The sequence below is a fragment of the Corvus moneduloides genome, chromosome 25 (genome assembly GCF_009650955.1).
Source record: "Corvus moneduloides isolate bCorMon1 chromosome 25, bCorMon1.pri, whole genome shotgun sequence".
Classification (NCBI taxonomy): domain Eukaryota; kingdom Metazoa; phylum Chordata; class Aves; order Passeriformes; family Corvidae; genus Corvus; species Corvus moneduloides.
In genome coordinates, this window is record NC_045500.1 from 4,746,694 (window position 1) to 4,887,293 (window position 140,600).

Sequence of the window (140,600 nt, forward strand, 5' to 3'; positions counted from 1 at the left end):
AAAGTTTCCTCTTTGCCACAAACCTGTAGAAAACATTGAATTTTACCACCACCAAACTCTGTGTAGATGCTGGCTTAGCTGACCCCCATGAAAAAGGGGTTTGGGACCCAGAAACGTCACCAAATCCCCCCAAAACCTCATGGAAAGCATAGCCCTGCAGTTTCCACTGTGAGCTCAGTTTGTATCAGAGAGCCGGAGACATGCATTTGAAAAATTTGCAAGCAGAAATTTAATGTGACATTTTTTGTCCCCACTCGCCAAGAGATGACTCATTAAAGTCACTTTACAGCTCTTCGTGGGTGCCTGGGGTGGCAGGGGCTTGTGGCACATGGAAACAGAGTCACACTTAGGAGGGAGGGCTCTAAAGTACCATTGATCCACTGTTTTTTTTCCAGTATTTTTTCCCATCACAAACCAACCCAAACAGCAAAAAAGGAATTAGGAGCAGAGCCTGTTTCTTTGGCTGGCTGAAAGTATGGGGAGTCTTGCCATGAGGACGAGTGCTCATCCTCACTGCCACGCCAGCAGCTCTCCCAGGGAGATGGGCAAAGCCTTTGGAAAGGTCTCCTGAGTTCCTAGGTGACCTCCTCCCTCCAGCATCTGCACAAGAAGGCAGAAACTCATGGATGGAGGAGAACAATTGTCCCACAATGAGCCAGGAGGAGGGAACCAGCCCATGAGGAGAGAGTTTGTCCTCTGGGACAGAGCAGTCACCTCCTCCCGCTGCCCCTCTGCAGCCACTCCAGGCTGACAGAAACATTCCCCTTGGAGCCCCTCCAAATTCCCATTGCTAGCTCCTCAGACTGCAGCAAAATCCCTCTGAATAGACATCAGGCAGGCCCAGTTGGCATTTACAAAACAGGCTGGGAGGGGGATTACTCTGGGTTCACCCTGCATTGTTCGGAGTAAAACCCCTTCCCGTCCTGGGCTGGTGGAGGAGCGTGCACAGCAAACCTCCACAGGAAATGCAGGGATGCAGACAAGGTAAACTCAGCCTTTAGCATTCACGTCTCTGTTTATCAAGCATTAAAGCTGACAGCCTCGGGGATGATCAATCAGCATCTCTGGGAGGTGCTGATTCCTGTGTCCCGCTCGGATGCTGCCCACCTGGCCTGGCAGATGGGGGCAGAGGGTCCTGGTTTTTATGGGACAGCCAGAAATTATTGACATGGCTGGAAGCAGGAGAGATAAGAGATAGTCTTTGCTGAGGCAGGAACAATGGCAAATTCCTGTGCCTGGGGCTGCTCCGTGTTCACAGCAGTGATTGTGCTCAAGCCATTCCAGGACTACACCAAAAATTCCTGGCTCTGGCATTGGAGTTGCTGCAGAATTACACTTTGACATGGATCTGGTCCAGCTTCAAGGACTCCAGAGGGTGACAGTGGCTTCACCCTGCTGATGGCAACGTGCCCCTCACATTTGGGATGGCTGCAGGAGCACAGCCCCCAGTTCACAGCAGCTCTGCTGCCACAGCAACAAATTCACCCTCTCGTGCCACCACCGTGACAGCCTGCAAATGAGACAGGCCCTCAAACCTCCCCTGTGACCCAGAGATCAGGCCCCAAAGAGCTTACGCAGGAAGAGAAGCCTGTTTGTCCAACCACTAAAAGCAAAGGGCTTATTTCCACTTGTAAACTTGCAGCAAGCCCTGATCCCAATTCAAATCCGAAGCAGAGCGTGTCAGTGAATTTCCAGGGCAGGAGAAATCCTCTCTGCGACTTCTCCCTCATGGATGGCTGCACAGCAGCTCCTAACGCCCTCCGTCGGGAGGCTGCTCCGAGAGCTGGTTTGGGACTCTGTGTCCTGCCTTCCTTGCCACGCATGGGCACTGCCAAGGCCCTGGGGATGGCAGGGCACAGTGCTGTTCAATAATAAATGCCATTTTCTAATACAGGAACTGCTGGCCCTGAACGAGCTGTGCCCATGCCTCGGTTCAGATCTCGGAGCTGAGAGAGAATTCCCCTTGCCGGACCTCATCAGCAATGCCCTTTGAAGTGTTTCTGCTGATTTCATTCTTTATTTCTCCTCTGTTTTCCCTTTCCCTGTGCCACAGGGTCCCTGTGGATGTTGTGCCTCATCTCCTGCCTGGCTCTGGCCCTCTGTGGACACGCACACACCGTCCCCAGTGTTCTGTGTGCATGTAAGAGAGGCCATTTAATCCCTTCTTCCATATCAGCTCCTTCAGGGAAGACAACAGCTCCTTCTCTGAGGCATTTCATGGCTTTGATGAAGGAATTATCCTCTGCTGATGGGAACAGGCTGACACAGAGCCCACACAAAGCAGTGGAGTGCCCAGCACTGCTGGCCAAACCTCGGGGCAGTGTTCTGAGCAGGACATAGTTGCTGTTTGCATCACTCTTATCCGTACAAGACCCCAAATTCCAGCCCAAATTCCTCCCCCAGCATGTGGCTGGCTGGATTGAAAGCCGCTCACTCCAGCCCTTGTAGGGCATTTCCAAACCCTGGGTCCTCCCAAGCCCACCAGCCTTGCCATTCCAGCCGCTTTCCACTGGAAATCCGTAGCAAACTCATCCTGCTTCCAGCGAGGCTGGGATTCCTAACCTCCCCGGGCTTCTTTTCTCCATGTATAACGAGGATTACGGTTTAATTCCTGCCTCACAAGGGGGTGCTGTGGGGATTGCCAGGGTTAAGGCACTCAGACAGCACCGCAGCGAGGCTCTTACAAACCCTTCCGCAGCGGGGCTCAGAAAACCCCCACTGCTGCTCGCAGCTCGCATCAGCTCCCATTAACTGGGAGGCAATTTTCTCCTCTAGCTTAAAACTTAAATTCCTCCTCCAGCTGCTGGCGCTATCCAGAGAGCAGCAGGGCAGGAGCGGCTCTCAGTGCTGAATTGCCTTTTAAAATAGGGTGGTGCACGGAGGTCTGAGGGAGCGTGAGCTGTCTGCGCAGTGCATATGTGGTGTGTATGTGTGGCTTCATGTGGGAGGCTGGACCAGGAGGGCTCAGAAGTGAAGCCAAGCACGGAATCAGCTCAGGAAGCCCTTTGCACCCCTGATCCCCCATTGTTGGCCGCGCCGCAGACGCATCGTGTGTGTTTACAGATGAAAAAGCAAAAATAAAACTGATGCCGGCTTTAAAATTCCGTTGAGCACAGCCTTCTGCACTGATTCCAAATGTTTATAAACACAGGAGTTAATGTAATCAGCACTGCAGCAAATACACACCAGGTACACAGCGGAGACGGGAGTGTCAAACGCGCTCCATGCTCGGAGTGACAGCTCTCTGCTGTGGGCTCTGCAGCAAACAAAAGCAGCTGAAAAACCCCACCGAGGAATGCTTTCAAGAGCAATCCCTTCCCCCCTCCTCCTCCCCTCCTTCCAAGACTTTCTGGTAGTCATAACTGTAAAAAACTCCTAAAGGTGTCCATTCCCACTGAGCCTTTCAAGTGGCAGGGAGCCACTGGGAAGAGGCCACTGCTTGGGAGGACACTGGGGGAATTCCTGGCTCCCCTGAGGGCCATCCATCAGCCCAGCCCTGTTCTTGTGCTGATTCCACAGCAGACAGGAGCTGCTTTAGAAAGATTTGGACAAGCCTGACTCCAGGAACTGTTCCACCCTGGGGAAGGATGTGCATCAGCTCGCCGGGAAAGATCCCATCCAGAGGAGTTGTGCCAGTGCAGAACCCTCAGCAACCCCATCCCAACTCCTGCCCGCTGCCAAAAGACCACGTTTTCCAGTGGGAAGGGTTTGGGGAGGTCCCACTCCAGCAGGTTGCTGAGGAGACGTTACCTCACACGGCAGCATCAGCAGAAAACCCCGGAGCCGGCGGAACAGCCAAAATGCTGGGCGGACAAAACACTGCAAGCCTGTTGGTTTTGCTTTTTTCTTTTTTTTTTTTCCCCAGCCAAATGTTGTTTCATGCTCTAATGGCAATTTTCAGGAACGATATTGGCGTGACAACTTATGTAAGTGTCAGCCAAGTTCCTGCACCGCTTCCAGTGTCTGTGCCTAAACCAGATTTCACAGGGGTGCACAGGAAGGGCTTTGGATCTCTGTTTTGGTGGCTATTTGCCACCTAAAATGAGACTTTTACCAGCCCTAAAACCCAAGAGAGGGTAAATATTGCAGTATTACAAATTATTTTCGTGGGAGAGTGGAACCTTGAAATCCCCTGCCCCAATACTGCAGGCACCACAGTCAGGGCTCCTCCTCCACATCCCTGGCTGGGATGAGCTTCAGGAACACATTGCTGCGAGGGGTGGAACAGGGAAGTAAAAAATGGGCTAAACCAGCCGATCTAGCAAAGCAGAAGGCAGCTCCTGCCGCCCCTCAGAGGACATGCACACAGCGACCTCCCCAAATTTACCAAAAAAAAAAAAAAAAAAAAGTATGATGCAATTAAATATGTTACATATTATGTTCGTCCTCCCCTAGAAATAACAAAAAACTGCCAAACCAAAGCATTCTGCTCCTGCCTCTCCTGCTCATGCACAAGCTCCCTTGGGCTTCACGGAAATTTTGGACTCACAAAACGCTGCAGAACAGGGGCCCCATGGCACCGTGTAATAAATCTTAGAAGTTAACAGCCAGAACTGTGCCAAATGTGATGGGTTTTGCTTTGTGCAGGATCATGAAAATAATACATTCTGGCTCACTAAGTCAGGCCTGATGCACCAGGGCTAATGGTCCACTGCTGCTGCTGCTGCTGCTGCTGCTGCTAAATGGATTTACATTTTTGTCTCACATGGTTGAGGTCTGTGATTTGGGAGGCCAAGGCCCCGAGGCTCTATCAAATCTCCCCACGTTCTTGAAGGGAAACGCGAATTTCCCCCCAGGCTGAAATGTCACCTGAAATGCAGGAAGCTTGAAGGAGGAGTGTTGAGGTGTGGCTGCCCCACAGATCTCAGGGACATCAAGAAACAGGAGAAGGGGGAATGTAACACTGGCAATAACGTAAGCTGAAACTTGTTCATGTGGGGAACTCCATGGTAACTCCGAGACACCTGCCCAGGGGAGCAGTGTCTCATCGGACGTATCTCTTTAATGGAGTTGGGAAAGGAAATAATGAGATTTTATGGATTAAAACTGAAATTAGACAGATAAACATTCCACGGGCAGGAAAACCAACCAGCAACAAGGATGCTGGGAACTCCCCATAGCCTGCCTGTCCACAAAGACAGGGGTTGCACTCCTAAGATCAGGTCTGCAGCTTCACAGAGGAGGCAGGAGGCAGAAATCATCAGTTCAGCAGCCTCAGCTCCACAGGCAGGATGTCCAAAGGAATCCCAGCGGCTTCACAGTCTGCGAATCTATTAACAAAACCTCATTACTACGCAATAACTTTTGTTATTTCAGAACAAACCTTGTATCTGGCTAATCCGCTTTGTTACAGAGCTGCCCATCCTTCCCTTGAACAGGAATTAACTTCTAAAGGAATTAAAAGGAGGAGGAGACTGCTATAGGGGTCCTTAGGGGTATCTTTTTATAGCTGCCTGCTGCCCCCCCCTTTCCCTTTCCCACTATGTGTGGTATCCTTCCCCACGGATTCCGTCCTTTTCTGCCTGCCAGGCATTGATTTGTTCCTGTGTTGTTCTAATGGAGCTTGAATTCAACATGACTTTGTTGTTGGTTGTTGTCACTGTTGTTCACATCTTTGTTCGGGGTTCAGCATCCTTGCCGAGGCCAGGGCAGCTCAGGAGCCGGCATTAGCAGGCTGAACACCTCCTTGGCGAGAGATCCACAAAGACTGTGTCTGTGTCCACATAATAAAGGCTGCCACAAAGCGCAGCGAAGCCGCTGCCCCTTCCTCCAGCACATCAGCTCTTGTGCCGGTTCTGAATCCCCTCGCTTATCAGCGCGCACAGAGGGTGGCCAGGACAAGCTCCTTCTTTCAGCAGGCCCCAGGAAAACGCTGCGCTATCCACGTCCCAGGCGTTTAGGATTGTCAGTTTAGGTTCCACGTATTTCACATCGTACAGGGTAAAAAATATGTTCTGTTTGGGAGGTGAGTGTCGGGCAGCGCCAGAGCCGCGGCCCGGGCGCTCCGGCGTCCGAAAGGAATTCGGGAACAACCTCAAGTCCACAAGCCCCGGGTGCCGAGGCAGGAGCACCTCCGCCAACCCACAGCGAGGCGCCCTGGGCCGCGCGGCGAGCCGGACACCGCGAACAAAGCCCAGCTGCCGCCAGCTGCCAACATCCGGAGGGGCGGGCGGCGAGCCCGGCCACCCGTCCCGCCCTCGGCGCGCATCCCCGCCGAGCCGCCGGGCGAAGGGTTAACGCTGCGCCCTCCTTCCGCCGAGCGCTGACATCACGGGGCAGGCCCCGCCCGCGAGTGTGTGCGTGAGTGCGAGCGCGGCCGCCGAGCCCCGCACCGGGCACCGCACCCGGGCACCGCACCCGGGCACCCCCGCCCCGCGGCCGGCCCGGCCCCGCGCCCCCCGCCCGGCCATGGAGCGCCGCGCCCGGCCCCGCACCGGCACCGCCTGAGCGCCGCCGGGGCCCCAGCGCAGGGCGGGCAGCGGGCGGGGGCTGCCGAGCCCCGCCGCCGGAGCCACGGCACCGCCGCAGCCCGCGGAGGGCTCTGCCTCGCTGCTCTTTATTTGTTTTGCCTACCCTCTGTCTTTTTTGTCTGGGGTTTCTTTTGGTTGATTTTTTCAATTTTTTTTTTTTTTTTTTTTTTTAATCGCATTTCCCCCCCCCCTTCCCTCGCCACTCGCCCGGGCTCTGCGGAAGGAAGCGCCCGCGCTGCCCCGCGGCCGGAGCGCCCCGCGCCCGCCCAGAGGGGCCCCGCGCCCCGCGGATGTGCGGAGCTCCCCCCGGATCCCTCCCGTCCTCCCGCCGGCTCTTTGTCCTCACGCACCTACGACCTTTTTTTTTTTTTTTTTTTTTTTTGAATATTTTTTTTTTCAAGCAGACTTGATCATCACCGGGGGCTGGGAGGGTGGGGGGCCCCGCGGCGCTGCCAGACCGACCCCTGCCCATCGCTCCTAAGGAACTCTCATGGCTTCACGGCTGCAGACAAGTTGCCGTGCATCGTGCTGGACTATCGGAGTTTGCATCCTGGCAGCCGCGCTCCTACCAGGTGAGCCGGTCCCCGGAGGGCGCTGGGCTCCGCCGGGGCGCTGCGGGGCTGGAGCCGACCCCCGAGGGGGTTTGCGGGGTGCCCGTGGGGGAAAAGGGGTGCGGGGAGTGCTGCGGAGCGGCGGAGGAGGGTGGGATCGGCGTTTTGGGGTGCGCGCCCGGGTCTGGAGCAGGTGTGGGAGCATCTGTGCGAGGGTGGGAGAGATTCGGGGCCGGTTTCAGCTTCGGCTCGGCTCGGAACAACACGCTCGTTTGTTTTGGAAGCAGCTGCAGGCAGCGGGCTCCGGAGCCCTGCGAGCTGAGGCCGTTTGTTTGCTTTTTGGATCGAGCAGCGTCTAGCGAGGCGCAGCAGCCAGGCTTCCCCGGAAAGGCAGCAGCCACGAGGCTGGGCACGGAGCGCAGATGTTTCGGGAGGAGAGATCGAGGGTTTAGGCTCTCCAGCATCCCCAAAATCCCCGCTCCCCTCCACACACACTTCCCACGGGCTCTTTTGCGGAGGGGCTGGACCGCTCCCAGGTTTCAGAGCTTCCTTCACTGCCTGTGAGCTTGGCTGCCTGATGGCATCTTATTCATCCCTTTGGTTCCGATCCATCCCTTGGGTTCTGATCCATCCCTGGAAAGGAGGACATGGGCAAAGATGCGGATCGACTGCTCCCCAGCTCGGTGGAGCCAGCCGGGCGGTGGCAGAGCAGTCCGTGTGTCCCTTCCCGGGGCTCCGTCCTGCCCCGGGCTCCAGCACAGCGCTGGGAAGCGGGAGAGTGACCCACTTTGGCGAGTGCCCTGCGGGGACTCATTTGTTCTGCTCCAGTGCAGAACGGGTTAATGCCATCCTGGAGGGCTTTCCGGGAGTCGGAGCCATGGAAAGGGGATCGGCAGTCTGCGTTTACAGCTTGTGAATGAACTGAGAGATGCAACCAGAGCCGATGTTTTTTGCCTTTTTGGGGCTCGGCTGCTGGTGGCTGGGGCTGGAGGGCTGGCAGCGGGCACATGTGTGGATCCAGCCTTGGGCAGGGCTGGGAGGCAGCCTGTGCCCGCAGCAGCACCGGGATCTGCAGCTGGAGACAAGTTGCGGTGAAGGCAGCGTGGAATTGCTCCACTCCTCCGATATTGGGGCTGGGGCAGCGTCCCAGAGGAGCAGCCAGGCTGGCTGGGCTGTGACTCTGAGATGTGACCGCAGTGAGCGAGCTCTGGGCCATCGGAGCAATGCCAGGGCCCAGAGTTCCCTGGCGCTGGGAGGTGATAACATCAGGACATGGGAGATCAACAGATCACAGCGACAGGATGGTCTGGTTAAAATGGATGAGGGCAGAGATGAAATGGGAGGGGGTGGTGATCCAGAAACCGGGGAGGCTGTGAGAGGGGAAAGGTTAACAGGGCGATGAGAAAGCAGGGCTGGGTGTACCTCGGTATTCCCAGGACAAAGGGATCTGCTGTGCATTGCAAAAAGAGGTGACGGAAGGGACAGCCTCGGGCTCCCTGCGCTCCTCTGTGCTTGCAGGCAGGTGCCTGGCTGAGCTCCGGCTCCTCGCAAGGACTCTCAGAACTTTCCATGCCGTTCTTCAGCCGGCCTTCCCTCTTTCTCGTCCTTCCACCCAGCAGCCCCGTGCTTCCTCCCCACAGCCCCGGGAAAGGCACTGGAGGTGCAGTAATGCTGTGGTGACTGTGCTGGGGAAACCAAAAGGACTTTATGCTCCCCTGGGAATTGCTTTCACCAAGGAGACACTCAGTGATCCTGACACAGCCTGGCATCTCACCTTGTCCTGCCAAGACTTTTCGTCCCGCACATCTCCTATTTTTGGCTGGTCTCAGGGCTGTGCTGCCAGCAGTCAGGCAGGCTCGTCTGTGCCACTGCAGTAGCGTGGCAGTTTGTCTTGCACTGTCCCACTGACAGCTCTGCCAGGGTAAGCCAGTGGTGCATCTCGTGGTGCCTTGCCAAGGCCGGGGTACAGCCAGCTCCGCAGTGTTCCAGGAGGATAATCCTTCCCAAACCCTGGCCCTGAGCACCGGTGCCCTGCAGCCTGCGTGGGCGAGACTCTCGACCCGACCAGTTTAGTGGTGGATGCACCACAGCTGCAGGAGTGTCTGATCCTGTATATTATTTATTCATTCCTTTATTTCATTTGTTTGGGTGCTTGTGTGGGCTGTGGATGGACCCAGAGCTGCAGGGAAGGACCAGCACGGTGCTGCACAAAGCAGAGAGTCTTTACCAGACCCCAGCTCTGGATGCCTTCCTGAGGCACGCAGTTCCTCAAGTTCACACTGCGTCGTGCCAAAATCGTGTCTATACACATATATAAAGCTGTGTTTAAGCTTTGAATACAGACAAGCTTAACAGGGAGAGGAAACTCAGGATCCTCTAAGTGAATTAGTAGCTGTGGACTTGTTGGAAAATGTGCTTTCATACCCAACACTCCAGAAAGATCAGAGCACTGCCTGCTCTTTGGAAAACCTTTCATGTCCAGCTGATCAATGCCATTTCATTCTGTTCCCCTTCAGATAATGTTAGCTTTTTTTTTTTTCTGATAAGGAAATAAAAGTTCCACCGCTGTAAAAGCTGTAAGGAGTCTCGTATAAAAATCTGCTTTACAAATTATCTTTAATGCGAGCAGTTCAATCGTCCAGAACGGATTTAATTCATGGTTCCTGCAGCCTTCCATGCCCATCCATTTGGAACCAGGTATCAACTCACGCTCCATTCACGATACTGATATCAACAGGGGTTACTGGAAAGCCGTGGGGGAAGGGGAGGAGAGATCCCAGGCAGCTGATCTGCAGAGGTTAAGAACACTTGCAGTTAAATTTATGCCTTACAAGTCTTAACAATCTGTCTGTTTATCCCCGCCGTGGCGTTCCTGCAGCTTGAGACGCAGCCACAGAGAGCAGAGGCATCATCTGTGCCTGGTCCTGCCTCTGCGCATCTGGGCCTCTGTTCCCAAATGCTGTCTGCAGACAAATTCCTCGCTGCTATTGCTGGGCTACCTCCTGATCTCCCAGAGGGGCCTGGGAACACTTTGCAAAGTGCTTTGAGATGCTCCACAGGGGAGAGCTGCAGAGGTGGCTGGAGCCGCTTTGACATGGGGCTTTTCCATCACGGCGCTTGAAAGGAGCATTGACTGAGCCGTGGTGACCTGCAGGGCTGAGGTCAAACTTGGCTGCAGCTGGAGGGAGGGTTCATTTTGGGGAGGTACAACAGCTCTCTGGAGTGCTGGGAATAGCCAAAGCGTGTCACTGCAGGATCTGCTCCATCTTGTACTTTCTAGAGCTGCTTTAATATCCCAAAGTAGCTTCCAAAATGCAAAAAAAGTTGCCAGACTCTTGTTCAGCCTTTGGGTTGAGCTCTTGGTTGTTACTTTTTCTTCCCCCGCCACCTGCTTCCTCCAAAATCTCTGAAACAGCAGCATCAGGCTATTTCAGGAAGCAAAAGCGTGTCTTTGGCTGGTTTTTTTCTCATTAAACCTCACTTAAACCGACCGGTCGGGTTTTACCCTGGCGTGAATTGAGGAGCTCCATAGTGTGTCAGCGTGGGTGAGGCGCCAGGCTGGGGGAGAGGCAGCTCAGCCCACGAGCAGGAGGGTGTCTGCCCCATGGCACAGCCAGGGAGGGCCCTGGTTGATGTTTGCTCCCTGAACCCGCAGCGTTAATCAAGCAGGAGCTCCCAGCCCAGCGCACACGGAGCCATCAGCAGGGAGATTCCAGGGGCAGGGGCACTTCCAGCAGCACGTCCAGTGCTTGGGATGAGCTGGTGGCTGAGGAGATGCTGGCAGAGCCTGGCATATCTCTCCTTGCATCACCCCTCCTCTGGGCCGCAGCTGGACCAGCCACAAAGCCAAGTTTAAAGGGAGGCACCACAGGGCTCCTTTGAGCAGCGCTCACACCTCGGCTGAATCACGGAGGGAACCAGCAGAGCCGGTTGGTGTGACCTGCTTCCCAGGCCTGGCTGCCACTGGCATCTCGTGCCCTCTGCTAGTGCCACTCAGGCTGGGGACAGCCTGGGGCGACGGCAGCAAGTGGCCACCCCGAGGCTCTGTCCCACCTCCAGCGCCCTGGGGAGTTACACAGCACTGCCAGCAGACAGGGATGGAGGCAAGCACTGCAGGAAAAAGGGGTTTTAATCCCAGAATCCAGAATGGTTCAGGTTGGAAGACACCTTAAAGATCATCTCGTTCCAACCCCCTGCCTTGGGCAGGGCCACCTTCCACCAGACCGGTTTGCTCCAAGCCAGACATTTTTGGAAGCAGCAGGAGTCAGGCTGCATGTGAGAGCTGCAGGGGTGAGTTGGCCAGTGCTCCCGGAGGATGGCCACAGTCCTCAGGGCTGCTGAGAAAGGGTTTGAGTCTTGCAACATCCTTGCCCGAGGTGCCGATGGCTCTTGCTCAGTCCCTTTCACAGGCCAGCCAGGCTTATCAGTGCAAAAAAGCAGAAACAAATGAGGGAGGGACAAAGAAAGGTACTCAATCTCACAGCCCCTGGAGATCTTGCTTTTTCAAATAACGTCAGATTAAATCAGGGCAGCTGTGCTGAAGGGTGAGCTGGTGCTGCCAGCCACTGGAGCAGGGACCCAGTTTGCACTGGAGACACCTCTTTGTGTTAATTACCCGAGCTCAGCCATCCCAGCATGGAGAATTCTGAGCTCTGCAGCGAGGGCTCCCGAACCCACAGCAGCATTCCAGGTGAAGATTTATTTAACTAAGGAACGAGATGTCTCATGACACGTTTCCTCCTGGCTGCTGTTAAGCCATGGATGTTCTCCCAGGTGCAGTTTCCTTGGCTTCTCCCAGGGAAGGATTAGTCTGGGCTGGATTGAGGCGCATCCCGGCACACGCACAGGGTTTTCAAGGGGAACCTTTCGGCTCTGTAGCAGAAGAAAAACCCTCACCAAGCTGCTCAAATGCTGAAGCACCACTCATGGGAGGAAGGAGAGTTTCTCCTCTGCCACCACACTGGGTTTAAAGTCCCTTCTCTGTCACATGGAGAAACGGGAAGGGAAATTTGCTGCCCTTTGCAGCACTGTGTTCCTTTCCGTGCTGCGTCCCGGCCTCCACGGGCACCTGGGGACACGTGGGGAGCTCAGCTCCTGCTGCCCATTGAGTGTTTGTCCCGTCTGGGGCTGATTGCTGCAGTCCCAGGGCAGGCAAACTGCAGCTCCTGGCCATGAGAAGGGGAGGCAGCTTCAGTCCCCAGCCCGGGGGGACAGGAAGGCCCAGGATAGGGAGGCACAGAGGGCCTGGCCAGCGGTCTCGACACGTCAGCAGCTCTGTGGGGTGCTGGGGATGGGTGGGAGGAACTGACCCAACCTGATGAACCATCTCTTCTCCATTCCCCCACCTCAAAGCAGTCCCTGCAGGAGGTTTATAATCCTCCCTTGACATTATTGGGTGTGATGCAAGAGGGAAGCATTTCTCAGCATTATCCACCCAACTCTGCCTTGCTCTGCTGCAGGCCTGCCCTCCCTGGCTCTGAGCCAGACCAGCTGGGACTGGTGGACATCACTTCAGCCTCCAGGTGTGCAGGGAGAGGAGCTTAGGATCAGTGTGATTCTCCTTCCTGGGAGTTAAGACAAAATGAAGGGGTTTTCTGTCCTCCATCCCAGCCTATTTGCCTTTCTAGCTGCAGGAAACAGCAAAGTGCTTCCATCTGCTCCCGACCACGCAGGGATGCTCCAGATGCGGTCCAGGACCTGCAAATCACATCCCTGCCTTGGAGCAGCGGCAGGCACCAGATGGACCACCTGGCTGAGAGACAGCAGGTACTCCCAAGCCTGGTTAGGCAAGAGGGCTCAGCCTCCATCTCTCTTCGCAGCAGTTCTCTTCCTACCTGGGAAACCCTGTAATCAGGCTGATTTTGAGGCTATTTTGCTTCTCTCCTGGAAGATCCATGCCTCCCTCTCCCTGTGCTGGAGAGAGGCATCCAGAGGCACGGCCAGGAGTGTCAGAGGGTCCATGCAGCTCGCAGCCAGGGCTGACATCCAGCCTTTCCAGAGCCATTCCCAGCACCAAGGCCTGTCTGTGAGGGACAGGAGGGGGCTGGAATGAGGTGCTGTGTGGCCACCTGAGAGCAGAACCAGCCTTGTGCTCTGTGAGGCTCCAGGCAGCGAGGCTGCTGCAGTGCAGGCTCTGTAGCTGTGTCTGTGGCTGGATTTCACCTCGTGTCTGCTCCTTGCACTGAGGTTCTCACATGTGGCAAAACCAGGTTTCATTTCTTATCCCCTGGCAGGACACCCTCTGGATCGAGGGAGATGCTGCTTGAGCAGCTTTCCACTGGCCATTTTCACAGCCCAAGGGCAGAGTCTGGGGGCAGAGTTCTGGCTGGGGACTCAGGGTCTGGTGCTGATGTGTACAAGAGGCTGGTGTGATTCAAGAGCAGAGGGCTATAATTAGAGGTTGTTATGTGCTGAGTGTCCTGGCAAAACCAAGGGTTACAAATGGTCCCTGATGGGCAGAAGTCACAGACCCAGGGGAGAGTTTAATAGGAGAAGTAGGGGAGGAAAAAGGTGAGGGTTTCTGCCACTGTTCCTGATTCCTGTGCAGAGCAGCTTGACACGGGATGGTTTCGCTGTCCTGTGTGAGGAACTGTGGCACTCAGGGCAGGGAGAGCAGCCAGGGAGGGATAAATCCTGCCCTGTCCTTGAGCAGCCCAACGTGAGCCAGCTCAGCTCGAGCCTGGTGCCAGATGAGTTATCAGTGATGAGTTATCAGTTCTGTGGAGTCATAACTCACCCTTCACCCAAAGCCATGGCCCTGATGGAGGTTCCCCTTGCCTTGAAACGTCTCCTAGAATTAACACCACACAAAGCCTGCAGCCAGGAGGACACTTTTCACTGGAGAATTAGCTGCATCAAGCTCTGGCTACCTTTTTCTTAGGAAGAGGCATCCAATGGGCTTTACTCTGACTTTTCTTGGGCTACAGAGTTAGCAGAGACCCCTTGGAGGCAAACCCAGAGTCATGTTCCCACCAGCGCTGATGGCTATCCTAACCTGGGGGTGCCAAAACTAGAGGAAATGTTAAGGATGGATAACCCAGGTCAGAACACACAAGGAGATGATCTCCCCCACTCTGGAGGGGTTGTATTTCCTTGCTCTTGCCTGTCCCCTCACTTAGCCAAGGCAGTGTGAGCAGCAGTGTTGTTTTAAGGGCTGGAACAGGAGGCAGCAGCAGATTTGGTGGTGCACAGCTGCACAAGCTGCTCATTCCTCGGCCTCTTTGGGCTCTTCCCCTGGTCAGCTGCACCAACAGAGTGTCTGGGGACCATGCTGGAGGGAGGGGCATTTCTGGATACGGGCGAGAACCAAGGCTGTGCCCATTTATGGCCGCTGAGGATCAGGGATGTGTTGCATAGCAGCATCCCCACCATGCTGTAATTCATATCAGCTGCCAGTTTCCATTGGATACAGGACCCTCTTGGCTCTGCTAGGCTCGATGGAGTGCTGGATATTTTACTTGGGAATGGTGAGTTTATTTTCGTGTGCAAGGTTCTGAGGGAAAGGGCAGCCTTGGATCTCTTTACTCCAGTTCAGCCCCCCAATATCTGGGTGCTGCCGTGGGAGCAGGAGAGGCCAGGAGCTGTGTGTGTGTGAGTTTTAGGGAGAAACTTTTCCCAGCGATGGGGCTGAGCTTTGCCAAATTTACCTCGTGCTCGGGTTCAGCAAGTGGGGGGGGAGGGCTCGTTGGGATCTCCTCGCACAGGGAGTGATTACAGCGTGCTCTGATCTTCGCAGGAGGCTTGTTTGGGGATTTTCTGGATGCTGTGATGCCTGATGGGTGTGCTCATGTATCCCTTTGATAGGAGGGATCCTTTGGGAGGATGGCAGCAGCCCTGGGGAGGAGTGGGAGGGAGGGAGAAAGGCTTGAACAGAGCGGAGCTTGTAAAAGAGGGAATGTTCTCCGTGCCTGAGGAGGGAACGAGGAGCAGGGCTGAGGAACAGGGAGGCTGCAGTGGGTGCAGGGAAAGGCAGTGCCCTGGCAGTTCTTAGTTGGGGTTCTCCAGGAGAGCCAGGCTGGGAGCTCTCACATCCTGTCACCTGCAGCCTCATTCAGCCCGAGATCAGTCAGCTCCTGACGATGGATGTTCACCCAAAACCCAGCCCGTGTGCAGGGCAGGCAGCACTGACCAGCCGGAGCACAGCAAAGGATCGGGAAGGAAAACTGCCCTGGTGATCCCGCCCATGCCGATCCATGGATTCCCTGCTCCAGAGCTCAGGTGGCCTCATCTTGGCTGGGACAGTCCCCTGGGACATCATCCCAGACACGGAGCCAGCAGGGACAGGGCAGGAGTCACCCCTCAGGATTCCAAGGATTTGCATTTGCTGCTGATTCAGTTGGGAGCTGGAGTAGCAATTTGCCAGTGAAAGAACCTTTATCCCCTGACTCCCCCAGTCCTTCTGGGAGTTTGATTTCTCAGCTCACAACAGAATGATGGTGGTAGCAGCAAATTCTCTAGGGCTAATATTGCCAGCTAGCACACTATAGAAAGAAAATTCTTTATTTGTTGGCGTGGCAGGAACAGACTTTGGAAAATGTACCCTGATTTTTAAATACCCATTTTGCCTGTGGTGTAAATACTAAAATGTGTTTTTTCTCTCCCCCCTCTCTCTCTCTCTCTCTCGGAGTTTAAAAATATCGCCAGCCTGGGGAGGTGCATCTTTCACTGAGATTTATAATGGCTGCTCTCAAGTGATCTGGAAAATGAGCCTCCCTCTGCCCCATCCAGCCTGGCACCTTCCAAGAATTTATTTCCTTTATTTGTGCGAGCCTAAGAATACTTAGCGGCTGCATCTCCGCTCAAGCACTCTAATTATTTAAGTTTTGTTTATGGCCACTCTTGGGGGAGCTGGGTACGTCCAGGCTGCTGCTCCTTCCCTCTGGGTAATCCAGCCCTGCACTAGTGCTGTTTAATAATGACCAACGAATCACAGATGCTGCTCCATTTGCCCAGGTTGGATCACCCTGGGTCCGTAAATTGGCCAAGCCCTCGGAGCAGGGGGGAGCGAGACATGCCCGGGCTCCTGTGCGAGCACAGAGCTTTGCTCTGAGTGCTGCCCAGTGCCCCGTGCCCGTGCCAGGCTGCCTCGTGCCTTTTCCAGTGATCCCCAGCTCACTTCTAGCTCTGGTAGAAGTGGGAGCAGGTGGGAACCTGTGCCTGAGGGGAGGCAGGAGCCTGGGATGGCAGGAGGCAGCGAGGAAGAGGAGGGAGGCTCCTTGCTGGGCTCTGCGCACCTCCACAACCAACCTGTGGCTGCCTCTGCTCTCACCCCGGTGCTGCACCCCCTGCCCACAGCACCCCACGTCCCCATCTCTCTCCCGTTATCCTGCTCATCCCAAAGCTGGAGTTTTGGCAGTGAGGGGTTCTTTTCCCAGCCCTGTGGCAAAGCTCCCCAGCCCCAGTGAGCTCTGAAGGAATCTGTAGTCTCGTGGCCGCCTCTGCTCCCGTCACGCTCGGTGATAAAGAGAGAGAGATTTTGATTACATTATGACAAGCAACAGGGAGATGGAGTGAAAGCTGCAGTCTGCCTGTTGTAATTCCAATTAGCAGGGGTAATGTGGCCAGAGCCTGACAGCTGTATTGATCCCAGCTTTGGATGGGGACAGCCTTTCCAGGGGTCCCTGGGGCATGGGGCCGAGCACAGGGACGGCTGTGGGGCAGGGGAGGGGAAGAAAAGCCTGTTTATCATGGAGCACTTGAGCAGGCAACTGCATCTCACCTTCCAAAATGCCACAGCCAGCCTGGTACTTAAGCTCCCTTCCGGATTTACCTCAAAATCTGTGCTGCAAAACACCAGTGGGATTTCTCTCCACATGCAGGATGAAGCAGGCTTCTCCTTGGTGTGCACGTGGAGTGAGTTTATCAAGACTTGGGTTCTTCCCTAGACGGAATGTACCCAAGTTAAACAAATCAACAGCCGGGGAACAAAAGCCCAGGGCTGCAAGGGAAGGGGGAGTTTCCCTCTCCCACTTGAAGGCAACTCCTCAAGGTCAGAGCTGAGGCAGGCTGGCAGGGGCTGTGGGCAGGCTGTTGGTGCAGATGCTGTCTCAGCTGTACCCTCTCTGTGGCAAAGGGGAGGACTCCAATTTGCAGTTCTGCTGGTATTGATCTGAGACCTTTCACTGCCTCTAAACTCACTTTGGAAATAAAAGGCTCAAATCATTCTCTTTAAGTACATATTTTTTTTGTATTCTTGACATTTCAAATGCTGCCGTGCCCGTGGAGTACCTTACAGTACCTCACTGGAAATGGGAATATCTGCTGCCTCACACCGACTCCTACCAGGCGTGAATCAGCTTTTACTTACAGGGAAAGAATGGCCTGGAGGTGATGGCAAAGGCAGGCTGAGCTCAGAAGGGCTGGCAGCATTTCCTGGCTTTGCCACAAGCTCCCTGGAATATCCTTGGCCAGCTCACTTCACCTCTGTGTGCCTTTCCTTGTCAGGAGCTGCCGGAGCTGTCCCTCTCTGCTCTGTGTCTGCAGGGTGCCTTGCACACCTGATCCTCCCTGATCCAAGTAGGAGCACAGGGAAAGGTGACTCCCCTTTATTTGACCTCTTTTCAGAGGCAGGCAGATCCTTGCCCAGGGAGTTTAGAAGGCAGGGAATGCTTTTGCATGGATCTGTGTACAAATATTCTGTCAGTGCAAACACTGGGCCCAGTTTCTGCCTGCTCTGGGTGTGGGATGTTCATGGAATCGGGGGAACATGGCCCATTGGCTTCCCTGCTCGCTTGAATTCAAAGGTCTCTTGATTTCTCAGTCTGCTGGTTTTGCATTTGGGTCACCTCTGGTTTCCAGAAGAGGGGTTGCACATGGGTGAGAGGTGTGGGCTGGACATCTCTGCGCAGCCCTGCTGCCTTCCCACCCACACCCAGCCTCTTTGCTGGACAATGCACCAGGGATGACTGTGACAGGGGTTCACGTCGTGTCCTGTCCTTGGGTCTGCCGTGGGTGCTGAGGCAGGAAGGATGTCCTGCCATGACAGCAGTGGGAGTCTCCTGACACCTGCAACGTGTTTTGATTTCCCAGAAGCTCCCTACATGGCTGTGAACAGGATTCCTGACACTTGAGTTGCCCCGTGGCAGGATGCAGATAACAGAAGCACCCTTTATTGCATGAGCGAGCACTTCCAAACCTCTGTGGTCCTTCCACCAGGTCGTGATGGAACCCAGGCCCTCTGAGCCACCCAACTTGTCCCAGTGTGAGCCTCACATGGCACCGATTGTGGCTGCTCAGACAGCAGATGGGTTTAAACAAGTGTCTGTGTGCTAGAAAAGCTCTCCAGTCTCTCTCCTGGGTAGATGATGATTTCAGCCATATGCAAGAGTCTATGGCATTCCAAGGCTGGGAGAAACTTCCCTGGGAAGAACCACAAAGAGCCACTTCATTCTGTGGCCAAAGGAGCTGCAGGATTCATTGGAGGAAGGAAGGGAGGTTCACATCCAAGCTCAGTGGAGAAGCAGGGAAGCGGCAGAGTCAGCAGCTGCGTCCTGCCTGCCCACGGAGTCTGTCTGCATCCTCCTCCTCCTCCTCACCCTGCAGCCCCAGTGCACCCCAGCACCCCAGGCTGGGAGTGTTCCAGACTGGGGGAGTTATTACAAAATCCTGGTCAGGACACAGAGAGAGAGATGGAGGGTTTAAAGTTCGATAATTGTTAATTATTACCCAAGCTTCCCAGGAGACTTTCTGGGAAAAAGACATGGCTCTCTTTTGCAAAGGTGTTTCATGGAACATTAGTCTCTGTCCTGGCCACACTAAGCCCTTTCACTCTGCTTCTTTCTGCCTCCTGTGGGATTCATAAAGTGCTGCTGGAGAGCTTCTTATCTCAGAGCTGAATAATGTTTGCAATACAGGGAGGGGAGGCAGCTTTGATCCGGGAAAGGGAGCAGAGGGAAGGAAGGAGGTGGGCTCTCGGGGCAGGAGGAGGGTGTGGGGCAGGCTGGGCTGTACTGGCGCGTGGGATGCGGGCACGGCTGCTCCTGCACCCAGCCTGTTCTGCAGAGAAAAGCCCTGGGATTCCAGACACCAGCAGGAAAAAAGATCCCCCTGTGAAGGAGAGGAAGCCCCCCAAAGGGGTGCTGGTGCTGCCATCCACCCCGGGAGGCTTTGCCCTCCCTGGCAGAGCTGCCCTTCCCTCTCCAGCAGCGGCGGCCGCATCCAAGCTGGCAGAGGAGCCCTCTCCGGGCGGGAGCCCGCGGGCCAAGGGCCACACCTGAGAGGCAGGACGGGCTCCCGAGCTTCCCACGGGTGTGGGCTGGGAGCCGGTTGGGCCAGGCTGGGCCCCCAAGCCAGCACCCAGCACCCCTGAGAGCGTGCCAGGGCCACGGGCAGGGAGCAGCCTGGCAGGGAAGGGAGGGGAAGGGAAGGGAAAGCGAGGCAGGAGGGGTTCGGCTCCCCACTCCCTGCAGCCTCCCAGCGCCATCATCTCCCACCCTGCTGCCTGTCCTCAGCCCCCTCTGGCTCCTGAGCCCTGAGAAACGCTGCTTCCCAGTCCCAGAATCTCCTGGGGACTCCCTGGGCAAGGAAAGCAGCTGTCTGGCCCCTGTGGGAATGGGGACAGGGCTGCAGAACTCAGCCACGATCCACAGGGATTTGTGTGGAGAGAAGGATGTTGGGATAATGGTGGTAACAGCTCCAAAACTGGCTCTGGAGAGCAAGTGTTGCTTTGGGTTTTTTAGGAGAAAATGGGCACAAGCAGCTGAGACAGCCTGTGCAGAAGTTCCTAAAGGAACAGCCATGTCTTTTTATTTTTCCTTTTCTTGCAGCAGAGTTTCTCGATGCCTTCAGCCTGTGTTTCCCCACAGAGAGCCCTTCACCTGTGCAGGCCCAGACAGCTTTGGAGGCTTTGAAGTGTAGCTTCACACTTGCTGCTTTCCCCCAAAAAGGGAACCAGTTCTGGGGCTGAGCACAACAAGCTGCATCAGGTTTGCAGCTCCCTCTGCAAACACGGTGAGGAAAGAGGAGGTGAAAGATGAGGTGAAAGAAAGATGAGGTGAAAGAAAGATGAGGTGAAAGAACACCCTGTTCTCTCTGGGTGCCCAGAACAGGCCTGGCTGCTCCTCTCAGATATTCCAGAGGAGCTGTGAGGATCTCCAGGAGGGCTCAGCTGTTGTTTGCCTGCTCCAAAGCCCCACACCACGGCCCCACGTGGATGGTTAATCCACAGGGAGATTAGTGGCTGAGTTTTATCTTCACCCACCCCGCTCCTCATCCCAGTCTGGTCGGATGAATCCATCTGGGAAAGACAGTGAGGCTGGGGCAGCTGAGCCCCGTGCCCACTCACTGCAGGGATGGGAATTCTGTCCCCTGTGCCCGTCCTGTTGTGCAATGCCGTGGTTTAGGGGTGAGGTTTGCTGGAGGCGGGCAGGGAGATGCTCCAGATGTCTGAGAAAATGTGGATTTTCCCACAGCCAGGCGAGCCCAGGTGGATCTCAGACGGTTCAGGCCCCTTGGGAGGGGAGCCATGTCCCTTCTTCCTGCAAGGACACCCCGAGGAGCCACCGAGGCCTCGCCACGGCGGGAGGACGAGGGAAGGGGTGCCAGGGGGGTGACCTCGCTGTCCCCAAGGCGTGTGGCCCTGAGCATTTGCCTCGAAGGGGGATTTGGCTGCCAGGCCCATCTGTTCCTTCGGCCCGTTGCCATGGCGATGGGGGTGGCTTGAGATGGGCCGGGGACGCCGGGAAAAAACATCCAGGCAGGAAAAGTGTTCCTTTTTTTTTTATCCGCGGTGGAAATGAAGGGGAGAGGGAGGGGACCCTTCTGGCTCCTCCCTGTGTCCCCCTCAGGGCTCTGCTGTCCCCAGGCTCCTCCTGCTCTCCGCCTTTCCCAGGCTGGGTCTCTCATCCACGTGTGTGGCAGCAGCCAGGTGAGGGTTTGGGGCTGTGCAGGTGAGGTCTGAAACTGTTCAGGTGAGGTCTGGAGCTGTTCAGGTGAGGGTTTGGGCTGTGCAGGTGAGGTCTGGAGCTGTTCAGGTGAGGGTTTGGGCTGTGCAGGTGAGGGTTTGGGCTGTGCAGGTGAGGTCTGGAGCTGTTCAGGGCTCTCCTGCCCCTCTGGCATGGCCACAGGCAGTGAGGATGCTCTGACAGGGGGCTCTGCCTCTCCCCCAGCCCTGGAGCCATTCCCATGGAATCCCAGACTGGTTTGGGCTGCAAGGACCTTATAAAGATCATCTCTGCCCAGCCCAGATGCCCTCACCTTGCCCAGGTGTGCAGCCAAGAGGAGCCTGGCAGCTTGGTTTTAATGCAAAGAGTCACTTGTCAGAGTGAGTTACTCCCAGTCTTTCCAGTAAAAAAAAGCCTGGAATAGAGCGAAAATGGTGCCCTGCTATTTGTGTGCATATGGCTCTGCCTGCCTGGGTGTATCTCCAGTGGAAATGGCCTGGAAAAAAAATCAAACAAAAGAGGAAACAACAAATAAATATCTGCTTGTTGACAGTGAGATCTGTGGTAACGTTTGACAGACGAGAATGAAGCGAACGCGAAGTGACAGATTGACAGAGAGACAGACATGTTTTTGTGCTGGTTTAGCATCCTGGTAGGAACAGAAGATAATTCAGGTTGCAGGGGACCTTGAGGGGTCACCTACCTGCCTGTTGAGGTGGGTGGGTGTGCTAAACACCTGCTGGCGAGAGCTCAACACCCCTGGTCCCCCTTCCCCTGGCACCACAAGGCTGCTCTCAGTGGCAGGGCTGGCAGGAGCTGGTTCCAAGCTGGTGGTACTGGAGCTGGGAGCAGCATGAGCCTGGGAGAGGCAGGGGGGCAACAGGAGCAGGCTGGGGGAAGCTCTGTGGTTTAGTGATAAGGGGGTCTTGGTGCAAAGATTGGACTCAATGATCGTGAAGGTCTCTTCCAACCCTAGTGATCCTGTGACCCTAAACCCAGGGGCCATTCTGGGTAGGACACAGGCTGCAAAGGCAGGCTGGGGATTTTTGATGATGAGGCTTTTTGTTTGTTCCTCCTAAATCTGGGGAAGCGGGATCGATGGGGTGGGTTCTCTCTGTGCATTTTTGTGGTGGAGTCTGGCTGTGCTGGCTGCAGTCCCAGCCGGAGATTTTCCCATCTCCGGTTTTCCCCCTGCCCTGGACACATCTCTGGACACGTCTGCTCCCAGGACATGAGGCATTTCAGATTGGATAGGGCTTGGAACAACCTGGAAGTTGTCCCTGTCCATGGCAGGGGAGTGGGAAGTTGATCTCTAAGTTCCCTTCCAACCCATTCCGTGATTTTAGGCTTTGGGGCCAGGAGCAGGCCTTGTTTTCCCAGCATCAGACCTGAGGCTTGTGCTGGGAGCTGAGAGGAGGAACCAGGTGCTGCCATGGCCCTTGTGAGTGCAGAGCTGGCTTAAAGTCACCTTGGTGTTCCCCTTTATCCCAGCTCTGAGTGCAGCAGGGCTGAATGTCACCTGTTCCCTTGTGACCAGCGATTTACAAGCGCTCACCCTGCTTCTTGCTTGCAGAGCGAATGCCCTTTTCCTGTTGGCTCTGCCCTCCCTGCAGTGGGGAATCAGCAGATTCTGGGCTTGAAGCTTCTCCCAGATTTATGAGCTTGCTCTTCACCTTGAGAGTAAGGCTCCCTTGCCCTGAGAAAGCTTTGAAACCCAAAACACCAATTGCTGACTTCAGCAAACACCATTGATCCTCCTGCAAATAAAATTTCTTTCTGGTTCCTTTTTAGGACATGGCTTGTGGGGATTTTGTTGTTGTCCTCTCTGTGTTTCACTTTTTCCTCTGGAGACACAAGTCCCAAATGGTTCTGAGCAAAATCAATGCGATCTGAAAAGAACTCATCGATAGCGCTTATGGGGGGTATTTCCTACCTGCCAGACACCAACAAAAACCCCACATAAACCTCTCCTCTCAGCTTCCTCTCCCCTTGAAAAGCAAGGTTCTTTAATTGGCTTTTAATCCTGGGAAGAGCAGAGCTGTTTGCATGGAATTGGTAATAGGGGATAATATCTTGCCCTGAGTGATGGGTTATTTGATCCTGTGCATCAGAAACCTGAGGCCGTGCCTGGAAATCAGGTGGGAAGGGGGATCCCAGCCTGGCTCAGCGCCCAAACACAGGCACAGCTGCTTCCTTCTTTCCAGTCATGATTAGGAGTAAGGTGGGGAACAATCCCCTTTTGTCCTGTCGCTCCAGGGGGTTGAGTGATACTGGGGAAAAGCCTTCCTGGATGCGTGGGGGGTACAAAGGGGGGTCACACTGGGGAATTTGGGCACGGGGACGTTGTTTTGACCTTGGTTCCAGCGGTGTCCCACACTTGGACCTGCACAGGGACCAACACTGACCATTGGCTGCTGGTGGGCTCAGTGCCTCCTGCACACCCTCATCTCATCTCTGTGTCCCTAAATGCCACTGCCAGGCCTCTGCCAGCCCCAAACTGGGCTTGGAAATGGGGATGAAAGGGTGATAAATCCAGCCAGGCACCAGTTCACCCTCCCCCAGCTCTTCAGGCATCACAGGGGTTTTGCAGTGAGATTCAAAGTGAGGACCACTGACGTCACCAGCCCATGGAGCACTCCACAAAGGGGTGCTGGGAGGCATTGGGGCTGGGAGAGCTCTGACAGCACCAGGTCCCCGAGCTCTGAGCCCAGTGAATCGTGCTTGAAATGCCCCCTGGCTCCGAGCTGACTCAAGCATACAAGGGAAACTTGTTGATGTGGATGACACCGTTTGTTCCTGGCTGGTTTTTGTTTGTTTTGTTCTGTGTTTCTTGCTGCAGCTGCCTTTGGAGCAATAAATAGCTGTGGAGCTTGCTTGTGGTCTGTGCAAAGTTGTTAATATTTAATCAGAGGTCTGAAGCTGGATTTGTTTGGTTGGCAAAAGATAAAAATGGCTTTTTCGGGGTTTAGAGCTAGGGACAGACCTTCAAAAAAAAAAAGCTCAGGGTCAGCTTTTAATTAATGAGTTGTTTCAAGATTGGAGCACACTGGTCAGTGACAGGTTTTCTGAGCACCTCAGCTCCCAGCAAACCTAATAAATGCCAGAGCACCTGAACTGACTGGCACTCAGCATGGCCCTGGTGTGAAATATTATTTACAGAGGAAGCCCTGCTGACATGTGCCAGCAAAGTGTTACCTGCATCCACTGCCCCTCCTCCTGCTCCTTCTTGGGGTTTGGATTCTGCCCTCCAAGGAAGACAAGGAGAGAGGGATATCCTTCCTACACCAGGATCTAGCTTCCCTCTGGCTCTGTTGGGATTATGGATCCAGGCCCTGGATAACTGCTCCTGTAGAAACCCTGTTGCAAGCTCCTCAGGGAGGGAGGCTGAGCTTTTATTCCCCCATTAGCAATTCTTGCCACGTACAGAAACCTCTCCAGCAGGCACCTGCAGCTGGACTCCATGGCCAGGCTACCTGCAAAAACACTGGCACACACCCCTAGGAACTGGCTGTTCCCCCTCTTTGCAGGGAGTGAATTCTGAGTGTCCTCAGAGCCAGCCAGTCCCCGGAGCTCAATCCCCGCTGGAGGGACCCTGTCCCAGCTCCCCGGCTGCATCCCAGGTGCTCCCATTTGCAGCATTTCCATGTTGACTCTGGCTTGGTGCAGGGATTTGGCAATCCCCAAGGTTGTCCGGTGGATTCTGTGGTGCCAGGTCTCTGGATTATTATCCCTTGGGACTAAGCAGCGGGATGGCCACGGCGTGGCCAGCTGGTGTTTGCCTTGTGGAGGAGGGCACGGCTTATTTGTGAGCAGGACCAAGCCCCAGCTTGTCAGCTCTGGTGCCTGATCCCAACATCCTGCCTGCTAAATCCCAGCCTTGGGATGAGCTCCTGGAGTCCAGCTGTCCACTCCAGGGGCAGAGCCTTGCCAGGGCTTGTTTCTGAGGTGCTGGGGTTTGTGTGCTGGTCAGTTGGTCAGACCTTGGTGCTGACCCTGTTGATTAAAGCACTCCCTGCCTGGGGGACAGCTTTTCCAGCTCACCTTGCACTGCACATTGTCACCATGCTGGTGACACTCGGGGCAGGATCCAGGGAGAGATAATAACCCAGAGACCTTGGCACTGCAGGATGGGGATGTGAACGATACAGGCTGGGGGTGCAGGTTTTGAAGGATGAGGATGGAAGGGATGCAAGATGGAGGTGCAGGAGTTGCAGGATGGGGATGCAGGGATTGAAGGGTGGGGATGTGAAGGGTGCAGGATGAGGATGTGAGGAGCGAAGGATGGGGATGTGAGGAATGCAAGATGGGAGCGCAGGGATGCAGGATGGGGTGCAGATTTTGCAAAATGGGGATATGAGAGACGCAGGATGGGGTGTGAGGGGTGCAGGATGGGGAGGTGAGGGATGGAGGATTGGGATGCAGGGGCTGCAGTTTGGGGATGTAGGGGTTGCAGGATGGGGATATAAAGGGGTACAGGGTGGGGATGTGAGGGTTACAGGATGAGGATATCAGGAGTGCAGGATGGGGATATGCAGGATGAGAATGCAGGGGTTTCAGGGCAGAATGTGAGGGTTTCGGAATGGAATGTGAGGGTTTCAGGGTGGAATGTGAGGGTTTCAGTGTGGAATGTGAGAGTTGCAAGGATGGGGATTCGGAGGTTTCAGGATGGGGTTAATGCTCTGCGCCGAGGCATCCTTTGTTCTGGGCAGGCTGCTGAGGTTTGGAAATGGAGCGCTGAGGAGCGAACACCGCAAAATAGAAACGTCCGCACTTTCTGCTGCAGATTTTCAGTTTCAACAGCTGCTCCATTTGGAACGGATGAAAATGCACTCCGGCTTAGTAGGAGTCAATTAAAAATAAACCGAGGGAGAGGATTGGTGTTGGAGCCCAGCGACGCTCATCGGACATAAAAGTTGCATCCTCTCAAGCCCGGATTTTCGCTCCAATTTGCCACGGGCGGCAGGATGGAACCGGGAGCGCTCATTAGCATGGAAATGCTGTTGGTTGCGCTGAATTCCCGGCCCTGGCGCTTTGTTCCTGCTCCCGTCGGAGCGGGGATGAGCCACCCCCGGCCCCGCTGACCCCCGCTTTGTGCGGGGCGCTGGGGAGGGGACAGGGCTGTCCCCCCGCGGGGTGACCCTGCTGCCTGGCTGCCCGGGCGGATTAGGCAGCAGCCCGCGGACATCTGCAGGGAGGGGGCAGGGAGCTGCTGCTGCCTTTTGTTCTGGCTTTTTTTTTTTTTTTTACCTTCTGTGCCCGGAATATGGTCGTGGGTTGCGGCCATCCTTGGGGGATTTTCCTTCTGCTTCCCCGAAATAACAAGGAAAAGTGCTGCCTTAGCCCTGCACCCGCACAGGTGAGCGTCCTGCTGTCTGGGATGCACAGGAGAGGAATGCTTTGAGCAGGAGAGGTTGGTTCTGTTGGCTTCTCTGATGTCCCTGCTCTTATTCCTGCTCTCACCACCTATTTTTTTGGCAAGAAGCCTCTCATCCTCCTACCTGCGTGCTTGCCAGCAAGAAATTGCAAGCGAGGCAGGGAATCCAGGGTCATCCAGGGATGTGTGACTGGGAAAGGAATGGAGAAGACCTGATGGCCCACAGTAGGATCCTTATTTTCCTCCCCTTCCTATCATTTCTACATGGATGCTCCGCTTGAGCTCCGCTGAGCTGGGAAACAGGGGCAGGTCCTTGCAGCGCCTCCTCCCCTGCAACAAACCCAGCTGGGCTTCCACTGCCTCTGCCTCAGACTGGTCCAGGAGGGCTGGAGGGGGTGGGACCAAGCGTCATTTTACAAAGGCTGGACTGAGCACTGGGCCAAAATGCATCATCTTTAAGTGATGAGTCCGAAATCTGATCGGCAGCCGGTGTCACTTGTCACAGAGGGGGAGTTTGCAAAGGGAGAAGGGGAAAGACAGATGCTCTGCTCCGAAATTTGGGCAAGAACCAGTGGTGGCAAGGAGGAGGAGGCGGGTTCTGCTGATGTTCCCCTTGTGGCTGGCCTGGTTAAGACCCTCTAAGGAGAGCAGCATTTCAGAAGTCATTTCTGAGGAGAAAAGGCTCTCCTGAAATGGGTTCTCCAGCTCAGCAGCTCCTTGAGAAGACAGAGGCTGAGGTCTCCTGAACATGAGATTTTAGCAGTGGTTGGGGAAGCCTCTGGATGAGCAGAGCTCTCCCTCTTGTCCAGGTCAGTGAGAAAGGCTCAGTTTCTCTGAGACAGTTCTCTGCAAGGCCCTGCTTTGACACCGAAGGGGAATACAGAACCAATCATCCAGACTCCCTCATGTCCAAGGAAATAAATGGGCACTTCCAGGCTCGGATTTATCCAGCCCGAAGTGGATTTCTTATGCACAGTGCCTGAATTAGGAATTTCTCTCCATTGACTCTGCAGTGAGTGCAGACAGCGAGCCAAGATGAAGATGTCTGCACCGAGCTGGGTTTTTCCATCAAGGGGGGTGCTCGTTGTGCAGAGTTTCTCCTGCTCCTCTCACCTTTCTGCAACTTTAGGAGCCGTTTCAGTGGCTTGAAGATGCTAAACAGCTTCACAGTGGGGAAGGTGGGCCTTTCTTGGAGCCGCCTTCTCCCCTTTCCTGCTCCTCTTGTGCATTCCCACATTTTTTCGTGGTGTGTTTGTGTGAGAGGAAGAGAAAATGCAAGGATTGGAAATTAAATCTGGAGAATAAATGGGAGATTTATTAATTTATTAATCTGACAGAAGTAATTACTGTCTCTCCAAGATTCATCTCCGTGCCTGGGTTCCCGCACGGTCCCACGAGCCACAGAACTGTGACGGCAAGGCTGGGAAGAGCTTCCTGAGGGGAATGAGGAGCGGAACACACAGGCAGGATGGACAGGGCTGGGGATGAGACAGGGCAGGGATGACTGGGCTGAAGCTGAACCATCATCTCCTGTGCTCACTGCGGGCGATTCCCAGCCTGGAGCTTCTTCTGGGACAGCAGCTGTGGTGTTGCAGAGGACAATCCAAGCCAAACAACCTGGCTGGGAGCTGCTGCCTGCACTGCAGGAGTTGCTCTCCACAGGTGGACTCTGAGAGCTGAATTCTGGCAGCAGCCTCTGTGGTTCTTTGAGCTGCTGTGAGTCCTTGCACTCCTCTTGCACTCCTGTTCCTGTTAAAGTGTCACTTAACACAAGCATGGGCAGAATCCTGCAGTCCTGAGAGGTGCCAAAACATGCTGATGAATCCCCTGGCTGCAGCTCCTGGCATTATCAATGAAAAAGCCATTTATCCTCAATGTGTGCATTGAAAAGCTCTCGGTTCATTATATTCTTCATCACCCTCAGCATAGGAAGGCCTGAGACTCCATTTAAAATCTATTTGAGCAGTGGTTCAGAGGTTTCTCAGTGACTTGGCAAGGTTTCATAGGCTGTGGATTCAGCCAGTGACTTCTCTGCCTCCCTCAAGGTCTTCTGCTCTGTTTCTACCTCTGTAAAAAAACAAAGGCAGTGGATCAAGAGGAGTTTTCAAACAAGCTTTGTGCATGCTTCAGCCTGATCCTTCTTCATCTGGAAGTGCCAGGCAAGGACAGTGGGGGCTTTTTGCTGTTTTGTGGCTAAAAACTCCTGTCGTGGTGCTTCCAGTTGCCGGATGTCTTTACATTTGTGTTTGTGAAGTGCAGAGCTTTCGAGGCAGGGGTGACAGGGAAGTGTTTCTGCAGTGTGACAGGGCCAAGTGAGCCCCCCCAGCCCTCCCCTTCCCACACCCCCGGCTCCCTGTACGCTGAGTTTCGCTGCTGTGGATTTGTCAGGCTGCTCCTCCTGGCACAGCAGAGCGATGCTGTTGTGTGCAGAGGTGCCAGAAAGGCAGAGCCAGAGGTGGTGTGGAGGGTGGGAGACAAGGAGAAGACATAGGAACTGTGAGTCAGGTGTCTCTGTGCTGTCTCTGAGCCTGCCACTCTGCCTGTTCCCCTTCCTCCTGGGAAGGCAGAGCTGAGACACACAAGGGGAGCCAGTGCTTTGCTGGCTGCCCTTGACACGTGAGAGGGGAATCACCCTCGGCAAGCAGCTCCAGCACAGCCTGCCTCCCTCTCACGCCAGCCCCCGGGAGCTGGCACCACAGCCAGGCTGAGCAGCTCCAGGGACAACCCCGAGCCCCCCTTGGGGCAGCCCTGGCCGGGGGGGAGCTCCCCAAAACAGCTGGAGGGGAGCTGGGGCTCTGAGCACCGAGCTGTGGCACAGGGCGAGGTTAGCAAAGAGGGGAGCCCAGCCCCTGCTCCTCCCCTGCTCCTCCACCTCAGGACACGGTGGCCTGGTGACAGTGGGACAGTTTTCAGTGCCTCTGTGAGATCCCAGCTGTGGCTGCTCACCAAGTCACGCTGCACAGCAGTCATGGAGTCACAGAATATCCAGAGCTGGAAGGGATCCACAGGAATAATGGAGTCCAGCAGCCCGCACCCCCACAGGAGGGTGTGAGCACTTGGAAGTTGCTCCCTGGTGGGATATAACACAATCTCTGCAAGCAGGCAGCAGGATTTGAGCCCCACTGCTGCAGATTTTGGCTTTGGACCTCGGGCCTGCCTTTCAGCCCAGGGAAAGTGCTTGGTAGTGGCAGCAGGGAAGAATGGACAGTAGGGAACATGCCTGGAAGGGGCAGCTCCTCCCTGATGTGGCAAGCCAGGATCAGCTGCTGCCCTGAAGCACAAGGGCTGGCTGTGTTCTCCTCCAGAGCTGTGGGTGGTTTTGGAGGGTCCTGTGGGGCGGGATGGACCCCCCAGGGGTCTCTGCCAGCCGGGCACTGGGTTGCAGATGACGTTGCTGTGCCTCCAGCCCAAGGCAGCTCCAGCACAAGTGAGGTCAGGCCAGGGAGCCTCATCCCTGCTCTGCTCCTCCTGCCTGGCCCAGCTGCGTCTCCAGGAAAGTTTCTCATTTCTGGGCTGGGTTTCTCCTTCAGCTGCTCTGTTTACGGGGGAATAAATGACACAATCAGGCAGCCTGATCTGGTGTGCTGGGAAGGAGGAGAGGCTCGATGCAGATCTCCGGGGCTGTTGCAATCAGCTTAGCCATTCCCAGGATCAGGGGCTGTGGGGATCAGCCTTGGGAGGGAGGCTGGACCCTGCTCTGCCAGCGGGAGGGTTTTCTGGGAGCACGACCAAACCCAGCATCTGTAGCTGGGCTTTCCCAATTTCCAGCCCTTTTATTCCCCACTGCAGTGCCCCTTTTCCCCTGTGGACAGGCCTGTGACTTCCTCCCCTCCTGGTCCCTCTGTGCTGGCTCGCTCTGTGTCCCCCGATTTTGGGTGTCACTGCTTCCTCTGCAGCTCCTGGCGCTCTGCCTCTCCCAGCATCTCCCGTCTCGCATTCCTGGTTGCGCTGTGGCTGGAGGGATGAAGCCCAGGGAGCAGGGACACCACCTGAATGCCAGCACCTGGAGGCACCAGCTGCCACAGGAGCCACGGCCGGACGTGGGATGGGGAAGGTGGATGCGGAGGGAGCGTGGGAGAAAGAAGGGCCTGTGCATGAAATATTCCAAGTGGGGAAAATTGGCAGGGTTGCTAATGCTCTAAAGGAGGAGGCAGCCCTTTCTCAAGGCCTGGGGCAGATAGGGAGGCAATAAAGGCGAAAAAACCACGAGAAATGAGATCCACCAAGCTGACGGCCCAAGCAAGCTGAAACCTGCCTGGGAAGGCAGCTTGTTCCAGAGTGGGAAGGAGCAGATTCCCAGTCAGGACTGGCTCTGCACAGTGCCTTTCCCATGGTAACAGAGCCCCAGATTTCCAGGAAAAACTGGGCTTTCAGTATCTGGAGGGGAACTCTGCCCCCAACCCTTAACCCTGACTCCAGGCTGCCCCAAGCTCAAGGAGCTCAGTTTATGGGCAGCTGGAAATGCCAGCCCAACCCAACAACTCCTCTGTGCAAGTCCCAACTCACAGAGCTTATCTGGGTCCAATCTGGAGCCACGCTGGGGCTCATTTACAGCGACAGAATAAAAGCAGGCTCATTGCAGCACCACGCCAGGGCCTTTCACTCGTGCTTAAGCACAGAGAGCCCGCCAGAATAGGAATGAGAAGGGTGGACCTGCTGTGGCAGCTGGATTTTTCCTTTGGGGAGGATTTGTGCAGTCCCAAATATCACCCCACTACCAGGCCGCACTGCTTCACATGCAATTTGTGCAACTGTCCTGTGCTCAGCCTTGCTGGGGCTGGAGGAGGGGAGGGCAGTGCTTTTCCTGCACTGCACCAACCCTTGTCACTGGGGCTGGGAGCCAGGGGACATTCCTCAACAAGCCAGCACAGCCCTCTCCAGCTCCCTGCTTGCACATCCCTGCGCTCAGGACAGCTCTGGTACGTCCCAAGCAACAAGGACCGATTCCACGTCCCTGCTGCTTTGCCTGTGACATTTCTCACTAAATCTGCCTTTCTGGGGCAAGTCGGAGCAGGCAGCCCCGTTTCTGGTTGGACAGGCTTTGTTTGTGCTCTGGGAGAAGCGGAGGGGTTGGCAGCAGCGATGGGAGGTGCACAGTTTGTGGCCTGGGAGAGAGGGGACGTGCTGGGACTTGCTGCCCATCACTCCCCCTCTCCCGTGTTCCTGCTCAAGGTTTTGAACTTTGGGAATGTTCTTCCGGAGAAAAAAAAGGGGTGTGAAACGGTGCCAGAGGGAAGCAAGGAGTGGAAAAGGGGAGCAGCAGGAGCAGGTGGTTGTCTCGTGGGGGTTGTCTGAGCACTGAGTGCTGGTCAAGGCTGTCCAGTTTGGGGACACAGGGAACACCATCCCCCCTGGGCCAGCATTCCGGCCTCTGGAATGAAATGGCTCCTGTCTGTGAGGAGAAGGAATGGCATTGTCTCCCTTTCCCTGCTTCCCTCTCTTCTACTCAGCTCCTGTTCCATTTTAAATGTGCTTTTTCCCCCCCCAATCCCTTCTCTTCCCACCGCTCTCCTCTCTCTTCCATCCTTTTGTCTCGCTCTGTGTGAACCCCTCTCCTGCATGCCTGCAGAATTCCTGTGCCCAGACACAACAGATGCTGAAGGGCAGGACTGGAACTACTCTAGATGCAATCTCCATCTTGCTTAAGGATCATTAATTACCTCGATGATTAAATACAATTAAAGATCTGTAAGACCTTTCTGATATCAAGGCCTTTAGCAAGGGCAGCTTTTAGGAACCTGCACCAGCAGTAAAACAAAAGGAGGAGATAGACCAGTAAATCGGGGAATCCCAATTAAAATCCGTGCTTAGCTCATTAACCTAATTACACATTGTGTCTTGCTGGCCTCAGCTGGGCTGAGGGGGAGGCAAGGCAGCGGTGGGGGCAGGCTGGGTATCCATGTGCTGATCCTACAGGATTGTTTATGTCAGGTCTTCATTGTCCCCTTGGCTGAGAACATGGCCTTGGTGGGGGATTTGGAGCCGGAAATCCAGGAGCATTTTGTTCCGAGCTCTGGAAGCAGCCATGTGCACTTGGAATAAAGCACGTGTTTCCTCTTCCCCGAAGTGTTCCCTGTGCACACACCCTGCTCTGGGCCCTGCTGCTCAGGTGGCTCAGCTCACCCTCAGCCCTCCTTGGAGAGCACTGAGGGGAGGAGAGCGGATGAATGGGATGAAAATGGGTTTGAGGGGGAGAGGGGCTCTCTGGGAAAGGGGAAGTGGGTCAGCGCTGAGCAGGGAGAATCCCCCAAGCAGGCAGATTCCTTTGCTGAGGCTGCAGAACACCAGACCTCCCTGACCTGGGGCTTGCCCTGCAGGGAGTCATCTGCTCTGGTTATCTGCTGTGGCACCAGGAATCCCTGTCCCTTGCCCCTTTCCCCCTTCTCACAGCAGGCTGCACAAAGGCCTGCCCTTCTCCCACCCTGAGGTCCAAGATCCTGCTCCCAAACCCGGCACAGAACTTATTGGGAAGGGAGTCCTGTTGTCCTGGGCCTGTCTGTCCCACCGGGAGAGGGAACAGGAGCCTTCCCAGGCTGGAGCCAGGTGACTCACGGGTTTGTGGCTGCTCCACACGAAAGTCTGCGGGCTGGGTCTGCGGGTGCAGCTGCCTACGTGGCCGCCTTCAAAGGCTCGGCGGGGAGGTGGCAGGTCCCAGCACGTCCTGCCCAAAACCGGCCCAATTTGGGAAAGCAAGTCGGAGCTGGAAGAGGTCAGGGTGTGGCTTCCCGTGCGCCAGGGCAAGGGAAATGGAAGGAAAGGGGACCCTGAGCCCCGTGGGACCAAGCTGTGGCTTTCCCAGTACCTGCAGGCACGGGAGGAGAAGGGATGGAGGCAGGGAACCGAGAAGGTCTGTGCAGCAGAGGGGACGGGATTCCCTGGGTCACCTTGAAGTGCCCTGTGGAGTGCTTGGGAAGGAGGCAGAGGGCAGTTAGGCACGTGCAGCAGTTTGTGACAGCACAGTTCGGCACATTCCTGGTGGGAAGGAGCCCTGGCATAGCCTCAGTGCCTTCACACACAGCCAGGGTGACCCAAATGGCCGTCCCTGTGCAGGGAAGAGCTGCTCAGCCCTGACTCCCGTCGGAGTCCCTTGGGAAAGATCTGTTCCTTCCCTCTGCCCACATATAAACACCCAAACGCCACCTTCCTTCCCATGGGTTTGCTGTGGGCACCTGAGGAACATGAAGGGGTATGAGGGGACCAGGGGGAACTGCTGGGAGTTGGGAAGGGCTTGGTAGGATGGGGACGGATAGAGACCACGGATCTGCCTCTCTGCAGTGTTAGGACTGGAAAAGCATCACCTTCAAACCCTGCTGAAGTTCCTTGGACTTTGCAGTGCTGCTGTCCAGGCGGGAGGTTTGCAGTTGTGCTGCTCTGGGATCACAGGCATTGCCCCAACCCGATCGTGGGTGCAGGGAAGTTATCCCTGCTGCCGTAAAACTGTAGGGCAGCTCTCACCGAAGAATTTAATCTAACAGAGGATCAGCAGGAGCCTGGTGAGACATCCCAGCCCCGCTGGGACACAGGGCTTGCTTTACACATCGGCCATTCCTTGGCTGGTGCTCTGCTTGCAGGTAATTAAAACGGCTTAACCCTGCAGCCCCAATTGCTGCCTGCAGATCGTTTGTCTTCATGCCCAAGGGACCCTCCCCTCACTGCCTCCTCCAGAGAAACCCCTCTCTGCAGGGCAGGTTTGGAGGATAAAAAGATTTCATTACACAGGCAGGGAGTGAAGGCAGAAACTCAAATGCCTTTTTCTAAAATCGGGGCAATGGAAAGAAAGAAGGCAAGGGAGAAGAGAAAAAACAAATCCTAGGGATGTGAGAGAACAGGGGGTTTGTAGATCTTACAGTGAGAGAATTCTGTTATGCCAAGTGTATCTGGAGTATTCCCAGAGCAAACAGTGCAATTACTTTGGATTCACACTTTGCCACTGAGTTGTCAGGCCCGAGGTTCCAACTCCCAAAGGGCGCTGTGCAGACTTGCAGATGAGTTGTTGTGCTTTCCCAGGGGATGTGGAAGCTCTGAGAGGAAAGGTCACGCTGACTTTTCTGAGGACAGCTGTAAACTTCCTCTTGGGCTTTGTGTTGCTTCCCTGTCTGAGGCCTTCGCTTGGGGACATCCACAACAAAGTCTCTCAGTCCTTTTCTCGGTGTTCGTTGAGCCTGGATAGCCGTGGGGATCACACTGGGCTCCCTCTCAGCTCGCCCTGAGAAGAGCCTGTTATTTTCCTTTTCAGGGCTCTTGTTTCTCTCTGATGGGATCTCTCCTGAGGAAGGTGTGTCCCTCCCCGAAATGAAGGCTCTTCCTTTCCCTTTGGGGCACATCCTTCTCATCCTCTGTGCTCTGTTTGCTCCATCGCTGTGTTTCGCCGGGGCAGGGCACGGGGAGTCCTCAGATGCAGAACCCACCCTGACACTCCTGGACTGATCTGCTCCCCACTCTGTGGATCTGCTGAGAGTTCCCTGTGAGTGTCACGGCCCAGGTGTTGTGACAGCATCAGAAACAGGAGGTTCTCAAGCCTGGAAGAAGCTTTTTCTTTATTTAACTGCCTCCTCTCAGAGTTTTTACAAACAAGGCAGACACAGCCCCTGAGACCTCCACCCTTCACTGCAGGTGGAGCCTTTGAACTCTCTAAGCCCTGCACTAACAGGGGTTAATGACATTTATCTACATACTTATCTTTCTTCTCCACTGCTACCTGTCACTCTGAAGGTACCTCCAGTAACTGTTTGTGGCACCCAGGTGACATTAACTCTTTTTCCAGGATGGGACAGTTACTGTTCAAACAAGTTCAGAAGCTCCTTTTAATCTCTTTTCCCTGTCTTCTCTTTTCCTTTAATTCATTTTCCATTCATTTAATACCCACGTGGTTATTTCTGGAAGTCTTCCTCCACTACTATTCTGGTCAGTTTTTTTACCAGATTGGAAATGGGACTTTTTGTCCTCTTTTCCCTTGCCACTAGCTATTTATATCCTCCCATGCATCTCCTTAGGTAGCCAAGCACCCAGCTGTGTTCTATCTGTCACTCTGGTCCCTAAGCAACAAGTAAAGGTGGTTCTGAGCAGCTCTTAGCTCAAGCAGAGGTGACAAACAAGTGACACTGTGCAGCCTGTGAGCAACCCAAGCCCAGCTGCCACATCCAGAGGTGGTGGAGCACCAAGGGGAGCCACAGCCAGGCTGGTCCCACCCTTCTGTGGAGGAGTTCTTGTCTGCCAGGGATTCTTTCTGCCTCCTCACCTGGGTGATGGTCCTGGCATGGAAGGTGAAGGCATGGAATCGCAGCATGGTTTGGCTTGGAAGGGACCTTAAATTCCACACCCTGCCACAGGCAGGGACACCTTCCCCTAAGTCCCACCCAACCTGGCCTTGGACCCTTCCAGGGATGGAGAGTCCACAACCTCTCTGGGCAAAGCCCATCCCATTTCCCCTCCAGGTCTCCCTGCTTCTGCCTCCAGCATTTTGTCTCCAGAGCCATTTCTCCTATCCTGGGCACTCCCCTGGTGGAGGACAGGGCTGCTCCTGTGGGAAATGTGCTATTTGGGAGCATCCCTCCTTGCTCCAGCCCTTGGGGGAGGCAGCAGGCCAGCAGGGTGCTGTACTGGGGGAGGTGCTCAGGAGTTTCCAGCTTTTCCAAGATAAAAGTTCTGCTGGGACCCTGGAGGACCCTTTCATTCCTTCATTCTTCCTCCCACCAGGGGAGCTGGCTGACATTTTTGGGGTAAAGTTTTTCTTAAAATAGGCACAATGTTCTGCAGGAACTGTGTCCATATTGTCATGTCTGCTAAAAAATGTAAGAGTCTGGTTTGTGTTCTCTCTCTCTCCCTCTTTTTTGCCCCCAAAAAGAAAGGAACAGGAGTTCTCTCAGCCAGCCTCCCCTGGAGTTGTTAGAGAGTGGAAAGGCACAAGCAGCAGACGGAGGAGGAGGAGGTGGGCACGCCAGGCAGGTGCAGGGTGGGAGCAAATCCGTCTGTCAGGAAGGAGGAATAGACAGGGAATCCAGAGGGAGAGGTGCTGGAGCGGGGCTGTGGGTCCCACACAGCTTGGAGGGCTGGCTCAAGCCCCCAGAAAACTCCTAACCCAGGCACTGGGTGGGATGAGACCCAGAGAAGGATGAATCCAGATGGATCAGAGCCCAGAAAATGTGGAAAATGAAGGTGGGGAGAGTCTCAGGGAGGTGATTTGTGTTTGGGGGTGAGAGCTGTTGGAAAGGTCAGCTGTGGGGATGACTAACGCAGGATGGGCTGGCAGAGTGGGGATTTGGGCGTTTCAGAGGGAGTTCTCCTTCTGCTTTGAGGCTGTCAGTTGAAATCTTCCACAGAAAGGAAATTTCAAAAGAAAACTTCGGCCTGGCATCATCCAAAATGTCCGCATTCCATGGCAACCAAAGCATCCCATCCTGGCTGCAGTCCCAGTTGGTGTTTTACCATAAATCCATCTAAAAGAAATGAGACTCCACAAGGAAAAACCATTTCAAACTTATCAAAAGGGCTTTTTTTTTTTTTTTTTTTTTAACAAATCGAATTTTGCCAAAATCAGCACGTTCCAATGGATGGTTTTGGCTTGGACTAAGTGACACTTTCCATCAGGAAAATATGCTGTGCTGGAAGATTTTCCACCAGCTCCGGTTATTTTTTCATCGCATGCTTTCCATTTTTGTGGCAGCCCCCAGTCTGAGCTGGGGCAAAGCACACAGGAGTCCCCTGAGAGCAGTTGACTTCCTGGTCTTTGGAAGACCAGGGTGACTCACTGGAGCTCTCCCCAGTGGCACAGGAAAATCCATCCGGCATCCACATCCTTCAGCACGTGGCTTGTTGCTCCCTGAGAAGGAAACAGGGAGCCTGGTGCTGATGTAGTTGAACAAAAGTCAATGGAATCACAATGAAAGTCGATAAAATCTGTCAATTAAGGCCAGCTGAGCTGTTTAACCCTCAGGATCCAGGCCTGGTTTCTCCAGCATGAGGCTGGGAGTGGGGTGTTGGCTCTTGGCTTGCTTCATCCTGCTGCCTGTTCATGGATCTCCACGGGGAGCTGATTTTGGTCCTGGCTTGTCTCTCATGAACCAAGTCTTGGGGAGCAGTAGGTGTGGGGCAAATGTGGGATTCCAGCCTGCCACAGGGATTCAGGCCTGTCAGAGCTGTTGCGATCCCAACCTTCCTGCTCAGGCAGATTTGGGATAAAAGTGAAACACCCTGAGAGAGGCCCCCAAAAGCAGCCCAGTGTCAATGGTTGTGTTTGAAGGAACACCTTTGTCCCCGGGCACTGAGGCACTCAGCACTGGTGTCACTCAGCACTGGTGTCACTCAGCACTGGTGTCATTCCCTCCTGAGAGACATTTGTCATCGAATTCCCCCGAGTGTTGTAGCACAACCCAGCTCCTCCCTGGGGCTACCTGGAAGCACAAAGCCACCTTGTTGGAGAATGGGATAATCAGACATGGAGAAACCTTTAATTTCTCTTCCTGGAAGTTCACTTGTGTCCCTCGTTGAATTACAATCACTAAGGAGACACAGCTTTCCAGTCTGAGTCCCCAGTTAACTTGGCAGGAGTAATGCTCCCACTGAGAGGTGTCCAAAGGGAAATGGGTGTTTGTGAACTCCTCTCTGCAGGACAAATCATCTTTTTTTTCTGCAGAATTCCCTGCTCCTCCTGCCTTGCCGTCTGCTCTGGGCTGAAGCTGTGTGTCTCTCTGAACCCTTGCTGACAGCCCTCACCCTTCTGGGCAAGGAAGAGTGGCTGTGCCTGTGTTGGTCTCCAAGGAGAGCAGAGCCCAGGCACCCCAGAGGATGGGGCAGGGAGTGTGACCCGTGGTGGGAGGTCTCCCTGCTGGGCTCTGACCCTCCCTCCCTGCCTTCCTCCCCCCTTCCCATGCTCAGGCTCCCTTTAATGGGTGGTCTTGTCACTTGTTTACAGTCCTGGCTCTTGCAGGCCCCTCTGAGCTCGGCAATCATTGCCAGACAGCCTAGGTGGAGGCTGGGACCTTAATGGATCTGAGAGCTCATCTCCACCCAGCATGGGGGTCACAGAATGGGTTGAGCTGAAAGGATCTCAAAGCTCATCCCATTTTACCCCCTGCCATGCACGGGGACACCTTCCACTATCCCAGGCTGCTCCAAGCCCTGTCCAACGTGTCCTTGGTCACTTCCAGGGATGGGGCAGCCACAGCTTCTCCGGGCACCCTGTGCCAGTGTTTTACCACCCTCACAGTAGAGAAATTCTTCCTAAAATCTAATCTAACCCCACTCTTTTTCAGTATGTGGAATATTTCAGAAATGTGGGGCTGGCTTTGCTCAGAGGGTGAATGGGACACTCACCCCCAGCCTCAAAGCCTCTCCTAATTTCTGGCATGTTCTTAGCATAAAATCTCAGCGATTTGGTTGCAAGCAGTTCGCTCATGGCTGGGAAGAACATGAGCCACATTTTGGGAACCTTTAGTGGAGCTCTTGACTGGGCAATGTTTAGGTTTCCAGGCTCTGGATTAAATGGATTTTCCACTTCATCCCCCTGGGTTTCCTCAGCCATGGAAATAAGGTGACTTTGCCATTTGCATGGGTGGTGGGTGGGGCTGTGGGGCCTCCCCACAGATGCCTCCATCCCTGCTTCCTCAGGTGAGAATTGCCACCATCCCATGCAGATCCCCACCTCTAACCAGTGAGTGAGATTGCCAGTGCATGCCTGGGTGGCCTTGGGCACATCTCTTTGTCATTCAGCACCTCTAATTTCCCCACCCCTGAAAGCAGAGGTAATAAGGCTTTCCTGCCTCTCGGGGTGTTGGAGGATTAATTAGTTGCTGTTTGAAAAGCCTTTTGAAGATGCAAAGCTTTTGCCATAAATATGCAGAGTGATTCCTGCAGATGGGGCCCAGGTAGGACTGGAGCTGTGTCTGCCTCTGTTCTGTGGAGATCATAAACCCGGGAAGAGGTGAAATTTGTAGAAATTCCTTGCACAGGGGCTTGATGATAAGAGAGCTGAGCAACAGCAGGCTGGAAATCAGGCAGGACACTGAATTTGGGGTTATTTGTACTCACTGTTCTTTCTGGGCTGTTGTTCATGGGCAGGAATCCTTAAACAACCCAGAGAGAGTTGGGAGGTCTGAGCCTTCCCCATTCCTCAGCAGAGATATCTCTAGGGCAAGATAAAAACACATTAAAAGAGAAATCACAGGCAGGGAGCCAGCGAAGGGTGTCTGTCCATTGCATCTGTTGGTGCCATGTTTGCATTTGTCTTGTTTGCAAAGCTTTTTCCTACTTGTCAACCACCAGAACTTATATCACACTTTCCTGGTTACAAAAAAACTTGCTCGTTTCTATCTTTTGAAACAAGTTACAGAAGAACAGAGTGTGGCATTCCCGCTTGCCAGAGGAGGAAACATTTCTTTTTAACTTCGGGACATAGTGAGATACCAGCAGTATGTTATATCCTGAGAGATAATGGGAGGAAAGCAAAACCACAGGCAGAAAGCTGTGACTGTTAAACGTGCATTTCAGCCGTAGGAAAGCAGGAGTTTTGATCTTCTCCATGACAATTACGGGGCTGGCCAGCACCAGCATGGTTTGGCAGGGATGCATTTTTCACCATGTTTTGGACAGAGGAGCAGCGTTTGGATCTTTGATAATTTCCTGTGATCGGGCATCTAGCCTGATGAAAGAGGCTTGGTTTGAGTGGGGACAGAGGGAACTGGCTGGTGGGGGCAGCCAAAGGAGGCTGCCAGGTATTAACCCAGGCGCTGAAGTCACGCCTGAGTCAGCAGAGTTTCGGCTTTGTCCCGTTCCCATTGTGGAGGCGAGTGAGTCATTCCCTGCTCCAGCCCTGAGAGCTCCCCCATTTCCTGCTCCAGCTCCGAGCCCACAGACCAGCGAGGGAAGGAAGGATCTGATGGTCTCTCATTTTTTCTGTGCTATCAAGTTTATTTTTGTTTTTATTGAAACTCTTCAGTCTCAAGTTCCCTCATTTCGGAAAGGATGCTCTCCATGGGTGACTATCTTGATCCCCTCTTCACAGCTCCTGATTAAATCCCTCCTCCTTAGCACCTGGAGAGCTCTAATAGCGAGGAGATTTAGCACTGGACCAGAACTCTTTGAACAACATCCAAGGCATCAAGGCAGCCCAAGAAAGAGGCAGTGAGAAAAAACACTTGTGTGCATTTGGGGACTCAGCCCATCAAGATAAGGTCTCAGGACAGTCTCAGCTTAATTAGCTTCCCTCTTCTCAAAGCTCCAGCTTCTTTCCCTTCCTCCACACTTGATTTTCCAGCTTTTCTTCCCCACCCAACCACCAAATAAGCATTGGCTCTGCTTGTGGTCCCCTTTCTTTTGCTTACAGGTTAGAATTGGTAAGCAAAAAGACCTTGGTTTTTTCCTTGCTGGCAGGCAACGAGATGATTCCAGAGAGGAGAGTCTTGGATTTTTGGTTCTTTGTATTTGCCTGGCCAGCTGCCTGCTTTTCCTAGCACAGAATTGTGATCCTGGACATACTTGCTGGTGGAATAGTGGCTGGGGATGGGAAGAGGCGAGTGAGGGGCCTGGGGTGTGGTGCGGATGGTGTAGAGGCACAAGAGGGGTGGGAAGATTGTTAAGGCTACAATGGAAGAAGGGCAAATCAAAGAAAGGCACAAGCATTGACCAGCTGGAGAGGAAGTCCTGGAGACAGGCAGTGGGGGCAGAAGGAGACGTGATGTGGAAATTGCAGGAGAAAAGAGATGGGAGTTGTGAAGCCGGGCACTGGACAGGTGTGAGCAAGAGCCCACAGTGGGAAAAGAGCTGAGGAATGAGCTGGAGTCACGTCCAGCCAAAAGGAGAGGGGAAAATGGGCCAAGTGCCCAGCACTGGGGCACGTCAGGCAGGGCACAGGGCAGCCTGGTGTGTGCTCAGGTGTGTGGGAACTGGCAGCTGGATCCCAGGATTAGCTGACGTGCGGCTGGGGCGGGCCGGGTGCTGCGCGGCGGGGACGGGGAGCTTTGTGCTTTGTTGCTGAGCATGGGCTTTCCAAGCTTTATTGCAGGAAGGCCTTTCCCAGTGCTGTGTCAGCTCTTTCTGCAGGAGCCCTGCTCTGCCAGCCTCCCTGCTTTTGCCATGGGGCATGTTCCCCTCCCCGTGACTTGGGGGGTGAAGCAAAGCAGCTGTGAGAAAGCCAGGGCAGGAACGGCAGGGAGGGAGAGCTGGGAGCAGAGGCAGGCTGCTGTTCCCATCCCACTCCTCTGGTCTGCAGCCCTTTTCCTGGCTGGATTCAGCTGGAGATGTTTGCAAAGTTGGAAAACTCGTGGTCTAGTCTGGTGGTCATCTCTGTCTCTTCCATTTGCGGCCCATCCCATCCTGGCCTCTGCTTTTGTTTCCCCTCTTTCTATGAGGAACTCTGGGACCAGCATGGCCTTGCTCTTGCTCAGGGCCCGTGTGTGAATCCCAGCGGTGGCTCAGTGACCAGACTTCCCAAAGGGTAACAGGGAGCAAGTGGAGCATCGATGGATCAGGCCCTGTGGGGAAGAGCTTTCACTCAAGGGGCTCCTGAGGCTGCTTTGTGCTCCATTTATCCAAAGAGGAAATGCTGCACAGGCAGGAGAAGGCTTTATCCCAAGGCAGCCAATGAAGGGCTGGCTGGAGACCTCACTCGATACCAGCCATTGACTGGTCCTGGGGTAAAATCATCTCTGCTCTGCTGCCTGGGCTGGATCTGGGTCTGAACCAGTGACCTCGAGGACAGGCCCCTGTGTTTCCCATTTGCAAGCCAAAGCCAAGCCCAGTCCTTTCTTGTTTGAGAGGGATTTATTTGGCTGAGGGCCAGGCAGGCCATTGTGCAGCGCTGCCATTTCCCGACAGCTCCCATAAATCTCTCCCAGCTCCCGCTGGGAAGGGGGAAGGGATGCCTGGGCGTGTAGTTTCTCTCTTGGGGTGCCCCCACCCCATCCCAGTGTTATCTCAGGCCTTTCATGTGCAGCCATGTCACCTGGAGCTATAATCTTGCCACATCTCTCTCATCTTCCTTCTAAGGCTCCCCCTCCCCTTGTGTTGGAAACTCAAGTTTTACAATCCCTGTGGTGCTCAAGCTCTGCAGGAGTGAATCAGTGATGACAGAGAGACCTCCAGTGAAAGTCTTTTGCCACAGGAAGGGCCTGGAGGTGACTCACTGGGGCCCACTGACTCACTGGAGACCACTCCTCCATTGCAGCGGGCTCCCAGCAGGGTGAGGCAGGCCCTGTGCTCTTGGAAGAGCAGCAGAATCCTGATTTAAATGCCTGGCAATCAATGCAAAGCCTCCCTGGCAGGAGCAGAAGTACTAACCCCAACCTCTTGGCCAAGCGCCACCTCACACCTTTGCTTCTTTCCACCTGAAATTCCCCTGCTGGGATTTAGGATCTTCTTTCCTGTGTTTCCCACCCTGCCTGACACACCTGGGATGTCCCCTTGGGCTGTTGGAGGCCACCTGTGCTCTGCCCCACAGGAGTTGCGTTTCAGACCTTGTTTTCCACTGTAAAGATGAGTTCAGAAACACTAGGAGAGAAATTTTTAGGTGCCACTTTGGAAAGTTTTGGGCTCCTGTTCCATCCCACTTTTCCTTCATGGAAAATGTTCAGGGTCTGTGAGACCCATGGGACCATGGATGGGACATCATTGCCCGTGGCCACGGTGCTGTCACAAAATCAGGTGCTTTTTGTGGGAGTTTTTGCGGGTTGAAGTGTGATGCATTGATCTGTCCTTCTGTAAGATCCTGGCTGCTGTGACTAAGGCTATCAGGAGCAATCCCTGTGACATCTGCATCAGTCATGATATTGCCACACCGAAGGGTGGCTCATCACACTCGTGCCAAGGGCTGTTTCAGTGCCCTTGGGGGGAGATGAGTATCAGGGAACAGGAGGGAGAGAAATCGGTGAGAGGCTCAGCAGAGGCAAGGTTGTGCAAAGCAGAGTGGAGTTCACAGGGCTGTTAACAAAGAGGCATTGAGGGAGGTTGTGACAGAGCTCACCCAGAGCCTGCAGATCATTCCCAGAGCTTTCTATATGGGGGAGCCAGAACCTGATTTGCAAGTGTGGGAGCCTCGCTGGAACAGCACCTCCTGGGCTTTTAGGAGAAAGGGTTTTCAGGTCCAAGAGCCACCAGCTGCCACTTCTGCTCCGTCCCCCATGCCCCTGACACCCAGGGAGTGCAGACCTTCCTGCCCAGCCCCTGTGCCTCAGGGCACCCCGAGCTCTGCACAGTGCCCCCGAGGCCTCGCGGGATATCTGGAGTTGGGATCGTGGGGAAAGGCATCAACACAAACCACTTCAGAGGCCAAGGTGGAGGAGTAGGATCTCCAAGGCCTCCACTAATGAGGCCTTGGCACCAACATGTCTTTGGCACACGGCTGGGCCCTTTTGGTCCCTCACAAAAAATAACACCACAAAACTAATGAATAAAATGCAAGTGGGCAAGCTGCAACCTATCCAGCTAATCCTTGCTCGGGTGCTGGCTGCCCGTGGGGGGTGTCAGCATGGATTGGTGGGCACTGGGAGATCTGGCACGGGGTGTGAAAACAGCAGGATTCATCCCAAGCCTTTTCCCTGCCCTACCAACCACACGGATCGTTCAGCAAAGCAGAAACACGGCGGATCCCAGCACTTCACACACACACACATCCAGTTGAATATGTTCAAACCTCTCCAGAGGCTGATTAGTGATTTTATTTTCTCCTCCTCTGCCGGCCGTGCATGCTCATTGCCATCAATTATCTATGCATTTGCCCTGATGAATTATTGAGTGTGTAACGGGGCGAGGGAAGGCCCGCCAGCCCAGCTCAGTCACCTTGCAAACAAGTGCTCCCCAGAGCGTGGCAGCAGCCAAGTTTGCCCTCTGGCTTCTGATTTAGGATGGGAGGCTGATCCAGCAACTTCCCAAACCCCTTTCCTCCATCTGTCTCCCTTCCTCATCACTGCATTGAGTGTGGGTGCTCCTGGAGCAGAACGGGTGTGTTACTCTCCTGATTTAAGGCTTGGATGAGTGGAACAGAAAGAGTTTTTCCTGTCTTGCAAAAGAGTTGTTCAGTCACCTGGAAAGGAAACGCGATTTCCACGCAGTGTTTGGGGTTTTTCAGGGTATTTTTTTGTTTGTTTTGTTTTGTTATTTCTTCTGCCCGGTGCTTTTTATTTTTTTTTTCTTTCCCCCTTTTTCCCCAGAGCCTCGAGAAGGTTTGGAATGTGTTTTTGTTAAAGCTGCTGCATGTAAGGGCCTGAATCCCAGCTTTGGCAGCATTTGGTTGTTGGCAAGCAGTCCTCACTCAACTGGCACCAGCTCTTTCCCTGGCCAAAAGTCTGGCTTGTTACACCTGGGCACAGGAGGGTTCTGCAGGACCATTCTGGGTTCAGGATCAGGCTTATCAGCTCCAAAATCCACTTTTTCTCCAGTTTATGTCCAAGTCCAGTCTGCATTGATGCGTGGATCCCATGGCAGGGGGAGGGTAGGACTGGGAATTGTTGCTGCTGCTCAAGGTTAAGATAAATAACTTGATTTTTAAAAAGATCAGTTCATTAATTTGCAGGGCAATTACAGCGTAAAGGAAGGGCACAGTAATGATGGATGGAGTGAGGGGTCGGACTGACCTCCCCTGGGCTATCCATCACATTCCCTGCTGGAATGGCTGGAGGCTGATTGACTTTATCTTCCTTTGAGGGGCACATCTTGGTCGCCCATCAGTGGAGGCCTTCGGCCTGGCAGTGCTCATCCAGATGCCCCCCGAGGGACTGCCAGCCCTGCAGGGGTGACCCTGAGGAGAAGCTGGTGGCTTCCACCCCCTCCTCTCTGCAGTTTGGCCCCTCTTCTGCTCCCCTGGCACCACGAGGAGATGCTGGGCCGTGACTTCCTGCGGTGGCGGACGGGGCCTCTTTGTTGGGGTGTGAAAATGCCGGTTCAAAGGGCCCCGCTGGGCCCGTGGGGGGTCAGGCAGCTTGTGGGGAGCAGAGCCGGCTGTGCCAGCGCCCCAGCCCCGGGAGGCCCCGCTGGGGGCACGAGCCCACGGTGGAAGAGGCGCTGATGACTCCGCGCTCCCCTGGCCCTGGAGAAGGAGGGCGTGCTGAGCACACCCACAGCCGGGCTGGGCCGTTCCCAAGGCCCTGGCTACGTGATGGAAGTGCTCTCCAGCAAGCCCCCACACGCTCTGGGAGGCTCTGGAGCCTTCTGAGCCAGACTGCTTGGCAAAGCCGTTCCTCACCTTGGGTGTGGGCAATGCTCGCTCCCCTCCGGGGTGGAAGGAGCAGCATATGCTGCAAAGCATGGTGGAGACATCTCCCTCCTCCCTATCCACCCGTTCTGCCCTCAGATCCCAGCATGGCCTCATCTAAACCCAGCCTGTGCCCTCGTTTCATCAGGGAGGATGTTGTGGGCACTGGTGGCAGAAAAGTCCTTCATTATGTCCTGCTGTTGGGACGTTCTTCTCCAGAGGGGAAACACCATCCGGATGTGACTTTCTCAGAGCGGGAACATCCCTACCCTCTGCTTTGTGGAGGGAAAACCATGGGGAAAATGGCCCTGGCTGTGCTGGGAGGGGAAAGGTGCACCCTGCCAGCCCCAGAGGACGTGGTGGCTTCGTGTGTGCAGGCTCATGAGGGCACCAGCGCTTTGCTGTGGCTGTAAGAAGCTCTGGAGAACATTCCTGAGCACCCAGCTGCAGTGCTGGGGTGTGGGGCTTGGCTCGGGGAACAGGGGGCAAGTTCACACAAAGCTCTGGAGGCCAAGTTTCGGTCGGAACTGCTGATGGCTGTGGTCAGCTGGTGGCGTCTCGTGGCCGGCCTGGGTTGTTGGGGCTTGTCCTCAGGGTCACAGGAAGGAGAAGGGAGACAGAAGAGGCGTGGATGAGATGTGGGGATTAGGATAAGGCTGGGAACAGCAGGCAGGGAGTGAGGGGGCAACATGGAGTATGTGCAGGTAGGTGGAGAAGAGTTTTGTCTGCCTGCACTTGTGTGTGTGTGAAACTGCAGGAAGGAGACTCTTGGAGAAATCCCAGGGCACATCTGCCAGGGGGAGCAGCACTGAGGAGTTCATTTTGGCCTTGGACAGGGAGCCATTCATCCCTGGAAGAACAAAGTAGGGTGACATTTCTTTTAGGAGGTGCTGTCTAGTTTCTCTTGCTATGCATTTTTCTTTCCCCAGCCCCTCTGTCTCCCATTACTCTTTCATGTTCCTCACTCTCTGTGCATGTTTCTTTTTTTTTATTATCCCTTTCTTTCCTTTCCTCCCAGGCTCCCAGAATCCATCCAATTGCAGATTCTCCCAGAAGCAGGGAGCAAAACCCGCTTTTCTTGTTCTCACCACCTTGCCTCTCTATTGTATTTATCATACAAATACTGGCTGCATAATTACCAGAGCATTATCTCTAAATACGCAGATTAGGAAAAGACACAGTGGCAGCAAAGATGAATTTCAGGGTCAGACTGGTGGGAGATGTTTTTCTCCATCTGTCAGGGGAGGAATCAACTGAGATACAACAGCTGTCATGAACTGCAGCTCCCACTTTTCACGAGCACCTTCCACAGAATCAAGGTGGAAGGTTCCTAAATTCAGCCACTTCTGGGGTTATAAGAAGGCCACAGAAACTATCTGGGTGATACAGGGAGATCGTGCAAGGTGTAGAGGCAGTGCCTTAAAGCCGATCTTGGATGGGAATTATTGCTGCCCTGAAATGAGGGCTGAGCCTTTGCAGCTCCTTTAATTACTGCTGCAGCTCCAGTGGGATTAAATGGAAGTCTGAGTGTGTGTTAGCATGTGCTGGGATGTGCGGTGCTGATAAACATTAGGGCTTTCACATGCCTGCAGACACACATGCCCTGCCTATTTACCATGATTCAGTCACCTGGAGCTGGAGACAAAAGGGAGGGAGGTGTTATTGATCCAGCCTTGTGCCTTTGGGTGGTGATGAGCCCTAGGCTGGACTGCTCATAGCGGGAAGAAGGTGTTTATGACCGGGTGGATGCAGAAGGTGCCTGTAGCCACAAACCGCTCTTGTATCAGCCATGCCAAGAAGAAGCAAGTGGAATAAATAGAGGGATTGAGGAGCCTGATGCTCCTGGGGAGCACACGAATGTTCACGTGTGTCCCCGTTTCGTTGCAGGGCTGCAAGCTCAGACTGTCTTGGTCAATGACACCGTCTCGGGGTTCATCGGCACGGACGTGGTGCTGCACTGCAGCTTCACCAACCCGCTGCCCATCGTGAAGATCACACAGGTGACGTGGCAGAAGGCCACCAACGGCACCAAGCAGAATGTGGCCATCTACAACCCCGCCATGGGCGTGTCCATCCTGTCCCCCTACAAGGAGCGGGTGACTTTCCGGAACCCTTCCTTCAAGGATGGCACCATCCAGCTGTCCCGGCTGGAGCTGGAGGATGAGGGGGTTTACATCTGTGAGTTTGCCACTTTCCCAACCGGCAACCGGGAAGGGCAGCTGAACCTCACCGTGCTGGGTAAGGCTCTGTAGGGTGAACCTCTGGTCCAACAGATCTGAGATTCACATCCTGGGAGCTCAGGGCAAAGGTGAATTTTGGGTGTACATTGTACCTGTGATGGATTTTTAAATTGACTGGGAAGAGGTGAAGAGCAGGGAACCCGGGGCAGGTGATTCTGAGACAGCTGAGCTGTCACACCTCTCCTTCTTTCCAGCTCTCAGTTCCCCTTTTCCCTCCACCTACACTCCTAATGCAGGTGCAGGAGCAGTGACCAGTTCCCTGTGGGAGTGGTGAATTTTAAAGAGCTGGGGGCTGTCAAGAGGAAAAAGACAGCAGAGGTTGTCCCTGGTGCTCAGGGTTGTGAGTGAACAGACCCCACCCAAGGTCTACATGAGTCATTTTCTCTCCAGTTTCAGTTCCTTTCTAACACAGGGATGAAAACCTCTGGGAGGAAGGGGTTGACTTTCCATGTATCTGTGCATTTAGGGCACCTCCACCATTGTTTCCCCATAAATGATGCAGGTAGATGGTGCAAGGTGCATAGGCACTGCCATAAAGCACTTATTGCATGGGAATTATTGCTGGCAATTAGCACAGCTCTGGACTCACCACAAGCTCTGTCACAGCCTCAGTGGTGTTAGGTGGTTCTTGGGAGGTAGCGAACAGAGCAGCGCTGCTTTTCTAACCATCCCTTTGCACCCTTTTCTCCTCCTCCTCCTCCCTGCACTCCCCTGCAGCCAAGCCCACGAACTGGATGGAGGGCACCAAGAGGCCACTTATTGCCAAGTCTGGCAGGACAGAAAAGATCCTGGTAGCCACCTGCACCTCCTCCAACGGGAAACCCCCCAGCACCGTCACCTGGGACACGAAGCTGAAAGGGGAAGCGGAGTTCCAGGAGATCCGGAACAGCAACGGCACCATCACGGTGATCAGCCGGTACCGGCTGGTGCCGAGCCGCGAGGCGCACCGGCAGCAGCTCATGTGCGTGGTCAACTACCAGCTGGAGAGGTTCACCGACAGCATCACCCTCAACGTGCAGTGTAAGGGGGCCTGGGCACGGCTGGGAGGGCTCCCTGCTCGGGGCAGGGTGGGGGATGCACTCTGGGAGAAGAGGCGTTTGTGAGGGGAGGTGTCGGGCTGCTGAGGGGCTGCTGTCTTGTTTTTGAGAGTGGAAACTGAAGGGATCCTCTGGAATAATCGTGGGTTTTCTCTTTTTCTTACCTTCTCTGCCTCTGCCATGTCCCTTTTTGCCCCCTTCTCTCTCATTGCCCTCCCTCACATTCCTTGTCCTGTCATCTTTCCCTCCTTGCAATTGCTTTCCTTTTTTCACCCCTGCCCCCTCATCTCTTCCCACTTAATTTTCTCCCCTTTCCTTTCCCACACCCCTTTCCCCTCCTTTTCCCCTCCTGCTCTCCTCCCTTTTCCCCCCCACCCCTGCAGATGAGCCAGAAGTCACCATCGAGGGCTTCGATGGCAACTGGTTCCTGAACCGCAAGGATGTGAAGCTGATCTGCAAATCTGATGCCAACCCCCCAGCTCACACCTATGAGTGGAAGCTGTAAGTGTCCCCAGAGCCCCGCTGCCAGCAGCACATGTCACCTCCCAACAGGGACAAGAAGGCTCGGCAGACACCTCGCTCACCCTCTGGTCACTTAGGGCCCAGTCCCATTAGTGTCAGCAGTGTCACTCCAAGGCACAGCCTGTGCCTGTGCTGAAGGTGGCTGCCAGCACAGTGCAGCCTCAATATCCAGGGAAAACTTCCCATTCTCACCTCACTGGGATAATATTCTGCCCTGGTGATGTGAGGCAGCTGAGATGTGACAAGGTGATTAATGTGCCCAGCACCACCAGGTGCCTCAGGAGCAGAGCTGGAAAAGAACCCAGGATTTCCCTGCTTTGAAGGGGCACAAATAGCACAAAATTTGTCTGTGTGTGAACAACTTTTCCCTGGAAATCAGCTCCAGCAGCCCCCCACGTGACTGACATTAAACAGCAACAATTCCTTGTCCTCCAGGTTTCCAGCTTTTGGCTGAACACACTAAAGGGACTTGAAAAGTGAGTGAGGGGTGTCTGGGGAGCCAGGTGGGGAATTGATGCAACCTGATGTGGTTCTCTCTGCTGCTCTTTCTTCTCTGTAAGCACTCGTGTAGCTTTAAAAGAGGAAGATCAAATGGATCCTTTCTTCTTTTCAGCCGGCATTTGTCATCAGGAGAGAGGCTCTCAACATGGCTTTGCAAGGAGTACATTCTCTCTCATTCCACTTCCCAGATCAAAATGTTCACAGTGAAAGTCTGAAGAGGATTGTTTTTCTTGCCTTTTTTCCTAGTTCTCCATCCCCAGCTCACTCCATATGTTGGTTCTGCCAGTCTGACTCAAACTCTGAGGGGCTCTCTGGGCTCCTCACATTTCCAGGAAAGCAAAGATTCACCCAATGCAGAAGAGAGGCCACTTGAGGCTATTTCTGTATCTCCTCCCCTTCCTGGGGGCTGCTGATGTTTTGCTCCTGCCTGGAATGTAAAACCCAGCTGTGCTTTTCCTCTCCTCCCATTTGGATGGAGATGAGCAGCAGTTGGGGGAGCTGTCAGAGGAGGCAGCAGCCTCCTGGAGCATCCCACACCACCCTTTTGAGATGTGCCCTAGTCTCTGTAGGTTCAAGGCTCTGTAGGACCAGGTTAAGGTGTTTTTCCATCAGCTCTGGGATCATTGGCTTGATGCAGCTGGAAAAGCTGTGTTTTCTGTACATATGTGTGTATGTAGACATGCAAAATACGTGCATTTAGGCACTTCTTTACAGTCCTAATTATACCCCCGTTATTCCCTTTTGTTTCTTACAAATTGCTGACAATATGTGCACATTTGGGTTGGGAGGAGGGGAAGGAATTACTTGAGTAATTTTTAATTGCCTAAGAGAAGTAATTACTTTGCTTTGCTTCAGTAATTAAGAATAACCAGGCCATGTGTGTCTTTTCCTAACACACAGGGGCTTTTTTTTTTTTATTTTTTCATCTGCCTTTGTTCATTTATTTTCTGTATCTCCGGGTTCAGGTTTGCATTATTCCAGTTTCGCACTTACCTGACTGTTCTGACATGGGCAGGGCTCTAAATCAACACTGCTCTCCACGAGTTCGAGTTGGAATTAACACTGGCTGGTCAGGAGAGTTAAATGGGCAGGAAATTGGGGTAAAACAGGGTCAGGTTGTGTCCCTTTCCTGCTTGCATTAATGGAAATTTTCCAGCTTCTGGACCTTGCCCAAGGGCAAGCACAGACCCAGCACGCTGGTGTCACCTCTGCAACACTTGTTGACCTGCTGGGTGTCACCTCTGGGGTCAACCATGGTCTTTGTCCCCCCCAGGCCAAACGGGACCCTGCCAGGGAGTGTGGAAATCCAGAACAACACCATCTACTTCAAAGGGCCCGTGTCCTACAGCGTGGCTGGCACCTACGTCTGCGAGGCCACCAACGCCATCGGGACACGCTCGGGCTTGGTGGAAGTCAATGTCACAGGTAGGACAGCCCCTGGCTGCTCTGGAACGTGGAAAAGGAGGTGGGGAGGGAGAGGAGGGTGTGAGCAGTTTACAGCTACCACTCAATTCCATCTCCTCAATCACCAGTGTCTCCTCTCAGGGGTGGGAATCTCGTGGTGCAAAGGGGGCAGTGGAGTTCTTGGCTTTGTACTGGTGTTGCACTGGTTTGCCCTGGGTTCTTTTTCTCCTTTCCTCTTGTGGTCTTTTCCTTTCTTACACCAATTCTATTTGTTCCCCCCTCGTCTTCTGCTTTGGATTCAGAGAGATCGTTGCTGTATTAACAGCAAAGACACGGCAGGGAGATATTGATTGATCAGGGTGAGGGGTGGGATGAGGATGTGGACTGCCAGAAAGGCAGGAGATGGATGAGTCCCTTGCTCAGGATGGTGTTTGGTGTTTCTGGTGCTGGGCATTCTCATGATTCTTCACTTGAGCTCCTTCCAGTGTTGGTCTGTGGACTCGCTCACCTGCCTGCCACGGATTCCTGTGAGCATTTGAGGAGCTTTGTCTGGGCTCCAGGAAGGAATAACATCCCGGGATGCAGGCAGTGGGAAGGGATGCTGTGATGTCTGATGGCCTGCAAAGCAGTGTGGCCACAGGAGAGAGGGAAAGACGTGTGGGTAAGCTGAGGTAGTGCCAGGGAGAGAAAGTCATGTCAAGAAATAGCTTAAAGAGGAAAATAACAAATGGCAATAGCCTGATTTCTGAAAGTCAGAGTGACATTGTGAGGCATCACCAAGAAGGAAAAGTGGCTGTGGGTGCTTTGAGAGGAGGAAAGGGACTTTTATCCCATTTCTTTGGGGTAAAAGGAGCAATCTGGGTTATCTGGCAGTGACTTGTGGGTCTCAGGAGGGCTGGAAGTGCCTCTTGGAGCAGTGAGGTGGAGCACTGCCACACTGCAGCGAGCTCTGGGCTGCAAACACCCCGGACAGGATGGGCAGTGAGGCGAATGAGGTGCACTGGGGGCTTCCAAGGCGTGGGGGATACAGAACAGGCTCCCAGGGCTGTTACCTCTCCCTGCTGTCCAGCCCAAGGCGATCAGAGCCTCTTCTGCCACCCTGCTCCATGGGGAGTTGTCTGATCTGAGAGTGATGAAACTCCAGCCCCTTGCACCAGCTTTCTCTGGTGGTAAATGCTGAGCAAGCGTAGAGCCGAGTCTGGGGCAGTTAAATTAGCAATAACTCTGTGTTTGGCACCCTCAGCACCTCAGCTCCCCTCTCTGTACCGTGGGTAAACCAGGCCAATCTTCCTCTCTCCAAGTGCTTGGAGGTCAATGGATGGGATGTGCTAATTAGATGCTAATTACCCGGTATTTATTTATGATCATTATCACTGTAGCAGGCCTTTAATTCACACCTCCTGTCCTGGATCCCTGCCTGCTGAGTTGTTCCTGGTACAGGCTTTTCTCTGGGGGCTGTTTCTTTTGCCAGCCAAAGGCACTGGAAGAGCAAAGCTCTTTGTGCCCAGCCCTGCCCAACCACCCAAAATCAGGGCAAGGTCATGGCCAAAATCAGCTGCTGGCCATTCCAGGGGAGTTGTCACCTCAGTGTCCCTGGGGCAGTGCCCGGTACAAACTGAGCTGACTCCCTTTAGCAGTAGAAATCCATCCCATGCAGTGTCCAGGATGCTGGGGCGTGTTGGAAGCAGTGAGCAGAGCTTAAAAACCTCTAAGCTCAGCCCCCAGTTGCAGAGAAGGAGGTGGAATAAGGATTGAAGGGGACTTTGGGAGTAACAGGCTTTCACTTCCCATTCCTGCATAGCCTCTGCGTCCCTTCCTTGCTGTCATTCTGCCTGTCCAACCACCCCATATCATTTGTGGTGTCAGGACACCAGGCACAGCCCTCTCTTCACGTTTCCTGCCCGTTTTTGGTGTGTCTCAGCAGCACAGCAGCACTGCAGGTGGCTGCACCAGCTCACCTGCACAGGCACAGGCTCCTCTAGGGACGAGGGGCTGGGGGTTCCCCCTCTGGGATTTGGAATTGTCTCTTTTCCTGGTGGTCTTTCAGAGGATGGGTAGAGCATGGTTCTCACGCTCCATCAGGGCAGGGCTGGCCAAGGAGGTGGGGGCTGGCAGGAGTTCTGGGGTTGGGCTGGGTTGGTGTCTGCCTGCCTGTAATCTCAGCTGATTCCCAAAGGTCCCGGTTGTGGGGCTGAGGTTAAATAAGGGGGAATGAAGGGCACACCCACAGCTGCCCTGCTAGGAGGGATTAACAGCCAACCCCACAGGCCAGGCCTGCACCACATAAAAAAGAAGAAAGCCTTTAATAATTCATGGGATCTGAGTATGTTTATCCAGCTCTCCCTAAGGAGCGATTAGGCCGGTGCTGGGGAGGGCTCAGCCCTCCTCGCTCAGCTATTACAGGTACATTTGTTTGGGTCTTGCAGGCAATTTAGGGATTGTCAGTGGACCACGAAACCTCTTTCAAGAGCTGCATGCAATAAATGGAGTTCAATCTAGTGAGCAGCCAGCCTTGGGAGGAAAAAAAACAACACGGAAGGCTGATGCAGAGAAAACCCTGCAGCAGCTTTTCCCCTTTCTGTCTCCCTGTTCTCCCTCTTTTTGCCACCCAAAATCTTCCCTCCAGCCCCCAGAGAGGAAGAGAGCAGGGCTGGTTCAGCCCCCTGATGGGGAGGGCAATTTGTTCAGAGGGAGAAGGCTGAATGCTTCTATGAGAGTTATGGCGCATTAAAGAGATTGATAAGTGGAAATTTAATATTTTATTCCAGCAATCTGTTCCCATAATAGCTTCTCCTGCCTTGCAGGACCTTTGTCAGTCGCAGGCAAGCCATGTAGTGTGACATGTAACTATTTATTACAGGCGGGTGCGTGACAGAATAAAAGGCTGTGCTTATGGACTGCACATGTGGGGTGGTCCTGCACAGAGAGCTGCCCATGGACATTCACATGTGTGATTCCATTTGTATCCTGCCCATGGACATTGATAGGTGTGATCCCATTTGTGTCCTGCCCATGGATATTCACATGGCTGATCCCATTTGTATCCTGCCCATGGACATTGATAGGTGTGATCCCATTTGTGTCCTGCCCATGGATATTCACATGGCTGATCCCATTTGTATCCTGCCCATGGACATTGATATGTGTGATTCCATTTGTATCCTGCCCATGGACATTCACACGTGTGATCCCATTTGTATCCTGCCCGTGGATATTCACATGGCTGATCCCATTTGTATCCTGCCCATGAATATTCACATGGCTGATCCCATTTTTATCCTACCCATGGACATTCACATGTGTGATCCCATTTGTATCCCGGCCATGGACATTCATATGGCTGATCCCATTTGTATCCTGCCCATGGACATTCACACGTGTGATCCTATTTAAATCCTGCCCATGGACATTCACATGTGTGTGATCCCAATGGATATTCACACCTGTGACTCCCAGTTTTCATCCTGGCCGTGGAAATGGTTTTCCCAAACCTGCATGCACAGGGATGCCCTGCATGCCCAGCCACGTGTCCATGCAGCAATAAAGCATTTGCATGTGGGAATGTGCATGGATTGAGGAACATGTGCTTTTCTGGGTGCAGCAGAGCATGGCCGTGCCCTGACCCTGTGTAGGAGACATTCCCCCACTTGTGCACTGGCTCCAGCCAGAAGAAGCACAAGGAGAAAGGGGAAAAAAATGGAAAATGGACCTTTGAAGGAGACAGACAGAGCTGGGGGAGCAGGGAGAGCCTGTGCCTGCAGCTCTGCAGCCCTGGCCTTGGATGTGCTACAGGCTGGGGGGGAGGAGAAGCTGGCAGGGGTTGCTGACCCCCCCGCTTGCTTGGCTTCCAGCAGGGAGTTATTTACACACCAGCAGCGCTCTCGTCCCAGCAAGGTCACTGCAAACAGCCCGTGGGGCTCTCTGGAGCCGCTGCCACGCAGCACCGGGCTCGGGAAAGCTCTTTCCGGGAAGTCTTAAATCCCAAGCCCTGCAGCAGGTGCTCCCAAAGCTGGGCAGATCGAGGTGGGAGGATATAGACCCAGGGGGGCCAAAGAGGAGCAAGCTCAGAGGGGGGGTCTGGCTGCTGCTGGTCTTCCAGAGTGGCTGTGCATCCTGTCTGGTGGCATCTGTGCCAGCGGCCCCCGCGGGTGCAGGGCTTGATTGACAGGGGATAGGTGACCTGAGAGAGAGATTAAAACCTAAGACACGTTTGGCATCTGGCCTGGAAGCCGTCACACTCTGAAACGCCAGCGGCAGCTGCTGAACTTCTGGATTAGCTGCCAGTGGTTTTTCCATCCCCGGCTGCACTTCAGGAAGCCCTGGGAGGGAGAGGAAAGCAGGATCCCTTGGAAAGCTGGAGATGGATGTGCAGAGGTGCAAGGGGGAGGGAGGAGGTCAGCAGTGCTCTGGGATTCTCAAATTGCAGCTTTGTTCCGAGGTTTCTCCTTATCTCCCCTCATGTACACAACTTTACACGGGGGCAAAGTCCTGGGACAATTTGGCACGGGCTGTTCCGGCAGGGAAAGTTTGCCATCAGCAATCTGGCTCCTAAACAAACCCCACAGGGTCACTGCTGTGTTTGCTGAGGCCATCTGGGAACTGGGAAGCCCCGTGAATACGTTGGAATTCAGGTTCCTGTTCCTCCCTGGAGCTGCTGCTCACATTGCAGTGGGTGTTTGGTTTTCCAAGGTAGAAGGAAATCCAGAGCCTTCCTGGAAGAGGCTGGGCTGCCACATGTCCAACAGGTAATTCCTGATGGGGTTTGACATTTTCCTCAGTGCCCATGGCTACAGGGAGAATTTGGGGTGGTGCTGGGTTTTCCTTGGTCCTTAGGACTGAGGGGAAAAGGATGGTAATGGGCCTTAAAGGAAAAACATGTCCACAGGAAGTCTTTTAAAATATCCCAGCAGATGAGCAGAAGGGCTTTTGGAAGCTGGTTTCCTGTGGATCTGCATATCACAGAGGAATTACTGGGTGTCTAAAAATACTCTTTTTCTGATCAGGGCCCTTCCTGCCCCTGGGAGCAGCCTCCTGTCCCTCAGGGTTCTCTGATGTCTAATGAGGTTTAGCTCCCACCTCTACCAAGGATCCCACTCCAGCCTTCTCCAGGAGCTTCCTGATAGGGATAATTTCAGCTTGTTCTGTCAGGTAGCACTAAAATGGGCCAGCAGGTTCAAAAAGCAGCAGATCAAGGATTGATGGGCAGCTGGGATGATTTGCATGCGCCTCATTTTTACTGGAAAACAGCCATAAAGAGAAAGATGGGATTTTTTTAAAACCTGTACTTTTAAAGCCACTCCTGTGATGGGGAAGGTTTGGGGATGTTTGTTGAGCCCTGGGGTGCTGCAGGGAGATGTCAGGAGATGCCCAGAGCCTTGCAAAGGGATCAAAGAGAACCTGTGGGCTGGGCCAGGTGCCAGGCCGAGCCCGGGGTAACCTCCTGTCTCCCTGCTCTCCCAGCTGCCGTCCCCGAGGTCCAGCTGCTGGCACGGGGACAGGAAGCTGGGCTGAATGCAACAGCTGGCAGAGGCGGGCACGGGCAGATAGTGTTGCTGCTTTAATTCCTATTCATACAGCACTCCCTCTTTTTATAAGGGCTGGGGGGTGGCAGGCGGGGGGAGGCTTTTCATGCTGGCATTAAAGCCTGGCTTGTTCCCCCTCCCTCGGCTCCGCTGTCTCCTGTTTCTCCAGGCCGCTTTTCACAGCGGCTTTAATTCTCTCCAGACTCTTCCTAATGGATTTTTCACGTGGGGCCCCTGAGCACGCTCAGGCATCGCACCGGTTCCCAGAAATTTCACGCCCCCCCTTGGACACAAAAAAAAGGGGATCCTTTTCCCACACTTCCCCCTCTCTCTCCCTGGGGCTGCTCCGTTTGCACCCCGCACGTGAAACAGGGTGGGCAGAGGGGTGGATCCCAATTTGTGAGGCTGGCAGATGTCCTGGTGGTTAATGGACCTGGATGTGGGGACAGGTGACACGCTGGTCCCCGCTCACCACCCGCCAGTGCCGAGGCACCTTGGCACAAGGCCGGGAACACCACTCACACCCCGGCGCATCCCGAGGGTCGCAGCAGTGCCCACCCTGCTCTGGAGCCAGCGCCGGTCTGTGCCGCCATCCAGTGGCAGTGCCGGGCTCTGGAGTGGCCGGACCCTCTCCTCCCTGGACACTGACCACCCCCCCGGGGGGGTCACCCACCTTCCCCAGAGCCCCCCCTGTCCCGGCTCTGGAGGGAGGATGAGGAGGGAGGAAGCTCTGTGGGTGAGGAGGGGGTGATTTGGGGCTGCTGGCGGGCGATCTTCCCCGTCTTTCTTCTGCCTCCCTTCCCACAGTCTGGGTTTGTTTTCTCTGGCATGGGAACAGGGCCACGGCGAGGAGGATGGGGATGGGATGCGGGGAGAAAACAGTTCCTTGCCTGAGCGACGTGTGAAATGCACCAGGGACGGATGGACGGATGGATGGATGGATGGATGGATGGATGGATGGACGGACGGATGGATGGATGGATGTGCTCCTGCTCGTGTCCGCGGCGTTGGCAGTGCCAGGGGGTGGCACGGGGGTGGCGAGTGCTACAGCAAGGGTGGGCAGCATGAAGGGCAGGGAAAAAATAAATTATCTCCTGAGAAAGGTAGGAAAACATCCCCCTTTCACTTCAGGCGTCCAACCTGGACTGTTAATGAGGCTTTTAGCAGGAAAGTGGGCCAAGCTCCTTTCAGAAATCAGGCACAGCCCTCCCCTGTCAGATGTGCTCTCCAGAGCTGGGAGGCAGAGGGACCAGTGTGGTTTGAGGGATCTGCACACCCCGTCTGGCTCTTTGCAGGGTGGGTTTGGGGACCTGTGGGGCCAAGCACAGAGTCAGCCCTGCTGTAGGGAACAGCAGGGTGTGAGGAGGCTTCAGAGCTCTGGGAGAATGAAAAACTGAGCCCCTGGGGCCTGAGCCAGCTTGCTGGGCTTCCCCTGCTCCCTCTCAGCCTCCAGGTGCTCCCCTGCTTTGGGAACTGGGCACCACAGAGGCTGCAACAGCGAGGAGCAGCCCCGGGGAGGTGGCTTAGGCAGGGGTAGAGGGAACAATGTGGATGTTGTGTGGCTGAAGCTGAGCTCTCAGCAGGCAGGACTACGAGGGGATGGACGTGACTGTCCCTGGTGTCCCTGCAGAGAGGTTCTGCATGAACCAGCTGGCTGGGACAGCCTTCTCTTGATGCAACATGTGGCTTTGGCTTTCCACAACCCAGCCTCAGCTCCCCAAGCTGCAAGACATGCCCTTGCTGCTTCTCTAAGGCTGTCTTTGGGAATAAAATGCTGTCTCCTGCCTGCACAGCATCTTGCTCCTCATTCTGGCTCCAGCAGGGCCCCTCCATCTGTCCCCCAGCCCACTCTGCCCAGTGGGCTGCTCTCTGTGTGGGTTCAGCCTCAGGAGGCTTCGCTCCAGGCAAGTCAGCACTGCAGAAACCAAGACGCTGTTGTTGGGTTGATGTTTCACGAAAGGCAGGAATTAATCATCTTTCAGGCACAAAAAAACCCAGAACATTTATGGCTCAGGCCAGCAATTGCTCGAATTCAGCGCCCTTGTCCAAAACCTGCAGCTGTTTCAGTGCCTTCACTTGGGGGAAGCTCTTTTCTCTCCTCTCCCTCAGCGTCTGGGCTAAGCTGTGCTGCAGGAACCCCACTCCTGCCAGCAGGGACATGGAAGGGCGTGGGCAGCAGCCATGCCTCACATCCCTTTGGAATCTGCTGCCTTCGAGCCCCCCTTTCCCCATCACCCCACCCTGGCTGCACTCTGCTGCTGGGTCTGCACCTCTCCTTGGCTGCTGGGGGGAAAAGTGAAGGCCAGGAAGCTCCAGGGCTGGCAGCCAGGCCTTGGAGGTGGGAGGAGCACTGGGAGAGGTCTCACGTGCAAAGACAAGGCTGCCACCGGGCATTAACCAGGTGCCTGCTGCCTGAATTGGGAGACAGGTGAAGGGCTGAGATAACCATGTGGTGTTGATACCTGCTGGACACGGGTGTTCAACAGGCTCTGAGCTTGGCCAGGGGCTGTAACTGTGCCCAGCAAGGTTGATTGAAGTCCTGCCTCAAACTTTATCTGTGCCAAAGTGTAGGTGTTGAACTGCATGAAAGAGGAGAGAGCTGCTTTCTCATCTCTTTTCTCTGCCTCTTTTTGAGTTATTTATTTATTTTTTTAAATAGGTCAGGGTAACTATAGGAGCAAGATTAGCAGGAGGAGTGGCACTGTGCTGGCCAGGGAAGGGAAAGGAGCAGTGGGAGGGCTGTGTCCTTGTGCTGCAGGGTCAGCACACGGGGTCAGGAGCCAGCAGGGCTCTGAGCAGCCACAGGGCACCTGTGGGTGGAGGATCACAAGGTGCTGCTGCCTTCTGGCCCCAACTGGTTCTCATCTGGGCTGGGATGTGAGGAGAGGGATGCAGAGCTGGTGGGTCCAGCGTGGCATCTCTGTGAGCAGCTCGGTGCCCGCTCTCGGCCGGGGTTTGGGATCTTGCTCCTCACCAGGAGCACTCTCTGGGAAACTGGAACTGGAATTTTGTCACCCGGTAACACGGAGCGCGTCTGGACTCAAGACACGGGGCTGGTGGGATCTGAGCACGCCTGGAGACACCCGGAGGGCTGGGGAGGGGAGATCACTGCTTCCAGCCTGCTGGGCTCCTGCATGAGGCTTGGCCAGCTTGGCACGGCACCTTCCCCTTGCTGAGGCAGAGCTGACCCCTGTGAGGATGCCCCTCTTGCCCTTTCCCCAGTTTTTCCCTTCCCTGTTCCTTACCCTCATCTTCCCACCCCCTCACTCCCCCCAAACTGGCAATGAAAGCATGGAGGGAGGGCGCGTTTCCGCATGGTTTGACACTGTTCCCCCTTCCATCTGTCTTTTCCTACCCAGAATTTCCCTACACCCCGTCTCCAATCGATGATCACAAATCCATGGTGCAGCCGAACATCCCCACACCGGTGATTGGGGGCATAGTGGGAGGCGTCTCGCTGGTCCTGGTGGTGGCCGTGGTGCTCTTTGTGGTACTCCGGCGCCGGCGTCACACCTTCAAGGGTGACTACAGCACAAAGAAGCACGTGTACGGCAATGGCTACAGCAAGGCTGGCATCCCACAGCACCACCCCCCCATGGCCCAGAACCTCCAGTACCCCGACGACTCGGACGACGAGAAGAAGCCGGGCCCCTTGGGCAGCAGCACCTACGAGGACGAGGACGAGGACGCGGGAGGCGAGCGCAAGCTGGGCGTCCCCAAAGCCTACGAGGAGGATGCCAAGAGGCCTTACTTCACCGTCGACGAGGGCAAGGCCCACCCCGAACCTTACGACGAGAGGACACTCGGCTTCCAGTACGACCCCGAGCAGCTCGACCTGGCCGAGAACATGGTGTCGCAGAACGACGGGTCTTTTATTTCCAAAAAGGAGTGGTACGTGTAGCTCCACGCCCCTGCGCTACACTCACACTCACTCACGCTCACGCTCACAAAAAACACGCTCGCGAGCGGTGCCCTCCCTCCCCCGCGGCCCTCCCGGCACACCCACGCACGCCCCGGCCGGCCCCGCACAGACTTTTCGGATGCTCCCAGCAGGATCGGGCGGGGCTGGGGGGTGAGCGGGGAGGGAGGGCGGCTGGCTTTGCTTACGGATCATTTTTTTTGGGGTGGGGCTCGTGCGGGAGGGCGGGAGGTTGGGTAATTATTTTCTCTCGGTTTTTGGTTTGGCTTTTTAATTTCTCTCTTCGACGACTTTCGTCCCCTTCTGTGGTGTTTGTATTGGTCGGTGGCTTAGGTGTTACTCTTTGCTTTAACGACTGTTGCCCAGCCTGTATATTACACTCTGTTTGTGTCTTCATGTCTCAGAGTGCCCTTCCCTCCCCGAGGCTCCCTCCTCCCACTCCCACCCCCCTGAAACACTGGAAATTTGTTTGTATGTTGTCTTCTCTGTTTGTTTTTTAACCTTGGGAGGGGGGCAGGTGGGCTGTCCATAGGACAGGGGCCAGGAGAGTTTATGGCAATGGAAACATAGGTGCCATTATCAGGTGAATGGATTTTGGGGGTTTTTTTCCCCTAATTACTTTTTTTTTCCGGTGGGGTCTGGGTGACACTCCCATTGCCTGCTGCACACCTGGAGAGATTCACACCCAGTTTTTAATGACTCAATGAAAGGAAAATGAGGAGAAAGGGGGGAAAAATAGCCCTAGACCAAACCCCAGGTGCAGGGGCTGATAGCAGAGCAGGGAAACAAAACTGCCATTTTCCTCCTACAATTTATTATCACCTGGCTTTTCATTTTTCTGTCTTTGTTTGAGTGTGCTTTTAAAAGAAAGAAAAGGAGTATTTATTGCTGACATTTTTCCCCCTGTGATGGCTCAGAGAAAGGCTGGCTCTTTTTGTTCTTGTTGCTGTTGTTGTCGCTGGTACCAGCCACAGAGCAGTTCACCAGGGCACATCCACTGGGGAAGGGACCAACTGAGGACACTTTGCTTCCACACATTCACTGCCTTCAGCTCTGCTCTGCACACCCTGCCAGGGCAGGACCAGCCCCCGAGGTTTATTTTATTATACCACTAAGACTTAATTGTCATGTGTTTACACTTTGTTTTTTATTCTGGTCAGAGCACGGGGGTGCTTCTCTCTCCCTCTTTCTCTCTCTCTCTCTCTCTCTCTCCCCTAGCAACAACCCCAGCCCGTGGCTGCACCACATAGCTGGCATTGATTGCCACTTTTCCAATATCACATCCCTCTCCTGAGCACGGGCTTGGCAGACAGGGTAGGAGGGACTGAGCTTGGGGTATTGATCTCGCCCTCCTTGCCTTGAGCCACGACGTTGTGCTGGGGAGGTTTGGATTGCTGCTATCTCTGCTCTGTGGATAAATGGGATTCCAGACTTCAGGGCCCTCTGTCTCACACCGACCATCTCCAAATTAGATTCACTGGGTTGGGGCTTATTTTTCTTCTTGTGGGTTATATTTTTTTTTTTTTAATTTGATGTATAAATAAATCTTTTGTTTGAAAAGAAATCCCCAGTTTTTTTGTATTATCATGCACATCTAAAAATAGCAGGACTAATTCTCCTCCTGCCTTACCCGCTGGGTTTTGTTCCACAGCGGCAATCCTGCTGCAGAAGGGAGGAGGGTGCAGAGGGAGACCCACACGGATGAGTCAAGGTCAGATCTCTGATCCAGGCAGCCTCCAAAGCTTTCCTTCCCCGTGAGGTGCTCAGTGCAGACCTAGGAGAGCTCAGCCTGAGCCATGCCCAGTTTGCTGTGATTGCATTAGTGGGGTAGGGCAGTGGGCAATCCAATTGTAGGGCTGTAATCTCTCCGCGGTTCCTGCCAGCCCCTCAGGCTTCCTGGCTTCTGGCACAACAGCCACATGCCACAGGAAGGCTGCTCTGTGTCCTCTCAGAGCCAGGGCAGGCAGAGATTCCCTCGGGATCCCTTAGGCTGAACCGTCCCAGGTCTGTCCGCTGCCACCGGGAGCACCCTGCTAGCAAGAACCCCCCCAGTAAAGGAAATAAAACCTCTTAACATCTCTCCAAATCTCTGATTACTGATGATTAGCGGTGGGAATGACTTCCCTGCAGTGCCTTGGGAGAGCAGCACACAAAGGGCTTTGATTCCCCAGAGGGAGAGCCTGTAATCTGGATCAGGGCAGAGCCTGCACAGTGTGTGGTGCAGGGAGAATTCCCAACAAAGTCCATCTCTGAAGTGAATAATCCTTCAGATCTGGATCCCACAACCAGGCTCCGAGCAGGACAGTGACAGTGCCTGCAGCGCCAAACTCTGGGTGGTCATCAGCAGGCACAGAGTGAGATCAGTGGCACAGACCCTCCCCTGCAGATTTCCCCCAGCACCCTGGGAGGAGGTGGCTTTGGAAGAAAACAACCTTTTATAAAACCTGCAGGGTCCGGCAGGGATTCTTCACGTGCAGGCAGAGGCCACTGCTCAGGTCTGGCAGATTCCCACCACACTGACCCCACAGCTCTGTGTCCTGAAGAGCAAAGGTGCAAAGCCAACGGGGCAGAAGGCCTGGGAGAGTTCAGGATGGTGTGGCTGTCCCCAAGTTCAGGGATGACTGAAGAAACCCTAAGAAATCTGCTTTGGGAGTTAATTACTTCGCCTTTGAAGGTGTCATTTTTTGAGCTGTAGCTTCCTTGGCTTATTTATTGCCCGTTCACACACTGCCCACTTCGTGGGGGCTCAAAAAGCCAGTGGGATCCAGGGAAAGGAAAGGAGAGAGTGGAGCAATGTGGAATTTCCAAGCTAAAGCCTATGCACGGTTCCCTTCCTGCTGCAGCACTTCTTCCTGCCCAGTACTGCACCAGCCCAAAATCAGGACTTAGCTCAGCCACTTACCTCCTCAGAGTGGTTCCGAAAAGGGGTCAAATGATCATTTTTCATCCAGAGCTTGGAGTGGAAGGTCCTTAGACAGCGTTGCCTGGCACAGCAGCGAGGCACCCTGCGAGTTCAAGGTTCAGTGCTGCATTTCTCTCATCCTTGAGCTCTCCAGCATTGCTCCCCTGGCGCAATTATCGCCACAGCCACGGAGAAATGCCACCTCTGCTCCGTCATTTGCTTCTTGCTGTCCCTTGCAAGGTCAGCTAGATGGCCAAGAGACTCTTGGGGTGGTAATTAGCTGAGTGATTAGCCATTAATCCATAGCAAGGTGGAAGAAAAAAGAAGTGTGGGGGAAGAAAATCAGATTGATGCTTCATCTGAGGGCTGTTTGGGTCCAGTAATAGCATCGCTGCCTTCTCTGGGTTGAATTGCTCTGAGGGGGCCCTTGAAGGGAATTAGATGAGATTTTCCACCATCATCCAGCAGAAAGTGAGATCTGTCCCTCCCTGCGTGCAGGGCTGAGCTCAGGAGAGAGGCCAAAGGGAAGAATCACCTGCATCCTGCTCCCAGGAGCTTCTGCAGGAGGGGAATGTGCTGGGACCGTGCAGGGCCCACCAGCAGGGCCAGCCCGGGCTGTTCTGTGCTCTGGTGATGGTGTCACTTGTCCCTTTGTGCCCCAGTGTCCCTCAGTGGGCAGATTCTGTCAGGCTGGAGTGCCACACATGAGCTCACAGGCCGGGCCACCTCTCTGGGACCCTCAGGCTGCCTCGAGTGAAAAATCCCCTGCTTCTCCACCCCCCCGGCATCAGAGGTGCTAAGGAGGTGGAAAATGCCCCTGTGGGACCTGGCAAAGGAGTGGGAGCTTCCAGTTGGGAGAGGGAAGCTGTCCAGGGGCCTCCTCCCCTCCACCTCGGTGCTAGGGAGCAGCTGCTCCCCAGGAAATGTCCCATCTCACACCAGTCCCAAACTGGTTTGCCCCACTGGCTGTGCCTGGGCTGCTTCTCTGCCTTCACATGGCTCAGGGCTGGGTGTCAGTGCCTCATCTCCTCCCTCCGAGGGATCATTGTCCAGGAGGGATCCCTGCGCTGGGTTTTGCCAGGGAGCAGAGACATCAGCATGGTGCTTTTCCTTTTCCCAGCCCTCATCCTGAATGGCAAAGCTTGTGGTACCTCAGGGTGGGTGGGGAAGCTGAGCAGGCAGTGAGAGAGAGGTCAGCGACCCGAAATTCAGGTGAATTTGGGCCAATCCCCCATGTCCTTCCCGGTGTGAATTCAGGGAGCTGTGCAGGCAAACATATCCGTGTCACAACCCACAACGAGCCCGTGCTTTATGTACAAAGACACCACAGCTATTTCCCTGCTGGGGCTTAACTCCAGGATTATTCATTGCAATTCACCCTAGTGATGTTATTTTCCCTTATTTAATTACCAGGTTTGTTGTTTTTTCTCCCCCTGTTAAATCATTTTCATTCAAGCAGGGGGGGAGAAAATAAATTAAGGTAAAAACAACCTGAAGATTTCCACGTGAAATAAATCAACTAAACTGAGATGGTTGCACCAAATTGATTGCAAAGACTTGAGGGACAAAGGGAGCCATTTTCCTGATGTTGAGTGAAAAAGAAACACAACAACAGTTCAGCAAAAATCACGGCGGGTCAGGGAGAGAGAGATTCCAAAGATTGATCTCGAGGCAATTAGAGAAGGGAGCGAGATTGGAATGGGAGCTGCTGCTCTGCTTGGCCGTTCCCCTTTGCCACGCACGCACACGCAGATTTTTGGGGGTTTGGGTACCCGATGAGGTGGGGGGGAAAACCCCCTTGCCCTTGTGGGGGTCAGATGTGTCATTCCTGCAGGCTCTGAGGCTTCCCAGTGTGGAAACAGGGGGATCCCGGTTTGCCAGCAGGTTCAAATCCACTTTTAAGTTTGCCTCCACCTCTGCTGTTGCAGCACTGAAGTTTTGGGTCTGTGCGGGCTGTGGGGACAGGGGGCACTGCCAGCAGCGTGTGGCTGCTGCCTGTCCCTTTTTTCTGAGGTGTGAAGCAGCACCTCACCCTCCCCACCCTGCACTCACTGCCCTCCTCCCATCCCCTTCACACCCAAGGAAATCTGCTGTGGGTTTGAGCTTTTCCTTGGGAGAAGCAGGGCAGTCCTTGGGACAGGGGAGGCTGTGAAGGTCTCGGGTCCCTCCCCATCACCCCCAAACTCACCCCAGGGGTGGGGGACCAAGGGCAGAGGGGCTGGGGGAGAGCAGGGGGGGCTCAGCCCATCAGCAAGGGAAGGAAAGCCAAGCCTTAGAGAGGAGGCTGAGCTTGGATTTGGGACCAGGGAGATTTTCCCCATGTGATTCCCCGGGGGTGAATGTAAGGAGCACACGGAGGCAGATCCTCCGCTAGCAGACGCTGGTGTTGGTGGAGGGACTCTCGCTGAGGATCTGAATTTTCTTTTCTTTGGCCTTTCTCTTTTTTTAAAACATGATTCCTCAGCTCCAGTGATTTTCTCTCTTTTTCTTCGTCCTCTGGCTGTAATGATCATTGTGGAATTAAAACTGCAGACAGACAAACAAACAACCCCAACCCCACTTCTTTTCTTTTTTTTCTCTTTTTTTTTTTTTTTTTTGGTAATCTGTGTTGTAAGTGCTTTTGTAAAAAACAAAAATTAAAAATAATAATAATAATTATGTAATGGACTTTTATGATTTTGGTTTGGTTTTTTTTGTTTGTTTGTTTTTTTTTTTTTTTTTGGTTGTTGTTTTCCATCCTTTGTAATTTGTTCATTTGGAGTCCTGGGGTGGGGGGGGGGTTATTTTCATGGTTATAATTTGTGTGGGTAGGGTGTTGCATCACCCTTCCTTTTACTTGTACAAAAAACAAATAGTGGCTCAGCTGTGGAAAAAAAAAAATGTACTTTTTTATAAATAAAGAATTTTAAAAAAAGAGACCTTCTCCTTTTTGGTGCATCCGTGGCTGCGTCGTCGTGCACTCAGTGACTGAGAGCTGTGAGGGGAGTCACAGCAGCAGGAATGGCACCTGCTCTCCAATGGTTTGGGTTGGAAATATCCCAGGATACGCTGTATTTTTTGGAAATTCCAAATATTTGTATTTGTATTTTGGAATGGGAGTTGCTTGCAGGTGAAGGCTGAAGGTTAAGGGTTGAGAGATTTCCAGAATAGCAATGAGCTGGAGAAGGTGGACTGGGAACGACTGGGTTTGCCACTGGCGTGGTGGTTTCGTGTGGAATTCTTGGACAGCAGGTTCAGGATAGGCTAAAGGAAGCTGGAAGCTCTTCCTTTTGTTGATGTAAACAGTGAAATTGCTTGGCTGAGGCCCAAAGCTAACCTGAGCTAAGAAAAATAAATGGTTAGAAAAACAGGGCAGAAAAATCCATCCAAAAATCTGTGAAGAGTGAGGCCGAGTGTCTGTGGCTGAGGAAGTTCTCACTGCTGGCTGCAGCAGATGGGACAGGCTATTGGGAAAATGTCAATATTTCCCTAGAAATGTGGAATTAGCTGGTGTCAGGGACACAGGAGGGACACAGGAGGATGTTTTCTGGTGCCACACGTGCCTGCCATGGCAATGGTGCTTCCAAACCCTCTGCAGGCTCAGGGGGGCTCAGGGTGAGCGGAGCCACGGCACATCCCCGCGTCCCTGTCACTGCTCCCTGCCCTGGGAAGGACGCTTTGCCTTTCCTTTCCCCAGCTCCCTGCCTGTGCACGGATGCTACAAAGGAATCCTTGTTCCCAGAGATCAAGGCCGGGCTTTTGTCAGGGAGGGAGGGACAAGGCAGGCGGGAGATCAGAGGGAGCGTTCGTGCTGTCCCTGCACTGAGCCCAGCAGACCCTCTGCCATTGCCCTGGGGAAGCAGGATACTCCCTGGGAAGGGGGTTTTGCACCCAACTGGAGCACGTGGGTGATGTGCTGGAGGCCTGAACCTAAATCTGACCCAAACCCCAGTGTTCCCCATCACGGAGGGAGAGGGATGCTGACCCAAATTCGGACTTGAGCTGATCTCCATGAGCTGGAGGGAGTGGGAAGTGTTCAGAATTAGGCTGGGAAGGAGTGGTTTGGTCCCTGGGGCTTGTGCCAGAGCAGCAGGAGGCCGGGACCAGGGTGGTGATCAGTGCCCTGTGTGCAGCCTGGCAGGAGAATCCTCCAGCCCCTGTGCTGCTCACGGAGCCAGGTCTCAGTCATTCTGCTTTGGGAGGCATTGGAGAGAGCCCTGGGAATCCTTTCCTTGTGAAAGAGGAGGAAAAGCCAGGCTTTAAGGTGACATGGGGAGTTGTGAGCACTCTCTGGGCTGTGTCCATCTCTCCTCCTATTTTCCCCCTCTCATTTCCCCGTTAGCCATGGCGAGTGCTGGAAGCGCAGCTTTCCTTCAGGAGTGACCATGGCTCCTACAGAACCAGCTCTCAGCAGCTGCCTCAGCCACTGCAGCCAAGTTTGGGGGCGGGGAGGGACAAAAGCAGCACTGGGGAGCTGGGGCTAAGATGGGAAGAAGGACAGGAGGGGCTGTCTTGGCTGGGATGAGCCCCTGGGAAATGCTGCTCCGCTTTCCCAGGCCAGGCCTTAAGAGTTCAGCGATGATGGATAAAACCCATGGCCTGGGGCCTCTTCTCAGCAGCTCAGGTTGCAGGGGGCTGAAGGCAGCAGGAGCAGCCCCCCAGGCAGTGCCCCCAAGGATTGGGTTTCTCTGGAACCAAACAGAAACACGTTGGGGGTGTGGGAGTGCCAGAGGTGCCTGCAGCCCATGGAAACATGGCAGCATGGCTTGGATCCCTTCTCCAAGCCACAGCCCCGCAGGAGAGCCCTGCTGGCCCCAAAAGGGGCTGCAGAGCCCTGAGCAGCGGCAGAGGGGCGAGGCAGGAGCGGGATCAGGGCAGGAGGAGATGAGGCAGAGGTTTGTGGCTGGTGTGCGCTCAGTGCTGAGCGTGGGCCAGAGCAGAGTGGGATTCAGCTCCCTGGAACTGGGAGATGAATTCAGGGCTGGAATGTCCCTGGTGGAGGTGCAGAGCCCGGGTCCCGTCCTGGGCACGCCATCAGCTCTCCTGGCTGCAATGGGGTTTTACTTCTGCCCGTACAAAGGAGTTGGAGAATGATTTGTGGTGAGGAAGAGACTGCCCAGGGTAGTCAGGGAATTTCCAGGGAACCTGCCCGATATTCCCAGCACAGACCTGGGATTAACACCTTGCACAACACCCAAAACCACGGGGATCTCCCAGGGATCCACAGGATCAGAACTGGAAGTGCAGGAGCCAAAGGGCTCCAGCAGACTGAGGGAAAGGCAGGGACTGGGAGATGTTAAACCAGGGAAGGGGCACTGGAAACAGGTCAGGTCACTGAAATACGTGACCCTCAATCCCAAATTCCTTGTGAGGTGAGAGGCAAGTCCTGCTCCAGTTCAGCTCAGAGCACTCAAGGTCACACACAGCCCATTAAATCTCCTCCAGCTACTGCTGGATAAATGGAACCAAGAGAAACTCCCGGTGCAGGCTGAATTACTTGTAGCAACAAATATGTTTGATTAGGGTTGGTGGTTTTTTTATTTTTTCATTTTCCAATTATTTGCAATCTCCAGTTTGATTTGTATGAACATATTTGTTGGAGGAAATTGCTTTATGCAAATGGATTCCAGCTGAGGGACCTGTGACACCAGAAGTGCTGTTGAGCCTCAGATGCCCTCAGTGGTGCCTGGCAGAAGGCAAGGGGGGCTAGTTCTCTCCTCCTCCTCCTCTTCCTCCTCCTCCTCCTCCTCTTCTTCCTCCTCCTCCTCTTCCTCCAAACAAGGCATTTCACAGCCTTCCCAAGACATGTTTAGATGCAGCCTGGCTTTAGAGAGCATTCACAGAACAAGGCTCAGCCTGTAAAAAAAGAATAAAAAATGGATGCGTGTTGCACTGCTGGAATTTCACATCCTAGCGAGCAGAAATCAGAGAGCCAGGCTGATATTTCCACCTGAAATGTAGGTTAAAAATGTTGTATCACCCTCCAGGGGCTGAATTATTGAAAGGCAGTGATTTATGGATACCTGCCATCCGAGCTGCTCCCTTCACCTCGGCAGCCGAGGTGCATGTGGCCTGATGTGACTAAGCCCGGCTCAAGGTGAGTTAGGGACGCTCCCTCCTCCACAGATTTCACAACTGCTGGACCAGACCCAGGTCCTGGTAGGAAGCAGGCAGAGGGTTTTGTCTGAATGGTTTGGAATTTGGGGAGGAAAATGGCTTGAATGTGAGCAGTAAATGGTGTTTGTCTGCTTCTGTGCAGAAGACACTGTCCTGTGGTTTGCTGGGGAGCTCAGCGCTGGCTAAATCCAGGGAGGTGATTAGGGATCAAATCCTAATGGATCAAAGGGAGCTGTGAGAGGAGGGGGATTCACTTTTTCCTGGTTTTCAAAGGTGCACCTTCCCTCCCTCTGCCCACCCCGAGCCACTGCTCACCCCATGGAGGGAGGGTGAGGGAATGTTTCCATCTCTCCCTTTTCCCCCTGTCCCTGCCAAACTCCTGCCAGCCTGATTTCCTCACGGTTTGGAAAAGAAATTTGCCAGCTTCACACCTGTCAGGTTTAACTGATTGCACGTGGCGTGGAGGGAGGGAGGGAGGGGAGGAGGGAGTCCATCCGTATGGCTCCGCTCGCCGGGGGAAATTCCTCCACTCCTCGAGGAATCAATGCCTCATTTCCAGCCTCATCCCACTGTCCTGCTGCAGCTCCCAGTCCTTCCAGTGACCATGTCCCCATAACAATGGACAGTGGCTCTCTGCTGGCACACAGCTCTGTCCACCCAGGGAGCTGATCCCACCCCGAAACGCCCGTCCCAAGGTCCATAATTGCCCCAGTGTGCCCAGCCCAGCTGCTGCCAGCTGTGCTCTGAATGCTGCAGCTGTCTGGGGTTATGAATGGAATGGGAATGGGGTGGGAATGCCAAGTCGGAATGGCTCGAGTAAACACTGCCCAGGAATAATGGCATGGGGGGCTTTGCAACGGGGAGGAATCGTAATTAAATAGAAATTAGTTACTTAAATGGTCACTTCCTGGGGTTTCGCTGACGTCCGATTAACTGAACTTTTAATTTGCATAAGCAATAAATGTTTAATTATGTTATTAATATATTTGAGTTGAGGCGCTTATGGGGTTTTATAATTGGCATTTAACTAGATAGTTCCAGCACATTAACGGGTGTTTTATAGCTCCGTGTGAGCTTCCCCAATTATAGCTGACCTAAAAATTTGCTTGGAGGACCTACCTTAAAAGTGTTACCTGAGCAACAGAACGGGGGGAGGCGAAGAGGAGGGTGTTGGAGCCTGTCCCCAAAAGGAGGGATGTGCACAGGCACCCTCCACAGAGGCCCTGAGACCCCGGTCCCATCCCCAGGATGTCCTTTCCTCAAGGGCCTGTGTCGCAGAGGGGTCACCTCCCCTCTCCTGGCACCCAGCTGAGCCCAGAGGCTGCCACCCAGCAGGGGATTGGGGTGGGGAGAAGGAGATTTAGAGATGGGGAGGGCTTGTTCTGGGTTGGGGAGTGACCTTTTGACTGAGCAGCTCTGGCAGCCTCTGTGTTCCACTCCCAAATCCTGTCAGTCATTCTAAATCTATTTTCCATCCCATCTCTACGCTCGCTTTGATGACTTGACTGGTTTAGTAGGCAAAAAGTGACATTGTGTTTGACTGACAAGGCCCATTTCCCATGAACCTTTAGACTGGCATTGATTATATTCCTGCCTTTTAATTCTTTATTAACTGGAGCCTGTATTTGCATTTTCTGTGGTGCCAGGACATCACCCCATAGGATTCAAGTCATTCTCTGTGCCCTCCTCCATTCTGCCAGAATTTAACCTTCTCAAATTTAACTATTTTAACAAATAGTAAAAAACCAACAGCAGTGAGTTAGGAATCTCCTCAGCTGAGTCTTCCAGCCCCTCTGTTTGCTCGTAATAAGTGGAGTATCCAAGGAGATGGTGTCCAGCGAGCTCCTCAGCCTTGTCATCCTCAAACACAGGGAAATTGTTTTGTCGTCTCAGAAGCCACGAACAAATGTGTGCCGGTCTCCAGAGACAGATCATGAGCAGTTATTCAAATCTTCTGCCTTTTCTGAATCATTGCAGCCCTCTTGACCGTGTCCACCTGCTGGAGTGCCTATGAACGGTGCAGGGATGTTGTTTATTCCTGCTGTATCCCCAGGGTAAGCCTGGCTTTTGTATCCAGGGCCTGTCCGTCAGCTTCTCTGTCCTGCTGACTGATTGCTCCCTTTCCTGCTTTTCCATTCGATCCATTCTGGAGAAGGGGGAAGCTCCCTGTGTCCGAGCTGACAAACACCCCGCTGAGTGAGGCTCATTAGGTGAGGGGAGGTGGGGAGGTGCGTGAGGCGTCTTCCAATGCCCTTAACGGGAGGGAGAAATCAGGAAAAGGGTCGGGAATGTGAAGTCTGAGTTGTTTTCTGCATCAGGTCGCTCTCCTGGAGCAGGATTGGGTGGGGACAGCTGGGGGCACCAGGGCAGGGGCAGTGAGAGTCCTGGAAGGTGTGGGGGGTGCAGGAGGGGAGGCAGCAGGTCAGAGCCACAGGAGCATCCAGCAGCTCCATCCTCTCACACCTGGCAGCTCCCTCCCTGCTCCAGGAGGCTGCAGAGTCTGGATTGCCGCAGCTCTCAGGGGATTTGGGGAGAAGAGAAAAGGAAGGGGGTGTGAGGAGCAGCCTGGAGCCCTCCCTGCTGCTGCAGCTGCCAGGGGACAGCAGGAGGACTGTCCCCTGTCCCTGCGCTTCTGGCCAGGTGGCAGGGAAGCAGAGTAGCTCCTCCTCACCCTGCCCTGCATCCCCTGGGTGCCTCCGCCCGGATGCGAACGGGAGGTGAGCTCATCCTTTGGAGACATCCAGGACACAGCTGCCCGGTGCTGTAAACACCCCGATGGCAACGGGAGACAAACACGGCCCGGGGCACATGGCCAGGCAGAGTGAGACGTTCCCAGGAGTGCTGCTGGCGATTGTTGAGCAAATTAACTCTATTAACACAAATGATGAGAGTCTGAGCTGCAGTTCCTGGGCCTTCTATCTGACAGAATTCATCTGGTGGCTGCTTGTAACAGCGTGACCTTAATGGACTCATCAAGGGAGCCGGGCTGGATCTGTGGCTGAACACGGGTTTGGGAGCACGCTGTGCTCTGGGCAGGCTGCTGAGAGCAGGACAGGCACACTCTGGTGTAATGGGCTGCAGGATCCGGCCCCTCCATCCTTCCAGGAGAGGCAATTTCAAGTGCCATCACCTCCTCGAAACTGTGCGGCAGAAGAAATAAATTACTAAAGGGATTTGATTGTTCATTACTCTGCCAAGCTGCAAGGAAATGAAGCAGAACTAAAATTAAGGGCTGTGAGGAAGAGGAAACGCCAGAGAACATTTCCCTTCTTCTCCAGGCTCATCTTCTCCCCCAGAACAGGCTGGGGTGCTCCCCATCCTGCAAGGCCCTGGCTGTGGGAGGCAGGGGGGTCTGTGGGGTTGGCCAAGTGAGGTGGGGAGAGGGCAGGGGGGTTTGGGGTGGATTAGTGGCAGCAAGGTCCTGTTTGCCCCCTCTTTGCTACAGTGGCACAGAGAAGAAAAACCAGGCCAGGCAGAGGAATCTCTGTTGGAGCTCCCACAAGAATTCTGCAGAATCCTCATCCCTGCTGGATCCCATGGGGTTAACACCCTGCTCCCACTGCTGCAGCCAAACCCCATCCTTGTCAGTGGCCACTGGCAGCACAAAAAGGGAGGTCACCAGGGGCTAGGGCCACATTCCAGACATGTTTTTGCGGCCAGCAGCTCTTTAACCAGATGTTATTTGACCAAGGATGGTGCTTCCTGCAGGGGAGGAGAGGAGAGGGACAAACTGGTCACAACTGGACAGAGCCTTGCATGGCAAAGCCATTCCCTGGCTGGAATGTGTGTGAAATCCCCGCTAAAGCCAAGCACATCCCAGTGTCCACTTCAAAGCAGGCACCCCAGGGAGGGCTGGATCCGCTCACCACGCTTCCAGGCTCTCCCAAAACCTCATCAGAGGCTGGAGAGTGGCTTGAAAAGCCTCAAAGTGCCAGTTGGGCTGGCAAAAATGACAGAGGGAAGGAAAGTGGTCAGGGATCTTCAAGGGATGCTGTGATCAGTACCCAGACGGGGAGGGTGGCCGTGCTGGGAACGAGCTGAGGGCCCAGGGGATACCCAGATTCCTGGGCTTCAGTGGAGGGGAATTAGAGAGGGGATAGAGGCATCCCTGCTTGTGGGAGGGAGAGAAAGGACAATGCACAGGGGTCAGGGGAATTATTTTAACCACCCTTGGGGACACTGTTTTTTGTCCCCATCACACACAGTAAAACCAGGACGCTCCCAGCACCCCTTTGCAGGGACCAGCAGCACCATGTGGGAGGTGAGCAGCACATTTTGGGGGCCCAGACTGTGCAGAGGGGGATTTCCAGGGACATGAGGCATTTTCAGGATCGCAGCCATGCCTTGGCACTCGCCTGTGTGGTGGCTGATTGTGTAAGTGAGAGTTACATCAACAAACACCCCAATGGGAGAGGCTGTGATGGCTCTGAAAATTCCATCTGACTTATATCAGGGCATGGAGGCAGAAGAAGCAGCTCTGCCTTCATTTTGGTGTTTAACCTTTAGCTGGCTGCGCTGCAAAATGTGGAATAGGTCAAGATTATCTCGAGTCAGGATGTTCCTTGCTGTCAGATCTTTGTAGGCTTTCAAGCCTAATCAGGAAGAAAGGAGACCTAATCAGGGGAACAGGCAGCATCCCCCAGCCAAGGACATCCTGGAAATAACAAGTTTTAAGGATGTGGTAAATGAAGATGTTGTTGTCTATCAGTGGAACAGACAGCAGATAGCATTCCTTTCTCCAGGACCTCCTGGAAGTTACAAGCCTTAAGGATGTGTTAAATCAAGATGTTGATGGATGTCTGTGTGTACATTGCTAATTTGGCAAATTATTCGAGGTCTCTGCATCCCATAGCTGAGCTTTCTTAATTATAAATCTGAAAATCACATCAAAAAGACCCTGCCCAGGTGAAAACCTTCCCCCTGAGCATGAGTAGAAGTCTGCTGGGGTCGCATAATTCACATGGGAATCACTAACATGATGCTTTTCTCTCCAGGTGAAGCCCAGACACTCCTCCTGCTCAGAAAACCCTGCCAGCCACCTTTGCTAACCAAATAATTCACCTTCCCTGAGCTGAGGTCCAGCTGCCCCTGTGCCTCTCCCCAGATGAGCAGCACTCGGTGGCAGAGCTGGGTCTGGATCCGGAGGGGGGGAAGTGCTGCTGCAAACCCCGTGGAGTGTGGGTTTGTGCTTGCACAGGGCAGAATCTCCCTGTCAAGTGCAGCCTGCTCACCTCCCTGCAGTGAGGGAAGGTCTGAGCTGGAGCAGGGTCTGAGGGGGCCTGGGTAGGAGCAGAATGAGCTGCTCTGTTCCCGTTTTCCTCCTCGCTTCAAACCAGGACCAAAGCAAGGGCTGTGAGGATTTTGGACCCAGGGAATGCTGCTGCTGAAGGGCTGAAGGCTCTTCAGCCTCACACACTCATGGTCCAGTGCCACTGGAGCAGCTTTCCCAGCAGAGTCTTGCCCTCCTTAATCCCTTTTATCCTCTGGCTGCTTGGCTGTCCCTGGAAGGGATTCACTGAACATGCACAGCCCAGAGAGCGGCCCCCAGAGAAACCCACCCCACCTCTCCTCCCGCAGACTTCAGATCCCTTTAAAACCCCCAGTGCCTTGCCAGCCCTGCTGTTTATCCTCCCTTTTGGCCTATCAGCTCCACCAGCTCGGCTCGGGCTCTCCTGGGAGCAGCTTTCCATTAACCCTTTGCAAACAAAAGGCATCACAGCACGGCTGGGGACCAGCTTGTGCCTGGGGGTGTGTGTTCTACTGGAGCGTGTCTCAAATTAGCCAATCCTGCTCCTGCCTTCAGAACCAAACCGGGGAAGTATTTGTTCTGCCAAGCTTTTCAACTCGGTTTAATTTAGCTCTGTGAACTTGTCTCAGGCTCCCTGGAATGTGTCAGGTGGGGTGTATTATAAATATGCATCATCTGAGCTCATTGTCTCGCTCAAAGGAGCAGCAGGCGGAAAGAGTCCGGCAAAGACTCCTTCCAGCAGGTCAGGGTGACAATCCAGGTTGGGGACGGGCTTAATTTGGGCTGTCACTGCACGGGGACAGGGTGCTTTGCTGTAAATGCTGTGAGCAGGGATGGATGGAGCACCGAGGTTACACTAAATCCAGCAAGGCTGGCTGCTCCAGGAGCTTCGGAACTGCCAGCACAGAAGAGAAGGATCACAATCCCTTCCCGTGGCTCTGCAACGTGGCTGTGAGCAAGGCAGGCCCTTGCTGAGTGCCTCAGCCAGCCATAAAATAGATGGGGATTTGCTCGGTGTGGGGAGGTGATAAATGGGAAGGGAACCTTGCTTTGGAATTGGCTATGGGTGCAGGCAGATCTTTATCAGAGGTGTTGTGTGCTGTGCGGTGGTTTGCTGGGAAGCAGAGAGGGATCAGGTTGGATTTAGGAGGGGGCAAAGACAGGACAAGGGTGTGCAGCTCTCTTGGAGCAAATTAGCTCCACTCACAGCTGCTGTAAATCAGCCCTGAGACTGGCCCAGCTTCCAGATTCACCTGGGGGATGCTGGTCAGCACCTCAGCAATGAGAGAGAGCTCAGGCTCTCCTTGGGGCTGCTGAATTCATGGCAGACACTCAGAACAGAGAAAATGTCAGAGAGCCAGTCCTCTCCCCCAGATGAAGCCTTCCTGCCTGCCCAGACCCCATCCCACGGCTCTGCTCCTCCCCACCTGCTCAGGATGTCACTGTGGGTGCACTAAGTGCAGAATGAGCTGTCTGAGCCCAGCTTTACAAAACCAATCCTAGACAGGCCCAGACCCTTGGTGGGGATGTAGCACATCCCATTCCCAAGTTCTGATCCCAGGAACAGCCAGGCTGCTTCACGACCCCAATGTCCCAGCAAATGTCCCAGTAAACGTCCCAGTAAACGTCCCAGCCACCCCAGCAGCTCTGAGGGAAGAGACCTCATTTCCAAAACTGGGACGCCCATCTCTCCTTTCCTTTCACAAATTCCTCCACACCAAGAGCCAGTGAGTCATTCCCGCTGTGCCATACCCTTCCCTGGATGCTTTCCAGTGGATCCATCTCTGCCTGGCTGCACGTTGCCTTGGGGAACATCTCTCTGGCTCTCCCGCAAGCTGCTTGTCCCGCTGTGCCTCGGTGATTACTGACGGCTGCTCCCCGCAGCTGCACCGTGTCACCGCGTGGGGATGGCTCTGTCCCTTTGTCTCTCCGCCGGGAAACGCTGCCCTGGCTCTTGGCAGCGAGTCACAGCCACAGCCACCAGCCCCGGGGCTGTTTGGGCTGTTGGGACAAAGGGTTTGTCATCGCCTTTAGCTCTGTGCCGTGACCGCATCCCGCCGGGACACACATCCGTGTCCCGCGGGCATCCCTCATTCTCTGGGAGCTGGGAGCAACTGGCAGCCTTGGAATGTGGCTTAACTGAGCTCTGGGGCTGGTGAATCGCGGTATCAGCACCTCGCAGAACGTTTTAGTGGGGCTGGTTGGTGCAAAGATCTTCCTCTGCTGGCGGCTCCTTTTGGAGAGGCACGCACACGCCATCAGGTGACTGGGAATGATGCATCGTGGAGAGATAACCACTTCCCTCCCTTCCCTGGGTCTGCCTCCATCTCCAGAAGAGCCGTGGGAGAACAAAGTAATGAACAAAACAGCTCTGAAAGAGACTGGGGGTGGGACGCCCTTCTTTTCTCCTTAATTGTAATACTGTGAATTAATTCAGCTTCCAGCAGGAACAAGGAGTTTCCCAGCAGCCCTCAGACATCCAGATAAGGCTGAGCTGTTTGCTGAGCCCCTCTGGGTTCTCCGGTACCTGCCTCACTGCCAACTGCTTCACACAAAGTTGTGGGGTTTGGGGTTTTTTTTTGAGAGTTTTAAATTATTCAAGCGTGACACAGAGCACGGGGGTTTGCATTCTTAATTGGCAAAGCCTTTTCCCACTCCCGTCTGGAGGCCCCTGAGCTGTCCTGCCAATTTATTCTGATCCTGATTCACGAGCCTTGCAAACATCTTCCCAGGGCTGCCCAAAAGCCCTGTCAGTGGAACTGAATCCTCAGCTGGCACTTGTGGGCATCTCCTGAGGCCTTCCTGGTGTTCTCCTCTTTCACTTGAAACGCCCCTTCTTGCAGCCACCCTGACTTCCAGAAAAGCCCTGGTGGTGCCCTCCAAACTACCAACCACAGCTCTTCCCCAGGAGGAAATAAACAGGGGATATAGATGAAAAAATAGGTTAAAAAGGGGAAAAAAAATAAAAGAAAGAGGGAAGAGCAAGCATAAAAGAAGGTTTCTCTCTACTCCTCATTTTCTTCTAATCTTTGCATTTTCTTGCTCTCTCGGGACTTTCTTCTCTCATTTATCTTCCCCATCTCCTGGGGTTTCCTCTTCTTGCCCTGTCACCTCTCACATCTCCCTGCCTGGACCCCTGCAACGCTTTCGGGCGGCTCAGACTGTCCTCAGCGAGGAGAGCCGCACCTGCAGGGGCACGGTTTGTTGTCCCAGGGTTTGGTCCTTGCCCCTACAAGGCCACACAGCCCTGGGATGGGCTCTGACAGCGGGATGTTCACGCAGAGAGACTGAAAAGGAGGAGGGGCTCTCACAGCAGCCCGAAGCACCTGCAGTTCTCCTTGTGCTCCTTCATTCCTTACTCTCCTCCTCCCCTCACTGTCTTCACCCACTGCCCCATATTTACCTCTCCCTCTTCTGCCATATTTCCCCCCCTCTGCATTTTCTCAGCCCCTTCCCGCTATCACCCAGCCTCACCTGAGCTCCTGGAGATCCATTTTATTTAATTCCTTTCCCTCTTTCTCCTCTCACTCCCCTGCACACACCTGATTTACAGTGGCAGCAGGAGGCTGATGTTCTCTGCTCCTTCTCTGCTCGGTCCCTGCCATCCCCAGAGCCATTAGGGGCCAATCCATCACAGAAATGCCCCAGCCGCTGTGACTGGGACATTCTTTACAGCCACAACCCCGAACGCTGGGCCGGGGGGTTTGGATGGCTGCGTGTCAGCTCTGAGGGAGCTGTCTGGAGGCACCAATATTATTTACAAGGTGGTGTGGCTTATGGAGGAGGGAAGAGGAAGAAAAGTGGCTGCCACCGTGAGTTCTGATGACTCCAGCACGCTGCCACCAAAGACACACAGCTCGGAGCTCTTCATTAAGGACCGGGCAAGGGTGGGGAGGGGGTGGGATGCTGAGCGATGGGTGCTCCGGGGTGGCACAGTTTGGCACGAGAAAAGCAGCACGGTGTGGGAAAAGGGATGGGGCGTCGGGGTCAGAGCAATTCCTGGGGAGAATTCCTCAGCAGCAGCGCTGGGAGCTGCGGTGCTTTGTGCCCACACAGCCACCGCGGCAGAGCTCCGCGCTGCGGCTCGGGATCGACCAGAGCAGGGGGCGGTTCCCAGGGAGAGGTTTGCACACCTCAGTTCACTCCTGGATGACAGCAGCGAATCTGAGAGCTGGGGAAGGCTGGCTGGGAGGGGAGATCTGGGAATACTCTCTTGGAAATGATCCAGCACAGCCCTTTTGCCATTGCACTCGGCACAGGGCGAGAAGCGAGTGCTGGATCCGTGGAGGGGAAGTGGGAGTAAAAGGCAGGTTTTTTACCCTGAAAAGTCCTGTATTCGTTGTCCTGTGTGGTTTGGGAATGTGTGCAGATGTTTTATAGCCACACTCATTTTGTTTTATCACTTTGCACAGGAAAGTGGGCCTAATTCCGAGGCCTTGGGGATGGGTAGTTTAGGGGAGATGCTGGCTCTCACTGTGGTAGCCAAAGCCATAATTGTTGCAGAATAAGGTCCATGAGCCCAATCTGGTCTCCAAGAGCAGCCGGTAGCCAGGGCATTAAGAAAAGTACAAAAATTAGATGTGACAGACGAGTTCTACAAAGCCCCTTGTTCCCTCATCCCTGTCTTGCCCCCCTCCCCTGAATATCTTTTCATCCTCCTCCTTCTTCTTCCTCCATCCCAATTATCTCCTCCTTTCATCACTGCTGGAGTTGTAAGTACAAAGTACCAATTAGCTAGTTTTCAAGTTTAATTAGGTTGGAAGGTAGAGCAAATTAAATCCTTTTATCGCAGGTTTCAAAGCGCTTTCCCATCGGGCCCACGGGATGGCTTTCCTTTGGATGAGGCCGGTGTTTGTCACCAAGGAACTGGCCCAGGTCACAGAGCAGGGCATGAAATGCAAGATTGGGTCTATCTCCCTCCTGCCCCTAAATCCTGCACTCAGGACATCATTTTTGGAATGAGTTGGGGTGTGCAAACCCTTGCTCCACGTCAATAAATTGAGCATTGCTCCTTAGCTCATTTTAAGAACATTCCAGCAGCACCAGGAGTTCAGTGAGGACGCTGTGACAAAGCCCAGCAGAAGGCTTTCAAAATACTTCAACAGTATCAAGCAGCAGGTCCACATGAATGCTTGGAAGCACCTTTATTCTCTAAACCCTTCTTCCTTTGAGGCCTGAACAAAGGCAGAAAAGCGGATCCAGGAATAAACACCTGAAGATGAAATTGCAGAGCCGAGTGAGGAAGTGTTTAACTCTTGGAGACACAATTGTAGCCACAATTTCTGTTCCTCTTGAGCTCTGAGCTCTGCGTTTCAACAGGATCTGGCTCCCTCCATGGAGCTGCCAGACAGGGACACTCGGGAAAACTTCGGAATTCATCCTCACCTCTGCTCCTGGAATCCCTGGTGGTACCAGCTGGATTTCCTGGTGCTCTAACCCTCTCCCCTGTGCTTCCCCGTGTGTTGCAGACAAGCCACTACCTCAGAGTGCCCCCGGAGGCATCATTGGGATCGTGGGAGGCGTCATCGCCGCCGTCTTCATCATCGGCGTGGCCGTCACCGTCATCATCGTCTACAGGCGGCAGCAGAAGAACCGCTCCGGGACTGACAACGACCTGTGAGTAGCAGAATCCCTGCCCACCGAGGTGGTGGTGCTGTGGGGCTGGGGGACAGCACCTCTGGCCCTTCCTCTACCTGCACAAGGGGAATACCTGGCAGCAAAACGTTTTCCTGCTGTTTCTGTCTCGTTCCTCTGATCCGCTTCCCTTCCTTGGGGCTTCCTGGTGCTTCCCATCCTGCTCTCTCCATCACAGGGATGCCCCCCAGGTGCTGGGTTTGCTGTGGCACGTCCTTGGGGCAGAGGCTCAGTGCCACTGTCCCTTCCATGCGTAAAGAGAATCCTGTTCCTCCTTTCTCAATGCCTTCAGGCTCCTGAGTGAGACTGAATCACATCCTGCCATCAGAAAGGGGTCTCTGATAGACCCTGAGCTCCTCTGAATGCACCCCAAAGAGTCTGGAATGGGTTCACATCCACCAGCATTGCAGATTTGGACCTATGGGTGACACAAACTCAGGCCATGGCAGGGACAGAGGCCACCACAGGGGCTCCTCTTGGGCAGGACTTGCTTTGCTCTGCCCAGCACAGGGCAGCAGAGATCCCAGCAGGGAACTGAGTGGTGTGGATGTCACTTTATGCAGCAGGAACCTCTTCAGCAGCATTCACCCTGGGCTCTGCTGAACAGCTCTGTCTTGTCACCAGCTCCTCACCCCCTCCCTCCCTTCCCACCTCACAGGGGAGGCACGGAAAGCCCAGCGCCCAGAGGTTGCTTTTATGTTCCCCACCCCCCACCTCATTGTTGTTACACCTTGGGCACATTTTGTGCTCCATTTAATCCCATTTGAGAGAGGGCACTGGAGGATAGCGGGAGAGGCTGGGGAGAGGAGCAGGGGAGTGGCAGGAGATGCAGAAAGGCACACAAACAAACAAAAAAAAAAATAGTACCACAAGGTGAAATTGCATCAACAGCAGCGGGCCTGTGATGGAGATGCATTCTGACAATCCACTTCCCACAATGGCCCTCCACCAGGCTCGGGGAAGAGCCACTTCAGCTGAGAATAGAAACGCAGCCGTGCCCTGCTCTGCAGAGGTGCTGCCTCTATTGTGGAGGCTGATCCCGAAGGTAATAGCATTTCTTTTCTGTAGAGCCATGAAGTCAATGTTCTACAGAGCCCCGGGGACCTGTTCTGCCCTCCCTGCCACCAGCACATTCCGGTCCCACGCTGGAATCCAAGGGAAGGCGCCCATCCCCATCAGAGTCTGCACGGAGAGGAGGGAGGGGGGCAGCCAGCTAATTAGTGGATCAGAGTTTTAATAAGTTTTGTAAAAGGATTAGACGCATCTGTGCATGTGAACAGAATGTGCAGAGACAGTCTCTAGGCTGGGATTATCGTGGCTGCCAATCCCTATGCTCTGGGGTAAAAGCCGATCCTTGGCGAGGGTCAGGGATGGATGTCCCTGCCTGGCAGAGCATGCCCATGAGGAGGATTCAGATTCCTACTGGGAAGCCCATGGCAGGGCTACCATCCCAGATAAACTGCCAGACTGGGGCTGGCATTGCCTCGTTACCACTTTCTGGCACCTCCCAGCCACAGCACAAACCATGTGCCATGGGATGATGTGGAGCCATTCCCAAGCAGGTATCCCAGCTGCACCCTCGGGATCTGCAGCCTGGCATGGGGATCTGCCTGGAATAGGCACAGAATGCTAGGAGGGAGTTTATTTCCATTAACAATTCTAACTGGGGTGAGACAAAGGGCACAGGGGGCCGCCTGAGGATAATCTATGTGATTGTCTTGGCACTTTGGTGACAAACACCATCAGACCCTTGGGCACATCAAAGCAGCAGAACCTTTTCTCCTGCTTTCTGCTCAGCAGCCTCTTCTTTCCCTGCAGGATTGACCTGCCTCCGTCCCACAAACCTGCCCCTCCACCAAAGAGGAAACAGGACATGAAAAGCCACCTGACTCCAGAAGACATCCAGGTAAAAACCCGCAAATTCCTTCCTCTGGCATGGAAATCTGATTCCAAGCAATGTCCACAGTGCCTGGATTTTGGGAAACGGGGGTTGCAAGAGCAAAGAAGTCCCTGGCGTGAGTTTGAGGGGCAGAAAGTACGGATTTTTCAAGGCCAGGTTGGATGGGGCTCTGAGCAACTTGGTCTAGTGGGAGGTTGGGACTAAATTATCTTTAAGGTCCCTTCCAACCCAAACTGTTCTATGGTTCAGTGACTCTGTGACTTGTCCCCCCAGAATTCCCAGAGTCTGGCACTAATTGAAAGCTGTAACTTGGATTCTGCTGCGCCCCTTCTGTGGATATTGAATTCTGAAGGGGTTGGCGTTCAGCTGTGGTGGCACCTGAAGCCGAGGCTGCCCCAAGCTGTGCCAGAGGATAACCCTGGCTCTTCTCATCCCTCTTCTCTCCCCTCCAGGTTGTTCACTTGGACAACATGAAACACGAGGAGGAGATCCAGAAGTTCCCTCTGCAGACTCCCTACTATGACATGGCAGCCCCCGAGCCCTCTCCCTACAGTGACAAAGTGGTAAGGACCGAGGGTGGCAGTGGTGCTGCTGGCACCTCACCCCTGCCCCACCTGGCTCACAGGACCTCTCACCCTAAAAGACAAAGATCCCCACCATCCACAGCCCAGGATTGCCCTGTCCTGGAGGAAAGCAGCCTCCACGCTCTGATCTCAGCTGTCCATAGGTCCCAGAGCTGTGCCTTTACGGCTCATCCCTCAGTAAAATGCCCTGCCCACCCCAAATTCTCTACCTGAGAGCCGCCTACCCCACCCTGGCCACTCCTCACCTCCTGCAAGGAGCCCCTGTTAGAGTTTGCAGCTGCGGGAAGCAGCAGTGAGAGCTTCACAAAGCAATTATCTGCAGGGCAGAGTGTGCCAGCGTTTGACTCTCACTTGACAACAAGTTCTTTAAACCCTTTTTTTTTTGTTTTTCTGGTGTGTGGATTTGTTCAGCCTCAGATGGGGAGATGTTAATGTGAGGCAGCAGCAGCAGGGAGAGATTAAGGGTCAGGAGGAGATGCTGGCAGTCACATGGGAAAGGCTGGTTTGCAAGGAGTGAGGAAATGTGAGATGCAAAGGCACAGGGAACAGAAAACAGGTAAGATCTGAGTGGTTTTTTGATGAGAAACCAGAAAACCATCCTCCTCCCACGCCTCGGACAATATCCTTTCCCTCCCTCACCCTGTGGCATGGGGATGCTCTGTCTTTTTATCCATAGGAGACAAGATATCCCAGTGAAAATCCTTCAGGTCTCTCCCAAACTCCTCCTCACAAGGAGTTCAGAGCACTGCACGCCCAGCCTGGTGCTTCAGCAGCGTCAACTCCCTGGCTGGAGAAAGGCGTATAAACATCAGCCCAGACCAGAGTAATTTTTTATGAACACCACTAATTACAACCCAGTTCACCCCGGTGTGACCCTGCCAGGTGTGTTCCTGTGCAGATAATGGAAGGACAGGGCCCAGTGCCCTTTAGCTGGCATGAGTCTGCAGCGAGGCAGGTGCCAAGGGCATTGGAAATCAAAAGCCCCAGCTCTGTGCTGAGCTGGGTGGATGTGATCCTATTTACCTCATCCCTAAGGGAAAACTCCCCCTTGGAGCCCTCCCTCAGTCCTGGGGCTGGTCCCCAGCTCTTTCTAATCCTTGCTGAGTTTTAAATGAAACGCAGGATGCTGGAGCAAGACAACTGCTTGGAAAGCCTCTGGAAGCTGAATTTCAGACAAGCAGGGGGATGGAGGAGCTCATTTTGGGAAATAACAAGCAGTCAGTTAATTAAGTGGCAGAGTTAGTGATGTGAGATGGGGCCTGATGGGCTGCTGCTCCGTAACCATGGGAACAGAGTTTGCTGCTCCCAGTCCTGGCCGGAGAAGATGCATTTCCATGTCCCACGCCTGGCACCGGCTGCTCCTCACCCGTGGATTCAGCCAGGAGGTGATGGACTGTGGAGCTCTCGTTTCATTTGGCCCACGAAGAACTGGCTCTGCAGTGAGGACGTGGTGTCTGGGGCACTCCAGCTGCTGCCACAGCTCTTGGCACGGGCCTGGCACAGCTGTGGATGAGCCCTGTCCCTGGTCAGCTTGGCCAGGAGCGTGTCAGGCTCGCCCATCACGTACCTGCGCCGTGCTCTGGCTCTCTGCCCCAGCAGCAGGATGAAGCTTGCTCCCATTCCTTGCTAAACCACTGCATCCTTTGGGCAGGCAGCTGGCTGTTCCAGTTTGGGACTGGCAAGGGAGAGAAGGGTGTCCTTGGCTGCCAAGGAGTGCTGATTTGGCTGGATTCTTCCCAGATCACACAGGCAGGACACGCTGCCACAGCCAGGCCAGGGGTGGGTGGTGTTGTCCGGCCACGCTTTGCAAAGGAACAAGCTTTGCTTTCCTCCCTGCAAGGAAAAAAGTGACCTGCATCACTTTTTTCACCCCTTTTTCACTGCAGAAGCCTCCATGGAGTCTGAGGAGTGGGAACCTCCAGGGAACAGCAGTAGGGATGGTGGTGGTTACCAAACCAGCACCACGGGATGGAGCGAGAGCTGCCCAATCCTTCACCCGAGGGCTGGGTCAGCTGGAGGATGAGGAGGGAAGCACATCCCTGATCTCTGCCAGGCTCACTTTGGCACAGCCCTGCTCCCACCGTGCCCAAAATGCAGATGCAGGTGGCTGCTCTGGGGTATCCGTGGTTCTGGGATCCTTGAGAGGGAAAGGCACAGCAGAAAGGCAGGATATTCTTGTTCTGCCTGTACTTCATCCGGAGATTCGGCTTGGGAGGGGAGTGAAGAAGATGAGAGTGGAAGGGAGCGGATTCTGCAGGAAAACGGGGAGGGTGCACTCAGCTTTAAATGAATTGTGCAAAACCTCGTAATTTGGGATAAACCAGATTTATCACGAGGCGGCATGAAAGGCACTGCCTGGGGTTGGCGATTTCACAGCACTAGAACGGGAGTCAGGGAGTGATTAGAGATGGAAAAGAGCGAGGGAGGGGGGAATGGGAGAGGTGCCAGGAGAAAATAAAAGAGGCAGGTGGAGGAGGAACCTCCAGAGAGGGTGTGCAGGGACGTGTGTGTGGACGTGTGCTGGCAGGGGACCAGGACAAAGGGAGAGGCTGGGGCACGTCAGCAGGGTCAGGATACCTGCAGGAGGGAGCAGAACTGGGAATGAATATGTATTTTCAGGTGTTGCAGGCTGTGGGAAAGCCAGCACAGAGCTGACAGCCCTGAAACGCCCGAGGACAGCGGCGTGGACACTGAGGCTGCAGGAGTGCGTGTAGGGGTGGCGGGGCTGCCTGCAGTGATTTCTCGGAGCAATTTTGGGGTAACAGCGAGGATATCAGAGCAGGAAGGGGATGGAGAGTGTGTTTGAGGTGTGTGGGTGCAGGCAGGTGCGCTCTGCCTGTGCTTTCGTGTCAGGTGGATGCTCCGGGCGTGTGTGAGAGGCAGCAGGAGCCAGAGAGAGGTGGAGGCAGGAGTGAGCAGAGCTGTGATGAGTGTCCGTGTCAGCAGGGCCCATTTACACAGGTAGAAGGGGAAGTTTCATTGCTGCAGACAGCAAAATAATTCCTCTGGGTTTGCAGGGCAATTACCGGGGTGCCGATGGCGCTGATTTACACCGAGCGCTTGCGTGAGGCAGTGCCGGGCCTTGTATACAAGGCACATTATTGATATTGTAATAAATTCTGCTCTCAACAGGCAGCAAGGAGCAGGAGGGAGCCCAAGAGTGGGAGAAAGGGAGAGAAATCCATGGAGAAAACACCTCCTGTGGGGAGAAAGCGGGAGAGGAGTGAGGCAGAGTAGACAAGGAGTGAGGAGGTGAGACTTAGTCTGCCTTTCTCCAGGAGCAGGGGAGGTACTGAGACACAAAATTCAGGGGAAAGAGCTCTGCAGGGCCTAGGTTTAGGTCTGGGACTGGAGCTGGCATTGCTGATATTCCTAAATGGCCAAGCTCTGGGTCCAGACACGAGGCAGAGGCTCCATAGGACGCGCAGCTTTCATGCCAACAACGCGCCACTGCCATCTGGCCACCAAGGGCAGGGCAGAGGTGACCTCCAGCCCTCTGCTCCTCCAGCCTCCAGCTTTGCTGAGCACTGGGAATGCTGCTGCAGCCCCATTCCCCATCATTCCCCTCATCCCCGTGGCTGAGGGGCAGGATCAGAGAGCCGAGCCCTGGCACAGGCCAGCGCAGCAGGCAGGGATAATCACTGACTGAACAACCCCTTCCAGCAGCAGGCACTCAACCAGCTCATCACAGGGCTATAAACTTGTGAAAACGGCTCAGCCACAGCTGGTGGGTGGCTGAGGACACTTCCAAACAAAGAGGAGAAAAACATTTTCAAATTAAACGCCTTTTGCATCATTGCCATGCGGTGCAGCCATTTTGGAAAGGGGAGAGAGAGCCTGGAAAGCTGTTTTGTTTGGATGAGACAACTCTCTCCTCTCAGAGAGGCTCAGCAGATGCCTGGCTAATGCTGGCACCGAAACCAGCCCTAAAAGTGAGGATTAAAGAAACTCCACGGGGCAAGAAGCCAGGATCCCCCTCACACCGTGGGTGTGTGGCACCGAGGCTCCTCCTGGTGATCCGTATTCCCCACGGAGCCACGAGCTCTCTGGGCCATCCTGCCTTCCAGGCTTCTCCCGTTAGTATTTGCATGAAGGATGCCCGGCTAGGAATGATCAGACAAATTGGATAATACTCCATTCATGCAGTTCTTGCTGATAAGCCTGCTTAGGGAAGGAACACCCAGAAATATTTCCATGCCAAAGGAGGATGCTTTCAGCATCTCTTAGGCCGTGTTACAATGACAAAACCGTGCTGCAGAGTTAATCTGCAGTGCCAAGCTGTGCAGCCAAGCCTCGTGTTAAAAGAGGCGCTTCAGAACTCCACAGTCCCCACACCGGGGCGAAACAGCCGTGGTGGCCAAGCAGTGTCATTGCCCTGTGGCCGTGCCTTTGGAGTTCTGGCTCTAAAGCCATTCCCTCCTGGTATCTCCTTCCCAAACCCCAAAACTCAAACCAATGATTTTCACTCATGTCCCCAAACCTGAGTTTGCAATGAATCCCAAATTCTTGGGTCAAAACAGAGAGCTCAGGTGCGTGATAAGGTCTGAATTCACTGATCCAGCCCCAGCTAAGGAGAATGCTGATCCCAGAGGGGTTCAGTGGAAGACGAGAGCAGCGAGATGCTGCTGGGAGCAGCCCCAGGGAAGGGGCAGTGGCTGGGAGTGCTGCCAGCCGGGGCTGGGTCACTCAGCTCTGCATTTGGGGGAGCAGTGCCTTCGGGACTTTTGCTTTGATTTGGGATTTTACCTGACTGATTATTCATTACCTCCCTACCTCCCTCTTTTTAACTGTTTTTTCTTCCTCCTCCTCTCCCTCCTCACCCTTTTCTTCTTTCTTCCCCTTCACCCCCCGTGTCCTGTCTCACCCCTCACCATCTGCACGGACCCTCCGTCCTCACTCCCCACCTCCCCCCGACTCCTCCCTCGTGTCCCCCCACCGCCTTGCTGCTCTCTTCTCTCCAGAACCCTGGCAACAAGGACTGTGATGTCCAGTATGCAGAGCTGGACACGTCCGCTCTGGCCGCGTCACCCAGCCCTCGGACCTCCATCCATGCTGGCGGAGACCTAGTCGAGTATGCAACCATCCAGCCCAACTTACGCTAGCGCATGTCACTCTAGGCCCTTTCCCCTCAGTTCTGGCCTCAAGGTACACATGGCACTCTGCCTTCCTCACTGCACCCCTCAAAGTCACCGCTGCCCTCTCCCTGGATTCCTCCATCCCTGTGGAGCGCTCCCTCTGCGTCCCGTCTGTCCCTCCCTGCCTGCTCTGTCTCTCTCTCCACTGCCCTGGTGTTTGGGGGTGCTGCCAGGAATGCCTTTGCCTTGCCTTGCCTCTCTGCATGCTCTTTTCTCTGTGTTTCCCTTCGCTTCCTGCAGCCAGGCATGTGTGAGAGGGGCAGAGGGTTCATGGCTTCGTGTCAGAGCAGGGGTTTGCCCCCGGCTCCAGGTGGGTTGGAAGTTCCTGCTCTGGTTTGGGGAATTTCTGCAGCACCTGTGAGGAATCAGGAGTCAGAGATGCTAAGAGGGCTTTTCCAGGCCAGGACAAGGAGGGGAGGGAAAGGAAAAGGGGGCTGGTGGAAAGGGAAATTAAAAAAAAAAGAGCTTGTGTGCACGTGGAAGTAACTGTAGAGAAGACGGAGCATATGTGCATGTGTGAAAGAACAAGGTGGGAGAGGATGTGAGAGAATATGGGAACACCTAAAGGTTCCTGCAGCTGAGAGACTCCGTGGATAAGAGGCAGGCAGAGAGCGACTGCATGCGACAGTAACAGGGCTGGCGTGGCGTGGCCTTGGTGCAGGTGGCAAGTTTGGGTGCTTGGGAGAGAGATTGTTTCCCTTGGTGTTCTCCTTCTCAAAACTAGACCCAGACTGAGCCCTGTTCTCCTGATCAAGTGTGACCAAACTTTTTCAAGCTCAGGTCCTGTGGCAGGGAGTGATTAGGGCTCAGTTGGTTTTTCTGGACCATCTCCAGTGACCCTTTGAATGCTGGTTTTTTAGTCGAAAGGGGTGACTTCAGCTCTTCCTACATTCCCTTGCCCCATAATCACAGCTTTTTCTCAGTTGTTAAAGCCACCGGGTCCCTGAAAGGGAGACATCTCTCCTTTCCCACCTTTGCTGGATGATGAGAAGAGTTTTTGGCCAAGGAAATGCCACTGGTACCCCTCTCCTTGGCTCCAGCTCTCCGTCACTCCCGCGTATTCCCGAAGCTGTGGTGACTCCAGGTTCTGCCTTGCTCCTTCCCCTTTATTTTGCTGCCTTTCCAGCAGCAGGAAGGGGCTGTGGGTGTAAAGGGAAAGAGAAAAGGCAGACGGCAAATGTAGAGGTGCTTTGCAGGTCCCTGAATCCCTCCTGGTCACCCCAGGTAGACCAAAGGAGGCTCAAGAGAAGTGGCAGCTTGGGGCTGGAAAGGGACAGCTTGGAGAAGATAAAGGGAAGGAAGGAAACGAGGATAAGCAGGAGGAAAATGGCATTTCTACAAAGCCCCCTGGACAATCCTGTTGCTGAGGGTCTCCCTGAGATGAGGAACTCTGTGGGTGAGGGTGCAGCACCCACACACCCGGGTGCCACGTGTGCAGGGGGCTGCTCCGGTTTGCCTCTATCCCTGTTTCCCTGGTTTTCCCGTGCTGGAAGCAGCCCTGTAGTTCCCCTGCCGTAGCTGAAGCCCTCCTAGGTGAGTGCCTGCAGCAGCCCCGGCCGGAGCAGATCCGTAACCTCTCTCTCTTGCGGTGTCTCACCCACTCCTGCTCCCAGAATGAGGATCAAGGTCTTCGTAGACGTAACGAGCGAGAGTGGACAGTAAGTTTTGGACTGGTTTGGCTTTTCCTTCTCTCCATTTGTGTGGGGGGGGCTGTTTGTCACTGGACAGAGGGGCTGGGCAGCTCCCAGGCACTTCCAGCCTCCTGCATCCTGTCTCAGATGAGAATTCCAGCCCTGAGGAAGGGGTGGTTGAACCAGCCACTGTCCCTCGTGTCCTCACCTCCCGTTCCCAACAGATTCTTGGGCTGCTCCCACTGCTCCAAACAAGGCAAGAGCTCCCTAATCCATCTTGGGAGGTCTCGCCTCGTCCTCCCCAGGGAGGGGAATTTTATTGTCAGCAAAAGGACAGTAATCCTCCAAATCCAAATTTGGAAATCCTCCCAGTCTCTCTGAAGTAAAAATAAAGCCAGTCATATGGCGCTTTGAAGGTGTAATCTCCCTGCTAAGACACACCACAGATCAGGGCAATTTCAATTTTTTTGATGCTTTTTTAATTATTTCCTCCCCCTTCACCTCCCCACACTCCGGCTCTCGGTTTTGCTTGGGAACTTCTTGTCCCTGTTGCAGCAAGAATAGCTGGAAACCATCAGACTTGGATCAGGAGCACAACAAATCAGTGACCAGGGTTCAGGTTCCCATTTCCAAATTGCAGAAGTAAAGCAAAGAGGTGGCTCCTTATTAGTTTCCCATTTTTAAATGAGGATATCAGCCCTGCCTTGACTCCAAAAGGGTGGAGAGGAGGATTTGGGAGAGAAACAGCGAGGAGGGAAATGTTTGGGGTGATTGATGGTGTGAGGTGCTGTAGGAACACAGACCAGGTACGTACCAGAGGCAGCAGGGGAAGAGAGAAGCATGCTGTGAGAAGGAATGCAACGTTCTGAGCAAGTTTTCTGCATAATTAATACTTGCATGTGTCTGAATGCACCCTTCTTCATAGGTTCTTGCTCTGTATTTTGGGAATTTCAGCTCCATCTTTTTATTTCCTGAACCCAGGGGCGAGTCCCTCTGTCCCACCTGCCCTCAGTTTTGTCCTCACAGAAGCCCAAGCTCAGGACCACTGGTTCCTGCTCATCCCTGACACATCAGTGTTTGTTCTTCACTCAGGATGGGGATTATCCAAGAACTCCCTCACAGATAAAGCATCAAAGAGAGCAGGAACATGCCCAGGGATACCTAAAGTCATGGCCATACTTGGAAGTGGAAAACCAGCTTGAATGCCCCGAGTGGGGAGTTCAGACCCAGGGGAGGAGAGGATGCGAGGCTCCCAACACCATGAGGAAATGCTGCTTTTTTGGGTTCCCAGTGTATTTTCTGTCCCCCAACACCTACAGCCCCTGCACTGGCTGCTCCACAGTGGGACAGCAGCTTTGTGTGGCTGTCACTCAACAGAGCTGCTTCTTCCTGGCCATCAGCCTGTGCTGCATTCCAAAATTCAAAACCAGCAGATGAGGAGGGTCAGGGTAGTAGCAGCCCAAAATTTCAGGGGTTTTGAGCAGCAGGGCCTTTTCCCAGCCAGGAAAACACAGGTGAGCACATTCCATGAGTGCAAAAATGTGTTTGCCTTCAGCTTGGCCAAGCAGAGAAAAAACCATTACCCATCCAACTCTCACCTGTAAAATCTTCAGATTTCCCAAAAAACACAGCAGAGAAATGCTCGGGTCGCTGAGAAGGAGTTTTTCACTTTCAGACCAGCAAGAACTCATTATTCTGAGATGATTAAAAGTACAGGACATGGTCAGCTGCTGCACACCTCCTGTTACCCAAAGAGTTGTTCTGCAAACAGGAGAAAAGATGGAATTGGGTGTGGAGGGATGGAGAAGGGTTGAGAGTAAGTCATGGCAGAAATGAAAGCTCCCTAATTCAATCAAATAAAGCCTGTTTAAAGGTAATCTGCCAGGCTGTCTGAAATGGATAGATTGCTGACATCCCCTTTAATCAAGCTCTTGGAAATAAAACTGAGAGGGGAGGGTGTAACCCAGATAATGAAGAATTGCATGGAGTCATGCTGGAGACGAAGGCAATTGGGAGAAGTCAGGTGGGGGAAGGTGGTAGAATCGTGTGCCAGTTCAATTTAATTAGTTCATTATCCCTAATTTAATTTCAAACTTCGTTAAAGATAAATTAGATTGGGGAAAAGTCACAGTGGGACTGGGGAAGGAAGTCAAAGGGCACCGGCTGCTAAATATGTTAAAAAACACCAGGCTGGTTTTGTTCTCCTCCCTTTTGCCACTTAGAAATGAGTTCAGGGAACAAAGCAGGAGCAGAGCAGCTCCTGGTTCAGGTGCTGAGGAAAGGTGAAAGGAGACAGGGAATTCCCTTCCTTTGGCCCTGACATTCTCCAGCTTCCCCTACCTGTGAGGAGTGAGCACAAAACAGGGGCCAGCAAGAAAAGAAGGATTTGTTTGCCCTCACCTGTGCAAACAGAAGGGCTGACAGAACTGCACTTGGTGTCTTTGGCAATGCTTCACGGGCTCCTGTCTCGTGGCCACATGAACTGGGAGATCAGCAGGAAGAAAAACGCTCTCCTGACCCAGCATATTGTCACAGCCAGCCCATAAAGAGCGTCTGACAACCCCTCTTGCTGCCCCCTGATCACACCCAGGGGTCTCTCTCCTAGGAGACCTTTCTGTCCATGAGACCTGCACACAGCACTATCACATCCTCGGCTTTTCTCTGGCACGCTCAAAAAGCACATAAACCTCCCCTCCCACTTAATTGGTAACAAATTACAAGAAACCCCCTTCGCCTGCTTTGTCTCACTAAATTTCTGTAATTAAGACAACTTCCCTTTCAGCTTAGCTTAATGCAGAAAATTAATGATCTCTATAAAGCAGGAGGAGAGCAAGGCTAAATACAGTTTTTTCCCCCTCGCAGGTGTGGAAAAGGGTTTTGTTGAGTGTGAGAGTTTTTGAGAGTAGATTGTACAGGGAGAGGGCTTTGCACCTCCCATTCTCCCTGTCTGTGAGCCCTTTTTTATCTCTTTTTATCAGCTGGGGCCATCAGAAGAACAGCAAACATTTATTTAAGGTTGAGGTAGAGTTAGTGGGGCTTTTTCATGGCCCCTGCCTTGGGTTCCTCCAGTTAAAGAGCTCTAATGCTGCACTTGTCCACATTTTCACTTGGCAGTTAAAAGGCTGAAGTGGACAAAGCTGTGGGAATGGCCCTCCCAAATTTAGGAGACCAGCACAGCAACTCCACTACTGACTTTTAAAAGCTCATTCTGTAGGATAAACAGTTTTGCCAGTGGAAGGGAAATGAAAATGAGGTTGACCTCAGCGCTGCTGCTGTTTCCCTGGGGCTTAGGCAAAATTTCCCTCACTGGGCTCAGCCAAGCTGTTCCCAAAATTGCCTTCATTCCTCTCCCAGCGGCCTGAGCCATCAATAAATTATTCTCAACACCTTGTTTTCTATAGGGTTTTTTTTTTTCCAAGCATCCTGGTGAAATATTCATCCAGGAGCTGGCAGCAGATGACCCGAGTGGGCTGTTCTGTTCCTTCCGGCTTTTCCTCCTGAGGGCCAGACAGACCCTTGTCCTTTCCACTAAAATGACTGTTCCTGGGATTTTGAAAGGCAACAAGGAAGGACTCAAGGGCAAGTTGCTTGCTTCAAACAGCCCCCGCTCAAAACACAGGCATCCAAGTGTTTTCCAGCGCTGTTTGCTCCCTTTTGGAGAAGAAATTATCTCCGGCTGAGCGCCCCTGAGCGCAGGTTGGCTTTAAAAACAGCCTCGCTAAATGTCCGTCCTGCTTGGGTCATCCTGCAGGGTTTCCAAAGCAGGAAAGGGTCTGGGAGCAGGGAGGAATCGTTCCCATCTGCTGCCACCCTCTGGGGAGCCGCAGCCCTGGGCTGTGGGAGTGATGCTCCCTCCACCCCAGGAGAGCGAAGCACCCACACACACCCCGGCAAAATCACGGGCCCGACAGAGCAGCCTCGGGTTTGAAAGTGGTTTTATGTTCTCTGCAGTTGATTTGACTCACAAAACCGGCCCCGAGGCTTCTCGGGGAGCTGTTCACACACGTAAAGCCGAGCACTCCTGTCTCCCATGTAAACATCAGACACAGTAACCTTATTTTGCATCCCAAGTCCCCGGTAGGACACAGGTGCCCTTTAAATGGAAAAGCAGGGGGCTGGCTGAGATTAATGACACCTTCAAGCACTGCTTTTCCAAAACTCAGGTGTGGAAAGAGTTAGAAAGTGTGAAAATAAACTGCCCTTCCTTGGCTGGCTGCTTGTTTTGTCCAGAGAGCAGAGTATTTACAGACAAGGGACAAACCGTGCCCTGTCCATCCATATTCATCAACGATCCGGATATTTCAGGGAGTCAGACCAAAACTTTGCAGTGTGAGGATTTATCACCTGGGTTTCCATTTTCCTGAAGCAGCGAGCTCGGTAATCTGTTTGATATTCCACCCTGCTTGCTCTCTGTGTGTCTCAGCAAGGAACTGAAGAGCTGTGTGTGTTTTCTGGCCGGTGATCCCGGAGTTTTCACCCGTTGACTTTTGTCTCTACTTGCAGAACTTTGGAAAGTGTCACTCAGAGATATCGAATGCGAGTGATTACCTGACCCGCTGTTACTCACATGAAGATCGATATCTGGAGAAGATCCCTCATGTCTATGCCCCCTTGTCAGACCTCCCACAAGATCTTTATCCTCACCATTCCGACATCTCCTTCTGCTGCCCACCTCCCGGCTCCCGGGCTCCTTACATCTGTCCTAAGGAACAGTATGTGTAAAGTGTCAACACAGCAAAAAAAAAGGAAGAAACTCATGATTTTCACCTCTCCTGTCGCTCAACAACCAAGGCCTTCCAGCCACCCTCCCTTTGCCATTGCTCATTTTATCGATTGATTTTAAATCCGGGTGCAATTGCCATGATTAGTTCAAAGCGTCTGCCTGGCTTGCTAATGCTCAAGGGAACACTCTGCCTTCTCCCATGTCTCCTCCAGTACCTGCATCTTTCTTTTCTCCTCCTGGCTCTGTGTGTGCATGTGTCTGTGGGTGACAGCTGCCCCGCAGTGGATGGGATGTGCCCAACCCGCTCCAGTGTCCGTAGGTTTTTCCCCTGTGTCCATCCCCGCCCTCTTTGCACCGGAGTAGCCGGGTGCGGGTTCTTCACAGCCCTCGCTCCAGCTTGTGTGAGGTTTTACAGCACAGCCAGCGCTCACATCTGAGCCTGTGGCTTTTTCTTTCTTTTCTTTTTTTTTTAACCCCTGGCTCCTTTTCCCCCTCGGAAGTGGGGATAGCAAATCCCCGTTGTGAAGAGCTAAACAGCCAAGATTGCTGAACCAAATCATAAGATGCTTATAATGAAAGATGCTCAAAACCAACCCCAAAATAGAGATCAGGACTTGGTTTAGGTGGTTTGTTTTGTTCCTTTTCCCTTCCTGCTCCCACTCCCAATCTCTTGGATTGACTCTTTTAAAGGGGGACATATTTTGGAGTCAACACATTTGGAGAAAGCATCCTTTAAATAACAGGTCTGATAACCTGAAACCCAAAGGAGAAAATAATTATAAAGGAAAACATTTGCTCTAATTTTCCTTTCAAAGCCTAACGTGGCTCCCCACGAGCTTTTTCCCCCCTCTCTTCCTTGCATCTGTTGATTGGAATTTTAAAATTAACTCAGGCAGAATATGAAGAATAAATCAGGATTTCAGGTAATCTCCTTGCTCTTAATGAAGGATAAAAGCCAACAGAGGAATCTGGCCTTTTAACTTTTATAAAAGCATCTTAGTTTTGGGACTACACCTTTTTTTGATATTGGAATGTGTGTGGGTGTGTAAATCCAAACGTGTACATTCCTGTGACCACAAAGTGTTTTAGAGAAGGGAATTTATCTCCACATCACATTTGTGTTCACTTGTATTAGAGGAAAACAAAAAATAAATATTGATGTCCACTTCAATGTGTATAAAAACAAAGAAGAGGAAGAGGAGGACAAGGAATGAACATCCTGCCTAAGAGCTTGGCTTCAGGGATAACTTCCATCCGTTCCACCCATGGCATGGAAGAGGTGACGGCTGGAATGGTTCTGAACAAGGGGATAAAGCTTTGTGGCCAGAGGACATTTCCTTTCCTTTGGCTCAGGCTGGGAGTTTGGCATTCTGCAGACATTAAAATCCCTCTGCAAAACGTGAGGATGCCCAAGCTAAGGGCATGTGGGAGGGAGAGGTGGGCACCACGCTGTTATCCCGCTGCCCAGGCACCAAAACCTGTCAGTGCTGCTCATGCACGTGAGAAATGAAACTCCCAGCAGGTGACAGCCCCCTGCCAGGGGAGGTGTGACCACACAGATGTCCCAGCCCAGCTCCTGCCCTGCCACCCAGACTGAGGCACCCGTTTATTTCCGCGTATCTGGATCTCAGCAGCTCTGGTTGTTCTCTGCCCTTTCTGTGTCCCCATCGCCTCCAGCCTCACCCTGCCTGTCCCTCCTCCTCCTCCCCACAGCAGCACATCTGTGTTGCTCTACCTCGTGGATTCCCTGCAGGCTGACAAACACATCTGGACGAGGGAGAGGAGTTTCTGCTCTGGTTACTCGTGCAGCACAGCCCTGTGGGGGATGACACCTCATGCATGGATCCCCTGGCCCCTGAATGGCAAAAAACACCCCCAGCCCTTCCCACCCCTTCCCCAGTGCACGCTGCCACTTTGCGCTTGAGACAGGACGGTGGCTGGTCACAAGGACAAGGTTTGTGGGGGGAATTGCTGCACCTGGAGAGGTGTTCTCCTGCTGGGAGGTGACCTCCCACGAAATGACAGGTGGGTGCATCAGCTGAGCAGCCTGGGGGTGCTTGTCTGGCTGAGGAGTGGATGAAGGGGCATTTTCGATGCATTTTTTGGCCAAGCTGAAATGGGCAGCAGCAGCTTTGCCACGTGCCGGTGCACAGAGCACTCTCATTCCCAAAGGATCAGGGGAGTGTCATCAGGACACAGCCTTAGAGCACTCCATATGACTTTTCAATCCCATCCTGTCAGTCCTGACTGATGCAACCCTTTCTGGAACCATTTGGATTCACATTTCCTCTGCCAGTCTCCGCAGGACTCAGCCGGTCGTTCCCTCACACCAAAGGACTCCAGTGCTCCATGTCTCTATTCAGACAATGCATTTTTCCCTCTGATTTTCTCCCCAACACACCTTGGGTACTTTCTGGTTACCACAGAGATGGAAACTGGGCGTGCTCTGAACTGAAGGCACAGCCATCACACTCACCCCACGCTGAAGTCTGCCAAATCTGCCTTTGCTCCCTCTCTTTGGAAATGTGGGGAGGTGCTGGAAAACCCACAGGTCTCTGACATCCTGGGATCAACCCAGCACCACTGACCATGAGGAAAAAGCAAGGAAGAATCCATTCCAAACTTCCCTACCTGCATGCCTGGAATAGCAGAGTGCTGCCTGTGCTGTGGTCTGATTTGGAGCCTTCACCTGATGCAGTTTCAGACAGATCCAGGAATTTAAATGAGAAGTGGAATATGTTCAGGTCTTCAGGTACAAGAGGAAAGAAGCCAGACAAAATGGTTGCTTGCCAGAGGAGGCAGAGAACACGTTGCAGGTGGTTTTCTCTGCTGCCCATGTCTGGGACGACGATCCTTTGACGAGGAAGGGGAAGGCAGGGATACAAACTGCAGCATTATAGAGAAACTCTGCTTGCCTTGAGCAGCTTTGAATCTGAGCTGCCCACAGAAGTCTGCCACAAAGGGTTTTACTGGGCTTGCAGCAAAGCAAAAGGATTTCAATCCTCCTTAAAAAGGTAAAAGGCAGGAGAAGCCTCAGCTCAAAGCAGCAGTTTGACTTGTGCCAGCACGTGTATTTAGTCTAGGAATGGCTTGGTTCTCTTTGCCTCCCCTGAAGAGCTGGGTTGATCTCAAAAAAATGGCAAGAGGGACTGGCCACATGCCACCAAGTTCCTTTGCACCCTAAGAAAAGGGGAAAAACCCTGCAGGAAAACCCTGAAGTAAGAAATAGTGAGTCCACTGTTTTGGTTTTACAAATCTGTGCTTGGAAATGGTTCTGATTCAGGGCTCTTATTCCTCGCTCCCTTTCCCTATGGTCGCACAGCGTTTGCCCAATGGCTCCTTCCAAACTTCCCTGCTCCTGCTGCCACGGGCTTGATCCTCACTTTGCTCCAGGATAAGGCTGCCCACGCCCAGGGGGAGCTGCAGGTGCTGAAATCAGGGCCAAGGGGAGTTGTTCTTCTGCTGGCACGGCACCAATTGACTTTAAAAGGTCCCTGCTCTGGAGGCTGAGCCATCCAGCTCATTGCTGAACAAGTCCAACTGGAAACTGCTGGAGTGGGATCCAGTGGGCTGGCAGTGCATGGGAGGAACTGGTATTGTAGGTTAGAGAGGCGTTTAGGTTGAAAAGACCTCTAAGATGAAGCTGTTCTTCCTGTTACCAGGGTGAAATGTCACGGTTTCTGTTCCAAGTGTTGGTGGCACTGACACCAGAGCTCTTGCAGATGGAAAAGACTGATCACAGAACTTAAATAAAAGTGAGCTGAAGAGTTACAGCAACTCCTGTCCTGCCTGTGGGACCTGTGGGGGGTGTTTGATGTCTGCCTTGCTCCCAGGGCTGGCTTCTTGCTGAGTTGTCCCCCACATCCCTCATCCCTTGCACTTCACCCCCCAAAATGTACCCACACCCCCCAAAATGTACTCCTGCCTTCTCCCAGGGGTTGCTGCCTGTTCCAGAGGCTCCTCAGGACTGGAATATCCCACTTTTCCTGTTGCATCCCTCCCTGCCTGCAGCACAGGGGACACAGGACTCACAGGTAAGCAGAGGAGCAGGGTTCAGCGACCTCCAAGGCGATTTCTGCTGCACTTCCCTGCCCTGGCTCTGCCCCCAGAGCAATTAGGATGCTCAAGAGATGCCAATCTCCCTTCATTTTGTTTGGGAATCCTCCTCCCAGCCTCCCCCTGCACGTGGGTGGGACAGAATCAGTCACAAACAGCCCGTCCTCGGGGCCAGCAGCTATTCAGGGAAAGAAAAGGGGGGTTCCTCCTCCTCTCCAGCCCACTTCTGATGCCAGTGGCCTGATTTCCTTGTGCAGGCACTCAGCCCTGGTTCCAGAGGCAGGGGGACACTGAACCTGCACTGCGGGGGAAATGGTCCCTGAGTACATCAGAACCTCCTCGGGAGGTTCCCTATCAGACACAATTGATCAATAAACCGTTTATTGATGGAATTTTTAGCATTAACTCTGAGAGCGAAAAAGCCCCAGGATATTTCTTAACAACAAAGCTGCACTGCACAAGGATGGAGCCTCTGCCTCTGGATAAAGGCCTTTTGGAACAATTTAGCCACGGATTTGGGGTAGTAAATGGCAGAGGGACGGGGTGGGGGTTCATGGAGGGAGGGTGAAAGGGTCTGAGTGCAGCCTGCACCAGCAGTGGCCAAAGCTGGTCATTACTGGGAAGGGTTTATTGGGATGTGGGAGAGAAGCTGACACAATTCTGCTGAGAAGTCCGGTGTTTCTCTGGGCTGTTTCTCAGAAATATCAAGGAGAGACACAATTCTCCTCAGGGCCAGGATATCCCACAGGATGGTGGGAGCAGAGTGCTGGCAATGCTCCCTTCAGTCTGCACAAAGACCAGTTCATCCTGTATTTCTGGAACCTGGCATCTCCCCCCAGGACTGTGCTTCCTTCCCAGAAAGGGGAAAAGAGTCTGGATTTACCTCCTGCATGGCAGTTTTTAACACATTTGCCCACAGACTGCCACCAATGCCCATCTAAACGTGGTACATCTGAGCTGAAAAGCCACCCAAAGCCCCAGTGTGGCATCAGAAACACCTTGCACAGGTGAAAGGTGCCCACTCCAACAGGGGCGCCGGGAAACACATCCATTCTGGCTCCTTTTTTATTTCCTCATGGCTGTCAGGGTCAGCGCTGAGTTTTGTGGTCCCTTTCTCCAGTGCTAGATGTCTGATCAGTGCCACATTCAGAACAGAAAACTTCCTGCTGGGTCCTTTTAGGGTTGTACAGGAATTTATGCATCTATTCATATGTGTAAAACTAAAGTACAGCTCTTGGACTGCACTAAGTATATCAAACCTATCAAAACACTTACACAGGATAAGTAAATTGGTACTTATGTAGTGTAAGGTGAAGAGCTGCTGTTTTACCACCTAATCACCTTCATAAAGATATTTTTCTCCTAGAACTAAAATAGAGGCCCCATGGAGGGTGGAGGATGTTCAGAGTGGGGCGGGGGAGCTGCAGATTCAAAGCCAGCACAGGAAAGGGCTGCACTGAAGATTTCACATCCCAGCTGCAAACAGGGCAGGCTGAGCTCTTTATTTTCTTTTTTTTCCCCTCTACTGTCATGCTCTATTTTCTTCCACTTTATGGCAGATGGGAGGTGAGGTTTTAAAGGCTGCCAAGAATGCATCCAGCCCTGCTCCTCTGGGGGAACAGCACCATAGACGGAATGAACTTTCTCCAAGCTGCCTCCCACCCCCAGCCTCCCCTCCCCCTCATAATCCAGGCTCAAGTGCCATCATTTTCATATCACTACTAATTACATTAATTATTCTCCTCAGCATAAAACTCATTAAGCTGGAATTTACGGTTCATTAAGTCAGAGCCAGGGTTCTTCCTCCGTGCAGTGTTGTGGGGTCAGGATTATTTCTGTCCTGGCTGGGGGCAGGTTCTAATCCGTGTCTGCCTTGGCCACGCTCAGCAGCACCTGCTGAAGTGCGACCAAAGTCGTGTGTGCCACCTCAGGGGTGTCACAGCAGGCAGGGGGGTGCCTCTGAACCCCGGGAGCACTGGAAAGGTCAGCGCTGCTGGTGTGAAATGTGGTTTGTTACAGCTCAGGGGACACCAGGTGTGACGAGCAGAGCGGGAGCAGCCGAGGGAGTGCTTGAGGCAGGGTGATCCAAGGTGCAGCGGGATGTGGGGAAGGGTTGGTAGCTCAGGAGATCCAGCTCCATGTCTGGTGCAGAGCTGCCCTGAGCCTCTGGAAGTCACTCCCAGCACAGGACACAGAGGATTTTCTGCCTGAGCTAAGGCAATGCACTCAGGAGGCTGAAATAGGAGTGAGATGTTCTCCAGAGCGACCTCACACCTACTTCAGGGGTGTCCAACCACTCCCTCTGAGTGCCATGGGCTGGAAAGGCCATCCTGGCCATGCCTTTGGGGTGACAGCAGTGGCAAGTGCCAGTCCGCCACGTGCCTTTTGCCAGCTGGAGGGTTTATCCCACCTGCACTCCCTGAGACCCGGAGGTGATGAGCACTTCCACTCTCTGGGTGATGGTGTCACCTCCTCCCCTCGCAGGGACACCTCTCTACTTAACCAGCACCTGCCCTACTCCTCAAGAGCAGCCAGGAGTGATGTTCCACCACTTTTGGAGAGTGAAAACCGAGCTGGGAATGGCAGGGAAGGAGGAACAAGGAGAAGCTGCACATGCCCTGCCTCGGGCTCCTCAGCAGACAGGGTTCCCCAGTCCCAGACTGAGCCCAGGAGCTGGAAGGAATGGGCAGGATCGCTTCCTAATGGACCTGACCGACAGGGAATCCATGTCCTGAGTGCAGTCCCTCCTTCTCACACTGCACAGGCTCCTACCACGCTCCCTAATTACTGTAATTAAGTAGTCACGCTGAGTGATGTTAGACATGGGGTTCAGAGTCGTTACAGCCCTGCAGGAGATTAAACCAGCCCCATCTCCAGGGTCTGAGCTCTTCTCTGTCGTGGTGATGATGGGTTAGAGCAGGAGACAGAGCTCTGAGACACGGGGCCGTGTCATTTGTCACGGCTCTGGGGTCACAGCATCCTGTCATTGCCTGCGACCTCCACATCCCTGCAGCTCCCAGAGGTGCAGGACTGTCTGGAACAGTAGATTTGAAGCCCTGGGAGGGTGAGCTCCTTGTGACTGGCACAGAGATGATGCCTGCTTGTCTATTTTGCCATCTGTCAAGCACAAGGGTGTAAATGTACAGCTGGATTTGTGCAAGTCCTGCAGAGCAGAGAGAGGCCCATTCTCATTTTATTCACTCAGTAGCCACCATTTTCTCTCTCTTCTGGTCCCCTTTAGGTAGGAATTCTGAGATTAGACAGCAACCAGGTTTGATCATGGAGTTTAAATCCATTTCCTCATGGTTTTACATCAGCCTGATTAGCTGGGAAATGGCCTTTCCTGAGGCACTGGCTGACAGTAGCAGGGGACTACACTGGAGAGAACCTTTTCAATCCCACATCTGCACTCCCTCCCTCCCTCCCTCCCTCCCCAACCTTTCCTTTCCTCGGGGGCACCCAGTGTTTTGCAGTTCTGTTCTCACAGTACAGGAGACAGGGGCTCAGTTCATACACAATTGGCATCTAATTCATTTCTCTGTGAATGTGAAAATCAATAGTGTTTATAGAACCCACAAAGGCCCTCCCATCAGTCACTGTCCTTGTTAGGCTCCTTTCTGGCTGCCAAAAGATCCTTTCAGGAGGTGATTCTACGAGCTGAAGAAGGAAAATAATGATCCCCACATCTTTAATGAAGCCTGAGAAGTCTCCAGGCTTCCGCTCTTGCCCAGAGCAGAGGGAAGGAGTTTCTTGGTAATTTTATGGGATGGACTGGCTTTTCTCAGAATTTTGCCCGGATAGTCAAATTCTGGCGCTTGGTTTAGCTCCAATTAGGCTCCAAGTGCCTTCTCACACATGCAAGGACATGCATTTCTTCAGCAGATGTTCCATGATTTCAGCTCTACTTATGCTTGCAGATTTTGTGGGCACAACACTGAAAGCCAAGTTCGGGCTGCCCTAGAGCACCAGAGCTCCACAACTTTTTTTAAATTATTATTATTATTAATAATAATTTTTATTTTTAATCTTTTTCTTCTGTTTCCTGTGCCTCTAATTTTATCTCTAGGAGGTATCCTCAAGCCAGTGTTGGATGTCTGTGTCCTGCCTGTGCTAGGAACAATTCCAGCCCCGTGGTCAGCTGCTCCATCTGGGGATGTTCCAGGGGTTTGTACAGCTGTCGACTGCTCCCCTTTTCCATCTGTTTGTCTCCTCCCTGACTCATCCGTCCATTCCACCATTCCCAGCATGGCAGCACCACCTGGAGCTGTTGGAGAAGGGAGTTTAGCAGAGCAGGGAGCCCAGGCTGAGCTCTCCCATTTGCAACTGCTCTTTTTTTTCCCTTTTTTCCAGTGTTTGCCTTCCAAATCCCACGGAATTGTTACTAATATTCCATCCCTGCTTATTGATGGGAAACCAGCTGGAGTGTGATTGCCTGTTATATCTCAGGGCCTGCTGATAAATGTTGCTGCTGAGCTGGCCATTTCCCAGCTGCCCGGGCCTCAGATCCAGAAAACTTCATTTTTCTTTTCCCTAAAACACCCAAACTAATGGGCAGCGCATTCCTCTGGATTTACACCCATCCCGAGTTGGCTCCGGTTCTGGAAGGGCTTTTAGGCACACACAAAGGGCTCAGCTGCACCTTGCTGGCTGCTCCAGGGCTTTTTCCGAGTATTTTCAGCTCTTCCACAGCTCCATCCCTCTCCTGGAGGGCAGCAGCATCCTGGGTTGGGATGGGCCTGAGGCAAGGAGCCCAAAAATGGCTTCACATGCCCTGAAAAGAGGGAGCTGATCCTCCCCTGAGCTGGTTTAAAGACGTGACTTGGCTTTTCATCACCAGCAGCCTCAGAGCCCCAGGACCATCCACTTTTCCACCTGCTGGTCCTCAGGGAAAAGCAGGGATCAGCAGGAGATGAGAGCAATGCTCCCAGTCAAGCCCAAGGGTAGGAGAAGCACCGTTCTCACTCATGGGGAGCAATTTAGAAAGACAGCAAAAAAAAACCTTCAGAGCTCAAATTCATTCTTTTTCTTTGGGTTTTTTTTTTTTTCTCCTTTTTGGAATTTTTTTCCCCCCAACATGATACAAATACAGTCACAGAGCTCCTCAGAATATTTAGATTTTTTTTGTTTGAGCACCAGATTCCTCTGTTCCCATTCGCTCAGCTAATTACCCTTTTAGCTTGCTTTTGCTCTATTTTCACAGATCTCCTGGTTTATTTATATCCACCTATCTATAATGATTTCAGAGCCATTACTCACAGCAGCACCAGGAAACATTGCATTTCCCAATTTACAATTGCAATTATGATATCCGTCAGAAACAAATGCAGCTGCCTTTAATTTTAAGCAATATTTTGATCATTGTAATTAAAAAAAGAACTTATGGCACTGCACACATTAGAGAAATTAATGTAATTTCCTGGCTGCCTTAAAAGGCATGCAAATAGTGGTCGCTGGATGAGAGATTTAGGGGGAGAATTAACCCTTTTTGGTTGCTTTTACCACTCTTCAAGGCACGTTGAAAGCCTTAATGATACGGTTTTTAAGACTTAACTTCAGTGTAGAATTTAATATATGAGTTCTTTGTCCTTCAACTTCTTTTTTCTCCTACTTTCTCTTTCTGAAATTGCTAGTTATTAAAGGATTTATGTGCAAACAAGACCATTTTCCTGTCACTGCTCATTTCAGCTCGCCTGTTTCGATGTGTGGGGACAGATGAAATCCAGTTGCTGATATTATAATCATTGCCACAATTGCACATTACAAACTCAGTAACAAACTCTGGCAGATCCTGGGTCTGCATCTCACTGTGCTTTACAACAAGGAGAATTTACAGCCTGAATTTGGATTAATGACACAAAAAAAGCATCTCTGAGGGAAGCAAGGATCCAGATGAACAGACACAGAACATCCTTTTCATGGACATTGAGGCTCATTCAATTAATTTTAATGTGCTGCTTTAGCCATGAAAGGTGGAAGTTTGACTTGTTGTTGTCTGAGCAGCAGGGGATTCATCAGTGCATGGCTTTTCTTGTTGTGTTATTTGCTTGCTCCTTTATCCAGATCCTTTGGCCACTGGATGCCTTTCCCAGCTTGGGGCTTGTTCTGCAGCAGTGAAATGTTAATAACAGGCACATGGGAATTGGCAAATGTGGGCAAACACAGGATTCTCCCAACTTTCTGTCCTTTCTGAGACTCTAAAATAAATTAGGAGGAGAGGTGGCCACAGCTCTTGTAGTGGACAGGATTTAGTTGTTGCTCTTATCACTGTTTGTGCTGTGATTATCCCTGGCTGGTGCTGCACCAGTGGGAAATGTCCCTGTTTTGAAACAATGACAAAAATGTTGGGAAAAGGGACATTCTGTGGGATCAGCAAACACACACACACAGCCTGAGAAAGTGTGGGTGCTCCAGGATCACGTTGGATGAGCTGGGGGAGAGCAAAATGACACCAAACTAAATGATCTCATCATAATCCCCTCTGCTCTGCCTCCTATTTCTGCAATCTGGTAACGGGTCTGAGCACAGCTTTCCATCAGGTCCAAGATGATCTTGGGATAATTTGATGTCTGCCAGTAATAGGTAAAGACAAAAAGCCTTTTTTTTTTTTTCCCTTTAAGCACCCAGAGCTACAGAAAAGAGACAACCCTATTGCAAACAGAAAATTTAAGTGCGAGAGAGGAAGGATTGGCTCCTTTTAGGAATTTTGCTTCAGGACGGCACCTCATCAAGGTGATCACATTCTTAATTTCAGCCTGCAAAGATCAATCCAGTTCAAGGAAATCAAGCTGCAGTCAGTTGTCTGCACATCAGTGCTCGGAGCATGGAGCAATAATCAGTCTCTGATCAGAACTGGCTTTGCCATTATCTGCCTGGTGCTGGGCTATGATATATGAAGCAATTTTGGCTGCGACAGTTTCTGTTCTGTGTGCAAGCAGCTCCTGACTGGTAAAAACTATACAGAATTGTTTGGGTTGGTTTTTTTTTTCCCTTTGTGCTTTCTTTTTTTCCTTACAAAGGAGCAATATTTTAAACTAAAAGGAGTTTTCAAACCACAGTCGCCATCATTCATCTTTACAGTCCCGGGGTAGGAACAATCTCTTCATTAGACACTGAATTTTTCTCCATTACTGCATTATCTGAATGCATTTATTCTGTCATTTATTAGAAGTCACTTGATGGGGTGCAGGGAAGGAGAGGACTAAATTAAAGCAAAAGGGCTGTGTGTGTAAACACGCCTGTATATTCTAAGTGGAGAAGTCTATAAAAATATTCCAACTTAATAACAGCCATAACTCTGGAACTCGCAGTGAAAACACCTCACTTGCTGCAGTGATAAGGAGGGGGTGAAGGGAAAAAAGGGGTTTGGCCCAAGCCCCATCTGCCAGAGGATTTTTATCCAGCTGGGGCTGAGGAAAAGTGATTTCTCTTTGAATGTTGCATCAGCATCCAACTCTGTGCTCAGGGGCAGCCTCGTCTGTCTCAGGCCACGATTGTCTTGTTGGCTGCACTTTGTTTTGGGAGATCTGCAGGCAGCCAGGATTGAAGTGTAGCAGGGTTTGATCATGCCAGGCTTTTGCTTTTAGGATTCCCCAGGCCTGGCCTGTGCTTTGTGTTCCAGGAGCGCCTCAGGGCCAGCTGATCAGAGGCTGGGGGTGGAAATGCAGCTCTCACCGGGATCAGATGCAGATGGAATGGGCACCACCTCATCAGCACTGCAGGGCAAACCCCTCCTGAACCCCAGGCAGCAGAAGGGGCTCACTAATGGAAGAGAATAAACCACAGGAGATCCTGAATGGAAATGTGAGGCACCAACAAATTCATGCTGGGAATTTCAGACTTTATGGACAGGTCTTGCTGTTTTCTTTCTGTTCAGAAGCCGGGTGAGCTCACTGTAGAAACCAGAATGCTCTGAAGATGGAGAACCTTGTTCTCCCACAGCAAAAGCCTCCCTTCTGCTCCCTGCTCATCTCCTCCAAGCCTGGGTTTTCGCTCACACTCCCCCTCCCACCCCTTTTGCTCCTTACATTTCTTCTCTTGGCTCAAGCTCTGTGCCAACAATGCCCATTTCCCCCAAACAGCACGAGCTCCTTCAGGGCAGTACTACAGGTTGTTCTCCGAGGAGATCACACCTTTGATGGAGTCAGAACATTGCTTTTCCACCCAACATCGTGCCTGGAGCTTGGCTGAGGAGACCAAAAAGCCTCTCCCCCATTTCTGTGCATGTCACACCATCATTCCCAAGTTAGTTCTCCTAGGATGCTTGTGAGGCTGCTAATTTTAGAAGATCTATCACTGTTTCCGGGTTTATTTTGATTCCCCTTCTCACTTTTATTAAAACAGACAAGTCTTCCCTGCATATTCCAGAAGGCTGCCATGGTTTCTCCAAGGAGATTTATAAAAACTAAACCAAAAAAGGGGACCACTTCCATCCAAATACTCTTAAAAATTTAACAAAACCACACAACAGCTCATAGCTCAACAGGAGCATTTCATCTTTTATGCTTAATTTCCACTGTGAATCTCTCCCTCAGAAGTGTGCTCATGTAGCCAATTGCACAGTGAAAATGCCAGACTGAAAAACAAATGCAGCGCAGGCATTTGGCCTCTCCAAAAGATAGCAGGACATAAAGCAGGATTATGATCCCAGAATGCAATAAAAAGAGATAAAAAAATTCATAAGAGATCAAAGTAATTTCAGAAGCAAATGAAACGCTTACATGGGAATCAGACCTTTTAAATGGGAAGAGAACAAATGGCATCAGCCTGGATTCGTGTCAAGGGGGTCTAAGGGCAGATGTGTCTCAGAAACTTACTTAGGTGTTAGGTGCATCCTCAGAGTGAAATCAGGGCCAGCAGGAGGAGGAAAACTGAGCTGCGGAGGTCACCTGAGGTCCCCATGGAATGAGGAGTGGGCTGTGAGAGGGTGGAGAGCTGGGAAAGGTCAGGTTTGTGGCAACAGCAGGTGTTTGCAGTCACTTGTTTGTAGATGAACAGCCATGAGAAGAGAAGGCTCTTTGCAGCCTAGAACTTGACAGACACCCAGAGCAGGGAGATTCTGAGCTCTTCCTGGCTGGAAATCCTCTGTGCAAACCCCACCCCGATTAGGGAATCACCCAGCAGATAAAGCAACACTTCCCTGCTATCACTCACACTGGAGAGGGGACCCCCAGCCTGGACTGGGAGAAAACACCGGGATTTCGTGGTGTAAATTAAGGAAACAGCTGTTCAAATGACACGGGTGAGCAAAGCCGAGCAGTTGGAGATGAAAATATTATATTATAGCCATCTTTCAGCCTTTCCTTTAGGAACCCCAAGCAGATGGAAGGGTCAGCATTCCCCATTTTAGAGGTGGCAGAGTAATGCACAGAGGGAAAGAAATAGCTCGATCCTGACCCAATAGCAAAGGGGAAGGAGGAACGGGGAGTCTGTGTGGAAAGAGGGAACGACAGCAAAATGAACACCAAGGAGAGAAAGCAGGCAAAAAAGCGAGAAGAAATCCAAGTCTTTGGAGGCAGAAGCTCTGTCTGAGGGGGCGGCTGGTCCAGCAGAAGGGCTGGGGGTGCAGCAGCTCCTCAGCCATTGCTCACTATCTGTGCATAGATAGGGCTGCTCAGCATTGATGGATGCCGGTGCTGGCAGGGGAGCCGAGCCTCTGAAACAAAGCCCTTTGACAAAGTTGTTAATTAGATCCAGCGCCTTATCACCAGCACGGGCTTTCCATCTATTTCCCCTCATGAATTGGGATCATTCCCAGAAGAGACACAAAGGGAAGGGGACAAGCTGGCCCCCAAACCCGGCTGCGATCAATTCCAATTTGCCTGGGACTCGTTACACTTTTTTGTCTCACCTGACACGGGCTCGGAGTAGCAATTTTTGAATGTCACAGCTCACGACCTTCACCTCTGCTGCCTTCTTTCAGGATTCATCCCCGCTCAGGCTGGGGAATGAGGAAGGTGCAGCAGCCCTTGGGAGACGGTTTCAGTTTTATGCCCGGCATGTTCAGCTTTGGATCTTCCATTGAAATCAGGGAATTTGTTAAGCTGATGAGGGAAGGCTGCAGTAGAGAAACACAATAGCAGAGTGGGATTAGGCCTGGAGTAAGTGTCTGTACTTTGGAGGATTAATGAGAAAACTGCAATGGATTTTACATGGTGAAAAGGATTCGCTGAATGCTTTAGGTGAAATGAAATTAGTCCCACTCATGCTCTCTGAGCCTCCAAGCAGGAGAGGAGACTGGCACCCTCCCATCACGTGTAATAACCAGATCCCCTCCAGCTGCTCTTCTTTATGGAAAATTCCAGTGCAACACTGCTGGCTATTTATTTCCATTTAGGATGGCAACCCAGGCTCCATCTCTGGGCAGAGAGAAATCCTAATGAAGCCAGCTCTGTGTCCAGGGACTCCGAGGTTCCCCGAGGTTGAAAGTGAGGAGAAACACTTGCCTCAAACAGTCCAGCTGCTCAAAATCCTCACAGGAGAAAAGGCTCAGAAAGACAGGCCCTGAAATGGAGAGGGGAGAAGGAACAAGGGTTCTTTAACACGTTGATTTTTCAGGGGAAAGGTAGATGGAGTAAATAAACATGCGGATGGATGAAATCGTCCCGGCGTCACGCTGGCACATGAGGGGTACCAGGGAAAGGCTTCCCAGATCCCTGATGGAGGGGACAGATGGGAAAAAGGGACTTGCTGATGCTGGAGCAGTTACACTGCCCAGGGCTGCTGCTCCTGGAAACAGAAGAGGCCACTGAGAGCAGCTTGGGCTGGCTCGTGCCTCCTGTGTGTTGCCTTCCAGTCCATCATTCTTTCTAATTAGGCACCTCTGACACACAATTAATCCTATTTGCCTGCCGGCTTTTTTATCTTTCCTTCTGCTTTTATCAGACAGGGAATTAGACTCTACTCGCATGTAAAGTGCACTGCACGGACCTGGCTTTTCGAGGGGATTTGGAGACTTTTCAGAAGGCAGTGCCTAACCCATGATCTTAAAAGTTTGTTAGGGGTAATTAATTTCTTTCTCTTCTCTTCTTTTTCTAATCACTAAGTGCTGATTTCACCTTTGCTCAGACAAGCAGAAAGGCACAGATGTGAAGGTGGGTCAGTGCTCAATTCAACTCAATTCAGTAAATCCCAGTTTTCGGCCTCCTCTGCTCATTTTATCCACTGTCCCCATCCCAGGCTTCACCTGCAAATTCCACGCACCTCCACAGCTGCATTTGCAGGCCACAACTTCTCTTACCAGGAAAGGAGGTGAGGACTGAGACTTTCAGGTCCCTTTTTCACTTCCTGAAAGGATTGGTCTCACCAACCTCCAAGAAAGAGAAGGAAAAAAGACATTAAAATTCTTGAGCTCACAGCATGAGCACTTGGGCAATGTGGCAGGTTAAATCTCAGTCCTTCCTGGGATTTCCCCATGAAGTGCCTTCCCCTTAACTGGGAAAGAAGGAAAATCTTTCTGCACTCAGGCAAGGTGAGGATGGGCGGCAAGGTCTAGTGACCACTGAATCCAATACTTCTTCCCGTGCCCAGGTCAGAGAACAAAGCTTCCACACAACCCAGCGCCCTTCTCCTGGGAATAGGGAATAGAAAATAGGGATCCATTCCCTTTTCAGAGATATTAAGCTCCCTCCCAAGCAAATCCACCCTTCCAGGCCCCTCCCTCTACCAGCTTCATACACCTCCAAATGCATTTACAGCTTCACCCTCGGCCATGTTTTTGTTCTTGTTGGGAGTGGGGACGAGAAAATTGTAATAATAGGAGGCGTACACTTGTTTAGGAAATGAAGAGGCAGGAAAAGGTCAGGCTGCTCCCCCTCCCTGTTACCTGTTCAGCAAGAGCTGTCTTCCCCCATCAGCCCTAATTCCAGCCCTCCTCACAGCCACCCTGGGGATCAGCCTGTTAGTCCCTCCTTGTTCCAGCGGTGGTTTTGATTCCTGTAAAACAATTACTAACAAGACACTTCTGACTGAGCAGGTACTGCAGAGAGCTGCACCTTCCCCACCAGCTTCCTCTGCTGCCTTTTATATATCACACTGAAATGTAATTATCTTCACAGTGCAGGGTGTAAATCAGGGTGTGTGTCAAGACGATTTCCCTCAGGGTTTTATTTTATTGCGTAATAATATTTGACACAGGGCTTAGAGGTGCTGTTACCTGCCTAATCGTGTGAAACAATTTCATGTGCAAACAGCTGGTAAGTGTGAAAACTACCATAAACCAGCTCCAGGAAACGCTCTGCTTCCCTTATCTATTCTTGGAAAATACCCCCTGGCACTGGTGTTTCCCCATCAGGCTGGGAGGAGCAGCTCTGCCCTCACACAGGGAGAATCCAGCTCCATCCTCCTCCCAGCTCCTTGGTGTCTGGGGTTGGGGCAGCAGGGATTCAGGCTCTCCATCTGTGTTAAGCCCCTCAAGCCAGAAGGAATAAAATTAATTTGGAATAGGGGCTGTATCTAAGAGAGAAAACCCTCTGTAACAGGGATGTTGCCCCAGCCTAATCACTCACAAATAATCTGGGAGGGAGGGGTTTGGCTGTCACCCTGCTCAGGTACAGAATTTTACATTCAGTTTCCCTCGACATCCATCTTTTGGGGTTGGTGTTCCACTACACTTTGTCCTAAAAGGGGACATGAAGGTCCCGAGGGCTGCAGGGACACATCAGGCACAGGGGGGCACATGGAAATCCTCTGGGAGTCCAGCTGGGAAGCCAAAGTGCAGCTGAGGCTCTCAGTCCTTATTTACAAACCCTGCTCAGGCACGTGTTCTCCTAAATGGTAAAACCCTCCTTCACTTGGGAGTGTTCAGGAACACGGAGATGAACCCAATCCAGGTGTGACATCAATATGGAAAAATCAAAGGGGCCAATTCACGCAGAAGGGAAGTGAAGATACCCAAACCTGAGCCCTGCCTTTCACTTTGGGAGCAGGAGGTGGGCACAGCTCTGTGCCTGTGCTGCAGCAAAGCCGCGAGCACAGGGAGGAAAGCTCAGAGCAGAGAGGGGAGATGCAGCCCTGCCCTGCTTCTCCTCAGCACAAATGGGAGCCTCCGACTCTGCCTCGGGGAGAGGGCGACAACGGAGAGGCAGAGATGGCAATCTCGGGACAATGGTGGTTGTTTATAAGGCTTTCTTTGTGCGTTGGAGATCATAGCCAGAAGGCATCTGCCTGAGGTCTGAATTAGTCAGAGTGGGGTTGGGAGGGGAGGTGGGCAGCTGCTTGAAATCACCAGCCTCCAAGTCACTATTTTTTTTCACCTCAGGATGGCTGGCATTGTCGATGATGGTTTAACCTACTTACGGTAATAATCCCTGTAATAAAGGCATTTAAAAAAAAATCTCTTAGCCCGAATGGCTGCGTGGAAAGGAATGGGAGCTGCTGTGCAGGGAGGTTCTGTGTGTGGCTTGCCAGGGAAGAGTGGTGAGCCAGCTACGTTCTGTCATTTTTCAATGCACTCCCAGACCACCACCCCCTGCCAGGCAAGAGAATTCCTTTCCAGGAAGGGATTTGGCAGGAACTGTCCCTCCCCCCCAAAAAAAGACCTCCTCCCTGTGGATTAAGGCATTTCACATCTGGAGCAATATTAGATCATCGAAGTTTCTGATGCATCCTGAAAAGCCCCTAATCCTGGCCACCATCTGGCCCAAACCCCCTCTCCAGCTGGTGGGTCCCCTTTTGCACACCCAGCGATCTCGGTGCCAAAATGCATGACCTGGTGGCACCAACAACAGCCTGTCCTGCTGCTCCGGGTGCCAAGGCAGGCAGCTGTGGTGCCAGGGGTGTTGCAATGGGCACAGGGAGCCCTGGGGCCAGTTAATCTCAGCTCAGCTGCCTGATCCCGAGGCGGGCAGAGTTCCTGGATAAACCATTCTGATACCGGGACCGGCCCTCTGGGACGGCTCCATGGCTTTGGGACCAAGGTCTCCCAGCTGTCTCAATTTCACAGAGATCTTTCGAGGCCATGGACAGAACTGGCCTTGCCATTTATCTGAGTTTTGTTGCTGCTCCTCAACACAAAGCCCTTCTCCCTCTGCTCCCGAGACTTTTCCTTCTGCAGACCACGGCTGTCCAGCAGCACCATCACACCTCCTAACTCCATTCAATGAGGTGCAGACCTCACTGCTTCCCTGACTCCAGCTTTGATAAGGTCATGGACAAACCCTTCCCTGCTCACCCACTCGAGAACCTGAGCTGCTGAAGGCAGCTGGGTGCGGTGGCCAGGAGAAGACATGTCGGAAGGAGTGTTCCCTCCCAGAGCTTTTTCCCCAGGCTCAGGGTAACACGGGGAGACACAGGATTTTTGTGTATTTACCAGATATCTTGGTAGTGAGTCACTGGGAACAGCACGAGCTGTGCTGGACGTGTTGGGAACAGCGGGAGAGCGGCAGGGCTGGCAGAGAAACATCTCAGGGCTGTGCCTGGCTGTGGGCAGGCAGCGAACGTAGGGACTGGGGGCTGTGTTATCCCCTCCTCTGCAGCCTGCCATGTGCCTGGACTCTTGTGACAGACACCCTTCATCCCTGTGTGCTGGGTGAAGCTTTTCCATCCGAATCCATGGTGAGGGTGACAGGGACACCCGAGGGATGAGGTGCCCCCAGCCAAGAGACACCAGTGGCAGCCCAGGGGCTGTGCCTGCTGCCCTGCCCAGGCAGATCACTTCCATACCAAGCACTGGTATTCATGAGGGTGCCTGGGGCCCCGGGGGTGCTCAGAGACTTTTATGGAGCTGCAAATCCCAGCTGCTCCAACCGGGGAAGAAACAGCTGTGAGCCAGGGAGAGATTGAGCAGTGCTGGAGCAGCAGTGTGCTGGGCTGCCATGGGATTAATGCAGGCAAGGTGACAGCAGCTGCATGGATGAGTCCTGGGAGGGAAGGAGAGCCTGCCCTTAGCATCCTGGAGCTTGTCATGGTTATTTATCCTTCCATCAGAAAGGAGGGCTGAGGTGCAGGCTGGAAAATCCTCAGAGGGATAAATGATGATTTGGAGCTCTTGCCCTCACTGGAGGGACCCTGTAGCACCTGGCACATGGGACCTGGGTGTGTGGCACCCCCGTGGGATGGAGCACAGGAGAGCAGGAGCCTTCATCTCCATCACTGGAGCAACAAAACAATTGTTTTCTCACTTTGGAGGGCCACTGAGGAAGAGGATGGGGGTGGGAAACAGCAGCCCTGGGCCAGTCCTGCTAACGGTGTCACTCCTGTGAGCAGGGGACAGAAGGCAGGGCACGGTGTGTGTGACAAGCAGTGGCTTTGAGAGCATTCTGGAGCCTGCTCAGGCTAATGCAGGGCTTTATTCTAAACCACCCATGAAACACAGCTCGAAAATTGCACTTGCTATTGCTACCTCAGCCACTACAATAAAAGCCGAGGAAATGTGCAGCTCAGAGAGCTCTGAGAAACAGCCTAAAAACAAAATAGAGAAAAGGCAGGTCAAAAGGGAAATGGAGGGAGAGCAGAGCTCAGCAGCAGTGGCTGCTTTGATTGCCCTGATGCCAGGGATGGGCACTGGGGCTCCCCAGGTCTGAGGGCTGTGGAATGCTGATCCCCTCTCTGCTGCAGCATCTCAGAGTCAAAGGAAAAGACAGGTAAAATCAATAATGAAATAAGAGGCAAGAGCAAATCTGCCCTTTTTTGCACAGTGAGGGAACAATTTTGGGGGTCCTGTTAACCCTGTGTGGGTCATATTAACACCAACAAAATACTTGGTGTTCCCTGTAAAAATGTCAGCATTTATTAAGTGATGCAGTACAAGCAGCTGGATCTCATCATTGTCCTTTTGCCTGGGATTTTGGAAGGGAAAGGAGCAGTGTTTGCTTTGAATGCTACTGTCAAAAATGAACATTTGAACATTACTTCACAGGGACATGATTGTGACAAAAGAAGGTGGGATGTGGTGACCCTGGAAATGTCTGGAACAGTAACAGGGTCTTCCCCATGCTGTTGTCACCTGAATCCCTTGGAGCCAGGAGGTTTTACACCCAGTCTGTGCTCTCGGCTTTGCCATGTGCTCACACCTTTGCCTCCCAGATCCGGGGCTGTGGGAAGGGCCAGGGAAAAGGAACAGCCTGAGGGGACAAAGTCTCTGTCCCTGCAGCAGCAGGGAGAGCTGTCAGGCTCAGATCTGAAGCCAGCTGCTGGAGACAGCTGCAGGATGGATTACTCCCAGCTCTGCCCTCAGTCTGGAGGCAGAGATAACAGACTGGTTTGATGTCATAGACCACAAGCCCTGCCTTTTCCATCCTCTGCATCCCCACATTCCTCTGATTTGTACAACCTCCCCGGCTGCCAGGCAGATCTGGGGTATTAAAAAGAGGATCCTAAAGAAATCTGGCAAAGACTTTGCTATCTCAGCCTCACAGCAGAACAAGATACAGAGCTGAGGGAGCATCTGTCAGAGCACGGAGCACCCAAAGCATCCCCCCAAAGAGCAGCAGCCACCCTCTCCCGAGACTCATCTGAGGGGAACTAAAACAGCTGTGGCAAAGGAAGAATGTTATGTCTTTCACTCACTTTCCACGTGCTGGGATGGCCCAAGTGACAGCACAGAGCCACGAGGACTTGTGAAAAACACAGCTGAGCAGCTGTGGTGGTCATTTACCCCAGCACCTATGGGGTATGGGCGTGATGGATGCTGCTGATCATCCTCCGCGACATCGAATTGCCTTTCTAGATGGGAGTTATCAATTTTGCTGCCATAGCAACCCCAAAAGTCACCTAGAGGGCTGCCTGTCTGGGAGAGCAGGGATGGTTTCTGTATGAGATCAAGGGGAAGCGGGGATTTCTGAGATTCTGGGCCCAGCTGGAGGGTGTGAGAGCCCAGGGACCAAAGCAGGGCAGTGCAGGACAGAAAAGAGGAACCAGCCCTGAAAATGGGTGCTGGTGTTTCCTGTCACAACCCAGCAGCTTCCCCAATGGCTGAAGTCCCTCTGCTGTAGAGTTTAATGACACTGAGACCCCCTGTCCCTTTGTCACAGCTGAACAAAATGTCTCAGAGGGTTCAGGAGTTGTAGGAGGGGAGACAAAAGCCTTTTCTCACGGATGCCATATGTGGTGTGATCCGGTAACTCCATTTCCTTGGAATACCAGGCAAGAACTGCCATGATCCAACCATTTCAGTGCTTTTCTGTGAATGTTTTCAAACCCAGAAGTTTAGCAAAACTGCCCTTTTCATTGCAAATAGCTTCAATTTAGCTAAATAGTGATTTTCCAACCAAAGACTTCACAGAAAAATTCCCAGACAGCTGTACCGAGCAGCTCAGAGAAACCAGGGTTTCTTTCCTTCATTCTGACATTCATACATTGCACATTTTAAACATGTTCCTGTCTGTCTGCGAGCTGATGTGGGGTTTTTATTCCTACCAAGCGTTTGAAGTGTATTAATTTTATTGAAAGACCTTGTCAAAGCTGTCTCTGTGTCCCCATCTCGGATGCTGGCTCTGCAAAGCCATTTTATTTTCAGTCTGACCCACTGAGCACTGATTGCAAACAACGATTTCTTCTGCTTTCACATCCTCTGCGTGCTGCCCTCCTTTTTGTTTGGAGTTTATGGTCACTGGCTCTGGGTTGTGTCATTATTTGTCTTTGTTCCGTGTTTTAACCTTTGTTAGAGACTCGGCCATTGTGCAATCCCTGTTCAGTGACCTATAATATCCTAATTTAGTTGGCATTTTGATCTGGGTGAACAATCCACTGAATGCAAGGCTTCTTTTCTGTTTTCCATTCCTTTAGAAAGGTCTCCTCTGTATTTCCTCATCCTCTTCACACCCACTCGGTGTTTCCTTAGGTTGTCTTTCATCCTTTCTCTCTTTTTTTGTTCCAGATCAGCCTCAGCTCTCACCCCTGCTCCTCTCCCAGCCCCTGCTCTGTGCCACGGCACCAGGAGGTCCTGCAGCCCAGGCACCTGCTCGTCCTCCCAGGATCAGCCTGATAAGGAAACTGCTCCTCTGCTGTGGCTGAACATTTTGTCAGTTGTTGGTGGATGAAATAATGACCCTAAAAACCTGTGGGGAGTAAAGCCCACCCATGTGTGAGGACCAGCAGCGAGTGCCTGTGGTGTTCACCCATCACAAGAGGGAGTTGCTACTGCTCGGTTTTGTTACGGGAGACTGAGATAAAGGAGAGGGAGGCACGGGGCTCTGGACAGCTCCTGGAACCGGAGCCCTTCCCTGGATTGCCACTGGATAGCAGCAAAGGGAGGAACCTGAGTCACGTCTTTGCAGCCGCGTTTCAAGATCCTCTCCCAGCAGTGAGCTGTGCTCGGCCAGTGCTTTGTCACCGAGGGCCCCTGAGGACAAGCAGCTGGAGCTCTTTGTTCCTCTCCTGCCTCTCCTGGGAATCCTCTCCAGGATTCCAGTGGCTGAGACCCACTGGGCTGCTCCACAGCAGGGCTGTTTTAGAGCCTGAGTGCTCAGGGAAAAATTTCTCCCAGTGCTCCTCCTCCTGTCCCCACTGGCTTTGAGTTTCACTCTGATGGATTCCTCTGGCAGGAGACCCCAGCTGGGAGCTGCTCCCAGGGGGATGTGCTCACATTTCCCCTGGCCGTGGGGACATGAATGTTGCAGGGCCTGGGAGCCAGCAGTGAACTGGGGGGGCTGTCCCTGATAATTCCCCTCTAACACAGCATCCAACACCTTGTCACCAGCACAGACAGGCACAAGGTGCTGGTCTTGGTGGAAACACCTCAACCACATGGTAGCAACTGGGCAAGGTGGGGAGATGGGTGGAAACTCAGTGCCTGGTACTCTCAGTCTTGCCAAAGCAAGAGGGACCAGCATTGTTCATCTTCTGCTGAACATCTCAACATGGCTGAGATCTGCCTGAGATAATCACTTTAGGGAGGCGGTAAAACGGGTGAATAATTTAGAAATGGGTGGAGTCCCCTAATTACGCTAGCTTGTCTTCGTTAGGGCCATGTTTAGGGATCCTAAAGGAACAGCATACCTGTACCTGGCAGGTGTCAGCCAGTTGGAAGCCCCGTGCCAGTGCAGCCCTCTCCTTCCTCCCCTCCTCAGATACAGCTGAGATAACAACTCACACTCAGCTCTGGAGCGAGCCTGGGGATGCTCCAGTGCACACACTCAGGGAGAAAGGCACACACAGGAAAACACCCTTCTGGCAGCTCCTAAATCTCTGCTGTCCCATCAGCACAGTGGCATCGTAATGAGGACATGAAAGAGGGAGATAACGCTGAAAGGGAGGAAAACAAGGCCTGCTTTTCTGTCTCTCTGCTGTTTGGAAGGAAAGGCAGAGCGTGGCATGCAGGACTATCAGATCTGTCAGCACGACAAGTGGCGAGGGGAGGGAAGGGAAGTGCTATTGTACACAGCATGCTGGGGCTGGCTGGGGGAAGGAGAGGGAAAACAGAGGGAAAACAAGACACTGGTGTTCGACAGGGAGCCAGCACGTTTGTTATCAAAATGGAAATGCGGCCCTTTGTTGATGGAGGTGTATCTGCTTCCCATTGTCTCCCGTGCCAGCCCAGTGAAAGGCTCCTTTGATGGTTCCGTGTTTGTGCACCGGCTATGAAATTGCTTTGGAAGACAAAGGGAGTTGGTGCTCGTGGGTAATGAAAAGGAGGTGAGGGCTCCGCTCCTCGTGCCCCGGCAGCACAATTTCCCCTGGAGCAGCTGTCAGAGGCTCGCCGAGAAAATTGGAAGGCTGAGACTGGATGGGAGGCCTGTGATGAGCGGGGAGAGCGAGAGGCTGCTCTTTTGCAGGGCTAATGTGGCCATCTGCTCTGATTTAACTGGTCTGCTCTAGCCCAAGTGTTCCCAAGCCCCGCGGCCGCTCATTCCCTGCTCCCCGGCGCGCTGTTCCCATTAGCAGTGAGCACAGGGCCAGGAGCTGTCTGCCACATGGTGCCACGTTAGACACTGCCAGGAGCTGGGATGGGACCTTCCGTGGCTGGGAAAGGAGAGGAATCCATAGCTGGAAGAGCCTGAGGGCTGCACATCTCTCCCCTTTCTCCTCATCCTACTGATCACCAGTGAGTGCACCAGGGGTAGAGTTGCATGTAAAGCAGCATCAAAATGAGGGAGAGCAGGTTTAGATGAGATACTGGGGAAACTTTCTTTATTGTGAGTGTGGCCAGGCATTGCCCCATCCCTGGAAGTGTCCAAGGCCAGGTTGGATGGGGCTTGGAGCAACCTGGTCTAGTGGAAGCTGTCCCAGGGGGTGGAAGGAGATGGGCTTCAAGGTCCCTTCCAATCCAATCCCATCCTATGCCACAATTCTGTGATCAAAACTGTGGGGCTAACATGCTCAGGAAGCACACCAGACACTGGGAAACCACCCAGCAAAGCTGAAAAAATCTTAGTACCCAAAACACAGCCCAGCTCATGGGGATGCTCCAGCAGGCAGCAGCAGCAGCACTGCCTGGCCCAGTCCCCAGCTCCTCACAGACTCCCCTGGAATGTGCTTTGCACCTGGATTTCTCCCTATTTAGCTGCTCCTCACGCTCAGTCCCTTGCACACCTCTCCAAGGGGTCACACAGTGTCCCCACCACCCCTCCTGCCCTTCCCCCCGCATCCTGCTCCCCCCACACAGAACCTGGGCCCAGGTGTGTGTGTGAGAACCCGCTCTGATCACACACACACACACTTCCTCATTAACTAATGGTGTTCCTAATGGCAGTGGGTGTCTTTCTTCACCCCTCCTGCTCGGCTGGAGAGTTTAATGGCTCAGTCATGCTCAGCCGGCCTCGCTCCTTTATCTGCTCAATAAAGAAATGGTTTATGGCACATCCACGCCTCAGCCCGAGCTGGCAATTTCACACAGGCCTTATCAGCACTCACACACGCTGTAAGGCCGCTGGAAATTAGACGTGGGATTCGCATGTCTAACAACCAGGGTTAAACGCTTTTTTTTTCCCTTTTTTCCCTGCTTTTCCCCTCTGCTGCTCCTTCTTCTCCCCTCCCTCCCTCGTCTCACCGGTTACAACTCTGACAATGGCTTTAAAAGGATAGTCTTGCCTGGATTCTGGTAAAAGATGTTAATTTATTGTAGTTGCTTCTTTATTTGATTATTGGTTTATTAAAACTGCCAGGGGTGAGAGCGTTTCTCCTCGAATAAATCCTTTAATCTGTTACCAGCTCTGTTGGCAAGACAAACAAAAGTGGCTGTGGTTTTTTGGGGGGATCATACCCCCTTTTCAACAGGAGGTGGGAGCACAGGGATGCAGCCAAGCCACTGTTCCGTGCTGTGCAGCTCAGAGGAGCTGCCTGCCAGGAAGGGCTGTCTCCAAAAGCAGTTGTAGCTGTCACACTCTCCTCGGCCTTGGACACATGCAATTTCCATTTGTTCAGCTCACCTGCATCCTGAAGAGCTCTTTGGTAGCGTGTAGTGACTCCCTGAAACTCTTTGTTTCAGCCTGCCTGGCAGGGACCCTCTGCCTTCTGCACCCCAAAGGGCCCTTGCACTTCATTTTTTCACCCCCAGCCCCACTGTCCCGTATCTCCCCTAGAATGGGGCACCCTGCCCTCTCCTGCCCTGTGGCACCATTTCTTCATCCCTCAAACCCAAGTATCCCACCCCTGGTTTTACTTTCTTGCCCAAAATTTAGCTGGAAGTCACCACAAGTGCCCGTGGTGTCTGCTGGGGACTGAGGCGACTTTTGCAGGTGAAGGTGGGGCTGGTTTTTCTCAGCCTGCCCACACAGCCACGAAGCCCATCGGTATTCAGGGCCAACCCTGCTGTGTTTGCACTCAGGGATGGAGCTATTGCAGCAAACTCCAGCTCCTGGAAGCACTGCCTGGTGCAGCCCCAGCCCCACGGATGCATCCAGCCTGGCCTCTCCCCTTACCTCTGCCAAAGCATCCTCCCTTCATCCCTCTCAGCTGCAGATCCTGATTCCCCCTCTCCTGCTCGGCCTTCCAGCTCAGCCCCAGCAGGGATATTTTCCCTGCACAGGGATATTTTCCCTGTACAGGGATGTTTTTCCAGGCTGCAGTGCCTGCCCCATAAAAGTCAGCAGCGGCACAACAGAGCGATTAATGACAGTGGTTAACAGTTTACACAGAGCCTTCCAGTCCAAGTGTTGCAGGGCACTTAGGGGGCTGCATCAAAATACAGCCCTGGGTCCCTCCAGAGACAGGAAAAGAGTCCCCTGGGCAACATAAGCTGGATTAGTGGCATGTGGGAAGCTTTGTCCAGGATCTGGGAGGGCAGGAAGAGGGGAAGGTTGACTCCCTTCCTTCTGAGATGGAACAGGGCACTTCAAACAGCTTTAAATTCCTCACTTGCAGGTCTAAAAGTGACACAAATTCAGCACTTTGGTTTAGATTCGGTTTGGTTTTTTTTAAGGCATTGCTATTGTAATTCCTGGAGGCTTTGGGGCAGATTTAATTTGGCTGAGGGGAGAAGCAGCCCCTGAAGCGATTGCTGGACCTGCAACTTGAACTCCAAGGACAGGAGAGAGGGGGAAGCCTCCCAGGATCTGCTGAACTCCCTCTTCTTCTCTCCCATTCTGCTTTTCAACAGAAAGTCACCTTCAGCACTGATGGCTGGGCAGGACAAGGTGCCTGTGGCTGGAATTAAAGCAGGTTTTATCCGTGCTGGGGAATCTGCACATTGCCAAGGCTGACGGCTCCCACGCTCAGCGATGCTTCTGGAACATCTTCATCACAACTGTCTCAGCTGACCTGCAATTTAATTTTCTTCCTTTCTGTCTTAGACCTGTGCAGTTGCATCCCTCTGCCTTTCACTGGAGCAGAATCACAGATATCCAACACCTCCTGCAAGGGGATTCAATGACTGTCCTGGATAACTCCTTCCTCACTCCTCTCATTAAAAACCTTTCCCTTCGACTTCACCTGGATTGTCTTGCTGCATTTTTCCTCTCCCATTCATTAGAAATAAATAAGTGATGAACCAAGCAGTTTTCCTGCTTCCTTGCTCCATAAGAGCTTTTGACATGGTCCATAGGAAATGAACCTCACACACAAGTTAATTTCTTGCTCCCAAACAGGAGACACTTGAGATTAAGGCCTGAGACCCAGAAAAAATTGCTTTGCACATGTAAATAAAGGGCATTTATGCAATATGTTGATTATAAACCAGGATCTATCCTCCCACAATGAAATGGTGCCTTAGGGCATTAAGCTCCTGCTCACATGTCAGTGTGATGGGCAGAGAGGGCTGAATAATTCATCAATAATCCTCCAAATTTGGCTCCCCTGCCTGTCTGGGAGCTCTCTGTCTCTCCCAGAATCTGTTCATTAGGTGAGGTAACTCATAAAAATGGCAGAGGGACCCCGGGTGTGAAGCCCTGCTCCGAGTGGAAGTTTTGAATCTGCTTTGCTTTGCATCAGGAATTAGCTGGGAAGATTCCAGCAGGGAAATGAAAGCTGTTTGGTGTTGGCTATGCTGCTCACACGGCTCTGGCTGTCTTCTGAGCAGCTGAACTCAACCCCTGGAATGAGTTTCCTGGGTGAATATCACATTGGATTTCCATTAATGTGCTAAAACATTGCTTAAAATTCGCTTCTCTCAGTCAGACTGATCTATCTCTGTGTCCATCTGTATCATTTTATTTCCACAGCACCCATCACTGCTCCATCTAATTATTAATTCTTCCAGTGGAATGCTTGCTGCAAGCTCCCATCAAAGGCTTGGAGATACAATTGGAGTAAATCAGTTCAGGAATGCAAAAAAACCCCAGATATAGGCTGAGTTTCCCTACACTTAATCCCACTTTTAAACTTCTGAACAACCTTCACACATCCAGGAAGGGCTGAGGGACAGGGGGATGAAAATAAATGGAGATTTAAGTTTGCTGAGACAAAATTCCCCTAGAAATGGCAAAATCTGATGGAAAGAAGAACTCAGTGATTATTTTTACTGTAGGGGAGTTAGTGAGCCCCCATACAAATGTTGGGACACTGAGCCTGGAAGCAGCCAGGGAAAAGAGTGGAAGAGCTCAAATCAGGAGGCAGGAGGTGTGATAATACCTGGGGACAAGGCGCAGGAAAAAGGGATAGATCATCTTGAGAAGGATGCAAGGAACCAGTGCAGGGAAGGGATTACTGGGATCATTCAGGGAATGACAAAACTACAAGACAAGGCGCTGGTATTTTTGTCAAGTGGAGGCTGAAAGGGCATCAGATGCCAAAAGAGCAGAGGAAAAAGAAGGAGGAAAAAGCAGAGGAAAAAGAAATTTCAACCCTCCAGCTAAACAGGACCAAGGAGGGGGCAGTGACAAGCAGGCAGCAGCCAGGAATTGTCTCCTCTCCCCCACCAGCCAGAGATTTCCAGAAGTGGGAGATTCCAGCATCATTCTCCATGGATTTTAAGCCCTCCCCAGCTGGAAGGGAGGGAAAAGCAAAGCCCTTCTCTGTCAGAGACGTTGCAAGAATGAGTCACTCTCCCCTCACCCTGGAGTGTGCCGGCTCCTCCAGGTGACAGCTCACGTGGGAGGATAAATATAAATAAAGAGAGGGAAGCTGCAGCATTTTGATGACTCATGTAATATTCATTTTGAATTAATTTGTACATGATTCTATTAAAAAAAAAAAAAAAGGCAGACATTCCATAAGATTTTTTTTTTTTTTTTTTTTGCAGGCTCCAATTTGCTGCTGGCAAGGAGCAGCGCTCGGGTCTTTTATGGGTATTAGTTCCATAGTGTATAGCAGGAGGCAGAGGAAGTTTAATTATGATTCACTGAGCCACATTGTGGGTATGTTTTAAAGCCACTTAATTAGTGTAGAAATATACAGCTGTAATTATCCTGAAATATGGCCTAATTAACCTATCGAAAACCCATGCACGTGGCTCAGGAAACTTGGAAGCAATAATAGTCTATTAATACACCGGGGCTGACAGCCCATCATGCTCACATTTGGGAACAGGAACCTCCTCCCCTGACCTCCCATTGAGCAGAGATTCCTGTGGCAGGTGAATCCTGTGCTGGGAAGGACTAGGACAGCTCCTGCCACAGTCTCTGGGTGTAAACTGGAATAAAGTTGCTGCGGTCCAGCTCTTCTGCTGATCACCCAAACCTTTATTCTGTCCTCTTCCTCAGTCCTGAAATTCATCTCCCAGCCCCCTCAGCCTTTACCAGACATTCCTGAAGGCTCAGGGTGTCCTCAGCCACTCCAGGCCTGCTCTGTCATTGTCCTGTTTCTGGAAGCAGAAGCGATTAAACGCTGCAATGGGCCGTTCCCTCCTGGATGGATTCCCAGCCCTGGAGCGGAAAGGAGATAATCAGGGAGATAGTGAAGGCACAGCTGAAGCAAAAAGGTGATGGCGAAAGGTCTTGTGTTCAGTGCTGGGTGTTAGAGCTGATAAAAGCTGGAAAAACCAATTATCACTTCAAAGGCACCGTGATATCCAAGGCTGCCCCATCCCTAAAACTGTCCAAGGCCAGGTTGGACGGGGCTTGGAGCAACCTGGGACAGTGGAAGGTGTTCCTGCCCATGGCAGGGCGTGGAACTGGACGAGCTTTAAAGCTCCTTCCCACCCAAACCATCTCGTGATTCTATCACAGATCTTCCTAAACCATCTTGCAGACCCAAGGAATTGGGCATTTTGCCCTCAGATTGCTGCTCACAGGAGCTTTTACAAAGTAAACCAGCAAATTAATGCCTTGTCCCTTATTCCATTGTTTTGTATGAGGAAACCAAGGCACAGGCCCGGAAATTTAATTCCCTGACTCTGCCTTCCTTAGGCGCTGCTCCAACAATCAGGACACGCTGCCTCTTCACTGGGAAAACTGATTTTAACAGAGCTTCATCTTCCAGGAAGGGGCATTTATTTCTTCCACTCAAGCTGAAGAAGCAGCAGAAAGACAATCCCTGGATTGGCAGGGAGCAGTGGTGGGGGCTGAGAGGAGCGGGGTGGGGAGGGAAAGGCAGGAAGGGAGCAGCTGGCATGAGGTTCTTCAGGCAGAGCACACCACCAAATATTCAAGCAGTGTCTTCATCCTCTTGGTGATCAAAGCAACCGAAATTGAATCCGGCTTGTAATCATCCACAGGGTAGTTTGCTTAAAATTCCCCTAATTATGGAAGTGCAGAAAATTACTGCTCCTTGGTGAACTGAATAGGAAATTGAAGGCTCCCACAACCCAACTGCTGCCACGGCCGCTTAAAGACAAAGCACGAGGGAGGTTCGGAGGGAAGGAGAGACAAAGAAACGCAGGTGGAAATGAGCAGGGAGAGGAGGACCAAGGGAGGGAGGGAATTGTCTCTCTCCTACATCTCTCTGGGATGCCACCAGTTTTGGAGAGCTGAGAGCTGAGGAGAGCACTGAAGTGCAGCCTTGCTGAGCTGGCCCTGCCACTTCCCCAGCAATTCTGACACTTGACACTGGAGCACAGGCAGTATTTTGTCCTGAGCTTCTGTCTGAAACCCAGAGAACTCTTCTGAGCACCCTTCTGCCCGATATGCAAGAGTGGGGCATCTCTCTGGAGAAATAATCTGTATTATTTTCTCTTGGAGTGCTCTTGCAGTGGCAATTCCTCGTGAGAGGTGACAGCAGGTGGCTCAGAGAGGTGACAGAGGGCTCAGCTGAGGCACTTAGGGACAAGGGGCTGCAAGAGGCTGTTTTGCCTTAACAAGAGGTGTTCTCTTCAAAATTTACCTATATTTTAGGCCAGTTCACAGAGCAAGACCTCTCCTTGTCCTCTCCAGACAAGCTGTGACAAGGATCCTGACCGAGTTATCTTGCTCTGGATGTTCCATACTGAGTGTAAGTGGGAATTCTGCTGGCTCCATCTCTCTCAGGAGCACACAAGGGCTGTGATTAAGCAGAGCACTTTGCTTACTTAATATCAGTGTCACTCCCAGAGCCCCGTGTTCGCTTGGAATGAATGAGCTCAGCAGTGCAGAGCAGAGCCTGAGCTCCCCACAGTCACAGGCGGCTGCTTGGGCTCCATCTTCCTCCTCCTCCTCCTCCTTCCAGCACAGCACATCAAAAGCTGCCTACAGGAGTCAAATCATCCTCCTGGGAATGCCACCCCCGTTAGAAACCAGTGCTGGGGCGGGAAAACACCACAGACAAGTGTAATTCACTCCACCCGTGTGTTTCTGCTCAAATAAACCCTCCGGTTCTTTCGAGATAAACAACACAGAAAATAACCACTGAGCCAAAAATGGGTATTTTTGCAGCAGCCATGGTGTGGCTCTTTTCACCAGTCTTCAGCCACTGGAGTACCTGAGCTTATAGGAGTTGTTTTAATCTCTGCAAGGTCTTTTTAAGGTCCTTAAACACTTGCAAAAAGTGAGTTAAGCATTGACCACGTGAGAATTTCTCTTTCTCAAGGAGGAGCAGTGGCTGGCCAGGATTTAAAGCTCTGCAATGGAGCAGAGTCTGGGTGTCCAAATTAGCTCCTTCTTCCACTTCAGGTGTAACATTTCTCTTTTCTATCGTATCTCATTGTAAATCCAGGTGAACACAGGGATTTAGACATTTTCATCACATGTAGTGGCACAGGACTGTGCTTCTTTTTCCTTAATCCAGGTGTTTTCTCCCGCCCAGAATTGTTTATTTCATAGTCAACTTCCAATATAATTTGTACCTTGTTTTGCATCACTCTAAATCATTTCATTAATGGAAAAAAAAAAAAAAAAACCCCAAGTCATTATAAAACAAAAGTACAAAATACACAGAGCTAATCTTTCCCTTATATTGCAAGGATTAAATAAACAGAAATATCAGCACAAAGTATTCCAGACACGTTGGGCTGCCATAAAATTTAGTAGGTGAACTGTTCATTTACATATTCCCCAAATGCAACGGGATGACACTTTTGAAATTAAAAACTGATGATACAAACGGCATTTAAAGTTCATTTAATATTATTTGTTAAAATTTCGCTGACAAATCTGTCATATGTGAGGCAGATCCTATTACTAGAGGAAGAAAAAAAAAGCAATTGAAATCCAAACCCACCCCAAGACTGAAGGGTCCATTAAGACAGTAGATGAGAATTTGCATTATCAAATAATCCTAACAGGAGAATTTATAAATGGAAATGTAAACTGTGCAGGGTTTTAAATGTTAATTCATCCTCATAACTAGTTTCATAAACAGATTGACTGCTTTTCTTCTGGAGACAATGCAGAGATGTTTCCCTGGGGGATTGGGAGAACCCAAACAGCAGCAGTTGGGTTTGTGAATAACAGACCTGGAGCCACCTGGGATTGAAGAGGTGCAGCTGAATGAATAGTGCAGTGCAGGGTCTGTCTGTGCCCTGGGTCCAGCACCAGCCCCGGTTTTGGCATTGCTGTGCCCCTTTCCCACTCATTTCTGAGTTTCCCACCCATTTCTGATTATCCCACACTCCTGCACATCACCACTCCCCGGATCCTAAACCCCAGGCAAATCCTGAATTCCTACAGAGCAGTGACCCCATCCCTTGGCCTGGAGCTTGGAAAACAATCCCCCTGCCCAAAAAAGATGCAGAGGAAAACTCTTTCACCTGTTTGATTGACAGGTGGCTCATGCACTGCTTAAAAGCAGGTAGATATTTGGATTTCATTTTGTTTGTTTATTTATTTTCCCCTCACATAAATATGGAAGGGAAGCATTGCAGGTGAAACGGTGCATGGAGATTAATCTGGTTCATAGCCCTCATAAATATTAACAGACTGGCAAGTGTGTAACCTTATTTCTTTGTCCCTCTGCTCTCATCTCTTCCAAGCTATTTTCACCAGGGAAGGTTAAGTAAGTTGGTAAATGAGACCATGGAAAAAGGGAAGGTGCTCATGCAGAGCCAGTATCCACACAAGTGGGATCAAAGCTTGCCTGCCTTCCTTCCTTCCTTCCTTCCTTCCTTCCTTCCTTCCTCCCTTCCCTCCATTCCTTCCCTTCCTTCCCTCCCTTTTCAGACAGAATTTTTCTGTTCTCTCCCCTTGCAACAATTCCACCATGCAAACAACCGAGTGGGGAACGAACAGACACTTCCATTTGCACTGTAATAAGGTGTGTGTGGGGAAAACAGTGGGGGAAAAGCTTCATCTACAGATAAAAGCAACAGGCCTTGTCCCTGAGGAATTGCCCTGGAGGATGGCGATCCCTGAGCCAGGCGGGAGCTTTGTGCCACAGGAGCGACCTGAGTGAAAAGGGCTCCGTGGGGTGAAATGCAGAAGGGGCTTTCTGCGCAGAAGGGGGTTTCTAGCAGCAGATTTATCCGTGACTCCGAGCACTCACAGTATTACTGATGTGACTCTTAGAAAAGCAAATGGGTGGAGCCATTAGGCCACAGAATCCCTCAGAGCCTGGCTGCAGCTGTAAGAGTGTGTATGGGCCGGATTCTGGAGTGAACCTGGGCGATGGATGCTCCGAATGGGGCTGGGGGAGGTGGGGACAGGGAAGGGTCAGTGCTCTGCCCTGAGCAGAAAAGGAGGGGAGAGCAGGGACGTTCTCCTTGCTGAGGTGTTATGAATGATTTTTGAAGGTTGGCTTTCGCCATATGTTGTATTAATTTGAATTATATTCTAAGTTATGTTAGAGATTATAATGTTGGGCACGATGATATTACCCAGTGGGAATATCAAGGGTATAAGATACACGTTAAAGGTTTCATGTGCTGGGGTGGCTTTGATCGTACAGGTTTGGTTTGGTGGCGGCTGGGTGGGTTTCGTGTGGCAGTGCCCGTCCCGTGGGCAGCGAGCGGCCGCCGGCCGGGCTGCGGGAGCAGCGCCATGAGAGCAGCGAGGGCGCGGCCGCCGAGAGCCCGATCGCCTCAGAGCCGGAAAAGCGCGGGCTCGGGGGAGATTGACAGGGGGGCGTGGCCATGGCAACGCCGGGGTTGCGCCGCCTCAGCCGCCGGGGTGTAAAAGGCCAGGCCGCCATTTTGTGGCCGAGCCTCTGGCAGCCAGCTGCGCTCCCAGCACGCTGGCTTTGTGCTTTGCCAATGTTTTTGCGTTCTCGATGAGTTTTAATAACTCATATCCATTTCGGATCTGGGTCGTTTATAACAGAGGGAAAGGTCTCCAGCCTGCAGGGGCTTGGGGTGAGCGCAGTGCACAGCATCACGTCACAGGCTGCTTCCCCTGAGGAGCACGTCTGGCTTACTCCGAACCTCTGCTGCAAAAAAGCTGCTGAGGTTGGAGAAACTTGCAGGGTTTCATTTCACACCGAGCTCCTGGGTCACGGGGAGATGTTCTCCTCACATGGTCCCAGCAGTCAGCAGGGAGGGGGATCCTCAGCACCCCAGAGCCAGCACGTAACCTGGTGCAGCACAAGCAGGATGGGACTACAGAAAGATCTGGAATTGCAGCTTGGGTTGTGTCTCCTCTTCCCAATCCCTGTGGGGCTGGGCCAAACCTTGAGCTGGAGTCCTCCAGCCAGAAGAGAGTGAGAGGCAGAGAGACACATGAGGCTCACACGCAGTTTAGGAAAGGACTGTTTCTCCAGTAATTAACATTTGTGTCCTCCTGTTTTTATTTCCCGTGTCCGTGTTTTTCCATCCAGCAGTGCAAATGATGTGGGTTTCAAAGCAATCATGCCATTTTCTGTTAGCTGATCTTTTAATGCCTAGGATTTATGAAAGAAAGATGGCACCCTATATTTTTGTGTTTACATGGATCATTGCTGAATTGGAACTCATCCTGTTTTCATGAGAGGATTCCTCCCTTTTTGGCAGAGCAAACGAGTTTGTTTTCAAATCTAGCCTATGTGAAAGATCATGTGGCCATGAAGGAAATTTTGAATCCGTTCCAAGTGGTGAGTCTCATGAAGGCAGATTTGTACCAAAACCTCTAACACTTGCAGTTTCAGATATTTTCAGCAGGGAAAACCCTCAGCTTGGCGAAATTTCACAGAGGAGACATATTTCACTGACATGAGCTTTCCTGAAAGACAAAATTGTGAATCATATACAAAGGAAGGAAGGGTAAAAAAAGCAGCTGAGACGTTATACAACATTGCCATTGATCAGCTGCCCTGAAAAGCAGCTATTGCTGGGGAGAGCAGAGAGCCAAACGTCTGCAGAGATGCATCAGGTGAGGATGCAGATGGGGACTGGGAGCCTCATCCAAAATGAGGGAAGCAGAGGAAAATGGTGATGGATTTGGAGCGTGGCTCTGGGTTTTAACAGGAGTAATTGGATACTGGGTAGAACATCTGCACTCCTCTCCCTCGGTGGGGATGGGTGACACACGCCAGCAGTGTCCTGTGCCCCTGCCTTGTGACACACCCTCGATTGAGTCCCTTTAATCACTGCCGGGCAATCCATTCCCTGGGGGTGTGTGTGTGGAACTCGGGCGGTAATTGTCCTGTCTTGGGCTGACACCTCAGCAACCGAAAATCCAGAGGCAGAGCTGGAAAGCCATTAATGTTTAACACCCAGGGAAGCTGCTGCCTGTCAGGAGCGCCCATCAGCCCGAGCTTGGCAAGGCAGAACGTGTTAGCAACATCTCAGGGTGCTGGAGGCTTTTATCAGCCTGACAGCACCAGGCTCACCCTGCTCTTCTGCTCTGCTGCAGATCCAGCACCATGGAGAAGGGAACCCTGTGGAAAGGACACAACCAGGCCCCGGCAGCCTCAGGGCAGGATTGAGTTTGGGAAAATGGAGATGCAGAGAGGTCTTCTGGCCAGACCCAGCTAGTGAAGCACAGCAAATGCTCCTCGCTGCTCCCAGGGATGCTGTTCCCAGCAGGGACAGGCTGGGACCAACCCCGAACAGAGAGAATGATTTATGGCTCGACTAAACCAGCAGAGGAAGGATTCCCAAAGCAAATTAATTGATTTTGCTTTGTTAGTGTGGGCAGAACTGTGGCTTTGAGCCTGGGGTGAGCTGCTCCTGCTTCTGGAATAGCCATGGGACAAGTGCAGGAGCCTGAGGGACATCTAGTCCCTCTCTCAGGGCACACTCGTGTTATAAACCACACTCGGGACAAGAAGAATGCTCTTTCTGCTGTTTCCGGGAGCAGCTCAGAGCTGTGTTGCCTGGCCCAGAAGGATTTCTGACACAGGACACAAAACCTCTTGAGGAGAACCGAGCCTGGGAGAAATATAAAAACCCTTAAAATTAAACAGCCCAAAAGGCCCTCCTGTTCTCCTCGTGTTCCAGTGCTTAGCCCCAGTCACATACCGAGCTTTCAGTCCCTTTTTTTATTTCTGATCCCTTTAAGTTTCTCGTGGAGGAATGGTTTCCCTGACCCCCGAAGACCTCAGTTAAGCCTGCTGACAACAACTTGGCTTTTCTGAGCTCCTTCTTGCAGCTCCTTAATCTGCTGACCCCCAAAATTCTTCGAAGTGCAGGTTGAAAACCACTGACCTGCGGCATTTTGGGGTGTGTGTCACCTCAGCGCCGACCTTAAAACTGCTTCACCCGCACCAGGGGGTGGGAAAATGCGCCATGGATCCACATTCCTGCATGGAATTTCCCAGCCCCCTGTGGAAGTGAATAAGAAAAAGAAACAAGCAGGGAGTCAGGGGGCTGAGGCGTGGATTTGGTGGTGCTGATGGCTTCTCTGATGGCTCACTAAATAGCCCCATTTAGCGGTGGAGGTATTGGTTGTGTCTTTATTCCGAGGAATATGATGCTGTGCCTCGGTAAAGCGTTTTATGAGCTCTGCTGGAAGATCAGCTAATGCCAGGCTCGTGTACAGTGATACTGTTTTGATAGCAGTCTGTCTTGATGGAAAACCCTGTGTTTTTTCCACGTAGGAGGAAGTATTTCTCCAGCAGCTTGCAAAACATCATGTTCCTTCACCTCGTGGCTTTTAATACCCATCAGAAAAAGTTCACTGGCAGAGATAAAATCACCAGCAGCTCCTGGAAGTGTTTAGAAACTGCACCAGGAAAGGTCTCAGGGGCTGGGAGTGCAGCAGAGCCATCCCGCCTCTGCAAAATTTTAAGCATCCAAATTTCTGGCAAGAACAACAACAAACCCCAAAACAAACAAACAAACAAACAAACAAACAAAAAAAGGCAGCACAAAAAAAAACACACCAAAAAAACCCCCAAAAACCAAAACAAACAAAACCAAAACAAAATCAATAAAAGGGGCTGGGCAGAGGCTGTGAAGTGCAGAGACCTTTCCCCAGCTTGCACCTCCCGTCCTGGCTTCACGAGCACGGGTTCCCATCCAGGAGCCATTGATCGGCGTGACTAATGGGGGCTTTAAGGAGGAGAGCGTGCCAGATCAATATGCAATCCACAGTACATGAATCACTCCAGCTTTCCCAATTTATTCGCCTCCAAATCAAATGGATGAACAAAAGATAAATACACAGCCGTGGGGAGGCCGGGCTGGGGGGGCCGAGGAAGGCAGGTGGGGAGGCAGAATCTCGTAAGGGATAATTAACTGGCTTTTATCATTCTAAAAAAGCATTAAGCCAGTAAATCTATGGAAATGGGAATACTCCGGAGGGTCGTTACTGGCAGAAGGCAGAAGCTCTGGAAAACTGCTTGTCTTCTCCAAGTGGCTTGGCTTGAGGAAGAGAAGGCCCTGACAGGGCCCCTGTATCCAGCCAGGACAGCATCCCACATCCCCATGCTGGAGCTTCCCCTTCCCACTGCCCTCTCAGAGCTCCTCCAGGCTGGGGGAAAGCTAGAGGTGCAAAAAAACTGGGTAAATTTAATTCAAAAGAGGAGAAAACTTCTATTCTCCAGGGATGAGACAAGAGAAAATGATAATTTCTTCCCTTTGGGGTGAATGGTGCCCAGCACCAGAGTTGCTGCCCAGCCTGGCACAGGGAGAGACTCCTCTGAGAGGTTCTGGGCACAGAGATCGCAGGGTCCCACACACCCAGATACTGCAGACATCCCTCAGCGTGCTCATGTTGCACCAAACAGAAAGAGGAAAAGTGTGGGGCAGAAAACAATTTTTTTTTTTGACTGACAGAAATCTATCCCAAATTGAAGCAAAAAGTCGATGTGTTGCCAATTTTCCCCAGATGACCAGTAGAAATACAGTTTAGATTGGGTCATTCCTTTCCTCCAATAACTTTAGATTGTTCCATTTTGATTTTAAGTTTTAGGGTATTTTAAAGCATTCAAGTTTAAACTCCAAGTGAAAGGGTAAATTTCGACTCAAGACTTTCCCAGAGTTTGTGTCCTGATTGCATGAGACTGGGGTGCCTTGATAATTTCAAACCATGTTTTTCCAACCCAGAAAATTCCTCGTGAATGCTTCCAAATCTTGAATAGTTCTGCTACAACAAATGAGCACTTTTCAGTGAAGGACAAAAATGCATCTCAGGGAAAAAATTGCCACTGCGTCTGCCTGTCAGAAGCAATCTCATGCTCACCATTCTCCTTCCAGTTCTCTCCTGCTTCTTAATCTCCTCTCTTTCCCGAATGCAGCACGGGACAGATTTGGGACAGATTCCCACCCTCTGCCATAGAAACAACACTTCCCTGTGTCCCAGCTGAGGGCAGAGTGTTTTGGCATGGGAAGGGCATTAAAACCATCAGTTGTTTTAAAGCGCAGCCTAAATTTACAGGGACAACCTCAGGTGTGACTTGGCTTCCCCAGTGAGCGATGCAGTTGTGGTTCCAGTGGTTTTCCTCTGCTCCCATCCCTTACAGTAGGATTTCGTCCCCTCAGGGTGGCACATCCCTCTCACTTGCGCTCGTCTTTGTAATTCCAGCTGGGAATTCCTCTGCTGCCGAGGCAGGAAGAGGGGTTTTGTCGCCATGTGGCGGTTTTTAATTTCCCTGTGTGCGGTGATGCTATCGTGGCTCTGCCAGTGTGCTGAGCACGTGCCTTATCTGCCTGCCTGTGGAAAAGCAGTATCAATTTGGTGGCGTTGAGGGCTGCAGCGAGAACAATGAGCTGTGCATTGTTAAACAAGGCACCAGCCCTGTGCTGTACAAGTGGAACAAGTGTAGTCGCTGACACAGGCTCTGAGCATAATTACGGCTCACCAGCAAGCACAGGAACCTTCCCTGCCTCCCTCCCTCGCCTGAGCTATCCTATATTTTATATATCCTGGGTCCTCAGTGAGAGGGAACGGCCTCAGGCTGCACCAGCTTGGACATCAGCAGGAATTTCTTCATGGAAAGGGTGGTCAGGCTGCCCAGAGGGGTTTGGAGTCCCCATCCTTGGAGGTGTTCAAGGAATGACTGCATGTGGCAGTCAGTGGGGATCAATCACAGCTTGGACTCGATGATCCTGGAGGTCTTTTTCAACCTCAGTGGTTCTGTGATATCTCACAGCCTTTGAGAAAAGCCTCACTTATGCTGAAATCTCATTGAACAGCTACAGAACCACAGTCTCACCTGCCTTCAACTGATTTTAAAATGGGGAAGGGTCATTGCTTGGAGCCTCGATGACAGCACAAAGCCCCCCTGTGTTCCTCCAGAGCAATCCCACCACCTGACACAGAGAGGGGGCTGCCCCATCCTCCCACCTGAGTATGCCTGGATTTTATTTTTTTTTAAGCAAATCCTAAAGCTCTGAGGTCTAACTGCTTCACTTAGCAGCCAGATTCACATAATGACTACAGTGTTTTGCCATGCTGAATAGCAGCTGTGTATCAGTAATATCTCTGGAGCAAGGTCAACTGCTCTGCAATAAAACTCCATCCTGCCTTTCATATCCCATCAGCACAATCAGGGAATTGGGCTCTTCTCCGAATACCAAATGCAGCAGCAAGCTCCAGAACAGCTTCCTGTTCACTGTGAGAGTGACAGCTCTGCTTGGTGAGCCAGCACTGGATGCACATTCCTGATGCTGCAGTGCTGCTGCTCTTCCCCCCAATCCTTGCTCAGAGCTGTTTCCAGCCCCACTCCAGCCAGGTGAGGCTACAATCCCAATAGATCTCGTAATTCGTCAACATGGCCAGGCAGGCAGAGAGGTCGTCCCAACCCAAACATGTACAGGAATTGATGGTAAAACCCAGTTCCCCACAGCTTTTCACCCTGATCTCCCAAAGCCACGCCCCCCCTCCATCCTGCTCCCTGCCCCAGCCTGTCAAACCAACCCCTCCTCCACGTGGGCACTTTAATCTGTTCCTGCTTTCATCCCTCTTTAAAAAGCAAAGGAATAACAGGGTTAAAAATCTGTTTCAACAGGTTTTCCTTTTCTCCTCCCCCTTCTTAAACGGGTATTCATAAACCCCGTACCTGTTTTCCCATGGCTAATTAGCAGAGCAGATAATAAGCTGGTTTCATGGAGTTAGCATGCATCAGTGTCTCTGCTAACTGGCTTAATTACACAGTGCATGGGCATTTGACAAAGGCAGGATGGTGAGGATGGGTCTCTTTTTCCCAGCAGGGCTTGAGAACCTGCAGGATTTTCCTGGCAGCACCACCAATTTTCACAATAATTACGATTTTTGCAATAATTCCAATTTTCCAATGGTTTTCCCCCAAGCCCTAGTGCCACCAGCAGTGTTGCTCTAGCTGCCAGCTGTGTCCCCAGCCCTGGGTGTCTCGAGTGGCTCACACCCATGGTGGGTGAGGTGTTTCACACAAGTGACAGTGTCTGTGTCCCAGATGCCCCTTTCTCCCAAGAACTGGTAACTTTCTAGTCAGTGAAGGGCTCTGAGCATTCTGCACCTTGAATTCTCCATATCTCAAGACAAATACACAAATGAATTGTAGACAGGCAGAGACACCAAAAAAAGGGTGAATACAAGGCCAGCCTTCCAGGGGTTAAGAGCAACATCTCTGCTGGCAGAGGAGAGAAAGGAGAGATGAATTCTCAGGCTCAAGAGCAATTTCAAAACCCACTCAAGCTTCATGACACTGAAATCTCAGTGCACCTCAACGAGATCAGAAATTGGTTTACATTCCCTTCTTTGTGATTATTTTAGTCCATTGTTACTCTAGGATATTATAGCAAAAGCATCTATTGGGAGGAGAGCTAGGGTTCATTATAAAGCTGCTTAAACAAAGTCACTGATATCAGGAAAACAGAGAGTATTTTATTTTTATTGCACTGCAAGGGGATACCTTGGCAGCAGAGTTAACCAAGGCCTGGCGCCTGATGGGGGAGAGTAGAGCTGTGGTCAGATGCAGTCAGTGGAAAAATTACTTTTCACTTCTCAGAGGACACAATTTCACCTGCAGGGTTTCATTTCTTACTCCATTCCACACTTGCACAGTGGCTGTGATTCCCCTTTTGCTCTCACTGCTGGAGAAAAGGCACTAGGCTGGGTGTGCCCCTCCCAAAAAAAAGCCTTATTTTAACCATAAATGTGAAAGGTTTTTGCCTTCCGGTAGAGCTTCACATCCATGTGCCAGGCTCTGCTTCTCACTCTGGAAGGCCAAAGGACCCATCCCCTCTGCTGCGGCTCCTGAGCTTCTGCTGAAAATAGGATATTTCACCCCCCTTTCCCCTCTTCACTCTCCCCAGTCCCAACCTCTTGGCCTCCTCTCTGCTGCCTCCTTCCCAAATGTTTTTCCCATGTCTTACTCAACCAACGAGTTCATGAGCAAAGTCCAACTGTAGAACCATTTGAAAGTGATTTTGCAGCTGCCTCATGATAAGAGGCAGAGCTGGTATCAGGGATGTTCACTTTTGAGCCACAGAAATAATTATCTCTGCTCGTGGAGAGAGAGAGACTGGAGGAAAATGCCCCACACTCAGCACTGCCCAGATGGCCTGGCTGGCTCCTGCTGCGTTTCTGAGCTGCCACCAAATAGTCTTGGCTGTGTTTTTCCCAGGACACCTGGAGAAGGTTTTCTCTGAAGAAACAGAGGCTGGAAACTCCCCCAGGCACAAGTTGAGTGCATTCCTTTACCCACTGCACTGACAGGGCTCAACAACTCCTCTGACACCTCAGCAGCTTCACTCAGCTGATCCCAGGGGTGGGTTTGCACCAGAAGGAAGTGAATTAGAAAATAAGAACATTGCACACACTCATTGCTGTGATTCATTACTCACTGGTTAATATCAAAGAGATGGAGAGCGACTTTTCACACAGGCAGACAGTGATGGGACAAGGGGGAGCAGTTTTAAACCAAAAGAGGAAAGATTTACTTCAGATGTTAGGAGGAAATTCTTGCCTGTGAGGGTGGTGAGGCCCTGGCACAGGTTGCCCAGAGAAGCTGTGGTTGTCCCATCCCTGGAAGTGTCCAAGGCCAGGTTTCTAACCCAAACCCTCCTGGGATTCTATGATTTCCTCAGTTATTCTTAATAATCAGAGTCTCTGAGCCCTCTGGGGAGGGACTGTGTTTGCTTCAGGCATGTGCAGTGCACAGCACTTGTCTCTGCTCTCAGCTGGCTTCAGCTGGTGCCACAATGAACTGAATCCTTAAAAACCGCCCTGACACATGAAAAACTTTTCTCTGAAGGCAGAGTGAAAAATAACACTCTCCTCCACAGAGCTAAACCCAAATGCAGGCACTTTTAAAACTTCCTTTATAACTTTCTGATCCAGATCTGAAAATTGGCTGTCAGATCAAGCCAACAAATCGCAGCTCTGCCCTTCCTCCCTTAATTCCATGTCAGGATCAGCGTTCCTGTCGGAGCTGCACAAGGAACTGAATGAATAAACAGCTCTTGCCTTCAAACCCTGCCCCTTTTCCTCCAAAGATAATCACACACACTCTTGATTTAATAGCTGATTCCGGAGGAGATTAAAGCTGAAAGGAATAGGCCACATAAGAGGAGTTTTTATCCGTAGGTGGGAGAGAGTTCCAAGGCAGCCACACAGGCTGGAGGAGTGGACAAAGTTTCCTCTGTCACCTGAAAAATGTAGCTTATTAAAAGAGGTCTGGCTCAAAACCCTGGGGATTTTGAGCCTTGCTGGGGCAGTGTGTGACATCCTGCCAACCTCAAAGCCCCTTGCCAAGGGTCATCCTTACAGGGATATTATTCAGACTCATTCTTCACTTCTTATTCAGGGAAAAAATCCCGATTTAAGGATTCCTGACCCTTGGCTGGTGAATGAGGTGTGAGTGAAAGCGGTGGCACTGTGGCTGGGTGCCCCTGACATCTCCCTGATCGTCTTGTTGGGTCAAATGGGTTCTGCAGCTCTTTGAGACTCCAAATCCCCATAAAGAAATCCTCCTAAAGAGACCCACTATGCCTAAGCTGGCTCTCCAAGTGCCAGCTCCAAGCTCTGAGCTGTAATACAGAGGAGACAAACTGTGCACCCATTAGCACCACATCAATATCATTTAAAGCCCCATTCTGAGGAGGGCCTGGCAGCCCTCTTAAAGCATTTCATTTCCCTGTGTCTCTGAGTGGACATAAATAATTGTGCAGTGCTGGCCCTTCCCACCCCTTCCTCTCCAGCCAGATGGATTATCTCTTGTTCTTTCCCCAGATTTGGCTCCGGGATGCAAACACCATTTATGGCCACTGATTGTTCAAAAGGCCAAGTGTATAATGTACCATAAAATGAGATTTTAATACTCAGTGGGAGATCCGAGCAGCTCTGTTTTGTCACAGCGGCCTCTGTTCCCACACTTGAGTGATCCCCAGCTCTTGGAGCTTCCCACTGGGTTCAGGAGAACCTGGAGTGAGGAGAACACTGATCCAGCATGGGCTTAATGATTCTGTTTTCTGCTGTTGTTTTTACCACTTTGTCCTCAGATTTTTGCCTTGCAAGGGCTGCCCTTGATTCTAATCCTAGTTCAGACTGCCAGGAACTCTCTGGGCAGAGGACAGGCCGTAAGATGAAGGAAAGTTCCACAAATAGGGATGGCAGGCTCAGCTCTGGAATGTTTCTCCCACAAAGCCAAGGTGAAGGATCAGTTTTATCCTCCCAAAGTTGGGAAATCAGCAAAGCTGAGCCTTGGGAGCAGACTGCAAGCAGAGGAGAGGAAAATCTATCATGAATTAATCACAATAGGGCATCTTTGCTCAGCCTCCTATAAAACTCCAGTGTGATAATTTAGTGGTGAGAATATCCTCTAATGAGCTTCGAGGAAACTGCAGTCATCTTAATGGGCTTCTTAATGAAGAATCATTTAGGATTTTATTAACACTGAGGAAAAACACATGGTGTTTGGTAGCTGTTTGGAGCTGGGTGAACATGAGAAATTGCTTCAAATGCTCAAACACAAGCGCTCTAATGGGCCCCTCTTTGGTGCTTGAAGGATATCACAGTTTGGGTCTTTGGGAAGAGTATCCAGAAAGAAGATTTTATGTTGGTCCCTGAAACAGAATTTCCAGCACATCCAGCACTGTGACAAGTGCCGTTGGTGCCATATGGTCCCCAGATGTTCTCTCAAGTGAAGAGAGTGTGAAGAGCCAGTGGAAACCACCAGTGGGTCTCAGCTTTGAATCTCATCCTGGGTTTGTTCCAGGTTCATCCAAAGAGCAGTGTTTGCCAAGTGATCCCAGTTTTTCATTTTGCTCCTACCTGTTATCTTATGTTTTAATCCTTTTAAAGTTCTAGCACCACTCAAACTTCAAGTAAGGTCCTGATGCACCAGTTGAGGTGGACCAGGAGAGCTGGGAGAGGAGAAGTTGTCATTTCCCATCTCAATTTACCAACTTAATGGGCAATTTGTTCTGTGGGCATCACATATCAGCACTTTGAGTGAATAAAGCCAAGAGTTTCACGCTCTGCAGCCTTTCTGTGTGGGATTTGTTCAGTGCAGAAAGGCTGAGCTTGCCTGCAGATCCCAGTTTCCAATGCCAGCAGCTCATGGGAAATGTTTCTTTCTAGTTCTGAGAATGGCTTCAGAGAAAGATAATTCCAGCCAGGCTATTGTGAGCAGGCAATCAGACAAGCAGGGATCCCGCAAGAAGCAAGGGAGGTGCTAAGACAGGGACTAAAGAGGTTATTTTTTCTCTCCCTTGGCCTAGGTTTTCTCCCAACTTTTTCTGATCACATCCCTCCATCCCTGCTCCCTGTGGGAGCACCAGGCACCTTCCAGCCTCTGCACCTCCGTCAGGAGAACTGGTGATGGATCTCTCCTTGATGCAAAAAAAAGGCTTTCCCTAATTTTAAGCTTCCTAAAGGACATCTAAATCTGTCCCTGAGAGACCAGCAGTGGGGGAAGACAGAAACAGCCACGAAATTACTGCCTTAATCTATCTCTGCTGCTTACTGTGTAATCCCAAAGCCAGCAGCAACCACACAATTATGGAGTTAATTAAATGGGTATCTGTGCCCTTAAACATAAAACACAACCAGGAGGTACCTGCAGCATCTGTTGGATTTTAGAGAAATAAAGAAGGCAAAAGAAGGGGGAATGGAAACATTTTGGATTAAGATAAAGGAAGGGAAGGGTGTTCATTTTCTTTCCTGATGCTCCACTTTGATAGATGTCAGGAGCTGAACTCCTGTTTAAACAAGATCTTGTTTTTCCAAGATTTGTGCCTCAGTGCAGTAGGAGCAGCAAGGGAGGGGGTTTTGCCAAATTCAATTGAATCAGTCAATAATATTTCATTAACACAGAGGCAGTATTACAAGCTTTTAAGTGTGGACACAGTGCTCACAATTTATTTTCTAGCTAGATTTATTGTCCCACTACAGCTGGCAGTAAAATAAATGGCAATATTACCATTATAATTAATCTCTAACCTTGAAATTCTAGTAATGACTGGAAAAAAAAAAAAAGGAAGCTCTCTTTGAGGAGGAATGTTCTGGGGGAGGTATTATATGCAGGTGGATTTATTCCACGTTCAATTAAAACACGAACACTTCTGTTACTCCATCAGCTTTGATTTGCCAACATCTTCCTCTGGTTTTACTGCAAGCAGAAATTAGGTTCTTGTGTTTCTAATGGAGTCAGCACCAGATTAAAAGAGTATTTACCCAAATAGTTCACGAGTGCTTTGGGCTGCGTTTGAATGGCTCCTAATTCACAGCAATTTGAGGATGGCATTCCCCGCAGTGTGTTTGGGTTATGGAATGTGTATAACGTGTAATATATGCCTGAAACTCGCAGGTTCCTGCTACAGAGGAGCTGCGGATCGTGCATGGCTCAGTTACCACCCCTTTTGTCTGCTTCAAGCACCCTCCTCCACTTCTTTGGCTTCCCCTGGCCAAATTAACAATCACCACTCAGCATCAGGAGGTTTTTGCAGCCACAGAAGATCCAGCTACCGCTCCACAGCCTGTGTCTACTGCACAGAGAGGCTGGAATTGCCATAGATTAAAGAAAGAAGAATACAAATCTGTTAAAGTAGGGTAGGGGGGAAAAAAAATCAGCTGTCCCCAGCACATGGTACGGTTTGAATCATTCTTTGTGCTGGGAAAGAACCTGGAGCCTTGAGAGTGATACAGTTTTGAAATTAGGA

General features: G+C 52.4%; 1 protein-coding gene and 1 long non-coding RNA gene across 7 annotated transcripts; one reads left to right on the forward strand and one right to left on the reverse strand.

Annotated features, from left to right (window-relative positions):
- The first annotated feature begins 6,455 nt into the window (after window positions 1-6,455).
- Window positions 6,456-98,224, forward strand: NECTIN1 (nectin cell adhesion molecule 1). 6 transcript variants are annotated; one of them, XM_032134015.1, is made up of 11 exons: window positions 6,456-7,042; window positions 47,343-47,693; window positions 48,413-48,715; window positions 49,116-49,233; window positions 51,029-51,180; window positions 80,315-80,462; window positions 82,299-82,386; window positions 82,833-82,943; window positions 87,926-88,035; window positions 89,713-89,757; window positions 94,234-94,378. In XM_032134015.1, the coding sequence occupies exons 1-11, from the start codon at window positions 6,961-6,963 to the stop codon at window positions 94,280-94,282; spliced, it is 1,557 nt and encodes a 518-aa protein (XP_031989906.1). In that variant the 5' UTR covers window positions 6,456-6,960; the 3' UTR covers window positions 94,283-94,378. The 6 variants fall into 6 exon arrangements, with proteins under 6 accessions (XP_031989906.1, XP_031989903.1, XP_031989908.1 ...); XM_032134012.1 differs by lacking the exon at window positions 87,926-88,035 and having other exon boundaries at window positions 94,234-98,224; XM_032134017.1 differs by lacking the exon at window positions 89,713-89,757 and having other exon boundaries at window positions 6,457-7,042; window positions 87,926-88,109; window positions 94,234-94,305.
- A 10,727-nt stretch (window positions 98,225-108,951) lies between these two features.
- Window positions 108,952-110,497, reverse strand: LOC116455764. Its single transcript, XR_004244470.1, has 3 exons — window positions 110,331-110,497; window positions 109,692-109,815; window positions 108,952-109,009 (listed from the first exon to the last, which is right to left on the reverse strand). It is a non-coding gene; the product is annotated as an uncharacterized LOC116455764 (long non-coding RNA).
- Between the last annotated feature and the right edge of the window lie 30,103 nt (window positions 110,498-140,600).

What these genes read in the sequence shown, in the direction of transcription:
- NECTIN1 (XM_032134012.1), top strand. Translation starts at nt 6,961, where the DNA reads ATGGCTTCACGGCTGCAGACAAGTTGCCGTGCATCGTGCTGGACTATC. An exon ending in GGTGGAAGTCAATGTCACAG is followed by an intron (nt 51,181 to 80,314) that starts GTAGGACAGCCC and finishes CGTGTGTTGCAG; the next exon opens with ACAAGCCACTACCTCAGAGT. An exon ending in TGACTCCAGAAGACATCCAG is followed by an intron (nt 82,387 to 82,832) that starts GTAAAAACCCGC and finishes TCTCCCCTCCAG; the next exon opens with GTTGTTCACTTGGACAACAT.